The sequence below is a fragment of the Eptesicus fuscus genome, chromosome 15, assembly GCF_027574615.1.
Source record: "Eptesicus fuscus isolate TK198812 chromosome 15, DD_ASM_mEF_20220401, whole genome shotgun sequence".
NCBI classification, from domain to species: domain Eukaryota; kingdom Metazoa; phylum Chordata; class Mammalia; order Chiroptera; family Vespertilionidae; genus Eptesicus; species Eptesicus fuscus.
The window spans coordinates 6,622,472-6,765,412 of record NC_072487.1 but is presented as its reverse complement, the minus strand read 5'-3'; the positions used below and the strand labels follow the sequence as shown (position 1 = coordinate 6,765,412).

General features: G+C 50.4%; 1 protein-coding gene and 1 long non-coding RNA gene across 2 annotated transcripts; one reads left to right on the top strand and one right to left on the bottom strand.

The window, feature by feature from the left end:
• Positions 1-62,279: 62,279 nt before the first annotated feature.
• On the bottom strand, positions 62,280-67,260 carry LOC114227426 (uncharacterized). The gene is made up of 3 exons (XR_008558328.1): positions 67,164-67,260; positions 63,143-63,446; positions 62,280-62,717 (listed from the first exon to the last, which is right to left on the bottom strand). It is a non-coding gene; the product is annotated as an uncharacterized LOC114227426 (long non-coding RNA).
• Positions 65,409-125,741, top strand: PTCH1 (patched 1). The gene is made up of 24 exons (XM_054727419.1): positions 65,409-65,975; positions 67,556-67,748; positions 88,437-88,626; positions 91,474-91,543; positions 91,640-91,731; positions 93,117-93,315; positions 93,612-93,733; positions 94,503-94,650; positions 95,466-95,597; positions 95,980-96,135; positions 96,771-96,869; positions 97,365-97,490; positions 102,974-103,092; positions 103,655-104,057; positions 104,454-104,763; positions 109,842-109,984; positions 111,931-112,114; positions 113,528-113,808; positions 115,413-115,550; positions 118,620-118,762; positions 121,978-122,077; positions 122,569-122,823; positions 124,388-124,931; positions 125,406-125,741. The coding sequence occupies exons 1-23, from the start codon at positions 65,772-65,774 to the stop codon at positions 124,928-124,930; spliced, it is 4,350 nt and encodes a 1,449-aa protein (XP_054583394.1). The 5' UTR covers positions 65,409-65,771; the 3' UTR covers position 124,931; positions 125,406-125,741.
• The last annotated feature ends 17,200 nt before the right edge of the window (positions 125,742-142,941 follow it).

Genomic DNA, 142,941 nt, shown 5'->3' with positions numbered 1-142,941 from the left:
TAATTTCAATTTGTAACACACTTACACGCACTACAGTCCTAACCTCATGCATCGGCCAGGGTTCTCCAGAGAAACAAAACCAACGGGATACATAATAAGAGAGTTGTTATCAGGAATTGGCTCATGCAATTATAGAGGCGGACAGGTCCAACATCTAAAGTCGGCAAGCTGAGCATGCCGACGGCGTAGTTCCAGGGTGAAGGCCAGCAGGCTCCAGACCCAGGAAGAGCCAATGTTTCAGTTCAAGTCCAACGGCAGGAAAAAGTCAATGTCCCAGTTTGATGGTGTCAGGGAGAGAGGTCAGGTTTTTTGTTATTGTTCTCTCCAGGCCTTCAACTGATTGGCCATAATCTGAGCACCTGTGACCCAATCAAGTTGACACATAAAATGAACCATCACACCTCACAAGTGTTATTTCAGAATTAAATTATACACTACATCTTCAACTGTTTGGTTTTGTTTGTTTGTTTGTTTGTTTGTTTTAAGTTCCTGACAAATGGTGATTAATAAATGATAGCTTTAAAAAAAGTGGGAGATGAAGAAAAGGTGACTCAGCTTCAGATGCCAATACGTCAGTCTGGGTTCAGGGTTCGGCATGGCTTTCAGTAGAAGCTCTCACTTGACTCTGTTGTTAAATGTGCAGCTTGGGGAGCTACCCTGGGCCCGGCCAGTCCATCAGGGGATCTAGACTTCCCGTGTCCAGTACCAGAAGGCCATGAGAGAGGGGCCATCCATTCACTCAAGCCCAGTTTTAACGGGCATTTAGTAAGCACTGCTTCCTGCCAGGTGGCGTGCTGGAATCTCACCTGTTCATCTCCTGTAATCCTCATAGTGCAAGGGTACAAGTCTCCATCTTCCCTGCGTGGTAGACAGAGAAACTGGGGCAAAGAGAGCTGGTTTGGCTAACCCTGCATCTCTCGGCTGATGCGTGACAGAGTCAACATCTAAAGTCTTGTGCACTTGCCCCCAAATAGGTGCCCTCACTTCTGTGCCGCTGGAGTCCACCTGGTTTCTAAGGACTTAGTGATAGAACCTCCACTCAAGGATCAGTTGTCTTGTCCTGGGACACCTTCCACAGACCCACTTAGATCAGGACAAAATAATTATGCTTGGCCTCAAGTTTTGGAAATTGGCACTTTGAAACCAGCTCACTCAAGCATAGAAGAAAAGCATCAGTTATTTCAAGAGGAACCACTTTTCTTATTCTAGTCCATCCGTTTATCCTCTAAAGTTATGGGGGAAGGAGACCTCTCAGGGAAGTTTGTGGGGGAGAAAAAAATTGCCCCTCTTTCCCCTTTTAGATTTTCTGGCTGACCTAAGAATTAAACTGACATAAGACAGATTAACAAGAGGAAGCTACTAGATTTATTATGTGTGTGCAAATCGGGGCTCCATCAGACTGTGAGACCCAAGGACAGACTAGGCAGTTGAGGTATATATACCATCTTGAGCTAAGGAGAAAGAAGCATAGTGGTTTGAACTTCAATAGGCAGGAAGGCAAGTTCACAGATAGATGAGAAAGAGCTAACATGTGATAAGCAAATTCTTGATGGGCCTCTGGGCCACCCAGAAACCAGGGGACACAGAGGGGAGTCCAATGGAACAGACTTGCTAGGTTCCTCCCTGCCCACCACACCTAGTTCACATTATGCTAAGGCGATAGCTCCATTTAAGCAGGTTTTCTATTTGAATTCCTCTAGGCAGCTAAGAGGGAAGTAAAAGATCCTTCTTGAGTTTCTTGATTCTTTTTTCTTTTTTTTCCCCATTGATTTTTAGAGAGTGTGGAAAAGAGAGGGAAAGACAGAGAGAAACATCAATGTCGATCGGTTGCCTCCTGCACGAGCCCCTACCAGGGCCCCGGGCCAGGGAGGAGCCTGAAACCAAGGTACTTGCCCTTGACCAGAATCGAACCCGGGACTCTTCGGTCCATAGGTCAACACTCTATCCACGGAGCCAAACTGGCTAGGTGAGTCTCTTAATTCTTAAAAATAACTAGCTTAAAATCATCACTATCCCAAAAAAGGCATATTTTGGGGTGGCAAACTCTGCTCCCCTTCAAGTTGCATCCCCTGCCCATGTACTTGCTCTAGTCCAAGGTCGGAGGGACCCGTTGGAGAGGCTGGCTTGTCACAACAGCTGTATTGATGTCGCTGCGCTGCCTTGCCCCCACGGAAGAGCTCCCTGAGGAAGAGGGAACACCTGGGCTCAGAGCCTCCCTGCCAGGCAGCCCCTCGGCGAGGCAGACTCCGGGATAGGGAGGTAAAGGTGGCCCATCCAGGACAGAGGCAGACACAGAGGCTCTTTGGTGGAGAGCCCTAAACCACAGGCCTTTTAAAGAGATGGGCCTTTCAGGGGAAGGTAATGCAGATGGCCTGACCAGGCAGCAGCCTTCCACTGACCCTGGGTGCGAAGTGGTCTCAGCGGGGGGTCTGGTAGCCCTCTGGCCCACATCAAACGTGCCTGGTTTAAACATTGGAAACGAACGGAGGCAAACAGCCCATGCTCTTCTCTTCTTCTGGGTTCAGTTCTATTTCAGAGGCCTCCTGGGCCCAGTGAATGAACTCTAACTGCCTCCAGAGAGGCCAGCCCCGGAGGGCAGGTGGTCTGGCACAGGCAGGAACTGCCTCCAGAGCTTGGGCTGTCCCTTGTCGCTTTCCTCCGGCGCACGGGGTTAATGTTCCTGCGTAGCTGGGGAGGGTTCTCCAAGGATAATGAGCACAAGATGAGCAGGGCTCCCTCCAACTGCGCTTCGAGGGGGCAGAACAACAACCAGGACTCGTGGTCCAGGAGCTCGGAGGAGGGCAGGAGGCCCAGAAGTTTCGGTTCTTTTGCTCAGTTTGGAGACATTTTCCCCAAAGTCATTTTGCTCAGCCCATCTTCAGCTGTGAACTGGCAGGACTTACAACGCTGATTCTCATGAGCTTTAGGAATCCAGCTTCCTAATATTTTCCAATTCCAAATATAAAGCAAACCAAAGAAGCATTAAAATAATTTGAACTTCAAAGACTTTCTAATTCCTAGTGGCCACAATGAAATTAAATAAGAATCCGTCAGCCCCCACTTCTCTCTCTCTCTCTCTCTCTCTCTCTCTCTCTCTCTCTCTCTCTCCTCTCTTATTTAAGGAAGAGAAAATAAGAGCAAAAAAGACACAAAGCCCATGCAACTCTAGGAAATATTTGCATGAAGGTTCTTTAGCTTCTAACTAACATTTATAACCAAGGATTAGTGAAGCAGCCTCTTGTAATTACCGTTGTTGCCCCATTTGCGGCTATCTCTGTGAGGCCAGTAAATCTTGAAATTACAGGCTGACCACCCTGGAGAACTGAGACACAGTCAGCCACATCTCTCAAAGGCACTGCCCTGGGCCATTCCCGCCCCCTGAGATGACTTGCTCGCCAGGGAGAGGCCCCGCCTGGGAGTGACTCCCAGACCTCACTGTGGCTTGGAAGTAAATAAAACCAGGGTGGGTGGCCTGGGACGCCCTGCACCCCCTGTGAGCAGAAGGAGAAGCAGAGCTAGCTCGGACAGTCCTTGTCACACCCCCCACCACCCCTCCCAGCTTGGACTACTGACGAGGGCCCCAGAGATAGACAAGAAGAGGACAGAGACAAGCAACTGAAAGAGGGAACACAGAAATGCCTTAAAAAGGAGATATTTTGCCTCTTGAAATACTGTTTCTCTCTGTTGAGGAACACAACAGACACCGACAGGGGATGTCCAGATCAACTAGCCATGCCATTTATGTAAATGGAGATCAAGATTGACTTGAGCTTTTACCCATGACCGTGATCATGGCTTTAAAGTGAGCATTTGCATGGAACTTTATAGCACATGCCTATTCTAGACCTCCAAAAAATGCCCAAGTATTTAGCATCAAATAACGAAGACCTCGTGAGTTCTGCGCAGGATGCCATCCTGGGCTATTTTTGAAATGAGACTCTGGGCTCATCTCTCTCACACACACCTTTACAAGGACAAAGACACCACGAAGGACATTTTCCTTTTTCTCTCTGTGGGTCCCTTAAGCAGAGGCTCTTTTTTTAATTTCCTCCAGTGGCCCGAGGCAGGGTCTTTGCCTTCTTCTGAAGAGAATGTTCCCGAGCATTCAGTGATTTGCCCAAGACAACAGCAGAAAAATAAAGTCAAAACAAAACAAAACAGAAAACACCCCAAATTATTTCTTCCCACTGTTTCTGAATGGTGAGGAACACCATTCAGATACTGTTGCATTTCCAATTGAGAGGAAGAGAGATCCCTCAACCAAATCTGTTGCCACACTATGTAAAAATTTTCTATGCACAAACAAGAGGAAGTTCTGAGTTATGATTCCTACACAAAGAGGGGGCGGGTGGAGGGGAGAGACAGACAAAAAGGGAAGGAGGAAAGAAGGGAGGAAGAGAGGTAGGGAGAGATGGAGAGGAGGAAGACAGATAGCAGGGAGGTCCTAGGAAGTTGGCTTTGCTGCAGGAGCTGTTGGAAAGGAAAGGGTGCGGGCCTGCAGGCCGGGGAAGCGCTCTCACCACGGTGGTCAGTTTGGAACTGTTTACCGTGGGAGCGCCCCCAGGGAGCTTTGCTCTCTGCTGGGCAGACTTCAAAGTGCCTGTTAGACATTAACATACTGATCCTCCACCATTCCCACCCCAACCTCAGGGAGCCTACGGTTAGGATGGCAGTCTCCCACGGGGAAACTGAGGAAGGAAAAGTGAGCCAGTGAAAGCCCTGGAGTGCCCCCAAGACTGCCAGGAAAACCCATTGCTAACATCAGCCCCAGGCGCTGCCCCTGGGCGTCAGCCAGTGTCTGCGTGCCCCCGTGTTTAAGAGACAGTTCTCTTTGGGATCAGACGCACAGGAGGTCCCAGGTGGACAATAAAACCAGCATTTCCAGGTCTCTTCCATTCAAGGCAGGCAGCCTGTCTCAGTTGGCCCTTACTAAATGCCTAAGGCCCGGCTGCATCCTGGCACGCCCTCCCTGAAGGACCCCAAATATTTGCGTCCAGTCCATGTTTGCCTTCGCTCCGTCTCCTATGGAGAAAAGACTGCTGGAAACCCAGACACCCTGTGGAGAGGCCTGGTGCCAAGTCGTCTGGGGCCCCCTCCCCCGGGAAGCAGGAAGCACAGCCAGCCTTGTCACCATGCCCTAAAGTAGGATGGATGGTCCCGGTAAACCGATCCGCGCTAATGTAACCATAGGTGCTATTTAATATAAATACATCCACCCAGACATTTCCCATCAGAGCAGAGCCTTTCCCCGAGCGAGCCCGGCTCGCCGCTGCCCCTCCACAGCCTGGAGCCACCCGGGGAATGACTCGCTCGGAGTGGGGACCAGAGTGTGTTAAGTGTCTTTGTAATGGCAAATAGGGGGCCCCCAAAGCCGTCCCTTTCTCCATTTATCATTTTCTATAATGTACCTATCACATCCCTTGCTCCCCTTGTCTTTGCCAAACTAAACAGCCTTAGTCTTGCTAATCTCTCCTCAGATGGAGACCGGGCCATAAATCTAATCACCGAGGAGAGAAGGCCTTCATGGCCCTGCCTGGGGCCCAGCGCACAGCACACACGGGAGCGCCCGCAGATGATGGTGGAACCGCTGTCGCAGGGCGCGTTATAAAATGCAGATGTTGCTACAATAATGTGCCTGTTGTGAAGCTGCAACTGTAAATTCGCCGGCTTGCTCAAGGGATAAAGGCCATTTAATTTGCTCATCAACCCCACCCTCTGTCCTCTTTGTCCTTTGTCTTCATGGGCACATTATGTTTGAAAATTCTGGTGGAAATTGGAAAAAGAGGACTGGGCATTGGCTTTGCCAGGATAACGTGAAATTAAATCCCATTAGCTCCTTGAATCAATTTTAAAAGGTAAAAGGATGTCATGCCTGGAGTTAAACATGTTGTCTGTGTGCATTTTTTAAATAATAGGGCACCTTCTCGGGCCCCAGACTCGACTTAGCATTCCCAGCTGACACTGAGGCCAGCTGCCCACCCACCTCCTCCTCCCAGTTACCCGGCCATTGACAAGGGATGTCATGAACTTAGTATTAATGTGTTGTGTGTGTGTGTGTGTGTTGTGTGTGTGTGTGTGTGTGTGTGTGTGTGTTTTCAACAAATCCTAAGTTTTTCAGGTGTTCTGGTTTCAAAAGTGAAAGGAATGGAACCTTTACTTCTTTAAGAAGAGTAGCAGAGGGCAGAACCTCTGCTAGCGCGAGTCCGGGGTGCGAGGCAGGTCTCTGAGGAGGGCACAGGCACAAAAGCACCGCGGGCCACCCAGGACACCGCATCTTCCCTTTGACCCCGCTGTCCTCCCCATCACCTCCAAAAGAGGAGGGGAGCTCCAAGAGACGGGCCATACTGGGAGGAGAAAATATCAATAGCTTTGTTCCACCTCACGTGTTCAATAGCCATTTCAACTGGAGCAAAGAGCTGAGTTACAGCAGTCCATTTGGCCCCACACCCAAGCAGGAAATCACTTGCCTCAGCTCTCCCGGCCAGGGCCAGCGGAGAACGGAGAAACCCCACTGTCTCTGAGGCTGGGTAGCCTAGGAAAGACGGAGGCCCCAAGTCACCTGGCGGCCCAGGCTTCTCCAACAGGCCCAGGCAGAAACCTGGGGCATCGCTAGAAAAACCTCAATTCCAAGCATAAGCATGGGCTATCTCAGTGAGCCATCAACTTTATCTGAGGGTAAGAAATGGAAAATATTAATGTGTACATGAAGGCAAACATTCCTTTTTAAAATAAGAGCACATTTGTTTTGTGTTAAATGCAAAATTCACATACACCTTTAGGGGAGGAGGGACAATGCAGTGAATTCTGAGCTTGTGAGTAGCCTCTTGGCTACCGCCTTCCTGGGGTATAGAATCCCACCACCTTCCTGGGGAATAGTCCCTCCTCTGCAAGTCAAGTTTGACAAGCATCTTAGTGGGCCATCGCCCAACTCTGAGGAACACAGAGCTGGGAAGGACAAGGGCCTAAAGACCAGAATGACTGCCAGTATTGCAGAGGTCTGGGTGGAGGGTAGCTGACAGTTTCCGTGGTTAGCTCAATATTAATAAGAACGCAAAAGGAATCAAACATGGTTGAGCCTATTGGCTGGGACAAAGCCTATTTGCTTCACCAGGAAGCTAAGGGTAACAACCCTCCCTTCCCTTGTAAGGAGCAGCTTGCCCTCCAGGACTGGGTTGTCGGGTGAGGTGGGAAGGAGAGCAGGAGAGGTGAACTCAGGCACTAGAAGTGAAAATGGCAGGGGAGGAGCTTGACCAGGGAGGCCTGTCAGTCTAACCTGGGAAAGGGATCACTGGAAGCATCTCCCAGGAGCACGTGACCTGTGGGTCTAGCAACAACTGAAGCACAAAGACCAAAGGACTAAGCTTTAATATGAGGCAGAAATTCTGGACACTGGCCTTTGTGTTGGCCTTGATGCAGACGGTTGGACTTTTTCCATGGCAGGAGGGATGAAGATGGGACATTGGGAACCCAGAAGGGGAACTCCTTTGACTTTTGCATCCCAAATAAATCTTGCCACACCACCATGACCCATGCTATCCGCCGCCACCAACAGCAGCACAGGGAGCCGCTCAGAGGACCACAGGGGCCAGGATTGGAGTCCAGCCCCATGAGGTTCAGGAGCCAAGACAAGATAAATATCAGGAGTCAGGACCCTCCTTGTCATAGACCAGGGAGCCTTCCTCCCTCTCTCTGTTTGAGTTTCCCCAGAAGCAGACCCTGCTACAAAAATCCAAGTGCAAGTAATTTATTTAGTAGCAGATCCTAGGAGACACCAGGAGTGGGGAGTGAGCTGGGGTAAGATAGGCCACTCAGGAGGCATGCCGTATTGAGCAAGCTACCATGGTGGGCCATTGCAGATTAATCCCTCCAAGGGATTCTGGAATACACCATAGGACGCGCGCCTCGGAAGCAACCACCCAGTGGGCATGGGCCCTAGGGTACTTACACACCAACTCCCTATAGTTAGGAGCTGTGAGGATGGGGAGTGGTCACGAATTCCCCATACTTCCCCATGGCTTCAGTGGAGCTCACTCCAATAGACAAAGAAAGCTCTCAGGTGAAGAGGTGCAGGGGCTGAGCCGGAAGTCAGTCTTCACTGAAAAGACAAGGGGGAGGGGTGTTGGTGAGGTGCTCACAGCTACTGCTATACCCTCTGCACAGGCCCTGGTCCTCTTCATCGAAGGCTAAGCATCAGGCATGGTGGCTGACCTCCCTCTTATCAAAAATCCAAGTACCAGCCTGGGCAGTGTTGCTCAATGGTTAAGCATCAACATATGAACCAAGAGGTCACAGTTCGATTCCCTGCCAGGGCACATGCCCCGGTTGCAGGCTCACTTCCCAGTAGGGGACGTGCAGGAGGCAGCCAATCAATGATTCTCTCTCATCGTTGATGTTTCTCCCTCTCCCTTCCCCTTCCTCTCTGAAATCAATAAAAAGTATATATTTAAAAGATAATAAATAAAAATGAAGTGTCTCTATCACGAAATACTTGTATATCAGGCAGTGTGCTAGGTGCTTCACATTTGGTCCTCCTAACAGGCCTGCGGGTGGGTACTGGAATTGCAGAAAAGGAAATGACCATGACAGTTTGTGTCGTTTCTGCAGAGTCCTGCCACTGGTAAGGCTGAGTCCATGGTCATAACCTCCATCTTTATGGCCAGTAAGGTATGTCTGCCCAGTCTCCCCTCCAGCAGGTTAATGCCCCACCCAGGCCCTGCTGGGAGGCACACTGTGGGTTTCATAACATGTGCTTGAGCTCTCCCACCTCATCCCAGCTTTTAAAATTATGGTTCTTATCCTGGGGTTTGGAACTGATAACTGGAGACCCAGAAGTTAGCAAAGTGACCTGGTTGGGGTGGGGTGGAGTTACACACAATGTGGACATTCCTTATGTCTTTCCTTCCCAGTAGTCTTCCCCCTTTCTTCTGGTCTCCTCGCTTCTTTCCTTCCTTTATTTTAAGACCTACCTTCTCCATTATGCAATCTTGGTGTCACTCTCAGTCAAGATGTCAAGGTAGCGTGTCATCTCTGGCCCACGATGCCATTGACCCACACTAGGAGTCCAGCTATCCTGACTCTTGAATGGAGTGGCTCTAGGACAGAACGCAGAGCAGTGCTTTGAAGTGACAGTCACTTTCTTGCCACCTATATCTTTGGTGTCTTTTCTGAGGCCTGGACATCAGCTTTCTCTTTGATTCCATGTGCTGCCCCGCACCAAGGCTGTTGGTGTCCTGCTGACCCCCTGGGCACCCCACACTCCCTCCCTCCCTGTCCCAGTTATCTGGTGTTGCGCAGCAACCCACCAAAAACTTGCAGAGCAAAACTACAACTTATTACCTGTCCTGGTTTGGGTTTGAAAGGATTGACTGGGAGGTTCCCCTTTGGGGCTCCACATACAGTTGCAGCCAGCCCATGGCAGAAGCTAAGTTCCTACGAAGACTCTACACTCTCCTGTCCCATGCCTGGTCTATCGTTTTCTAACTGAGAGAACCTGGCCAGCCTCTCTTGCTCTCCCTGTGGCCTCTTCACATCCGGAGCTTGGGCTTCCTCGCAGCATGGCGGTCTTGGAGTAGCTGGGCTCCTTCCTTGGCTGTGGTTTTCTCCCAGAACGAGTGTTCCAAGGGACTCGGGCATAAGCTGCCAGGCATCGCTTTCCTGTATTCCATTTCTCAAGTCCCAGCGCGCCCAGACTCCAGGGGCCGAGGAACAGACCTTCTCTCTCTGTGGAGGGATAGCGTTTGCCAGCAGGGAAAGGAGACAAACCAGCACATAGCCTCTGGCTTTTTACTCCAGGTGCGTGTCATCCTGCCTGAGGCCATTCTCCACTGCCGTGTACTCAGCCTGCAGGGGACAGAATTCTTGGATGGGAGATAGTGAGAGATTTAGTGACCGCTGATACAAGAGGCTATAGGAACTAGGAAGACAATGTGGGGAGCATTGTCTACCTGGGGACAAGAGGAGACAGTATGTATGAGTAGGAGAGGGGCAGAGGCAGGGAAGTACAAAGGTGCCCAAGACCAGCCTCCCTACCTGGGAAGTTGGTGGAGCCTTTCACCACCCTGCCCTGGCATCGCTGACCAAACCATACTAAACTTTGCAGTAAGATGTCTGGTGAGAACTGGGTGATAAATAATCGTGTGGGTATCAAACCAATGCTTTGATTCTACATTAGATATTTATATCTGGAGACTGTAAAACCACAGGCGTTCTTCCTTTAGAGAGGAAAACATTGATTTGAAAAACATAGGAAGCATCTGATATGAAAAGTTGCAATGACTTATCCAAATAAAACCAACCAAACCTGACCCTTCTAAGTTGGATTCATAGTAGAGTAGTCAGACAATTTATCATCTAAGCTGGGACACTTTGGTGAAATGGGACACCACCTTTAATGTAGCCAAGATAACGGGCATAAAACAGGAAGCCCCAGGCAGACGGTGGGTAGAGATGGGGAACCCCAGGACACGGTCTGCTTCCCCTACTGGAAGGCATGTGGCTGGCGAGAAACAGTGTGTGACCTGCACAACAACAAAACCTGTAATTCACACCTTCCTCCTTGGTAGATACAGAATAATGGGAAATGCCTGGTTTTAGGACTTAAAGGCCTGGGTTCACGTCCAGCTTTATCGTTTTCTAACTGAGAGAACCTGAGCAGATCTCTTCACCTCAATCAGCCTAATTTTCTCTTCTGTAACATGGGGATGACTCCACCCATTCACAACGTTGCTGTGAAGATGAAAGGCTGGTGTACGAAAAAAACGCTTTGCAGACTCATTCAAACAAATGCATGGTGATGTCATTTGTCCATTCAGCAGTGAATCTGGACAACGTCAATCCATAAAAAAGCCTGATACATGGTTTCTTGAAAAGCTGTGAAAAGAATTTCCCCACGTTTCCATTCTGGCTTCAGTGTGAATAAATTCTGTTTATTTCATGTGGAGGCATGTCCTATTTCAGCCACCAGGTCCCTCATTTCATTCAATTTGAAGGCAGCTTTTGACCCTTGAACTTTTAGCACCTCTCCTGGGGGAGAAAGAGCAGCTCCACATTGAAGTGGAAACCCATGGATGTTCCTTGACTTTCTGCCTGGCACCACTGATTTCACCAAGAGCAGGTGGCACTTGGACACCTCCGTGGCCAGCTTGAGGGGTAACATGGAAAAACTTAAAGGGGCATAAGAAGAATAATCTGGGGGTTTTCGACTGTAAAAGAGGACCACACACATGGGCCCATGAGGACTGTGCCCTGGACCATCTTCAAAAACATGGAAGCAGCGTTCCCTGCAGCCCTGCGTGGGCCCCGTTTAATGGGCCGTAGGCCGCAAATGGGCTGCAAGCACGACACCGCCGCGCCGTCCGTTTCTGGGGCAGAAGTTTCCCGTTGCCCCGTGCTCCCTGTAAGACAGCAATGGGAGAGTCAGCCTGAATGCTGGGCAGATGGCTCCATCTGTTTCTCTATCATTTTGAATTTAGCAGAAAAACCCCAAGACGTGTTTTGACACAAGCATGATTTTTCCCTTCCCCGCATTTTGAAATGGCTGTGTTTGGAAGCTAATTAAGTCCATATGCTTCTGATTCATTTACACTTAACTCATCAAAATGTTGTTTTGTAATAGGCATTTGAAGTCCAAGGCGCCTCTCTTGAGCCTTTTTTCTCAAAACCAGGAAGTTAGGATTTGCCAGCCAACAGCAGGGTTCTTGTACCAAAAGGTTCAAATTTGGTTCAAGACAAGATCCTACACCCAGGAGATTCTAGTGGTTAGAAACTGTCCTAAAGTATCACTGTCAAGTGTGGGTGTGACTTTGAATCTTCTGTTACTATCCAAAGATACTCACTGTTCCAAATTGTAGACAACAATTTATGAGAGAGAAAAAACTTATGCTGGAATCACTGGGTCGATAGGGAAATTTAGTTTAAATGGAAGTAGGATGGCTTTCCTTTTTTATTTTTTTAATCTTTATTGTTGAAAGTATTACATATGTCCCCCTTCTCCCCCATTGAGCCCTTCTAGCTGGCTTTCCGTTTTTAAAGAACAGTTTTCATTGGGCATAACTAGGATTTATAACCCAATGCTCATGCCAACCCCAACCCAGGACACAGTAGCCATTGTGCATCTATTTTTGCTATCAGATCTCATTACATTTTTCAAAAGCTTATCCACACCTTGGACTTTAAGCAAAAGTAAGACTCCTGTGCTCTCAGTGTCAGACCAGAGCATTGTCAAATACGTGTCCCCAAGAGTCACCTGATTTCTAGAGTTTATCATCTTTGCTTGATCTCTATTTACTCATGTTTACGGCCTAGCAAGATATTAAATCGTAAAGTTGAACATTTTTGTCCACTAAAAAAGCCAAGTATTTCTATCCAGAAGAAAAGATGACTCCAAATGTTTTAGCTTTGCTGTCTAACTTGGGAAAACTAATTCAGCATTTTCACCTTGGTTGACTATATACACCAGTTTTCCTTATTCTCCCGAAAACCTGCCTTCCCAGCCACTGGGCTCTCTCATTAGCACATTAAGCAAACCTTTGATGCGCAATCACTAAATATGTGTTTGAAGAGTCCTTTAACTTTTTGAAAATTATACTTTAAAATTGCACTAGCCTCAAGCCTGGCTTTTCTGATCTATCTTCCTATTGCTGCTCATTTAAGTTTTATAACTATGGAAGCAAATGGGAGTTCAAAGAGTTAAAAACTGAGCAGATGCAACACTAAGGGGGGAAAAAAATGAAAATTCAGCCAAGAACGAAGAGAAGGGAAGGATTTTGAACACAAGGTATTAGCGTACATGACCTCCTTTCTGTATGTGACGCGTCTGGCAGGGCGGCGTCACTCCGCTTCCCAGGTGAGAAAAGCGAGGCGCGAGGTGGTTAAGTAACTTGACCAAGTCACTCAGTTCCCAGATTTGGACGGGGAGCTGGCGATTTCAAACCACATGTTCTCTTCACTACACCTCCCCTGCACAGGACCGGTACCGTTAAAGGCTTCATGGAGCAAAACTGTGGAAAATCATAGAAGTGGCAAGAAGGAGCAGGCGTAGCAGGGCCGGGATGGAGAGCAGGCAAGCAGAGCTTGTTCACAGAGAGGTGAGTCCACTCGTTTCACACTGGCGTGCAGGATGCAAACGTGTCCCCAGTGTTTGCCCCTAAGACACAATATCAGCCCCTTTGAGAATGAATGCTCTATGTCAGTGGTGACCGACAGAAATATGATGCAAGCCACATATATAAGTTCAAATTTTCCAGTAGCCACATTTAAAAAGTAAAGAGACAGAAAAAATTAATTTTTCTAATATATTTTATTTAATTAAAAATATCCAAAATGTTTCAGCAGATGATGAGTACAAAAACTTACTGAGACATGTATTTTTTTTACTAAGACTTCAGAATCCACTGTGTGTTTTATGCTTAAAGCACAACCCAATCTCAACTTGCCACATTTCAAGTTATCTATGGCCGCATGTGGAGCTCTCCGTGATCCCAAATGTGACTGCATTCCTGGTTTTAGCTGACCTAACAGCCAGGCCTATTCTCAGAAAGCTTGCAGACTGCGGAGAATCCGTCTGTGGCCTGCAGAGATCTATAGATTCCGCTAGAAAAGCTCTGACTTGGGTATTCCCACTTAGTCAGGTCACAGTCTGACGGGAGCTTACTGTAGGGACACACAGGGGAGTGAGCAGGAAGACCCACTCCATCAAACCTCATTAAGAAATGGAACCCTAGCTGGTTTTCTCAGTGGTTAGAGCGTCAGCCCGCAGACCTGAGGTTCGCAGGTTCGATTCCTGGTCAAGGGCATGTACCTCGGTTGCAGGCTCGATCCCCGCTTGGGTCAGGGCACATGCGGGAGGCAACCAATTGATGTGTCTCTCTTACATCAATGTTTCTTTCTCTCTCTCTCTCTCCCCTTCTCCCTGCCTTCTATTCTCTCCTAAAAATCAATGGAGCCCTAGCTGGTTTGGCTCAGTGGATAGAGAGTTGGCCTGCGGACTGAAGGGTCCCAGGTTCGATTCTGGTCAAGGGCACATGCCCAGGTTGCGGGCTCAATTCCCCAGTAGGGGGCGTGCAGGAGGCAGCCAATCAACGATTCTCTCTCATCATTGATGTTTCTAACTCTCTCTCCCTCTCCCTTCCTCTCTGAAATCAATAAAAATATATATTTTTAAAAAATCAATGGGAAAATATCCTTGGGTGAGGATTTAAAAAAAAAAGAAATAGAATCCTAGTCCTCGCCAGTCAGCACTCACAGCCGTTGTAATGGTCAGAGAGCCTCGCCACACTACTATCGCCTTAGCTCCAGCATCCCTGCTTCTACTTTCCACCCTCTAGTCTCCATATCTGCACCTCATGGCTTCCGGTGCCCCAGAGCTTGCCGTTCTTGTCTTCTCTGCAGGTGTGTGCCTGCTTCCGCAGCTCTCCCCAGCTGCCTTCCTTCCCTGTGCCCCCCATCGCAGCCTGGAGCTGAGGGGGTCTGAGCAGGTGGCGGTCTTCTCCGAGGTGGAGCTCACTCTTTACCTCTTTGCGGTGGAGCAGTGGGGGCAGGCCTCATCAGAACCAGCTCTGGGTGGGAGCGAGAAATGAGGGAAGAGCTTGCCCACTCTATACCCTCTTTCCTCCAGCCCCACCCAACCCCCTGGCTTTCCAGACCTGAAGATTTCCCCATAGTCTTACCTCACCAGCCACACTGAGAGGAAAGAGAGAAAGAAGAAGAAAGAGAGAGAGAGAAAAATAGTCACCTTAGTCTTTCTAAAGTCGTAACTCAAAACTCTACCCCCTCCACAATGGTCCCATTTTGTATGGTCTTGGGGTCTCCACTTTGTCCTTGACTTGCCTGCACAATGCCTCTTCATTGAATGTGGAGTTGGATAGAAGGGGGGAAGAGAAGGGAGCCTTGAGCTTGCCCAAGAAATAAGAGAACTTCTAATCATCTGGCTTAGAGCTCTTCCGGTGGCCCCTCTCTTCACACACACAGGTAGACACCCACATGTGTAGGAGAACATGAAAGCCACCTTGTTCTCCTAGCTACTGTACTCCTTGAGGACAGTAGTTCCCAACCAGGAGTGGTTATGCTCCCCGTTATCTGCAATATCCGGAGACATTTTTGGTTGTCAGAGCCGGGGCTAAGCATGCTGTTGGCGTCCAGGGGGTAGAGGCCAGGCTGCTAAATATCTTACCAGGCACAGAACAGGCACCACGACAGAGAGTTACCCGACCCAAAACGTCAATCGTGCCAAGGCTGAGGAACCCTAAGCTTTAGGGAAGCATTTCCTTTCACTGATGGCCTGAAGACAGGAGAGAGAGACATGTAAGGGTGAGGCAACCTAGAAGCGTGCTGAACAATTGGGAGAAAGCAGCCTGATTGAAAGTATAATCTCCACCATTTCCTCAACCAATGTCACACCAATAAATTCAACAAAAATTTTTAAAAATAAAGATAACGATTTATGCATTTAAAAAATATATATATATATATATATATATATATATATATATATCCCAGCCAGTGTGGCTTAGTTGGTTGAGCATCGTCCCATGCACCAGGAGGTCCCCAGTTCGATTCCTGGTCAGGGCACATATCCAGGTTGCATGCTCGAGGCAGTTGATCAATGTTTCTATCTCTTACCCTCTCCCGTCCTCTCGCTGAAATCAATAAAAACATATTTTTAAAAAAGAATATAATCTCCACTTGAACGTTGGAAAGATCTTTTTATTGTGTTATTGCGACAGAGTGACGATATAGATGGCCAGGGTGACTTGGGAAAGGGAATCAACTGTAAGCTCTGAATAGTCTAGGTGCCAGCATCCACAACTTGTTGAAAGACAAGAGCTTGCCTCGTCTGAGGTGCCATAGAAGAAATGAAAATATTGGGGTGAAGGGGTGGTCGCAGCACAAAAGTATACAGTCACTTTTCTTAAACTTCTGAGCCAATCACGCGTGGAAACAATGGGCTTTCCTTGTCAGCCCAGGGCGGTTTTGCACCAAGTGTGAGCGCAGAGCCTGTGCAGCCAGAACTCACTGGGTCCTGCTAGTTTCCCCATTTGTTCTTCTCTGAGCCAGGTCTTCTAAGATTTTTCAGCACATGATGGGGAAGGCCTGCTGTCATCTGCGTTTTCCAGGTGGGAAGTCTAAGGCCAGGAGAGGCTGAGTGAGTAGCCACAGCCTCACAGCTAGTAAGGAGTAGAGGCAGGATTCAAACCAGGTCCGACTTGACCTGAGCTGACTTCACACTTGACCACCAGGCCAGGATGCTGCTCAGCAGGGAGACCTCAGCTGATGGAGGCCGACACCTTCAGATTATTAAGGGGAAGACATGCGGCTATTTCAGTTCGCTAGCGTCTCCCCTAAAGCGTAGCGCGGAGCCTGCGCTTGGCCCAGAGAGAGCACATGAAGAGACCGAGCTCTGCCGGGCGCTGTTTTTCATTCCTTCCTTTTCCTTCTCTGCACCCTGCCTCTCGCTTGGAAAGCCCCGGCACCACACTTGATCTGTATGATAGGAAACAAACGCAAAGGCACACGGAGGCAAGCCTGCTCTCCAAGGCTCGCTTGGTAGTTCCAAGGAGTAACTGAAACTCGCAGTTGACCCCAACCCCGCAGAGCTGGCACCAGGAGCAACACAAGCGTTTTATAAACGCTCTTCCAAGAGGGAGGTGAGCTCACTTCCTGAGGGAGTTGCTGCAGGGGGTGTCTGCCGGGCCAGCCAGGCCTGCTTTCAAACCTCTCACACAGCCCGGTGTAATCAGGCATGAATATTGATTCAAATAAATTATGCATGTTTATACACCCGTTTATTATTTTATTCACACGGTCGCTCTAATGTAGTTAGCCTGGGCAACTGCCACGGGGCTAGTCAGCTCTTGGATGCTGCAAAAATCAGTTGCTTTGCAATATTTGGTGGCCAGAGGGAAATCCAAGTCGTTAGTGAAAATTATAACCAAAATGACAGCAAATTTCTGTCATCTGGAAGGGGCTTGGCAAGTCCAAGTCGCCAGGGTCAGACATTGCCCCACGCCTGGGGCTTTCATGAGACCGTAGAAGAGCAAATATGGAAGGCTCCAGAGCATTCTAGCAATTATCATTTTAACAAATAGGGCTCTTTTCTAATATTCACATTCCTTTCCCATGGCCTCATGAAAACACAAACATTCACTCCATCCTCAAAAAATGCAGGCACTCTGGGAGGAAAGAGCGACCGCTCAGTCCCCTGGCCAGGCCGAGGGGGCCGCACTGACATCAGGTCCTGGGTTGACTGGCCTTTAAGGCAGCTGATAAGCTAGACCACACCTCGGGGCTTTGTCCTGCCTGCTCCTGGGCTCATTCTGGGGAAGGGACTCCTCTTCCAGCGAGACCCTTGAAGAGGCCCTTCCAGGAGACCTGGCTCGCATGATCTGTGACAGTAACAGTAGCTGAGATTGCAGACCCCCCGCGGAGGGGGTATAGGGGGAGGGGGACTCCCTGGGAAGAACCAAGGCCCCGACAGCTCTCTCTGTATATAGATGTGACAGACTGGGAGCTGGTGGGGACCCTCCATGCCGGAGGCTACGCTACAGGGGTCAGATTATCTTATAGATGGAGCTCCCCTCCCCCCAAGCGCTGTGTTTTGGAGGAAAGAGAGGTATTCCTGAAGTCCCATGTTCTGAGGATTAATACTGTCCTCTCATTTGCTTTCTCATGCCTATGTCATTCGTTACCAGCCGAGCAGGAAGATGGAGTACAGGATTCGGATTCCCTCAGTGGGCGACAGAAGGGACCTGCATGCTTCTTGGGAGCTACGCGTGCCCCGCACTCGGGTTATGAATGTTCAAATGAATCCATGAAGTTACCTCTGTATTTTTATGGGTTGTTTTCAAATGTCATTGAGAGAAATAAAAGTAGGTAGAGACTGAGCACAACAGTCTCAAGGCTAAAAGTGATATAGGGATCATGACCTGCTTCTACAGTTTTTTGGAAAACTATGAGGTGAATTATGTATGTAATATGAAAAACATGATTTTAAAGGAATGAAAACGCAGTAATATATAGATTTTTAAATACTCAAACTCTTGTGGGAAAGAAACAGATTCCAAAGTTAGGAGGGAAGAAAGGAGAGAAAGTTTTAAAATCGTGTGACCATCACCTCAAAGCACAATTCTCCGTGGTCATCACCGCACACTGAGCGCGCTGGCATCGCACGCGGCCAGTGAGAGCGCGTGTCCTCGGAGCCGGCGTCCCGCCCCCGCCCGGCGGCAGCCCCGGACTCACCCCGGCCCCGCACGCTCCCGCAGCAGCAACGGGCAGCCCTGGACACCAGTGGAGCACACTCTCTAATGGAAAACTCAAGGTGCTAATGGAGGAGAAAAACGTAACTCTGAGCCAGTTTGTTTTAATACCAACATCGGGCTGGTGACATCAATAGAGTCGATCCCTCTGATCGCCGAAAGCAGTGCGGCCAACGGGCCTTTGAAGCCAAATGTCTAAGCAATGGATTCGCATAAAATTAATCACCAGAACTCACTCACCAACGGCATGTTGAGTAGTGTTTCCTCTAAGGATGCCTCCCAGCGAGAATTTCCGGCCGCCCCTCAGGGAGAGGCTGTGTTTGCAGCTCCATCGGGTGGTATTCGATGGCCTCCGTGGGCTCCACGCAGAGGGGAAGCTCTTCTCTGCACGTCCTGTGTGCCCCCGGGCAGGGGAACAGTGTCCAGAGGAAATGGACGGTCAGGGAGCAGTGCCCTGGCCTGTGCACTCCTGTGTGGCACCCGCTCCCTGGAGCTCCTGCTACCACGTGAGTGAGGATGAGCCAGTGCAGAGGAGCAGGCTGGCATCCCCACCCCCACACACCACACCACACACACAGCACACACACACACACACACCATACCACACACACACCACACACCATACCACACACACACCACACACCATACCACACACACACACCACACACCATAACACACACACACAACACACACCATACCACACACCACACCATACACACACACACACACACACACACACCATACACACCACACACCATACACACACACACACCATACACACACCATACACACACACAACACACACACACACACACCACACACCATACACACACCACACACCATACACACACCACACACACACCACACACACCACACACCGTACCACACACACACCACACACCATACCACACACACACCATACCACACACACACACACACACCATAACACACACACACACACCATAACACACACACACACACCATACACACACCATACCACACGCACACACCATACACACACCATAACACACACACACACACACACCATACACACACCATACCACACGCACACACCATACACCATAGCACACACACCACACACACACACCATACACACACCACACACACACATACACACACCATACACACACCATACACCACACACACACACCATAAACACACCACACACCATACCACACACACACACACACATACACACACCATACACACACCATACACCACACACACACACTATACACACCACACACACACCACAAACCATACCACACACGCACACAGCACACACACCATACACACAACACACACACACAGCACACACACAATACACACACCACACACTCACATAGCACACATACACATAGCACACATACCATACATACATACCACACACACAGCATGCACACATAGCACACATGCACATAGCATAGACATACCACACACACATAGCACACGTAGCATACTTAGCACACACTCACATAGCACCCACACATACCACACATACACACAGCACACATACACACACCACACATACCACACACAAATACACACATACCACACATGCCACAGCATCATATACACACAAACCACACAAACATACCACACATACACCACACATACACATAGCACACATGCCACACACCCCACAACACCATATATATACACAAGACCTGTACCACAGGCACATACCACACAGCACACATATAACACATATCACAACACCCTATATACATACCACACACGTGCCACACACACATACACCACACATAAATACACAGACACACACACACACACACACGTGTGCACACCACCTGTGAGCCGCCGGCACAGGTAGGCCCATTGTGCCCTCCAGGGCCAGCATCAGAGGAGCGAGCAGGCGTAGCAGTGCTGGGCCAGCCTCCAGAGACCTTTGTGCGACCGGGAAGCCAAGTGTAACGGCGTCCTGAGCTGCTTCCCGGGCACAAAGGACAGGCTCTGGCGGCTGGGAGGGGGAGGGGAAGACATTGTGCGGCGCTAATTTCCCCAAAACAAAGTGGCCTGCATTCCACGTTCTAGGAAGTGTGAGTGGCACCGATTGTGAGGGTGTATGAAAGGGGCAGTAGGCCTCAGCACGAATGAGCACCCTTCTTGAGAATTTTTAAAAGCAAAATAAACACTTTTTGAAAAGAAGAAGCAAGCTGGGATTTGCAATTTTTCTGGCAACTCCCGCATTTCCATTGCCCAGGGGGCTGGTGAAGGACAGTAGATACTAGGATGCTCTTAACCAGGCTCAGATTGATCTCCAACATGAAGTGTCTAACAGGAAAAAATCAAGAGACAAAACCATGCCCAGAGTATGAAGCCACTTATGCGGTTATTCCATGACCACAGCTGTGTGCGTGATGCATCGAAAAAGGACCCGAAGGAGCCGCTCACACGGTGCACGTGTTACCCCGGAAGGAAATGGAACTGTGGGTGAAGAGGCCTGTCTGTGTTCCTGCTTCATGGGATCTCCGAGAAAGAAACACCCACGTCGGTATGACTCGCAGAACAAAAAAGGCAACAACAACGGAACAGAGGGGAACAGACACTGAATTTACACATATAAATAAGAATTACACATTTTTTGAATGCCATGCCTGAGTTGGCAGGGCACCCTGGTTTTTTGTATTTGGGCTTTTGTTTTTTCAGCTGAAGACACTTTCAAGATCACTAGTGCAAAGCAAAGGGACTGGTCAGACACGAAGAGCATGTGAGTCTCCGTGGGTCTCTGCCCGCGCCCAGCGCAGGAGCCCAGCGGCGGGATGGCGGCAGGTCACCGGAGGCAGACACATTTGGGCCCGCGCCGTCGGGTTCCCTCGGCCACGTACCAGCTGGGCGGTCCCGGCCACTGGCGCTCCCTAAGCCTCGGCGTCTGGTCCGTGGAACAGCATCTACCTCCCGGGTTGGAAAGAGTACCAGAGGCAAACCCTGCGATACACTCCATGGGGCACTCGGGCAAATGGTTGGTCAGGAAATACTTATCGTTGTTCATGGAATGCCATGAGGGATTCCCACCAGAATCCACACCATCACCCCAAATCCAGAGTGTGGGGAGACTCCACCAGCCAGAGTCGTTTCACGCTCCCACATTCAACAGGTAGTTGCTGAGCACTTCCCCTTGAGGAAATTCGCAGAAATGACAACAAAGAGGAAAGGAACTGGGTGCCCTGGGAGCACGTGGCGTGGGTGGCAGAGCGCGGCCTGTCCTGGAGCCCGGAGGCAGGGCAGGCTTCTGAGAGGAAGAATGGAGAACGAGAACGGAGAGAGGCAGGCAGAGTAAGAGTCATCGCCGTCAGCCCTCAGCACGCTCAGCAGCGAGCAGAGCCAGGGCAGGGCCAGCAGCGAGCGTTCTGGTGGAGCTGGAGACGGGAGTGAGTGAGGTGAGCCGAAATAAAGCCACTCCTGCTGATCCATTTTCCTCCCTGTCCTGTCACACAGCTCGACTGAGCGCAGAGGCCTGGCCCACTGTCCCCTCAATGGAAAACTGGGTGGCAGGTGTTGTGGGTGGGGAAGGCAGTGGGAAAGTGGAGGGTAGGGAGGAGGAGGGTAGAGAGAGTCTTTACAGCAACAAAGGGGGAGGCCAGGCCTGGGAGAAACTGGGGAAACAGTAACACCCACAGGTAAGTGAAAATACCCCCCAGTGTTCCCGACCCTCCTTGCCCAAGCCCCGGACGAGTGAAGGTAAGTGAAACCTAAATGCTGTGAAACGACCCCCACGCTCTCCCTCGCAGACACGTGCAGGTCAAGGCCCCCCAAGCCTGGATCCCAGTGTCCTCCGCGGAGGAGGAGCATCAAGGGGACACGCAGCAGGCCGAGGTCTCCAGCTCCTGTCTACTGTGGACTTGGCCAGCTCCTGGGCGTGGAGAAAACAGACTTGGAGCTTGGTCCCATGAACACGGGGGGGGCGGAGGGGAGTGCGGGAAGGGGACTCCTGGTGCTATAAGGAAGCCTAGTCGGGTGAAGAGGCGGGTTAACAGACCAGTCTTATCCCCGAGGCTCTAGGAGCAGAGAAGAAGGCATCCATGTTCAGACCTTACCATTTGTTTCCTTTTCGATTAGGTCAGAAAAGTATTGCTCACTGCCTGGATTTCATTTCTGTCACAGAATGATTGTTATGGATTCACACAAAAGGACCAACAGACGGAGGGGTGCTGGTCCCAGCCCTCCCTCAGGCCCTGCTGCCTCGGGGGCCCAGGCGGCTGCATGTCCTATCACAGGGCCCCCACCCCCATGCGAGTGACTAGGCTCAGGGTAGCCACTGCATGGACTAGCCACGTGGAATGAGATGGCCAGTGGGGCTGTCACTCCTAGGAACTCGACCTGAGAAAGGAGGGGATCAGGCCGTGGAGCCCACGCTGCAGGGTCACGGGAAGAGGAGACACGAGGTTAGGAGCCACGGGAAGCCCTGAGCAAGCTGACATTTCAGGAAGCCACGTCTTAAGGAAGAAGATGACATCAGCAGGATAGAGGAGCCGGACAATAAAGAAAAGAGAAGCAAGAAGACACAGACAAAAGGAGAGGCTGAAAGGAAGGCCAAGCCCAGGGGAAGGGGCCCCTGGAGAGAAGACGGGTGTTCTGGGGGCGGTGCTGTCTCAGGCAGGAGGCACCCACCCACCGGGAGACAGGCCCCTTCCCGACCTGGTGGGCTGAGCACACCTCTCCCACCTGAGCCGGCCCAGCAGCGCCTCTGCCCGTGCCATCAGGGAGCCCGGGAAACACAGACAAAAGACAAGACGCCTGCCCGGAAGGGACACGTATCCCTGAGGGTGTGGAAGAACTGGGGTCTCTTCACCACAGCCAAGCTCTGCAGGCCTCTGGTTCACAGGAGTGTGCGGGAAAATCTTGTCCGAGTTTTATAAAAGTAGGCAGGTCCTGGCTTCCCTCGCCTGTGCTGTGACGGCTGTGCCCACGTCTAGGACAGAGCATCAGACCAAAGGAGATGTCCTAGGACAGAGCATCAGACCAAAGGAGATGTCCTAGGACAGAGCATCAGACCAAAGGAGATGTCCTGAGAGTCAGAAATGGCTTCTGAAGAATCAGGTGGGGCAGACGGAGCCCATTTCCTAAAAGTGGCGTGGAGATTCAGTTTCTGGGACGATATGTTTTTAAGAGTTGACTTTCTTCACCTTTGCCCCAGAGTAAAAGTCATTCTTCAAAATACAAACTTCAAAATCAAGCACATCCTAAAAGACGTGAAAGGGGCAAGTCTCCCTCGGTCCCTAAGCACCGCCTCCTTCGAGTTTGGCTTTCTCCAAGGAGAATATGTCATTTGTCTGCCTTCCTAAATTCTTTCTGCCAAATTACCACGACCTTTTGTTAGTAAGAGAATAAAGCAAATATTTATCCCAAGTAGCCACAATTGTATTATCAAGAACCAGTGCTAAGGTTATTTTCTTCTTTCTCTGCTTCTTCCTTCTCCTCCTCTTTCTTCTTTTTAAATAGAAGGCAGCTTCATCAATAGTTTCTTTACAGAAGCCAAAAGGCTATATATCGACTTTCAACTACCTCCTATCCCCAGAATTCCTCACTCCCACCATCAGGGAGAGGCTACGAGTTATCTTGTTTTCAGGAAGTCCAGCCCTGTCCCCTCCTCCACCAACATCCCACCATGACACCCAGCAGCAATCCTGGCTTTTGCATCAATGCCTGCGGCAGCTCTTCAGTGAAACTAGTTTGGAGTGGGACCAGGGGTGTCAGAGCTCAGGCCTGATTCAACACTGAATGGTGAGGAAGACACAGGAAGACAGGGACCTGGGCTACAAAAGGTCTCTCTACTTCATCTCAGTAGCTTGGATCCTACCTGCTTTCATTTGCTATCGTCCCATCTGTCTCAGGGAACGCAGTTTCTGGTGTAGTAGCGAGATAAAAGGTGAGATTGTCAAACCAGATGCCAGATTCACACTGAGGCCATGGAAGCACTATTTTCAGCCATCAAAATGTTCCCTGGTTGGACTCCAGTTGATACCAGTCACTGTCCATGTCATGTTGTGTCCTTCATGTCAGGTGAGAGAATGCTGGGTCTCCTTGAACCCCTCCACCCATAGCCACAGCCACAGCTCTGGTGTCTCTGGAACAATGGACTGTACTCACAGCCATTATCTTGGATCCAATACTTTTTTTTTTTTTTTTACCTGTTACAGTACTTTTGATCTCTAGCATCTCTTGTTGGTGATTAAGATCCCATCTCTCTCCTTACATTGCTCATCTGCTCTTGCCTGCTGTCAACTTTATCCATTGGAGCCCTTATTGGATTCATCACAGGTATTTTAAAGTTCAGGTCTGATAATTCCATCGTCTCTGTCATCTGGTTCTGATTCTTTCTTGGTCTCTCCAAATTGTGGTTTTTGCCTTTTGGTATGCCTTGTACTTTGTTTTTCCGGATAGATGGACATAATGTACTGGGTGCAAGGAACTGCCTTTAGCACTGTGGTGGTGAGCCTCCAGCAATTCATCAATTACAGCTTGGGTTTTCCTACCCAACACTGGTACCCACAGCGATTTCTGCTCTGCTCTGCTCTGCTCTGCTCTGCTCTGCTCTGCTAAACCAGGCCTCCCTGGGACCCCCGTCTCTTCAGTCTAGGGGGCCAGCTTGCCCTATGACCTGACTTCTCTCACAGATCCAAGAAGAGTTGAGTTGTTTCAGTCTGTTCAGCTTTTTACTTGCTCTTAGGACAGAGTGGCAATTTCCCAGCTCCTTCCATGGAACCAGAAACAGAAAGTCCTAAGAATTTCCTTTAAAACCACCTTTGCCCCTACAACCATCCCACGAAAGGAGACGACGAATGGTATCACCATTATTGACATTTTATGTTATCTTATAGTAGACTCTAAAAATAAGGAAAGCCCTCTGATCCATGATCTGGCCTAAATCAAAGAGGCCTCAAAAAATCAGGGACATCAAGGCCACTGACCTTAAAGTGACTGCCTCACTGCTTGTTGTCCAGGGACCTTCCATGGGAACGTGAGGGCCCTCAAAGACAGTTACTGGCTTTGGATGGATGCTCACATATGTCCTCTCTGTGCATGATGATAGGGAACTGGTTCTGAAAGAGGAGGCACCTGAAAGGAGCATGTTTGGGAAATGTGGGCAAGCCGAAGGTGAATGTTTCTTCTGAGTGGAATTGGTGTTGGGAGGAGACCATGATTTGGGAAGATCTTTTGGTGATTTTGTGACAGGTACTGCAGATTATTTTAAAAATCATCCCCAACGTTGTCTAGAATATGTTCCTTATCTCTAGAGGCTAAAAGGGGAAAACCACCTTCCCAGACTCCCTAAGAAGCACTTGTTGGATTCCAGTTGGAACCAATCATTGTCTGCATTCTTATGGGACTAGGCAAGTGTTCTAGATTATACCAAACAGATGCATCCATGAGAAACTTGGAAGACAGCAGGGAGCCCTGGAAAGTGACACTAGTGAGGGGAAATGGGATCTCCCGGCAAATATGGGGATGGAGGCATTTGCTCTGTGACCTGCGTCCTTGGCAGTGGGGACAGTGAGGTTTTTGCTAGAAAAGTCTCACTGTGTGGCTGGTGTTTCTTCCGGTTGCTATTCCCCCCTGGGTAGTGTCCAAGCTCGGCTCCCTGATCCTCCTGGAAATTCTGCACTAACTCTGCCTAAGCTAGCTGGGTGGAGCCCGCTGGTTGCAGAGGCGAAAGCCGGCCTCTTCATGGTTTCCAGGTGATGCTGTGGCAAATGGACTACCATCCAGTCAGCTCATAGCTTCCTTCCATCCCTGGTGCTCCCAGATGACCAGAGGAGAACCCGGGGCACCAAGAGGTGATTTTGATGAACCAGCCAAGAGACCTGAACCTTGTCTTTTAAATGCACTAGTTGGACCCATCTGAAAAGTTAGGAGTTTCAAACTCTATCTTGAAAACACTTCTGATATCTTTATGTTTCAAGGAGCATATGTTGAAGAAACTGATTATATCCTCTATTTTATACAGAAAGAGGAGGCCCACTTCAAAGGGCCTCAAAATAGTTATAATTTGAAACAAAAATGTTGTGTAATTCAATGTATTAGTGAAAAGAAGAATTTGAAGTAGTGGGTTATTTCTGTCACTTCTTTCACCTTTCTGATTTCAGAACTTTTAATTAGGTTGTAACACAATGCTTCAAATTGTTCTCCTCAAAAGACCACTTTAGGCAATTGCATTTGCTCTGAGAACCATGTCTAGATGTGCCCTCTTCCAGATCGGGGCAGCCTACCCTTGTGTAAAATGTGGAGGTTGACCTGGCTCTGCACGTTAGTGTAGGAAGAACTCATTCATTAACCCACTCGTGGAAACCACGCCCGGAAGTTCTGGACACAGGAACATAGGAACAGCCACCCGACCAATCAGTGGTAACGGTGGAAGAGGGTAAAGAGAGTTTAACACAGACCAGCTTTGTTTTGAGACTGAATGTAGAAAGGCATCGGGACTACGGGAGGGTGGGGGTGGAGTGGGTTTCAATGCTACAAAAGGACTCTAATGAGTAGAGAAAGATTCCCCATCTTAGTAAATGACAATTCCCCGCACGCAGTTACGCAAGCCAGAGCCCTAGAGTCATTCCTCACACCTGTCCCTCCCTCACTCTCACAGCTGACCCAGCCCCGGCATTCGGGGGTCCCCGCTCCCACATGTTTCTTAAACTCATCCACATCGTCCCAAGTCTTCCGCCAGCTTCCTGGTCCAGCAGAACAGCATCTCTGGCCTGGACAACTGCAGTAGCCTCCTCGCCTGCCTCCCACAACCCATGTCCTCACAAGAGCCAGAGCCATGCTTGGTCACGGGGCAGCCGACCACAGCCACGCCTGGGTCCTGCCGCCTCACCCCATCTCACACTACCCGCTCTCCCCATGCTCCCTCAAGTCCCCCTTCCAGTCCGTCAGAGCACCCAGCTCGGTCTCCTATAGAGCCCACAGGAGAAAAGCTTATCTGCCTGGAACTCTCCAGGCTGACTCTCCTGGGGGCTCCCTTAGGTCTGAGCGGGCACTTTTCAGGCCAGGCTCTCTCCCACCCCCTCGCCTTAACTTCATATCTGGACGGGGCCACCCCCCTCCCAGCGCCCTGTTCCTTACAGACCGTCTCCCAACCTGTAATTATGTATTTACTTGTGTCTCCTAGGTGTATGTCTGTCCCCTACGAAATTTTAAGCTTCTCGAAGGCCAAATCTTCCCCGTGTTGTTCACACTGTGTTCCTGGGCCCGAGCATTGTGCCTGGCACGTAGCAGGTCCTTCGGTACATTTGTTTTAATTTGAGGACAGATTACGAAGTTGCTTAGGATATTAAGTCAGGAGACTTAGCAGTAACCAACAAAGGGGGAATTAAACTTAAAATTTCAGTTGAAAACAAATCTAGCCAGTACATCCAGAAACTGGGAGGAGGGAATGTCGACTGATCACATACAAAGCTCACTCAGTGGTTCTTCCACCAACCTGTTTGCAAAAGTATAGATAAAGGGTCTCAAAGCTGGACTTGCAGTAACCCGTTTGTAAAAGAGCTTACACTACGTACTCAGGTTCGAGGTCAGAACGCCAGCAACCTCACTCTCACTGTGTAACCGACGGAATGTGTGCACGCGTGTGCAGGGCTCACCACTGTTGTTCACAACAGTCCCGGGCTGGAAACAGCCCAGTGTCCCCAGCAGTAGACCAGATAAGTGAGTTGTTATACAATATGACATAACTACCACCGCACACAGCAACACAGATGAATTTCACAAGCATAATGCTGAGGAGGCAAAGAAACAAAGCAGATGCCACAGCTACAAGCTGTATGATTCCACACAGAGAGACGTCAAAAAGCAGACAAAACTAACGCGTTCCTAAGGCACGTCACCCGCCCCAGGGAAGAACAAGGAAGTGATTGCCACAGCGTCCGGACCACAGCCGCCTTTGCGGAGAGGAAGGGTCGGCAGGGGGCCGCTGCACTGAGGGTCAAGTCCTGCCTCTCGGCCAGGTGACAGCTACAGGAGCATGCACTCACGCACATACTGAGTTGTTTTTCAAAAAACTCAACATGCTTAAGAATTGAGAATACCGATTCCTGGGCCCGTGTCCCAGGTGGTCTGATCAATGGGGGTGGCTCAGGCCCTGGAAGCTACACTCTTAACAAAGAATCAGAGCGAATCTAATGGAGGTGGTCCTCAGACCAGGCATGGGGAGACACAGGCTGACACCCTCCCTCAGAGGCGGAAGAGTTCCAAGGCACAGTCAGAAACTTACCCTGGTTCCCAGCCTAACGCCCAGGCACAGTCAGCGCGGGGGGGGGGGGGGGGGGGGGGGGGGGGGGGGGGGGGCTTCAGGTTGATTCTGATAAGCTCCCCTTTGATCCAGGCACAGGGCCCATTAGCAGGGCACAGAGATACAGCAAAAGTGCCAGACTCAGAAACAGTTTAAGTAACCTTCTCAACAAAATGAGGGTAAAGCTCAGCATTGCATCCCAGTGTCTTTATGATCACCGAGGTGTGTCTGTCTCATGAGAAAACTGCCCATGGCAAAGTTTGTTAAGTACATCTGATCGCTTTTCTTAGCCTTTAAAGAGATGCTGTGGCGTCATCACTGGGGTTATAGCGGGGTGGCTGCTGTGTGCCCATCATTCTGCATATGCAGCGCCGAACACCAGGCCAGTCCTGACAGGGCTCCTGCCCAGGACTCCTGCACCTGCCGAAAAGGTCCCAATTTTCTCGGAAGACACGCCTGCAAAAGGCAAGGGGGTGGGTGAGCGATATTGTCTTGCCTTTCCCACTGTAACATTTGCAGAGCTTTCTGGGCAGCAGCTTCTGGGCCCCAAACTTCTCCCAGGTGCTCCTTCACCCTGCTCTCCGGGGGCACTGTGCTTGACTGGCTGGTACAAAAGCAGCTGTGACACCAGGAGGCTGCACCTGGCTCTGCATCATTCTAGGCTGAAGTCACCATTGAGAGCCACTCAGCCAGGACCAGCCCAATATACCCATTCATCAGGGTGACTTTCCCCTTCAGGTTGGGTCCTAATCCCTAATGCTGCTTTCACCCGCGCAGCCTGGGCCGTGCTGTGTGTTCAAACCCTGGAGACGGAGATGCTCACATGCAGTGGCGTCTTCCCCTTCTCTCGTTGCATCCTGCTTTCCCCTCCCTGAGTCTATGAATTTTTGAGACGCTGCATTAAGGATTCCTCCGATGTGGCCTGGAATCAGACATGTTCAGGGCACATCTGGAATCCCAATCTCTCTGTTTTCCTGGACCCAGCAGGCAGCTTTCCTTGGAAACCTCTTACTCTGAGGATCCCACCTGCCACCTGGAATTCCCCCAGGGCCAGGCCCGGACCCAAGCTGCCCGAGCCCCATTGTTTTCTGTTTCTGCTGTCGCTTCTACAAGCGCCTTCTGTGTGCTAACCTTCAGCCTCCCATCCACAACCCCCTCAGCAAACGGAGGCTCTGGCACATGCATGCTGCTAAGCCTGAGCAGCAGAAGCCGGGTGGGCTTCGGGGAAAATGATCAGGGGGCACTTTCCTTGCCTCGCTTTATTGAATTTGAGAAGTCTATGGAGGAAAGGGAATTATCCACATGCAGGCATAACCTCTTAACACATTTTCCAAGGATTGCAAATGAAAAAATGTTCATGCACAAAGTGGGGAGAACTGTAGCTTTGTGGGTGGCAGCATGGAAAAAGCTTCGGGCCAAGAGGAGAGAGGACAGGATTCTCATCTTGTCTCTGCCAATAAACAGTTCGGGGCCTTAAGCAAACTGCTTGGCCTTCAGTGTCCTCATTTCTACAAGGAAGTATTTGGGTTTACCAACAATTTCTTCCAGCTCCAAAATGCTATACACTATGGATGCCTTCTATTCATTCTATAGTGTACGTAAGGATTGTGTGAGCAAACACTTGACCTCAGGTCTTGACTGTGCTACTTGTCTCCACCCATCCTTCCCCCTCTTTCCCAGGCAAGATTAAATGTTAAACATGTTAAAGTCCCACCCACTCATCCCCGTGGCGCAGTGGCCCGGGAGTCTCGCCTCCCCCACGGGCAGGTATTCCCTGGAGCCCTCGGTAATTAGCTTACTTCTCTCCCGCCTCATCCTGGAGGACAAAAAGAACAACCCAACAATACCACCTACCAAGAGCAAGCGACCAGGCTCGGGGAAATGCTTCTCCGCCTGGAAAACCCCGACCAGAGAGAAACACATTCACGGCCCCCTCAGTCGTCCTGGTTCCCTCTTACACTTCCCGGAAGCCTACGAGGAAAAGCAAGCCCCTCAGACACACAATTAGCACCTTGGAACTGAAAGTTCACGAAGGTTCACACCAGTGCTCTAAGGATGCGCAGCCTCCCTCTGCCCAGTTCCCAAAAGGCCCTCTTCACACGGGAACAAAACCCATGGCCTACCTTTGGCCGTTTCTCTCAAAAGCCTGCACTCGTCTGCCGGTCTGCGGCTGCTCACGCAGGTGACAATCAGGGCCCTGGAGGCAAAGGAGGCAGGGTTAGGGCACAGCCAGTGGTGGGTTGGCAGGTGGCGTTTGTGTCAGTCCCCTCTGCTCAGGTGCCATCGGAGCTGGGTCTGGAGGAGGGAAGGCGGGGCATGCCGGATCCCTGGGGGAAGAGCATCGCAGGCAGATGGAACAGCAGGTACAACGGCCCCGAGATAGGCGAGGCTTGGTATGGTTTTCATTGTTGTTGTTTTGGTTAATCCTCACCTGAGAATATTTTTCCCATTGATTTTTGTAGAGACAGTGGAAGGGAGGAGGGAGAGAGGGAGAGAGAAGCACTGATGTGAGAGAGACATCAATTAGTTGCCTCCCGCACACACCCCAACCAGGGCTGGGGATCGAGCCTGCAATCAAGGTTCGTGCCCTTGACCGGAATTGAACCCGGGACCCTTCAGTCCACAGGCCAAGGCTCTATCCACTGAGCCAAACTGGCCAGGACAAGGCTTGGTACGTTTGGAGAAGGAAGGGGGCCAGGGTGACTGGAGTTGAGTAAGTGCAGGGAGTTACGACAGGGAAGTGGTTTCGCACAGGAGTGACTGTCTCAGGGGCGGGTGGAGGGCTGAGGGCAGGTGGCGCCAGGACTCTGGCTTTCAGTGCAGGGACAATGGGGACACACTGCAGGCTCCAGTGCAGAGCGTGACTGATAGATGCAGCCGACAATAACCCCTGCAGCTTCTGCCTCCTTCTGAAACACCCGGAAACCACACACAGGGGGGGCGACCCTCCTCGGCCATTAGTGGGGTCTTCACCACCAACCTGAGACTTCTTAATGCGTACACACACCTGAAAGCCAGCGCTGCTTCCCAGGTTGCCACATTTGCCTCATCCAAGGCAACCCCCCCACCCCACCCCCACCCCTGTCTCCCTGCCCCTGGGGCTAAGAGAGCTTATTCCAAAGTGTCTGTTCCTCATGCCCCTCGGTTCCTCAGAGAGATCCTGGAGGCGGGGGGGGGGGGGGGGGGGAACGGGTGCGGGGGCTCCCCACCCCCACGCCTGCTTGCTTCTGGTGTAGTTCTGCTTCCCCCTGGGCCGTAGCTTCTATTTCCAGAGCCTGTCCTGTGAGGCCAGGAGGACGGCAGGGCCCATACCAGACTGTTCTTGCTTATCAGGCAAGCGTAGGTGGACACCGGCGTGGGATGGAGGCAGCCGGCACTCGGAGGCGGAACTTACTCTTCCAAAGTGTTTCAATTGCCTACAATAACCAGGCACACGTTTTGTTTGTTTTAAAAGAAATGTGCTATCAAAACATTAAATCCTGTGCAATTATTGGGAGATGCTGGGATGTGACCATTCTGAGGTGGTGGTTGGTGGGTGTTGTTTTGTCTGGATAGAGAGCAGAAGGCCAGAAGGCAGCAAAGATGAGAGGTGCTTTGCCCTAGTGGACACCCCAAAACTTTCTAGATGCAGTAATGAGAAAAGGCAAACCTCGGTGAGTATATTCAGTGAATCCAGGGGAAGTGTGTTGAACTGAACGGCTGTCTGCCACAGACAAAACCAAACCAAACAGGGTCTGGAGACGGCTTCTCTCTGGCTTCCTCGGCCACCATAACAGATTGCCAGGAGCTCGAAAGCAGCAGAGCTGTAATCTCTGGAGGCCCCAGGCATCTGAGGGGCCACGCCCCCTCCCAAGGCTGGAGGGAAACATCGTCCTTGCCTCTCCCAGCTTTTGTAGCTCCGCACATGCCTTGGTTTGTGGTTCCAGGGTCTGCCTGCATCTTCACAGGCCTTCTCCCCCTTCTTCCCGTGTCTCTCCTGTGTCTCTTCTAGGGATCACTGTCCTTGGGTGTAGAACTCACCCTAAATCCAGGAGGACCTCCTCTGGAGAACCTCCACGTCATTAGATCCACGAAGACTCTCAGAGGGTCACATTCCCGGACATAATAGTTTTTGGGGGAAGCCATCATTCAACTCACCCAAAGGACACTTCTGGAGACAATAACTGGGCCTCCACCCCGGAGAGAAGCAGGGATGCAGCCATTCAGAGCCAGAAAGGGCACCAGGCCAGAAACCGAGCAGCCAGACTGGGGCTCACGAAGCCATGGGAGCAGGGATGACATGACCGGCAGGTCAAGGACGTAGTGGCAGGGGGGCGGCCACGACTCGGTGCAGCACAGCAGTTTGCAACCTTGGCTGCACGTTAGAGTCACTCGGGAGCTTTAAACAAATATTAACACCCAGGCTCCTCCCTCAGAGGTTCTGATTTAACGGGGTTGGGTTGATGCCAGGGCACTAGTATTTTTTAAAGGTCCCCAGGGGATTCCAAGGTGGAGAAACACCGGTAGCTGGAAGAGCACTGAGAGGAGGAGTCAGAGACCCGAGTTCTCCTCCAGGCTCCGATGACGCTCACGTTGGACAAGTCAGTTCCCATCTCCCGCGGGGACGTGCGTGTGGGCTCAGAGAGGACAGCCAAGGCTTCCTTTCATTGCGCTAGTTAAGCACCCCCTTCGCATGCTGCTCAGAGCTTGGTGGCGGCTGCCAGGCCAGTTGTAAGACCTTCCATGAATACACACTGTTCTGATTTCGCTTTCCATCTGCTTCTCACAAGGATCATGTGAGCCTCGGCACTCGGGCACCACGGGTTGTTCAAATTATTACAAGGATGACAATGTAAGCCACATGTGTGGGGTCCTCAGCGGGGCCACCGAGCCATTGGATGCGATTAGGCGACCTGTGTTGTCTCAGAGCTTTCGCCAGAGGTCAGCTCCAGGCTTTTGAAGGACCACATGCCCGGTGCCGTGGTTTCCGACTTTATCCCTCTTCTCCGAGCACTCTCTCCTCGGGCCCGAACCCCGCTGCGAGAGAGAAGCTCTTTCCTGCTCCTCCAGGTTTCTGAAAGGAAGAAGACACAAGCTCAGGAACACTGTTCGCGTGGCAGTAGTTACTCCTCCCTAGGCCTCAGAGCCCCCTTACCTGCCTAACAGTGTTCTGAGTGGCTGCATACAACATCTTGAGATACTCAGTTAAGTGCATGTTTTTATCCTCTTCCCCCTCTCAAGATCACCATCACAGTCTTGCCCTGGATCCTCCGAGGGCAGCTCAAACAGGGGGCCGTCTAGAGCGTGCACCTTGAGAGGCACAAGGAGAGACCCCGGTGTCCTCAGCTCTGAGGTGACCCGCTGAGGGCACCAAGGAGGTCTTCTGCTGGAAGTGCCCCTGCCTTCGGTTTTAGATACTCAAGACACCAGACTCGGACTGAAGCCCTGAGCTGCTTGGGGATGGGGTAAATGATTTGTCGGCGGTGGAGAACCGACAGAAGCCTGGAAACAAAGGACATATGGACTGTTCTTGGGATGGAGACGTGACAGGGGGAGGGGTTTCCTGGGGTTGGTATTGGCAAAATATTTGGGTGACATTTTTTTAAATGTTCTGAGACTCCACAGTGAAATCTCTAGGTTTAAAGAGAATGCCAAACCCTCCTGGGCATGCAGTAACAGAGACAGAAAACAAACAAATCCTAAGTCACTGTGATGTGGTAGAGAGCCCTGAACCAGGGACTGAGCTAGCTGGCTTTCGGTGCGTCCTTAACTTCTTATGTGACCTTGAGTGAGATACATATAATTTCCTGGGTCCAAGCTTTCTCACCTACAAATGAGGAGGTTGAATTATGGGGCTATTAAATGGCTTTCTTCATAAATCACAATCCAGATCCATGGATGTGAGCTGAATATGAGAAGGGAACTAATATTTATTTTCACATACTAAAGGCCAGACATTGAGCTGGGTATTCAATGAGACACATTATCGCAATACAATTTTAACCCCTTTTTCAGCTAAGAAAACTGCCATTCCTTGTCAAGTAATTTTGCCCAAAGTCACACAACCAGCAGGGAGTGAAGGTGCGATTGCCCATGTGGGTTTATTCGACTCCACAATTCTTCTATACTTGCAATTTTATTTTTGAGTTTTCATCATTAGTTGAAAACTAGCACAATCAATGAAACACAGTGGGTGCCCGAGGCACCGTTTTTGGATGAGTGAATGTTTAAACTTCATTATCAAACTGGCTCATCATAATCCTCAGCACCCAGAATAGCACCTGGCACATAATAGCTACTCGATAAGCATTTGTTACAGTAGACTACTCCCTGAACACACTAGCCCAGTATGCTGTTAGAGTGAAGAGGACCAACAGCTCGCATGTTTGATCAAGAAGGACACTGGGAACCAAAGCAAAAATAGCATATCCCTAACCTGCCAACAGGCTACACGCTATGAAGCCGTCCCTGCAAGACTTTATCTCCCTCTGCTTCACAACCTACAAAGAGAAGTGAAGGAGCTGGAGAAAATCCCAAGTTGTAAGTGCTTTTGTGAGTGAACAACCTTAAAACTAAGGACTCTTCAACCTCCAATGCTCTCTTCTCAGTCCTCATCTTCTCAGCTACTCAATAGTGTTGCCTCAATCCGTGGTCTGCCAGTCAGAAACCTACCAGATGATCTCCAAGGCAACATCTGTGTTCAAACATTACAAAAATCTAAGGTGAAGAAAGCAATTGTACTTGACATGACACTTAAACTGCTTCAATGATACATGATCTAATTTTAGAACATTTTCAATGTTCCCCAAAGAAACCCAACACATCAGAGTCTTCCTGGTTCCTGCTTATCATCCCCTGCTCCAGACATGTAGGATGGGTGGGTGGATGGATGGATGGATGGATGGATGGATGGATGGATGGATAAATGGATGGATGGATGGGTAGATGGATGGATGGATGGGTGGGTTGGTGGGTGGGATGGATGGATGTATGGATGGATGAAAGGATGGTGGGTGGGTGGGTGGGTGGAAGGATGGATTGGTGGAGATTAGATATATATACATCCTATTGGTTCTGTTTCTCTATAGAACTTGAATACACCAGTCTTTCCTCTGACCTGATTCCTTGTCAAATTCCTTATGTCTTAGCTTGGATTTCCTGGGAAGGATTTCTTGGACTCTGATATATGTGAGCAAGAGGTGTATGCAAGGGGGGGGGGGGGGCACGCGCTCATAAGAGTAACAACCAAGTGAGTGAGGCAGAAAGAGAAATTGCTCTGTGAGAAGTTCCGAAGCTGAAATGACCCTTCATGGTTGTCCCAAATTCAAGCAACAGGCCAGGTTTTTATAAACCCTGCTCCACCCACAACAACAACGCAAGGTAGTGGCATGCTTTAATTGGGCAGCTTTCTTGGACTGAGATCAATTCCCAAGAGGGACTTAGCTGTGAGTTATCAGCCTACATTCCTGTCAGCTTGGAGATGAGTCCCCCTGTCTTGAAGAGGAATCTGGGCTGCATACTACAGCATCCATTACACCTTGAATGTTCCATTTGCACCAAATCACTTTGAAACTGGGGATTTGGGGGTTGCTGTGTTTTTTACTGAATCCGATCAGGAGACAAAAATCACCCTTTTTAGTTTGTGGGAAGGACTTCTTTAGCCATTTAAGAGCTTTAGCAAGCAAACCTGAGTAAGAGACAAAGAAGAAAATGTGCCCTTGGGAAGTGATGAAAGAATTCTACAGCAACTGGCAGGAACACTGAGGCGCTAGTATTTGGTTATTAGAACAAAATCTCTAAGGTACTTAGCACAAAACACTGGCACTCATAATGGAGAGTCTTGTACACACAGACAGGCAGGCTGACAGACTGACAGAAAGGCCATAGTTCTCAAGGCAAACATCTTAAATTACAGCAGCTCTTGGCTTATTTATTTTCCCCATTAGGTACTGCATTCAAAGGACCTTCATGTGGTACATTGAAGATCAAAGTACATTTTTTCAAAGGAGAAAAAAAACAGAAAGGATGAACTATTCCAAATATACATATGTTCTCAGTTGTGAATATTTTCCATCCTTTGTTGTAGGAAAATAAGTTGAAGACAGGAAAGAACTAGGTGATAGAATCAATTGTGTACATATCATTGTCAAGAGAGGACGCCAAGTCCAACACAATGGAAGCCTGTCTGTGAGCTGAAGCTTTTAGAATTTAAACCAATCAATACTCTTCCTACATTTGAAGTACTTTAAAAGAAAACCTTCTTTTAACAACAGTAGACTGAGTCTTATAGACACAAAGCATCAATATGTCATTTTTTTTCTGCAGACAAGACTTTCCTGCAGAAAGTCTTATTTCCCATTCTATTGCAAATACAGTTTAGATTTAAAAACTCCTACTGCGTTATGCTAGTGCTTCCAAGAAAAGAAAAATCACACACTGTGTTCTTGAAGTCTCACCAGTAGAAAAGTATTCTAACCAGTACATATTTAGCAACACAGTTCAACACATGTTGATGTTTGGCCTTGTGTGTGTCAGACATTGCAGCAGGCACTGAGGCTACACACATACCTAAGACACAGTTCCTACTTCCCAGGTGGGAGGAAGACCGGCAGTTTCAACTTTAGGCAGGAAATTTCAAGATAGCATGTACCTTGGAAACCACCGGTGGGGAGGGATTTAGAAGATGAGGAAAGATTTCATGGAAGAAATGGCTCATGAGCCTAGTCTTATAGGATGAGTGCAGTTAGATGGCTGAGGAGTCCTGGGAAGACCGTATGGGCTTGGGGAATGGTAACAACAGGCCACTCATGACAGAAAGGCAGGGCAGGAGGAGATGAGCTGGAGAGGTGGACAGGTGACAGTCAAGGAGGGTTAGCATTCAGGAGCCCGGAGTCATTCAAGAGGAACATGGCCAGATTGGTTCTCAGACCCATTGTTCTGGCAGCAGCATGAAAAGGGGATTTAAAGGAAACAGGATGGTCTAGATGAGGGGCAGGTGTGAGAACTTTTTTAGAAACTATTAATACAACTGGGTTACCGATAGGATTTAGGAGAGAGGGAGAGCGAGAAATTAAGTATGATTCCCAGGTCTCTGGGTTGAGCAATTGGCTAGATGGATGGATGTACAGACACAGAATTCAGGAAAAGCAAGTCTAGAACAAAAGGATGGGAGTTTGATTTTAGAAACCTTGAGCTAAGGAAATCCAAGGGAGAGTTCAATGTAGTTGTGTGAGTCTAAATCTCTGAAGAGAGGTCTGAGTTAAACATGGACTTGGGAGTCATTATCATATTCAAGCATTATAAGGGTATGGACTTTTGTTTGTTTTCATGTGTTTCATTCACTACTGTATTTGGAGCCTAGGACAGTACACACCATAAATATCTGTGAAATGAAGAGTAAACTCACGGGAGTGAGGGAATTGTCCAGGTGGAAATGTTGAATAAGAAGTAATCAGAGGACACACAATAGCATAGAAATAGATAACCTGTTGGCCATCTCCACTGCTCTCCCTGCCAACACCAAGCACCAAATCTCTATATTTCAAGTTTAACAGAAATTACAAAATAATTCAGTACTTACCTTCATGCAATTATCTCCAAAGTAATAGAAAATAAGAAGACATTTTGTTAATCTCCTATAGTGGGGAAAAAAGTCCATTTTATGTATTTTCAACTGATTTTTATGAGGTAATGTGAATATTTTAAATGGATGAGAAATACACTCATGGATTTACAAACACAAACCCTGCATATTTCATCTAATTTTTAAAAACCTGGAAAGAACAAACTATCCTAGTATATAAAAACCCTGGGTCATAATGACCAGTAACAACTGGAGGCTGACCAACCAGAAGTCAGTGCTGGCCCCACCCCCAAGCAAGCGGTTAAAGGCAATCAGGCAGGCAGGCAGAGTGATTAGGGGTGATCAGGTAGGCAGGCCCGCAGTTAGGGGTGATCAGGTAGGCAGACGGCCCCTCACAGGTCTGGCCCCATGCCCCAGCAAAGGAAGAGGGAGGCCCAGGCCAGCCAAGCCATTGCACCCCAGCCTGTCGCCTGCAAAGGGAGGCCACTGGTGGCAGGGGAGGGGGGGCAGCACTGCACAGATGGCAAGCAGTAGCAGTGGTGGGGTTGGGGCCAGCTGCCTGCAGCCAGGGGAAGGAAAGCCCCGATAGGCCCTGATCTCAGACCAGGCCTAGGGACCCTACCAGAGGGGTCCCAGATTGTGAGAGGGTGCAGGCCAGGCTGAGGGGGCCCCCCACCCCCTGAGTGCATGAATTTTTGTGCACCGGGCTTAGTATAATAATAAAAGAGAATATCTTGGCCTCCAGATGTATATACTGACTTAACATCTCCCTTTAGAGGACTCAAAGGCACTTCAAAATTATTATGTTGACGAGCATAGTTATGATCTCCTCCCAATTCTTGCTGAAGCAGAGAAAAGAGGAGTCAGCTCCAACACCTCCCTCTCCCTTGTCCCATAGCTACACTGTTCTCAAATCCTGTCAATCTCACATGCTACAGACCTCTAGAGTCTAGTCACTTTCTCTCCCCATCACCCCACCGGACTCCAAGGAATTGTCACCTATCCCCTGGATGTCTGCTACAGCCCCCTAATTACCCACCCTCCTCCTATCCTCTCTGGGCTCCCCCCATGTATTTATTACTGTTAACCTGAGTGTTTTTGTTTTTTTTAAACACAAGCCTGATCACGTTTCCCTCCTTTATCCTGTGGCTCACAGGATAAAGACACATCTCCTTAGGACGCTTCAACCTCTCTCTAGTCTCATCGCGCCCACTGTCCCTGCTCTCTGCTGCTCTCTGACTGTCCTTCAGATCCTCATACAAGCGTCTCCCTCCCACCCCAGCACTTGCTATTCCCTCCACCAGGAACATACTGATCATCTGTATGACCCACTTTCCAACTCGACCCATTTGGCCTAGGTGACCCCACTCATTCTTCCAGCTTAGATCAGGCTCTGCTATCAGCTGACTCCGTGGAACTCCACTTCTATCCTTCGGAGCACACATTTCACTTTATAATTATGCACATTCTTCACTGTATCATAATACATTCATCTGTGTAATTAAATAAATAATATCTGTTGGCTGGGCCTTATGCTCCATATCTATTTTTGATCACTATCATATCCTCAGCTCCAAAATGTCTCAAAGCCTGGCACATAGTGGGTGCTCAGTAAATACCTGCTGAAAGAATAATGCATTAATGAGTATGTGTGTGTGTGTTTCCTTATTTAGGATATTTGGAAGGCTTTGGAGTTATTAACAAAACAAATCTACCAAAACTTAAGTACTATATGTTGCTTCTACCTCTCCGTTATTATACAAGATTAAATGACATATACCAATACATACTCCTTGACAAGATGTTTATTTATTGCTGATTCATCTGACTTACCTTTTCAAGTTGAACTGAAAAACTAGAACAATAGTCATGTAAAAATTTCAGTCCCTTCCCTTAGACATAATTCCACTAGGAGAAAGGAATCAACTGGAAATGGTGACTCAAAAGCTATTTCCATGTATCTCTTCCCACCACATGTACCACGAACACTTTTTGAAATTGAAATAAAACAACAATACTTCTTAGACGTTACTTTGGACGATCCTATAGTTTTAGGGAAAGTTCATCAGGATATTGCTGATTAACTATTAGAGAATTTCAAAAAGTGTTAGATACGCTTTTGTAAATGCATTTTCAATAACTCATCCCTGCATTTTAGCTAGCGTTTTACATGACTGTTTCCCCGACCACAGTAGAAGCAGGACCTGCCTGCGTTTTCATTGCCAGGCCAAGCCCCATGGGCTAACCACCACTAGCAACAAATGCTCCCGAAATAAATAATTTCCAGCTTCAACATTTTCATTAAACGTTTCCTCTTGTTTTCAAAAACAACGAAAAGGCATCCAGTTCAATACTGTCCAGAGATTGAATCTCCACTGTTTCTTTTGCCTCAAAAAAGGGTACTTCTGTTTAGTCAAAGGCAAGTTTTGGTATTTTCCCCGCCCTTCTAAGACTGAATCTGCATGACTACCGATGCCTCTGTTGAAAGGTGAGGAGAATGGCAAACCCAACCTCGGGCGTCACTGCTGCCAAGGAAACAGGTCTGAGTGGAAGATGGTCTTTTCAGGGCAGCAGCTCCTGGGGAGCGGCCCTGGGGACCCCTCGTGCTGAGTAAGAGAAATAAAGTTTATGACTCATTTGGTTAAAAGGCTCACATCTTGCTTCCAGAAAGGTTCCTTGTAGAGATTTCTAGGCTGGACCCATACAAACAGACACGACCGAGTCCAACATTCCTAATGAGGACTTTCCCTCTCGCTCCAGGTGACTGTGTTACGATATGTTTCCCAGGAGCAACCCCGAGGAAGGATTTGCCGCAAGGAGTTTATTTGGGAGTGGCGCCGTCGGGAGTGCGGCAGGGAGGAAGGGGAGGCAGCCAATAAAAGGTCCATTAACACGAAAGTCACCCCTGTGAATAACTGGAGCTCCATCCCACTGGGGAACTCTGGAGCCGAGCGGGTGGAAGGCGGGTGGAAGGCGCGGGATCAGAGTTATTCCAGGCACGAGGGAGGAGAGCTGGGCGTTTCACAGCAGGCAGTCCTGGCAGGAAGGCTGCATCGAGGGCTGTTCTGTCCTCGGCTCCTCGGCCTGCTGTGTGAGGGCAGCCCCGCAGGTTTGTGGCCGAGGCCCTCCTGCAAAGACGTGCAGCCTGGAGCAGTTGAAAGTTGGGCTGGCGTGTGTTAGGGACACTAGCCGGGCACCGACAGCATCTGGTGGCGACGAACTGCACAGAAAGCATTCCCATTTATTGAGTGCCTGCTCTGAGCAGAGCCCTCTGTGCTGATGATTTCATCTTCCTACTCCTAACAGCCCTGGGAGGTAGGCATTCTTATTATGATTTTACAACTAAAGAGGGAGGGCAGCTAAGTTCTCCAAGGCCATGCTCTAATGCACCGCACAACACACCTAGCTCCAACGTGGACGTGCTGAGCCACTACCGCACACGCGAGGACTGGCCCTGCACCTCCATGAGTACATGCACATCACACCCCACGCACAGCGGAATCCGCGCGAGGCCAGCCCTCCTGCCTGTGGGCATTGCGCTCTTTGCCTTTCCTGGTTCGTTCACATTGGCACCAAGAGCTGTGCCAATTATTCAACAGTCAGTTGCCCAAATACAGGACAACTTTGTGCAGGAGAGCGGAGCTCTGAGGCCCTTTGACTGAAACGTCCAAATGAACATTCCGTGTGGCCAAGTTGTCAGTGAGAAAGGAGGTCTAATGAATCTCCATGGTGTAAGCCTAAAAGCAGAGCTGAGCCACCCGAGCTTGAATACGATTCTAAGGGGCTGTCCCAGAGCTCTGGGGTACAAAGTGGCCGTTATCTGAAGTTGCAAAGGAATTTCCTGAAAGAGCTGGTAACTGTACAATGAAGCACATCATAAAAGCTGGCTATCCCTGGTGCCTGATCACGAGGGCAGACTCGGACCAGTCAGGGCATTGACCTAGACCATGAAATCATTTTCAGAGACTTTCCCTCCAACAGGGAAAAACCCACTTCCCTAAAATAACCTCCCTTTAATAGACTGTTGCAGTAATAAAGGGGTTTATTTAATGGAACTTGCTGTGTACACTCAAAGTGAATTTGAACCAACCAAATGCCCATCCTCCTCTCCAGTATAGTAATGACCTCCTATATATTCATGCATTAAAAATCGCAGCAATTTGTCTTGAAAACAACTAAATTCTTTAAAGGTTACATTTCTCAATTTTCAGGGCCTTCATTTTTTCTTGTATAATTGCTCAAAGAATCCCCCTAAGTTCTTTTTTTTTTTTTAAAGGGCCTGCGGCCTCCTAGTCTACCATTAAAAATATGGTTTTCCGAACGCTCCTCTGAGGTGCTTCTTCTAACTCTCACGGAAACCCTGGTGTGCTGGCTCCTCCTGCTCCCCCGCAGAGACCTCTCCTGGCCCGCAGGCCCAAGCCCAGCCCAAAGGCCCATTGCAGAGGACGCCCATTCGTGGGGTTCGGTCCCACCCTGAAGGTTGGTGAAACCCAGGCATTAGGCCAGACCCGCACTCTCAGGCCGACGCCCCAAATGCCGTGGTTGTTACTAATAGGGCGAGAAGGAGCGGTTGACAGGAAGGCAAGCCCTCCCCTAAGTTCTCTGATTCTGTGGAAAGCCTACTGCTAGGGGGAAAAATATTTATCCTATAACCCTCTTAAAAGCTATTAAAATATATTAAAAGAATTGCTGAATGGTGTTTTCTGAAAACATAACCAGCCATCGGCTCTTGTAATTTTTTTTTTAATTTTACAAAAAAGAAAGATAAGTATAGAAACTATAGACCCAACTGTCATCTGATTATAAATGACAATGAAATATTTCTATCCTTTAAAAAAATATTCAGGAGACAATTGTACCAAATACAAGATCAAACATTTAGGAGGAGAAGCAGAAGCTAGGAGTTTAGTTGACACAAACCTTCCCAAGTTCTGCTGGTTAATTACCTCTACCATGCCAAGTTACCTGCCATGATTTGCATTCTCTGGAGGCAAAAATAATAATAATAATAATAATAATAACAACAATAATAATGATGATGTGTGAGCAGCCTCCATGGTTGGCGACGGTTCATTTCAAGGAGAGCTGCTGCAGAAAGGCATCTGGGATGACTTGACAAGCAAATTAGAGCGTGCAGTATTCGGGGCTTCTGTCTTCCAGCTGATAGGAGTCTCCTGGCATCCTAGAAAGAATCTGGCTGCCTGTTCCCTTAACATAGACATTATAAAAAGCGGAGTTTATACAGAAGGATAAAAGAAGCGTTAAGGTACCGCCCAGGGGAAGCCACCAAAAGGTGGCCCTGGGAATGACGATTTTGTACAGCCAGCCACAGGAGCGGCTGAGGTCTCCACAGTGTCCTCCTCACTTACACAACCGCCATCTTCCCTCTCCGGTCACAGCGGACATCCCTTAGAGATGTGCTCTTCCGAAGATAGGCCCAGAGATGGGCCCAGAGATGCTGACTGGCATAGAAACCGATCCATCAGAACCAAATTGGTCGACAGAGGAGGGCAGTTGGGGTCAGGGAGGAGATCAGGCCTGCAGGGGAGGGCAGTTGGGGGTCAGATCAGGCCGGCAGGGGAGGGCAGTTGGGGGTGATCGGGCGGGCAGGGGAGCAGTTAGGTGTTAATCAGGCCAGCAGGGGAGTGGTTAGGGGGTGATCAGGCTGGGAGGCAGAAGCGATTAGGGGAAATCAGGCAGGCAAGCAGGAGAGTGATTAGGAGTCAGCAGTCCTGGATTGTGAGAGGGATGTCCCAGATTGGAGAGGGTGCAGGCTGGGCTGAGGGACACCTGGTGAATTTCATGCACCAGGCCTCTAGTGTAAAATAAAACCAGTGCCTGAAACTGCAATCAGGATGAGGTCCTCTCCTCTGTCTGCCACCACATTGGCTATACCTCATTCTTAGGCTGCACTTGGCATTTCAAGCAACACGAGAGTTAGTCATTTTCACTCAATGTTAGGGCATCTCAGTGGAGTTGTCCCAGAGGATGGATGTCTCACTGAGTTTCACTGCCTCTGTTTCACCTGCCCTTCACGGAACCAATCGCTGTGGCCAGGGGAGCGAGATGCCCGGTGTGCTGGACCAGTCTCAGGATTGTGCCTGAGTGTGGGATAAAGTCAGCTCATCCTGAGCACTTCGTGGGGGACAGGGATCCAGCAGGCAGAAACTGAGGTGATGCAAGCAGAGAAAGAGCAAAGGGAGACTGAGGATCAAAAATAACAGCTGTCCACTATGGCCTGTTTAGAAGAGAAGAATTAGATCAAGTGAGTATTGTGGGAGGCAAGAGACAAAACAGCTTATTTCAAATGGGGAACCAGGGACGTCTTCTTGGGGCAACGGACACCTGAACTGAGTGGCCGGGTCGGAGGTGAGGCAATCGGGAATGGCATGAGCAAAGGTGAGAGAGCAGGTGAGAGGCACTGAGTGCACGTGGCCTGCTCCTTCACGGTGAACAAAGAGGAGCCGAGGCAGAGAAGGCTGAGGACGCTAATAGAGGGTGCTGCCTGCCAGGCTGGGCATCACGCTTCACTTGGTAAGTGATGGGCAGTGTCGAAGGTTTCTGGTCCAGGAGCTGGTTGAAAAGCGCTGTGCCTTAGGAATGGAACTTTGTCATGATATATGGGGTGGATTGGGATGGATGAGGTGGGAAATAGGGAACTAGTTTGAAGGCTATTAGAATGGTCTCAGTGTTTGGGGCCAGGGCACCTGTGAGAATGAGGGAAGAGAATGAATATGAAAGAAATTACCGTAGGAGAAGAGGTGGGATAGAGACAGGTTGGTGACTTCTTGAATGGGAGTAGAGAGAGCTCAGCAGGAGAAAAGAATAAAACATATACATAAAGTGAAGATGAGGTCATACAGGAATGGGGTGGGCCCCTTATCCCATACGCTGTCCTTATAAGAAGAGGAGAGACAGAGGCGGACACCCCGGGAGAGCACCTTGCGAAGAGGGAGTCAGAGCTGGGCGTGGTGTGGCCACAAGCCCTCCCCGGAAGCCGGGAGAGCCCTAAGGCTGTCCGCCTCCGGCTCTCAGAGGAAACCTACCCTGCCCACACCTGGATTTTGGACTTCTCGCCTCTGGACTGTGAGAGGCTACATTTCCGTTTCTTTAAGCCACCTTCTGTGTGGGGCTTTGTGATGACCGCGAGGAAGCCCATGCACGCGGGACACTGGAAATGCATTTGTGTTATCACGAGACATTGCAGTATCTGTCAAAGCCAGAAAGCGACATTAGTTGAACAAAGAATATGTTAGAGTCTTTGAATATAATTTCAGCGGGTATAAATTTTGGTGTTTTCAACTTTATTGAGGTATTATTGACGAAACTGTAAGATATTTAAAGTGTACAACATGATGGTTTGGTGTACAAATACATTGTGGAAAGATTCACTACCCCATGCAGTTAATTATCGCCTTCCTTGGCCTCACATGTTTATTTTTTTTTATTGTTCTTTTTTTTGGGTGAGAATTTTAAAATTCTACTCTCTTAGCAAATGCAGTTATACAATCCAGGGTTATCAACTATATTCGCTACTTTAAACGTTACTAGTAGATCTCAGACATCATTCATCTTATAACTGAACCTTTGTATTCTTTTACCCACCTCTCTCTATTTTCCCAACACCCTCATCCCCTGACAACTGCTTTCCAACTCTCTGTTTCTATGAGTTTGACATTTCCCCCCACATGTAAGAGATACTATGCAGTATCTGTGTGTTTTTTTCTGTCTCGCTTATTTCACTTAGCATAATACACTCAAGTTCCAACCATGTTGTCACAAATAATGGGATTTCCTTTTTAAAATTGATTAATATTCCATTTTGTGTGTGTGTGTGTGTGTGTGTGTGTGTGTGTATACATACATATATATATCACATTTTCTTCATCCATTCATCCATTGGCAGACACTTAAATCATTTCCATATCTTGGCTATTGTGAATAATGTTGCAATGAACATGGGGGCACAAACACATCTTTGAGGTAATGGCTTTATTTCCTTTGGATTTATACCCAGGAATGGAATTGCTGGGTCAGAAGGTAGTTCTGTTTTAATGTTAAAACTGGGCAAAACGGCCTTTGGACTGGGCTTGAAGTGGCATTCTATGCCAGACAACCTCCATGGTGTTTCCATAGTGACTACACAAGTTTACCTTCCCACCAACAGTGTGAAAAGGGTTCCCGTTTATCTCTCACCTTTTTGGAAACAGCCACCCTAACAGGTGTGAAGTGATCTCTCATTATGTTTTTGATTTGCATTTCAACAGGTGTAAATTGTGAATGGTTGGGAAATGGCTTTAAATTATTTTTTCCCTTATTGATTAAGGTATTACAAATGTGTCCTTATCCCCCATTATACCCTCACTCCCACCCCTACCCCCACCTTTTTTTTTTTTTTTTTGGCTTTAAATTTTTATCACCAGCTCATAAAAAGTTTTAAATCATGGTAACTAGAAAGAAATTTGAGCGCATCATTTAGACATCTTGAAGAGATCATTATTAAAGTCCTACTCAGAGACTTTTTACTCAGTCATTTTAGGCATAAAAGCTGACATGAAAAAAAAAAGATATTCATGGAAAGAAGTTCAGGTTTCTCAATAAAAAACTTGAAAAGGTTTTATTTGGAAGTTTCATACAAATTTCATACTTAATATTTTTCTAACTTTTAAAAGTTTATATATTCTTCTTATAATTTTATACTATAAAGATGTAAAATTTCCACAAATTCCCCCCACGGAGAGATGCCTTTGAGTTTCCTCCAGTTTATTCCATTGTGTTGTATCAATATTATCATTCTTTCTAGGTGTACCATGACATAAAAGGTTGGAAAACTCTAGAAATACTGGGAGAGGGGGTATCAAAAAGACGTTATTAGTGGAGCCAAATAGAGTTACATTTATGTCTGCAGAAGGAGAAGGCATGGAAATGAGTGGGCCATTCAGTCGAGGGTGGGCTGATACTGTTTCAAATCATGATGGTTGAACCGAAGAGTCCATCTGTGTAAGCAAACAATGAGCTGCAATTTGTAAGCTGCCTTCTCCTTCACTTCCTTCAGGCCAATGCTTCTTTGTAACTGAGTATTTCCTAGGCAGTCTGTCTGTCCCTCTACCCATTGCTGAGTGACTTCATAATAAAACATCCTAGCAACATGAAATAGACAAGAAAAGAGAGCTAAGGTCACTGTTTTGGGGTTTTTACTACTACTCACATTTACGACTCCTAATAGTGTTTGTAGTAAATAAATAACATCATTTTCACACTGAGAACCACCGAAATCTATCTACACTAATAAAAGAGAAACATGCAAATTGACCATCACTCCACTACACCCACCAGCCAATCAGGAGCAAGTATGCAAATTAACCCAACAAAGATGGTGGTGGCCACATAGCTGGAGCGAGCAGGAGGCTTGGGTTGCCCTGGGTGATGGAGGAAACCAAGCTTCCTGCCAGCCCTGGTCGGCCCTGGCCTCTGCTCAAGGCTACAAAGTTTCAATTATAAAAGATAAATAAATCCCAGATACCTGCTTCCAGCCGGCCCTGGCCTCCGCTCAAGGAGGCGCTGGAAAAAAAAAAAAAAAAAAAGAAAGAAAAAGAACAAAAGGAGGGGCTGGGAGCTTGGGTCACCAGGAGGTGTGGCCAGCCTGCAAACAGCCATCAGCCCCTCACCCAGGCTGGCCAGGAACCCAGTGGGACCCCCAACCCTGAAGGGGCTGTGGCCAGCCTGCAAACAGCTATCAGCCCCTCACACAGGCTGGCCACACCCCCATGGGGTGAGGGTCCCCACTGGGGGGGCTTGGCCAGCCTGCAAACAGCCATCAGCCCCTCACCCAGGCTGGCCAGGCACCCAGCGGGGACCCCACTCTGAATGGGATGTGGCCAGCCTGAAAACAGCCCTCAGCCCCTCACCCAGGCTGGCCACACCCCCATGGCCCGATCTCTATAAACAGGCAGTCGAACATTCCTCGAGGGGTCCCAGATTGGAGAAGGTGCAGGCTGGGCTGAGGGACACACACCCCCCATGCATGAATTTTGTGCACCAGGTCTCTAGTATATATATAAAACCCTAATATGCAAATAGACCAAACATCAGAACAACCAAACAACTGAACAACTATGACATGCGCAGACCACCAGGAGGTGCTTGCAGAACATGGCGGTGTTGACAGCAGGTGGCAGAGCATGGAACATGGTGGGCATCGCCGTGGCAGGATGGTGGAGCAGGTGAGCTGGAGCGCCAGACCAAGGTGGGGAGCCAGTTGCTGTCATCGGGGCGAGCCTCTGGTGGTTACTAAAAATTCTTTGCTCCTGCACGCCATGGTCCCACCGGGCGCTTGCACCCGCTGTCAGCGCCCAGGGCCGGCCCCAATCACTCTGTGCTGCCAGTGGGTGTGAGTGGGGCCGGCACCATCACCATGTGGCAGCAGTGGCAGAAGCAGGGCTGCCTACTGATAGGGAACTGGGGGCCACGGTGGGAGGGGCCACAGTGGGAGGGGCCAGGCGGGAGCGTGGAAGATGGGCCAAGACCTGCCCCTGTGCCCACTGTAGCTTCCCAGTCCACAGTTCCTTTCAAGGTGCACGAATTCGTGCACTGGGCCCCTAGTGTCATGATAAGATGACAAGGATGGAGATTTGTTAAACCCAGGTTTGGTCCGGTAAAGTAATATTGCATTTGCACATTTCCAGACTTTAAGTCTGTATGCATAGCCTCATTCCCCTGGAACAGATCACGTGGGTTTCTAGTCTGTCCTGGGTCATTGTGTTAATACAGAGAAACTATGAAGGCAGTAGCTCAGAGCTGGGACAGGCTGGGGTCCAGAAGTAGAAGCCCGGATTCTAAGAACAGGACTTCCTCTTGGGTGCTGCTGGCTCTCTCCCTCCCCCTTCCCCAGGAATGCCCCTTCTCGCCCTCTAACCTGGTGGCAGCCCCCCTCCCTTTCCCCAGCACCCCCACCCCTACCCTCTCAGGAGTCAGGCTCAGGTACCCGCTCCTGTGCTCCCTGGCTCCTGCACTGTCACAAACCTGCAGCTATTTGCTGTTCTCCACAGCCACAAGCCACGAGTTTGTCTAGGACCAGAATGATGGCTTAAAAAATGTTTTTATTATGAAATAGATAATACCTCGAGTGCATTTATCGCTCATGTGAACAATAATATAAACAGAGCCACTTTAAAATGGGGTTCAGGCGGCCACTTCAGAGGAATGCCTTGCACTTCTTACTCCTCAAACCTTTGGAATATTAAAACGGGGCAGCACGGCCCTTGGACTGGGCCTGAAGTGGCATTGTATGCCAGACACGTGTTTGCTATGACGACTGGGCTGAAAATTAAAGGAGCATCACTGTGTTAGCTGATCTGCACCTTTTGCAATGCCTTCTTCCTTCCCTTGATGTACTTGTGCCCCTTCCCTTTCTCATGAATTCCCCTCGCCCTGCGCCTCCTAATCGGAACACTATGTGGGTTTCTGCCTCAGTGCTTCACAAACAGCTATACTTTTGATTTCAAATAAATGCTTGTTGCCTCTCACTTTGGCCTTTTATTTTTAGGTTAGCACCTCAATGGACATTTTTAACTATAGTAAAATGAGTGATCTCTAAAGGTCCCCAGTCCTTTTGCCTCCTGCGCCCCTAGAGGTAACTGCTTCCCCGAATGGGTTATTCATGCTCTTGATTTTCTTTGTAAGTACTACCTGGTTTTGACCTTTATATAAATGGAATTTACATATGCATTCTTATGAGACTTCCTTCTGATGTGGGTATTGCACCCAAGATAATGTTTGTAAGGTTCATCCGCATTGCTATCAGGTAGCTCTGGCTCATTTATTTTCGCCTCTTGGCAGAATTTTTGTCGCGTATATTCTGCACTCTCGGTTGACCTTTTCTGCTTTGATGGATATTTTGGTCGTGCCCCGTTTTATGCTTGTGGTGAACATTCTTGAATGCACCATGGGGCCTCAGCTTTCCCGTAGAGGGATGTCTAGGAGTGGGGTTCAACCTTTCTAATAATGCCAACTTATTTTCCAAAAGCAAGGGACCCAGCCTACACTCCAACCAGCAGTGCCCCGAAGTTCCCATTGCCTCACAGTCTTACTCACACTTGCCATGGTCAGACTTAAATCTTGCCAATCTGGTGGGTATGAAATGGCACTCATGGTGTTGTTAATGAAGATGGCTTTTTCATTCCCCGATTCCCAGCACTTACCAGAGGACTATGCCTGTAGGAAAGATCACAAGTTTTTTACTTGATGAATGAAGAGCAACAATGCAACGTGACAAGTACATGACAGAGGAGAACACATCTGTAAATTGACTTCCTGTCCTTAGGTCTTCAAATCTAGTTGCACATCAGAATCACTGGATATCCTTTTTTGTCATTTTATTACAAAAAAAAAAAATGTCAAACATGCAGAAACGTTGGAAGAAATGTTACCGTGAGTCCCCTCGCCGAGAGCCTGCCACCAGCATTTTACTCTCCTTGCTTTAGGGCGATTCTTGTGAACAACGCCAGATCCCCAGGGCTGAGTGCTGGTGCTGTAGCTCTAGGATGGGAGCAAAGAATCTATTTTTGTTTCCTCAGGTTTTTGTTTTTAAACTCCCCAGGTGATCCTGATGAGCAGCCAGCCTTGGAAACCAATGCCTGAAGGAACTCGCTGCCATAAATAAAGAAGACAGATTTATAATTAGCCTAGCACTGCTCATTCTTTGTAGGGGGTGGGAGGTTCTACCAGGTGCCTACAGCCATTTTCTTAGAGCCCAGCGTTCGGGGAATGTGCCACCCAGGGTCAGTCCTGGGGCCCTGTGCGGGCAGGTCCTTGGCCTGCGGAGCCAAGGAGGACCCAGCTCACAGGCACAGAGAGGAGCGCGCCCTTCAAACCCAAGCGGGCTCCTCTCAACATTTGGGTGTTGTTATGGGATGAACTGTATCCCCCCGAATTCATCTCTTGAAGCCCTAACCCTCAGGGCCCCAGAATGTGACCATATTTGAAGATAAGGTCCTGAAAGAGGAAATTTGGTTAAAATGAGGTCACGTGGTGGGCCCTCATCTAGCATGACTGCTGTCCTCACAAGAAGAGGAACTTGGACACAGACACACACAGAGTCTGGAGGACCAAGGAGGGTCGACACAGTAGACAGCCATCCACAAGCCAAGGAGAGCGGCCCCAAGAGAAAACACCTTAATCTGGGACTTCTAGCCCGCAGGACCGGGAGAAAATACATGTCTGCTGTCTGAGCTCCCCCGCCTGTGGTCCTTTACCGCGGCAGCCCTGGCAAACTAATGCAGGCGTGAGGGAAAGACAGCAAGCCTAGAGTCGGGTGGCAGGCCAGGCACGCCCGGCTCCCACCTCCCCGACTTCCTCCCAAACACGCCTCCATCCACAACTGGAGAAGGTGCACTGTGCCAGGACCCTGCCCACGGGGGCTGCTGCTAGGGAACAGCACATCCTTTCCTGGCCCTGGAGACACCAGGAGTGGCACCGTCTGCATAGACTGGGGTTTTCAGAGCCACCAACAGGCTGCCGAGCGGCCCCTGAACACAGCACAGGAACAGGGCTCAGGCGGTTTCAGCCCCTCACACCTCAACCCTCCCCCCGAAAATCTCCCTCTCTCAGAACCTTTGGCTCACGGCCTCTTTCACTCAGAGTGGAAATGAAATTTGGCTAATCCTCCAAATTTGTAACCACACAGCTCAAGTAAATGAAGGCCAGTTCTGCACCTTCCCACGGACCTGCACCAAGACGAATGATGCATTCTGGGTAGCAACCATGCCCATTGTGTAAAGCAGCACTTCTCTCAGACAGGCTGTGGTTCATGTTCACTACACTCATAGCCTTTCCAGTCCTCTTAGGTACAGTGAGAACTTCGTGGTCATTTTTCTGACCTGCTTGATGGCTATAAGCTCTTTCCCCTGGCTGTGACCCACCACATCACTGTCACCCCCAGCCAGCCAGGCCACACTGTCCCCACAGCTTAACTCTCCTTGAGCATTTTGTTCCTTACCACGAGCTTCAGTGGCGAAGCTGCCCTGCAGGTCTCCTACATGGGAGTTGCGTCTCCTTAGAAGGGGTCCCACATGGACATCAGTTGCAAGAGGACATAAGTTTCAAGTTTTGAGGCAAAGAGTTCCACAGGTCTCTCCCTCTCTCCCTATTTCTTTTTGTCCTGAGATTGTAGCCCCCTCTTTGAAGATTACACTGCCTCCGTGGGCCTCCTGGGTCCCCTGGAGCCTTTGGTTTATGATCTTCCAGGTTGTACTTCACTCTTCTGGTTTTCAAGCTTTTTGTTCACGTTCTTCTGTTCTTCAATCCTGTTTTACTCCTCCCTGATTAAACAATTCTCCTCTTACTGTTTCAGTGCATTTCACCATTGTAATTCAGTTGTTCACTCTCTTAATTCCAACCTACCACCTTTAAATATTTCTTACCCCTTGGTCCTCCAAGCCCTATCTTCCTGATGAAGGAGGCAGGGGAGAGGCTAGGTAGTCATTTTAGAATTGGAGTCCCTACGTTGAATGACATCGCTCCTTATGAAAGTTTGATCTGTCTGATCCAGTATCAAAGAACTGCGTGCAAGAGTGGCATTCATCCAGAGGTGGAAAGCTTCTCAAATGTGGACAAATGTGTCTTTTAACCCTCAGTTATTCATCTGAAGCATTCCAGTTGCTGGAGGTTGCTGTGGGGGAGGGGACAGATGAAAGTGCTTACGCACACACTTTGAGTGGGAGCCAGGGAAGAGAGAACCCTGGAATGAAGAATGTGTGCGTAACAGGGGTTAACAATTGTATTTGAAGTAACAGCAGATATTTAGAAAGACAAACAGAGCCAGGGATGACCTTGCTCATCAATAGGTTTGAAGATGTGCATATGGTCTATTTTTAGACCTGTTTCAAAAGGTCTCTCTATTGTCCCCTCCACCAATACCCCAAATGTCTCCATCTGGTCCTCCACGGTGCCCGAAATCTCCAACTTTTGAATTATTCCTCTGAGGAGGCTCTAAAAGTCCAAGTTAACTTGCAAATGTATCATCTAGTAGCCTCCTCAGCCATTGACACACATTGATGCCAATTGGCTTATCAGGCTGGACAGGCTAGAGCTGAGCTCTTTTGCCAGCCTTGTCAGTCACTGACACCTTCATGCCAAGTGGGTTATCAGACTGGGCAGCACTGCGGCTGGTTTGCAGGAAGGGATGAGGCATAAGCAACTTTAGAAGGGTGGAGGGAGCTGTTTGATGAGAAAGAGCCCACCCTGGTGGGGAGTCTCTGAGAAATACCAGTAGGTGACAACATAGGGGGCTCTGTGCGCTGGAGAACATCTACCTCCCACTTGACCGTTGAACATTTCTAGCATCTCAGAGTGGAGGGAAGAGAGGCACAGCACTATCACTTTCAAAGACTGATTTCAGAGGAAGGTAAAGAAGGACAGGGTGCTCTTGGGAGAGAATATTTCCAGGGAGTTCTCATTCCAGACATTTTAGGTTACAACACCAAATGTTTCTCTCTCACTGATTCGCTACACTACTGCAGCCCAACTCAGACTATTTAACATTCAAATCAAGCTTGTCTTTGCTCCCAGTTGTAAAGCATTGGACTGAAATATGATGTAATGTGAACACACTCAGTCTTTTTTTTTTTAATATATATATATATATTTTTATTTTTATATTTTTTTTTTTATTGATTTTTTACAGAGAGGAAGAGAGAGAGATAGAGAGTTAGAAACATCGATCAGCTGCCTCTTGCACACCCCGTACTGGGGATGTGCCCGAAACCAAGGTACATATCCTTGACCGGAATCAAACCTGGGACTCTTGAGTCCGCAGGCTGATGCTCTATCCACTGAGCCAAACCGGTTTCGGCAACACACTCAAGTCTTAACCAATGGATGCAAGGCCTCACATCTAAATAGCTCTGTAATCTCCTTGCTATGCACTACAAACGAAGGTGATTTGACAGGAGACTCATACAGGAACCCATACTGCACGACCCCCTTCTGAGGAGATAGAATAGGGCTAGGCAGTCAGGGACAGGACCTTGGGGGGTGGGGGTAGGGGTGGAGGGTGCGGAGTGAAGCATTGTAGACGTGGGCAGAATGCAGCCTCTGACCATGCCCTGTTCCAAGAAAAAACACAGAGACAGACAAAATGACCTAGAACTGAACCCAGCTGGGCAGGGAAGACTAGACCCAGCTAGGCGGGAGTTACTAAGGCAACCCAACTGGGCGGGAAAAGAAGAGTGCATGAGCACACATGCTGGAGAAATAAGCTTTAAAATGTATGCATGTTGCTGAGGCAGAATTCTTTGAGAGAGAAAAAAATCAGAAGCCAGCAAAGCATATACAGTTATCTACCCCTAGACAAAGAAGCACACTTCCTTCTCTCTCTGGTGCACTGGGCTCCTGGCTCTCCTGTGGCAGGGGATGTGCTCTCCACGCCCACCTGCCTATGGCCACGTGGGGCTCCACATGTGGGCTAATGGACTGTCATTAGCTTGGATGCTGAACTACACCCGACTGCAACATGGAAGGGAAGCTCTGGACACTGGCCTGCTTTGGTTCTCCTGGAACCCAGCTGCACCTTTCCCAGGACGGCCTAAGGGACAGAGACTTTGGAACCTGAGAGAAAGAAGCTTCATGGGCAACCCTCCCTGCTGCAGGAAGTCTGCCTATCTCTCAATAAACTTGGCTGCGCTTACCATCTTTGTCCGTGGACTCATTCTTCGATTTTGCGAGAGAACAAACTCAAACCCGAACAGAAATTTGGCATCACTTCCAAGGCCCTGTACTTGATTTTGTGTGTGTAATTCTGAGTTCCTAAAAAAAAGGCCTTCCCCTCCCAAACGGCACTAAGCCTCTGGGCCCACCAAACCTGGGTAACCCTGATGGGCAGCCTTGGCCACACTCAAGGAGCATGGAGCCAAGTGTGCTGGCATGACAGTTTCATTTTGATTAGGACAAGCGAACTCCATGAGTTCTCCTGGAATTTCCCCATAAAACTAGTGAAAGAGCGTTTGCTACCACAAAAGATGTCTCTTTAGGGTAAGGATCATGTTAGGCTGGTTACCTCCAAGAAACAGCACACCTGGGAGAAGCTCTAAAGGCCAAGGAGTTGCCCTGACCGGTTTGGCTCAGTGGATAGAGCATCGGCCTGCGGACTGAAGGGTTCTGGGTTCGATTCCGGTCAAGGGCATGTACCTTGGTTGCGGGCACATCCCCATTGGGGGGTGTGCAGGAGGCAGCTGATTGATGTTTCTCTCTCATCGATGTTTCTAACTCTCTATCCCTCCCCCTTCCTCTCTGTAAAAAAAAAATAAAATAAAATCAATAAAATATATTTTAAAAAAATAAATAAAAGCCAAGGAGTTCCCTTTGTAAAGGACCTGTACTCTCCGAGGGGAAATCCCCATCTGCAAGGTGTTCCCCTCACCCTACCTGGCCTGCTCTCACCACCAATGGAGAAGGCATGCGTTAATCTGCACAGCACGCATAACTCAGCGTTGTCTGCTGGGCTTTTCCTGGTCACCCCTCCTAACGGACTCTCCAGCCCCAACATCTTTTGTCCGTGGTTGAAGGAGGTATTTAAAAGTGATGGCTTCCGCCATTTTGACAGGTTACTCGGTCTCTCCCATGCATACATGGTAAACAAGTATTAACTTTTAATTTGTTTTTCTCCTGCGTAGCTGTCTCTTGTTAACTTGCTTATTAATCCGGCCAGAAGAACCTTGGAGAGTGGAAGATAATTTTCCCTGCCAGACACTAGCAACTTTATGTTGTGGGCCATTTAAATGTCTTTTGCTAAGTTCTCTGTTTTCTTATCTCCTCTTCTCTTTTACATTCTAGACTATTCTATTTGGAAATGTATTGATACCTTCTTCCTCACCCCATCCAAGCTCATCGCAGGGTATGAATTGAATCCTTTGATATGACACTAAATGTAGTATTTCTGAGAGAAATATTGCTGGGTTTGTTTTTCCAACTAGTATGACTCTTAGGATCCATGCTCAGGTTATATCTATTTGTAACTATTTTTTAAAGTAAATTGGTATGAAATGACTCTTTTGGACCAGCCTAATTCAGAGGGCTCCCAGCATTCCAATTGTTTACTTACTTTGTCTCAAACGCAAACACTATGGAAACTCCAATGGCCCTATGAAAGGACGGTATGCCATCTTTGGGGGAGGGAGGTAAGTTGTGACACTTAGGGTTGTTGTTGTTTTTAAATAACAACACACACACAAAATCACACACAATCACACGGTCAGCCCCGAACAGATGAGAAAAGGCTGTCTTCACTGGTAGTTGGGTAGTTTCAATAAGTTACCTTACCTCTCCCCCATAGCAGTCATTCATTTTTATTCATAATGTGGTCCATTTAAAACAGCACCTATCCGTGTGAAACGGTTTGCCCTGCAGGTTTGGGCAGATACAATGTTAAACAGGGTCCTTTCCATTTAGGGCCAGAGGCTGAGCGGACCCACAGCACTTCCGGCTAACCCGATCACCCAAGCTTGCTTCATTTGGGAAGGCAACGTGGGTGGGAGCATTTGGGTGGCATACCCCAAAACCACAGTAATTGGGAGGGGTGGGGGGGAGCAAATCTCAATTAATGACTCCTCGGCCAGCTACCAATCTTGGTTTCTAAGGGGCTCCACCTTGGTCTCCTCGGCGGTAGCGGCTGCCTAGGCACCTCGGACCGAAAGGACACGAATCCACATACATCTTGGTGCCTTGACCATTTCCCAGGGGAGGCTCTTGTTATCGGCCGGCTTCCCTGGCTCTCTGCCTCCCTGTCAGCCTGCGGGTCTGTCGGCCGGAATGCTCCCAGCTTCTCAGGGCTTCCGTGGGAACTCGGGCAGGAAAGGGCTCGAGACGTGACATGACCGGTGGTGTGGCTCTGCCCGGCCTCCGGCACCCCGCATTTCCCGGAGCGCAGGGGGTGCTGAAAGGAGCTTCCCTGCTCCCCCAGCCCCCCTCCCCCCCGGGGGTCGGGAAAGTGGCTAAACGTTAGCAAAGAACGTGTGTGGGGTGGAGGTGCACAAGGTGGAGACGGCGAGGTGGCGGGCCCAGACCCCGGCGCGGCGGCCCCCCGCAGACGCGGCCGCGGGGGGTGGGGAGGGGGCGGCCGGGGCTCGCGGGAGCTCGCCGGGCCGGGCGCCTCCCAGGAAGGCGGGGAGGGGAGCGCCTGTTTACCCAGGAGGGCTGTGCTGATAGCACGTTCCTCGAGTTTACTTTGCTTTCCTTGAGTTTATTGTGAAGGGGTAAAGTTTTCGGATCCGTCACGTGACCCTGACAGGTCCTGCCTATGGCGCGGCAGACCACCCACGCCGAGGGCCATGGAACTGCTTAATAGAAACAGGCTTGTAATTGTGAGTCCGCGCCGCACTCCGCCGAGAGCCTCCGGCGGCCCCGCGCGCCGGGGTTTTTACACTTTCCGCTCCCTTTGTAACCACGGAGGAGGAGGAGAGGACGAAGACCGGGGCGAAGGAAGAGACGACCGGGGAGACAAAGAGACCCGCAGCGGCCAGGCTCGGGGGAGACGAGGGAAGACGGGGAGCAGAAGGAGGCGCGGAGGACCGGAGAAGGGGGGCACCGGGCAAAAAGGAATTGATGTGAAATCCAAGCCCCGCGTCCGCGCCATCGGCACCCGCGCTCCGGGCAGGGCTTGACGGCCGGCTATGGTGAGTGCAGCCGCCGCCGCCTCGCCCTCGCGCGGCGCGCGCCCCGGGGACGCGGCGCTGCGGGACCCGGCGCCCCGCGCAGCGGAACGAGGGCCGGGCGAGCGGCGCGCCGGGGCCGCCGGGCTGGGTGGGCTGCGCCGCCGGGAGCGGTGGCCGCCCCGCGTCTCCGCGCTGGCTCGCTGGCTCGCACGCTCCGGGGCCCCGCCGCCCCTGGCGGCCCCGCGGGGCGGGGAGGGGGGCTGGCGGCGACGGCCGGGGAACGGCTTCAGGGGGAATTCTCACGGAGGGGGTCGCCAGGGATCCCATTTGCACGCTTGAAAGGGTCGCCACCTTGGCTTCCGCTCCTCAGCCTGGCGGTGGCTGCTGCGTGGCGAGTGTAGACGGAGCGGGGTGGCAGGGCCGGCGCGGAGAGTGACAGCGCCGGGGGGAGGTGCGGGCTGAGTGCGCGCACCCCCGCGAGCGCCCCGGGCCCCGGCGAGCCGGTGGAGTCCTGCTGGAGGGGACGGCGCGGCTCGCGGCACCCGGGCCGGGAGCTCGGGGCTGGGAGGGAGAGGCGCTTTCCAAACCCTGGGGCTCAGACGTCGCCCTCCCCGCCGCTGCTGGTGGGAGAAGGGCCAAAGGGGCTTTTATGAGTTCACGAAGGGGCCACGCGTAGGAGATGGTATGTGTTGACTTTATCACCTACAGAACCGGGGGGTTCTGGTGCCTGCCGCCCGTTACAGAGGAGGGCCGCTAGCCCAGTGCTGAGAGCCCGAGGGAGCCCCGAGGTGGCCAGACCCATTCAAACTCCTTTAGACCTCGCGCCAACGCTGGGTCCACGGGACCTCCAGGGACTACACCTCTGGGGTGACACGTGCTGTGTCTCCAGGTATTTAAGTTTATGTTTTAAAATGACAGTGTGTGGATGATCAATAAGTCCAGAGTTCTTAGATCTCAATTTCTGTCATCTAAGAACCATATGGAATGTTGCCTGTGGAAGACACCCAGAGACCTACCTCTGTTTTCCTAGACTTGGGAGAGAAGAGCATTATTTTCCCGTTTATCCTTCCTTCCTCCCTGGGGAGGGGAAATATATAAAGACCCACATGGGTGGCTCTAAATACTTAATAATTGGATAACTGGGGTCTTGAACTACTACAATAGTATCTTTTCAGCATTCTGTGTGTGTTCAATTTCTTCTCTTTTTGGCTTCCCTAGTTCAACATGCAATTAATTGCCTCCACAAAGAAAGACAATGCTTTTTGGTGTCATCCTTTGTTACTGTAACCTCATTTCTGGGTGGCACCTCAGGATAAATGGTTGCCTCAGGTGCATTGTGTACCCATGCTGTAAGACATGGGGCTTTCAATTGTGAGTGTGTGTGTTCCAGTTGTCACCCAGCGTCCTTCCGCAAGGCTGTAGGACACCTCTGAGTCCCAAGATCTTTTTATATTAAAATGTTGAATCCAGGTGGACACCAATAGGCCCATTCTCAACTTAGTGAGTCTGAAATGAAGGTTAATACCTAAGAAGTGTATATAATTTCTGTTTACAATCTAGTCATAATCTGACAAGCTATTTGAATAGTAGTTAGCACCATTTGAAGCTATTCTGTGAAAGAAAATAAAAGCCTTTTTTACCAATTGTCTTCAACTTTTCAACTTTCTACAGATAGAAAAAATGACAAACCAAATCAATGTGGATTAAAATATGTCTCCCTGGTTTATCCTTCTCTCTCTCTCTCTCTCTCTCTCTCTCACACACACACACACACACACACACCTTTTATTTTCTCCCGCCTCTGCCACAGTGTATAAAGCCCTATTGAGACATGTAGGCGTGATGTGTAAACCGGATTAGCAGTATGAAAGAAAGACACACAATAAGCTGGAATTGTTTTACTTCCCTTTCATTTCTCATGCCTATATCTCTAATAAATTTGTTGCTCCAGCAGTGGGTCAAAGGGATCATGTTGCTCAGCTTCTTTTTCATGCAAGACCCAATGGCAGAGATCACTGAGATGAATAGTGTGCCTTCTGCCAAAGGCAGATCTTGATATAGATATATTAGATGGGGGGATAGAGATGAGGCAAGAAAGAGATGGAGGAAGAATTGTTCAAAGTGGGGCTGTTTCCAGAATACATCTCTATCCATTAGAGTAAAGTAATGTGGCTCAGAAGGTATTTAGACAAGGGAAGACATCAATATAAGGCTCCATGCTATGTTTTCTTTCAAGTTCACTGTAGGCTCTGAACATTTTCTTTGCACTTGGTGACTTACATTGCCAGCAAGAGAATACCAGTAGCTTTGGCACTGTATGAAGTCTAATTCCACTGCTCAAGCTAGTGTTTGAACCTGGAGTAATACATGTGGAGATTTCTGGGGCCTTCTCAGGACATCACCCCTCTGCCACCACCCCCAACCCTCAGCTCAAAAAATGCCAGTGCCCCTGGGTTTGTGCTGTAGACCCCTCATTTACTCCTTTGTGGAACTGGGAGCAGCTTCCCATTAAAGGAGATCAGGGGTAATTAGCAGCATTATTTTGACAAGTTGGCTAGAGCTAGTCCCTTTCCTCCAGTTCTGAGGGGGTTGGGGGGGGGGGTATGTGCAGGAGAGGAAACAGAAGATGGGAGGGAGCAGGGGAGGGGAGTCATACTTAGGGGTTTTATATTTTGTGGCTGCTGAATCTACCCCATCTGCCCCAAACCTTTTAGACTCATTTCCTACCATCACCTTTTTAGCAAATACAAAAGCTGCCAATAAGAAAATAATAAGGCATTCTTAGGGAGCCAAGAAAATGTGGTGGTTGGTGGCATACTGACTTGAATTGAGTCAAGACTCAACTCTTAATCAAGGTACCTGCTTTGAACTGCTCAGGCTCTGATCCATCCTGCAGTCTCCATCCATAAATAGAACATTACATCAAACCCCAAATTCCTCTCCCCATCTCACCCTCTCAACAAGAATACTATGGGACTTGGTGTAATGTTAGCAATCATTTGCATTTGTGCAAAGGAGTGTTAAAATTGGTAGACAAAATTATAACATTGCCCAAGGATCAAATTACTAGAACACATTTATCTCTATTCATTTGTACTCTGCAAAAATGAGTTAAGTTACATTAGATTTTAAAGACCCATTTGGTTGGATGTGAGCAACCAGTGAAAAGTTAAATCTCACTCCGGTTCCTCATTACTCCACTAAGTCCAGCCCCCACAATTGCTTACCATTGGAATGTCCACATACAAAGGGCAGATGCTTTAGCTCAATGTCACCTTTCAGATAATCAGATGTCATTTTTGAGATGTGTGTGTGGCGTGGCCATGGATGTTTGGAGTATGGGAGCAGAGAAAGAAGATAGGAGTGAATATGTTAAGAGTTTAAGGAATCTGTTTTGAAAACTACAGACTCCAATGAAGACTTGAATGGAGATGGAGAGACCAAAATAGCAATTCATGCACTGAGATGAACTTTACTTGGAAAGGGGAGACAGAACACTAAACTGTCGCTCCAGAGAGAGCCAGCAGGTCCGACTGGTTGAAAGGCCCAGAGCCGTCACTCATTTGGGACTCAGGAGGGGAAACGCCATCACAGGGACTGTCTCCCAGCAGACACTTGTAGGCCTGGCTCCTCCAGCTCCCTCATTTCAGGTCCCGGGAATCCTTGTGGTTAGTTGAAGTTAACACACCCGGAGTGGCGCAGCGGTCCCCTGCACAGGGCATGCATATTAAAGGCGACAATGCTTACAAATGTAAATAAGGGCAGATTGGTTAGGAACAACATTATCGCTGGGAATGTCGCACTCGCATGCATCAGCAATGAGGCAAATTGGGGGCAGCCACAGCCCTGACCACCCAAGTCGAGCAGGCTTTTACACTAGCTCCTCTTCCCTTTCTTAAAACGTTACAGAAACAAGGCCAATTAGATCCTCAAAGTAATTCATCTCTGTGTATGAAAAAAGCAGACCACAGGGGAAGAGGCGGTGGGGGTGGGGAGATTAAGATAGCGCTTGTGAGAGCCCAGGCTGGGGATTGCGCCCTGGAACCAATGGGTAGAATTTACAGGCTGGGACCATTGTCTGAGATGCTGAAAAGTTAACCTATCAAACAGCGGGTGAGCGGGCGCAGGGCGCTGAAAACCCCGGAGATCAACGTTCAAAACGTTTAGGAATTAAGTCAAACCGAGGGAAATGAGCCCAAGTTGAATTTGCCATTGAAATGGTGCCCGGGTAGCCGCAGCCAGGATGGAGGATGTGATGTGCAGCTGCCTGCGGAGAGTAATGGGGAACCATGACGGGTACATAGCCTATAATTTCATTTTAGAACCCACCATCCAAGCAGCCATACTGAAATTGCTGTAAATAAAAGATTGGTAGGAAAACTAATATTTTGGTCTAAAACGTTAAGAAATTTGAAAAGACAAACATAGCAACCTGTCTGGCTACATGCAGCATACCTTTAAATATAAAAACTGACATGGAAAACTAGGGGAACCTAGTTTCTAAAAAAAATGATTTTCAGCTACAAGCACGAAACGTCTGCAGAACCGTTCAGTAAAAAAAAGCTAGAGTAAATCACCTTTCCTGCTGTTTGCTATTTATCAAGCATAATAAAGATAAGAATTTTGCTCAAAGATTGAACTTGCTATGGTCGAGCCCAGTTCTCCCGCGATATTATTTATTAACTACGAAGTATCATTTTCATTGGACAGTGCTCGTCTTCCCTTCTGGATTTCAGCAGCCCTTCCCAGAACAGCACACAAAATCACGTGCTCCCTTGGAGTTCAGACTTTTGAATTTCCGCGCTGTCCGGGTCCTCCGGTCCTCCTCCTGATCTCGTGAATACCCCCAGACTTTCTTCTCTTTGTCTTTATTCTACAGGTCACTCTACCCCGCCCGGCGTACCGCAAACGTTTTGCTGGTTCGAGATCCAGGGGGCAGGATCTCCCAGTGAAAGCAGGAAGCAGAAACAGCTAGAGGGAATGTAGTGAGGCTGGGGAGGGAGGAGAGAGAACAGGGGAGGAGGAGAAGGGGATGAAAAAAGTAGGGAGAGGGAAAGGAGGGAGGGGAACCTCTTAAGAGGAAGGAAGAGGGCGGAGAGGGCTAGCCGACAGGCCCCCCACGGGAGCCGCGTGGGCCCACCCGGTGGCCGGTTGGCAGCGCTGCAGTCCCTCTCCGGCCGCGGCCGCGGGGCGGGTGAATGGAAAGGGACCCCGTGCGCTTAACCATTGGCTGGCCGCGGGGAAGCCAAGCGGGCATTGGGCGACGTAAGGGGGCCGGACCGCCTTCAGGAATGTACTACGGCGCGTCCGGCACGTCTGTCCGCGCCGGCGGGGTGCGCGCCTCGCCTGGGCTCCTGGGAGGCGGCTTGGGAAGTGGAGCCCGCCGGGTGAGCGCCGAGCGCACCGGCGTCCCTACCTGCTCTTTCCGCGCCGCGCGGGGAGTCCGGGAGCTCGGGCGCGTGCACTCGGAGACGCGCGCGCGCAATAGACCTCCGGGCGGCCGAGCGCGCGCCGGCCGGCCTAGGTCACGTGGCCGCGCGAGCTCCGCCCTCTCCCCCGCTCCTCCCCCTTTCTCCATCTGGGTTTCTTTCTTTCCTTTCTTTCTTCTTTTTTTTTTTTTTCAATGAACACACACCGTGTGCATCTTAAAGCCACACGGCCCCATTTCACGGCTTCAGTCGCCTTGTTGCCGCGGGTCCCTCTGCGGTTCAACGCCGTTTCTAAAAAGGAAGAAACAAATATTAACATGAGGCAGAATCGAGGGTTTGGGGGGTCTGGACCCTATCTCAGGGAGGAACTTAACTTGCAAACGTAAGAAAAACAAATCCTACTGTCCAAAAATTATTTTTAAATTAAAAAGGGAGCTATGTGAACAGTTCAATTTGACTCGGGCCCCAGGATCCACCTCAGAGTCGCGTGTTTCCTTCCCCAACGGGAAGCAAAGCCCCCGGAGCCTCGGTGACACCGGCCGCAGTATCCGACGAGCCTCGCAATCAGCCCACAATTTGTTTCAAATGAATCCAACATCAAAGCCTTTATTGTCCCCTACGTCACGCTATTATTAAATATAACAGGATGCGTACCAGTTTTTGAAAAAAAAAGTTTAAAACAGACTTTAAATAAATAAGGACATGAAATTAATTTAAAAAAAGGGGGGGGGGTAGGGTGTTTAAATCCAAAATAGGAAAACTTCTTCCTCAAGGAAACAATTCCGTTTCTCTGGATTGTTAAAAGGATTCTGCTGTTTCTTTTTTTTTTCTGTTTCTTTTTTTTTAAATATATGTCACATTAAATATTCAAATAAAAACGCCTCTGCCTCCATGAGAATGCTTCGGTGTCTGATACACGGCCTCCTTCAAACCCGGACTGTGCTGCCGTGTTTTTGTGTGTGTTTTTTTGGTTTTGATTTTAGAAGGGGAGGGGGCGAGGGAATGGATTTTAAGAGAGGGTTTCTTTTTCCAAAGTCTTTACTTTCCTCTTTAACTTTCCATTTTGTTTATCTTAATGTTAGGCGTTGTTCCCTGCGAGAGTCTAAGTCTTCTCTTTAGTTATAAAAGAAAAGAGAGGAGGGGAAAAAAAAAATCTGGCACATACTGGTGTACTATCCACCACCCTGTCATTATTGGTGCAGGCCTGGGAATTCAAGCCGGACCTCCCAGTATTTGCTGCAGCTTGAGGCCAAGGTGCCTCTGAAAGGGTTTTCTTTGAGGAATTTCAGAAATTGTTTAAGCGCTTAAAAAAATATTACATTTCCCCCCGCGTCTATCGCGAGGCAAATGTTCGTGGGTGTTTGTGTGTGTGAGAGTGTGTGCGCGCGCTCAAAAGGCCTCTACAAAAAGAAGATACTGTTGAAAAGAAAAGGAATAAAAAAGAAAGGGGGGGGGGGCATTCCTTAATGGAAGTATTGCATGCGAGAACGTTGGCGCTCTCCGAGGCTCCCCCCGAAGCCGGGATGCACACACTGGGGTTGCCTACCTGGGTGGTCTCTCTACTTTGGTGAGCTGTTGCTAAGCAGCTAATAATAGTCATGTTTGCTGAGTAATTTCTGCCCTCCGTGAGCCAATCGCGTCGCAGAAACCCAAGCCATCTGACAGCCCCAGGGGCGGGAGCTCCAGCCTTTTTCTCTTTCGCTCGCTCTCTCCCCCTCCACCCCCTCCCCTCCTCCTCTTTCTCCAAATGGAGAGAGTTCTTTTTTTTCTTCTTCCATCTCATCTATTGAATCAAGGAGCTGCTGCGGCCGCTGCCCGCTGCACACACACAGAGCGGAGTCCCCAGGTCCCGGGAGCGAGAGAGGCGCGCTGCACGGGGGCAGAATGGTCCAGTGGGTCGGCGAGGAGCACAAGAAAGCAGAGTCCGGGATCGAGCAGCCAACGCGAACCCAGCAGCCAGAGCCCGAGCAGCCCGAGCAGCAGCATCAGGAGCCGCCACCACCAGCAGCAGCAGCCGTGGGAGCAGCGGCGGCGGCGGCTGCCCCTGCCCGGCAGCGCTGAGACCCTCCGGGCACCCACAGACCCTGCGTCGGCGGCTCTGCGCTTGCCCTCCGCGGCCGCTTGGGCGACTCGGGAGGCGCCGAGGGAGCCGGCGAGGCCGGCGGGAGCGGCGGGGATTTGCTGGCGCTTTCTGCAGTGAAGGGGTCGCGGCGCGGGGCGGGGGGCGGGTAGGGGGAGTTGGGGACCGCGAGGAGCGCCACGCGAGCGCCCGAAAGACCGGCTGGCTCGGCGCGCCGGCTCTCGCCTTCCCGAGAACTGGATGTGGGCAGCGGCGGCCGCAGAGACCTCGGGACTCCCGCGCAATGTGGCAATGGAAGGCGCAGGGTCTGACTCCCCGGCAGCGGCCGCGGCCGCAGCGGCAGCAGCGCCCGCCGTGTGAGCAGTACCAGCGGCAGCAGCAGTCTCAGGTCTGTCAACCGGAGCCCCAACCCGAACAGCCGGCGGCCAGAGGCGTCCTCGCGAGCCCAGCGCCGGGGCGCGCCGGGAGTCCGCAGCGGCGGCAGCAGCGCGCCGGACGGCCCGGGAAGCCTCGGTTCCCGCGGCGGCGGCGGCAACATGGCCTCAGCTGGTAACGCCGCGGAGCCCCAGGATCACGGCGGCGGCGGCGGCGGCAGCTGCAGCGGGGCCCCGGGCCGGCCGGCCGGAGGCGGGAGGCGCAGACGAACCGGGGGTCTGCGCCGCCACGCCGCGCCGGACCGGGACTATCTGCACCGGCCCAGCTACTGCGACGCCGCCTTCGCTCTGGAGCAGATTTCCAAGGTGCATTTCAGACTCTCCTCTCCTCCCACTCTCTCATCCCTCCTCTTCCTCTTTGGGTTCGCCTGGCCACACACACTTCTCCAGGAAAAGCAGCAGACAAGCGGGGATTGAAAAATTCAAACCCTCCCTCCGGTGCAGGGAGGAAAGGCTGTCTGAGGTCCGCAGGGGGTGGAGGGTGTGTGTGTCTGTGCGCGCGCGCGCGCGCGTGTGTGTGTACACGCGCCCTCCCGGCGAGCCTTTTCCGGGCCCTGGAAAGCGGTCCACGGCGGACCACCTTGAGGGCGGCCGGAGCGCGGCTCTGCCCGGCGCCCCCGGCCTCGGAGCTCCCTCTTCCCGCGCTCCTGCCCCTATTTACAGCCCAAACCCCTGTAATGCTGCCACATTTCTTAACCTCTCGGAGGGGGAGGCGGAGTACAGAGAGGCGGAGAGAAGGGGGGGAGGGAGCCGAAATAAAGGTGGTTTCCTTTTCTGGCAGCCGGTTTTGCTTTTGTTGAGCATGAAATCTCAGTTCCTTTAAAAATTATCTTTGGGAGAGGGCATCTCCCCTCTTTTTTTCCCAGTTTTTCCCCCAGTTCTCCGAGCCTTGGGGGAAAGGGAAAGTTGTAAACAAATTGCCACCTTAAATCCGCGGTCCGGGTCTGCGGAGCGGCCGGGTTCATTGTGTTTACAAGGCTCGTTGAAATGTGTGGAATCCGGGGAAGGCGAGCACCCAGACGGGGGCCTGCCGGGGAAAACGCCGCCGCCGGGAGCCGCCAGCGCCCAGTCGGGACCCCGGGCCTGGGCCCTTCCCTTGTGCACTCCGCAGCTTTTTATGTTTACCGAGAAGGAAAGGGAGAGGAGGGAAAGATCCTTGTGGCTGCCCTCTTCCGATCACACGTATTGTAAGTTGCAGATGGCTGCCCCACTTCCTAATCAGCTCACACGGCGTCCCCCGACGCGATGGAAATGCGTCCGGGGAGAGCTCCCCCGGCCGCGCTCACCACGTGCATCCCCTTACCTCCACGCCGGCGAGGGTCGGAATGGGGAATTCCGCACCACATTGCTCCCCAAGCCCCCTAACCCCCGTCCCTACAGGGGCACCCCAAAGAAAGGTGAAGGGTGGGGCAGGATTTGCGCGGAAGGGAGCCGAGCTTTGCTGGTTCTTAAATGTTGGGCTCCTTTGCAGGGATTACGCAGCCTCTCCCTTACCGGGTCCGGCGTGGCTGCTGCGTGTGTTGAGTGATTTCTCTCCTCTCTGCCTCAGCTTCCCCTTCCCCTCGTTCCTACACTCCCCCAACCCCCGCCAGCGCCGCATGTCGCACGCGGGGATGCTGCGCAGGCCACGCGTGGTGGCGCCCCTGCTGTCGCCGAGGTTAAGCTCCCACGCTGCAGCCCGACTTTGATTTATGCCTAAGTCCCCCGTCGCCCCCCCCCCCCCGCCCACGCCGCTCGCGTTCTCTCGTGCGGGCGGGGGCTCCAGCCTCGAGGGCATCCCCCCACGGCTTTCGCGGGATCCGCTGGCGGGTGCGCGCGAGCGGGCGTGGGCGCGCGGGCCGCGGCTCCCCGGCGCTCACCACTCCTCCTTTCTGCTTCATCCTCAGGGGAAAGCTACTGGCCGGAAAGCGCCGCTGTGGCTGAGAGCGAAGTTTCAGAGACTCTTATTTAAACTGGGTTGTTACATTCAGAAAAACTGCGGCAAGTTCTTGGTTGTGGGCCTCCTCATATTTGGGGCCTTCGCTGTGGGATTAAAGGCAGCTAATCTGGAGACCAACGTGGAGGAGCTCTGGGTGGAAGGTAAGAGCCCGACGCGGCGCCCTCCCGCCCCCCCCTCCCCCCCGGACCCCTGCCCTTCCTCCCACTTGATGAAGATATTTGCCAGCACACACCTAGAGCACTGGTGGCGAGAGAAAACCCCCGGCCCGCACCGGGGGGAATTGATTGTTTGGGCGCCTGGCCCCGAGCCAGGCCCGCCCGACAAAGGCCGCGCTGTAATCTACTCGGGGCGCCGCGCGGGGCTAGGTGTTGTGGGAGAGAGCGGCGGAGGCGGGCCGGCGGGGGCGCGGGGCCTCCGCGGGACGGACCACTGCGCGGCCGGGGGCCGCGGGGCCTGCCGCCGCCGCCGCCGCCCGCCTCCGCCGCGCCCCGAGAGGCGGCCTCAGGCAGGCCTCTCCGCTCTTGGCTCTGGTCCTTGGCTTCCGTCCTCCCCCACCCCACCCACCGCGTCCAAAGAGAAAGGAGGGGGCGCGCGGAGAAAGGCCACCCCTCGGGCTGGCGGGAGTGTGCGCGCCCCCGGCGGCTGCGGCCGCCGCGCAGGGGAGGGTGGGGGGCGGGAGCAGCGCGGGCCTGCGGAGGCGGCGGCGTGTGTGGTCCTGTTTTTGGACGGCTTTCAACTCTGGGGGAAAAAAACATTTGTCTCAAGGTATAAAAAAAAAAAGCGGGGAGGTGGGGGGAAGGAGTTGGGAAAAAAACTGTAAAGCACAGACTGGAACGCATGTTTGCAAAGTAGATTAATGTTTCCTTGCGGGAGGGGGCTTTTCAAATGGAATTATTCTCGGGGGCGGGGGAAGGCCGGGTTTTACAGGCTGAGAGAAGAAATGTGTTTTAAGAACCCGGGTTTGGAGGGAGGGGCCGCAGGCGCTCTCCAAGGGGTTCTGCCAGTCTTGTAACTGCATTCCTCAATTGGGGCGCGCGGGGGGGTGGGGAGGGGGTGTCTCGGAGGCTTTTTAAGCAGTCGTAAATTTAAAATAGATCCCTCTCTCCCTCACGGAAACATTTTACATTCTTTTGGTGATACAGGTTTTTTTGTTGGGGCGGGAGGGGGGGCGGTTTCTGTTGGTTGTCTTTTAATTCTTTTTGGAAAGGGACAGTCTTGCTCTTTGGAAACACTTGAACCCCTAAACACTGCCTTGGCTCTCTTACAATGGGATGGGAGGGCGGGATGGAGGTAATTACGTAGATATTTCAAACCAGAATATGTGGAGCATTCCTCGCGAAAGCTACCAAGGACAACATTTGGAAGCCTGAGCTACATGCGTACTCCCTTTCAGAATGCTGTTGAAGAACTAGCCTTGGAGAATATGTTGTTAATTTTGCCTTGTTTGTGAAGATTCAGCCTTCGGTGTTTAGCAAACATATGGTGAAGCCTTTAGCTGAGAAGTGACAATTAAAATAATAGTTCAAATAATTAAGACCAGGAAACATTCTTGCCTTAAGTAGCTTGGTAATTAATACAGAAGTGTTATTTGGATTGAATCCATGGGGTAATTTACCTCAGTGCAACCTTTCGCTGTCGTTGGTAGATGAAAGAAGCGTTTTATTGACCACCTATGATGTTCTGAGTGTCTGTAACATCCCTGGCACCGTGCTAGGCACCGGCAGGGACACTGAAGCCTGGGAGACCCTCCCTGAGCGCAAATTCATCACTTAAAACTACTAGGGCTACATGGACTTGCACTAAATTTGAGCTCACAGTTGAAGTGGGCGTGGAAGTTCAGTGAAAAAAAGGAAAAGCTTTGATGGAGGTGGTGAGGCAAATTAAGGCGGCTTGGAGGGAGAGAGAGGATGAAGGAGGGAGCTCTAGGCCATAACTCAGAAAAGGGGTCAGGCAAAGGCCCAAACTGAGTGGACAGATGACAGGAGAAGCTCGTGCGCCGCTCCCTCCCCCCCCCTCCCCCCCCTCCCCTATTGGGTGCAATAGCTCAGGTGGGTCCTGGACCGCAGGGCTGTGGTTTGGACTGTGATTGGCTGTGGGGAGCTACCATAGGTTCTAGGACAAAGCAAGGGATGAGGTGGACAGAGGGGGCCCCCAGCTCTGTCCACATGTTCACATTCCACCATGTGTGCCAAAAAATGTGTTGGTTTTTGGTGACAAAAGATCACTTTTTTGTCGTTTTGAGGATGACTTTTCAATAGACCTTTAATAGATTTAAAGAGGAGTAATGTGGTTTTCTTTTTGTAACATTGTGTATTTCTAGAAGCAACTATGTTTCTGCATTACACGTTTCATCCAGTTCCTGGAAGGAGCAGAGCAGGCTTTGGCTCTGGCTGCGGAAGAGAGGGTTAGGGACTGCACACCTGGGAGGAACCCCGTTGCCTCCTTTGGCCTCGGAGCTGTTTTCCTTCCCATTCCTGCTTTGGCAGTTTCAGTGTGGCTCAGTGGTTCTTCAACCAAATACTACCTACTCAGTACTGTCACTGGTTGAGCTACTACCATTACCATTTATTTTTACCACATGCCTTACAACTCAGTAACGTAATTATTATATTTATTTTTGTGACATGATACTTTATGTAATGCTTTTATATATAATAGCTGAATTATTGTCCTTTTTATCTGAGAAACTTTGGATTCTCCATGTCACCATGACCACTTTGCCTACTAATGACTTGAGTCAGCGATTTTCAACCTTTTTCATCTCATAAACTAATTAAAATTATGCAGCACACCAGAAAATATATTTTTTTGCCGATCTGACTATATATATGTGTGTGTGTGTTTATGTATAACTTTGATTATATATATATGATAGTAATTACCTACCCTTTTTAGGCTCCAAAGTGACTTTTGAAAAAAATCAGGTGCCTATACTTATATATAAGGATTTCTAGTACCAAGAATTAACCAGTCAGACACGACCTTATTATGTGACGTGACCAATAAGATGCAACTCTATTATATGACCTATATGTTTATGGTTCAAGACAGGGCATTTACACCGGACAGCTGTTGTCATTTATTTTTATTTGACAATCTAAGGGAAAAGAGGTCAGGGCCCCTGACTAAATAGTCAGGTATTACACGTTTTAAAAATTCTTGTGGCGTACCTGTTGGAAATCACTGCCTTAAGTCAACTTAGTCTCCTGTTGCCTTGACCTCGATTTGTCATTCATTCAACTCATTCACTGTGTGCTAGATTTTTCCCCTGTAGAGGAAGGAACCGCTTGATAAATGCAAGTAAACCCAACCAGGGAGGCCACCATACCATTTTATAATCTTAATGTAAATTCAGAGTAGAGGTCTTGTTTGTGATGTGGTGAGCTTGCTGTTCATGCCTTTGCTTTCAGGGGGGAGAGTGCCTTGCTGTCTTACACTGCAGTAAATTAAAATGAGTAGCAAACTCAGAATTTAAGTTAATTTTGCACTTTAATCTCTTTAATTCTTCGTCACTGTCAGCAAAGAAGTCTGTTAGATGGTGTTTTCTTAATAGGAACTGTAAATGTTCTGGGTACACACAGGGTGCTGGCTACTACACGAAATAAACCAAGTGATGGAGGTTGTGTGTTTCCATGGTTAAAAAGCAACAGAAGAAAAGAAAGCGTAAGAGATTTTAGGGGGAGAGGGATGCTGAGGGACAGTTTGGAAAATGCCATTTTTTTCTGTGATTTAAAAGAAAGCCATATATATATATATACACACACACACACAGATGTATACCCACCGACAGGCAGCTGGAGGCATATGTATGTCTGCATACATGTAAAACGTGGGCAAAAGTGGGTTTACAGTTGTTCATATGGAAAAAGATGTGCAGGTTATGAGTATTATAATAGCTTTATTAACTCAAAATAATGTCATAATGGCGCAGTGCCCTTAGATACAATCTCGTAAGTGCTCAAATTGCTTCATTATTTACACATTCTTGTAGTCTTTGGAAATCAGTAAGCTAAGCTAAATTTCAGTGACCTGCTTGGGTCGGCCCCACTGTCTCCCAGGTGGTTGAATTCAAACCTACTCTGCCCTCCCCTGTATATCGATAACAGATAGATAGATGATAGATAGATAGAGATAGATAGATAGATAGATAGTAGGTAGAGCTCCCCTTGCCTCTGTGTTTGTGTGTGCACATAGACTTACTACGTGCATTCATATAGCTGCCAAAATAATGTTATCTTTCCAATGTAGCCAGCAAATTAAAGGTCTCCTTTGATTCACTGTCATGCCTTGTTTAGCATGCTGGGAAGATGTGGCTTTATAGAGACAGTGTCCGACATTGGCTGCTCTGTGCAGACCAGTGTCAGCTAGATGAGGAAGGTGCCTCAATTTCTTTCCTGGCATTGGTGATGAGAATTTGATTCTGTTGTTCAAATGTTCATATAACGATTGCCTTTTAAGAAAGTGTCAGTATACATTAGATGTTAGTTTGAATCTCAGGTCGAGTAAAAAATGTCAAATCTAGCTCACTTGTGAATGGAGTCCTGAAGTTTAGACTATGTGGAGCCCTGGCTGGTTTGCTCAGTGGTTAGAGCGTCGGCCGGCCCGCAGACTGAAGGGTTGTGGGTTCGATTCTGGTGAAGGGCATGTACCTTAGTTGCAGGCTCAGTCCCCAGCAACCAATCGATGTGTCTCTCTCACACCAATGTTTATCTCCCTCTGTCTCTCCCCCTTCCTTCCACTCTCTAAAAATCAATGAGGAAAAATATCCTCGGGTGAGGATTAACACCATCAACAAAGAAGAATACGTGGAATGACATAGTGGACATCTGCTGTTATGCAAACACATACCAGCAGGGCCACGGAGAGGCTAATTGCTATTCAAAAATAAAAACATCCACTGAGCATGTATTCTCAGTGCTTGCTCTGTTCTGGGCACTGCATGAAGCTCTAAAGAACACAGTCCCTGCCCTCAAGGTACCACCCCTGCGGGCATACAGACCAGCGGCAAGATGGCAGGACAGCCCCGAGGGGAGGGCCTGAGACAAGCATAGGGGTTGGAGAGTTGGGGGTCATGGGGCATGCCAGGCTGAAGGAACAGCATGGGCAAAGGCTCAGGGGTCAGGGTGTGGCCTCCAAGAGAACTGCCCATGCTTGCTTTGGTGGGAACATCGGGTGTGAGGTAGGGAGCCTAAAGGACGAAGGCCCAGCCTCCTGGCAGGAAGGTCTTTGATGTGTGTAGGGCTTTTGGTTGGGAAGCTGCCAGCTCCTCCCCGCCGCACCCCCCCCCCCCCCCAATCTTTGCCTGTCTTATGATTTGCACTAGCATTTTGGCCCTCTAGGGCCCTCCCTGGTACCAAGGCACTTCACCTGGATCTCACCCTTGTAGGCACGGAAGGAAAATGCTTTGTTTTTAGTCTTGCCCATTTCTCTGTTGGCTTTCGTTTTCGCTTAGCATTTTTATCCTCCTGTCTCCCTTAATATCCACCCCCTCCACACCAGCCTTCTCTCAGACTCAAGTTTGTTGTCTCGATATCCCAGTGACAGAATGTCCATTTATCTGTTTGAACTTCTTGGTTTTTTCCTCAAAGCTTGCCCAGCCCCTAGCTTTCTTTACTGCAAAAGGGAACAAACTTGAAATGAATCCATATTGCTTTGTGTTTGTTTATTAAGGGAGGAATAGCTTTGATTTTTTTTTTTTTTTAAGAGAGAGAATTTTTTTAAAGGCTGCTTGAGGTTTATGACGACTCTCAAGTTCATACGTCCGTGCTAGCATTCTGCCTTCTGTGTTCTTGGCAGTTGTAGGAGGTCACTGAGCCTCACCATCCTTTCCGCTTAGAACAAGGTTTCTCACTGCTGACCTTTTGGGCTGCTTAATTCTCTCATGTGGGCCCTTCCTGTGCCTTGTAGCAGCATCCCTAGCCTCTACCCCACCAGATGCAGCTGCACCCTCCTAGTGTGATAACCAAAATTATTTCTGGTCATTGGAGTGTGTGTGTGTGTGTGTGTGTGTGTGTGTGTGTGTGTGTGTGTGGTAGGGGGGGCGGGGGGCGGAGAGGAGAAGGGGTGATGATGCACAATATCACCCTGATTTAGAACCACTGGTTTAGATAACAGATTCCAGTTGGAAGAGCCATTTGCAGATGGAAGGCTTTTATTATGGTGGAGCTGCAACTGCAAATGCAAGGACTTGACACACGCAAGAATTTTATTTTGTAAGGTGCTCTCTCTCCCCACATTTACTGCCCCAGGTAACTAATGTTTCTCATGCTAATTTAAAATTCCTGTGTTTTCTTAGATTGCATTAAAAGTCAAATAAACACCATGACAAGTTGGGGGTAGGGCAGGCCATGGAAGAAAGAAAGAAATGTATATGCAAGTACTTTTTCCTCAGGTGACTTAATTTTGCCAGCTAGACCTTGTTGCATTTCAGCTCCAGCAGGCTGAAGGGTTTTGGTATGGAGGTGACTTTGTAAAAAGCAATGAAAGACACCTCTGGATTTTGTTCATATTGAAATAGCAGCTTTTTCCCCCCGGAAGTCCACACGCACACGATGAGCGCGTTGGTGGTCTAGTTCTCCGGATGTTCCTAATCACAAACCACGCATGCCCAGGGGCTTTCCGCAGCACAGCCAGGGGGACTGAGTCCGCCAGGAAGAGGTGGGCTGGGTTCTGCGTTCACTGCCGTCTCCCAGGCGATCACCCAGTTTCTGGCCAGGGGGCTGTCCGTGTAGGTGAATCTCACCGTGGACAGAAAGACCCAAGGCATCGCACCTCCTTTCTACTCCTTGCTTCCCTGAGCACGTTTACAAACTAAGAACGAGTTTACTGATTAAATTCCAATAGTGGGCGCGCACATACAGGTAGAAGCAGTTGTGGTGTTGCTTTCCTAGCTGGAGAAAAGTGTTTAAAACAATAATGGGTTTAAAAGTAACGAAGAGCCTCAGGTGCCTTCTCCCAGGGCAGCTGGCCCTGTGAGTCCTCCCTCTCCCCGCCTCTCTGCTGCCTGCCACTCCTCACCTCCAACAAGGTTAGAAGCCAAACTGGGCGAAGGGGTGTTTCAGATGCATGTAGCGCCACTTGGAGGCCCCCGAGGATGACAGCTTCCAGATGTACGAACTGCCGGATCCGTTTGTTTGGATTATGCGCCACAGCTGATGGCTAGATTAACGCTGGCTGGACAAGCTATGGGAGATTTGTCTGGTTTCCACAATGCCATGTTTATATTTCATTGGGCTTTCTCCTTCAAAGCTGACCTCCCTGTGACCCCAGAGCTCTGTCCACCCAGGCTGAGCTGTAACTTGTCAGCCCTTCTTGTGTTGGGGGGCTCACAGTTCAGGAGAGGGGCTGCTTTTGTGGCTGCCCCATTTTGTCCGGGACAGCGGTCTGCCCAGATTGAGCCACTGGACAGTGTAGTCTGTTCTGGGGCAGGTAGGTGTGTGGGTGAGTGTGTGTGTGATTTTAAACGTGGTTTGTTTTGGCTTTTAAAGCTAGTATGGAAATACCTTTAAATTACTTTAAAGGGGAGCAGATTTTTAAAAATTTTTTTTATTTTTTAAATTTTATTTTATTGTTTAAAGTGTTACATATAGTAGTACATATATCTCCTTTTTTCCCCCCATTGACCTTCCCCCAGCCGAGGAGCAGATTTTAATAGAGGCCATTTTGCAGAAATAGAGTATTTTAATGTACCACTATATTGACAATATTTTGGGGGGGAAAGTTGAGAGAGGTCCAGCTATGTGTAACATCCCCAAATAGTGGTCATACCCATATGATTCTATTACTGTGACACTGTCTCCTTGGCCCCTCCCTGACTCCCAGAACCCCCTTCTGCTTGCTCCCTCCTCCCTAAGCCCTCACCGTCTATCCCTTTGCTCGTCTTCACCTCTGTCCTCCCTTCTCTCCCTCCCATCCCTTCTTCTACCCACCTTCTCCTAAGCTGCCCAACTCATTTCCTCCCAGTCGATCTCAGGAGTGACTAGTGTCAAGTCTGCAATGGTGGTAGATCCGGTTAGTCACACTCTGGCAGGGAATTCTGTATGTTTCAGCCCTCCAATGCAGAGCTAGCTACCATGTGCATCGTTGGGGCTCTGGCCTTGGTGAGGGCTGTTTCCAAGACCGTCCTCTTCGATGGGGTCTTGTGAGCAGAAGATGTGGCTCCCCCATTGAAGAGTCCCCCATTGAAGAGTCGTGGCGTTTTTATGAACTTGGAGGGAAATGTAGCCTCCACTGACCAGTGGAGTGTGACGGCAATGTCGGTCCCCTGCGCTTCCTGTCTCGTTTGGAATATGGAAGCCCCGGGCCGCCCAGCGGTTCTGAGATGGTTAGTGAAACGTCCACACGCGTACTCCGAGCCGAGCTTTCCTGAGTGGAACTCCCGCCACAGCCTTAGGGAGCACGGAGCTTGCTCAGAGATGAAGAGGGAGGCTTCCGCCCCCACATTGTGGCCAACTGCGCAGCGTTCGGTGGGCCGTCCCCACGGAGTCCTGGGAGGAGGGCTTTGCTCCGGAAGGAGGGCGCTCCTGGGGGTTCCCGCCGGCAGCCTCCCTGGACTGTACACAGGTGTCAGGGTTATCAGAACGTAAATAACTGGATTGCTTGTTCTTTGCTTTCACACTCTGAGTCTGGGTGCTTTAGGATAATAACTGGATTTTTCCTCTTAAATTGGATTTAGCGTTGTTTTTTCCTTGACACTGCCATGTCTGTTTTTCTGCATGTGCTAGTATCTTAAGTTTCACAGAAATAATTAGCCTTCCAGAACAGTAGAATGCTGCCACTAAGAAACTGCTCGACCGCCGTGGAGATTTTTAGGAGTTGCATCCTGGCCTCAATCACTTCAAGACCATGACTATTTTGTTAATATTTGGGTTTCGAGTTTGGTTGGAAAAACAGCTGTCATGTGTTAGGGAAACTGTATCGTTGGTGGGCAGTCAGGTACCTGCTAATGAATGACAAGTTTGTTGTTGGGGAGATTTACAGTGTGGAGTCAGGACCTACTCCTAGCCCAGTAACCCAGGTGTGAGTTGCCCACAGAGTCCACATTGCATGTGGGTCCCCAAACATCAACTGGTTACGATGGGGAAGCCAGTGTGAGCAAGTCTCCGTGCCAGAGACTTTTCACTGTTAGTCAGGATAATTAACAGAAACAGATTTCCCCAATTTATCAAGCAAGATAGCTTTCAGTCACTGGTGAAACGTGTTACAAAAGTAAGCAGAAGGAACTGGAAGTGGGCTTTGTTAAGTCCGTGTGCATGATCCCCCCCCCCCACCCCCACCCCAATCATTGCTTAAGGGTTTCTGGCCCCTAGCTCAGGAATCCTGCCCAAAAATGCCAGATGTATTACACAGTCAAGTACTGCAATGTAAACACTGCTCTGTGCCATGCGGCAGGGTGGTCTGTCTCCTATTTAAGAAGACAGAGAGGTTGGGGAGGGGGTGGGGGCGGCGAGGGGTAAGCCCTCTGCTCTGCAGTGAGCCGACATGGCCCTGTCGTCGGTGTCTTGGCTGCACAGTCGAGGTTTGGAACCATCCATGAACTAATGCTTTGGACTGGCAAAGAGAAGCAGCTTGAATAGGGATGCCAGAGAGAGCAAGATGCGGCTTGGATAACGGTGCTTCTTTGGGTCAGATAAGTCTATCAAATGTGGGGGCGCTGATAGTAAGGAAGCTGTTGACTTCCTAGCAGCATCCTGGAGCATCGCCCTTTTCACCGGCTGGGAGTTAAGCTGAAAGTGGAGGAGAGGCCAGCTTCCTCCCCCACCTCCCCCTGCCCCGTCCTGTGTCTGGGAAAGCCCGTTGGGTTGGGTTGTGAGTAGTCTGTGTGTAAGCCCAAGACATATCACAGAGTTGCTCTGGTGTTTTGTAGCACCGGGGGGTGGGGGTGGGGAGTAGCTCAGGATATGGTGCAACAGAAATGGCCGTCCAGTTTCTAAACTGAAGTGAAGAATCTGATAACGATGACCTTTGGAGGTGAGGAAGTAACTGGGCACGCAGGGCCGCCCTCCAGGAGATCACAGGGCAGGGCTGCCAGCAGCCCAAGGAGACTGGATGCCAGACATTACCTGTACATCCAGGTCATCTAACACTGGGCATGTACATTATCTGTACATCCAGGCCATCTAACACTAGGCATGTACATTACCTGTACATCCAGGTCCTCTAACACTAGGCATGTACATTACCTGTACATCCAGGTCACCTAACACTGGGCATGTACATTATCTGTACATCCAGGTCATCAACACTAGGAATGTGCATTACCTGTACATCCAGGTCCTCTAACACTAGGCATGTACATTACCTGTACATCCAGGTCACCTAACACTGGGCATGTCCATTATCTGTACATCCAGGTCATCAACACTAGGCATGTACATTACCTGTACATCCAGGTCATCTAACACTAGCCATGTACATTATCTGTACATCCAGGTCATCTAACACTAGGCATGTACATTACCTGTACATCCAGGTCATCTAACACTAGGTATGTACATTACCTGTACATCCAGGTCACCTAACACTGGGCATGTCCATTATCTGTACATCCAGGTCATCAACACTAGGCATGTACATTACCTGTACATCCAGGTCATCTAACACTGGGCATGTACATTATCTGTACATCCAGGTCATCTAACACTGGGCATGTACATTATCTGTACATCCAGGTCATCTAACACTAGGCATGTACATTATCTGTACATCCAGGTCATCTAACACTAGGCATGTACATTACCTGTACATCCAGGTCATCTAACACTAGGCATGTACATTATCTGTACATCCAGGCCATCTAACACTAGGCATGTACATTATCTGTACATCCAGGCCATCTAACACTCGGCATGTACATTATCTGTACATCCAGGTCATCTAACACTAGGCATGTACATTATCTGTACATCCAGGCCATCTAAAACTCGGCAGTTCTTAGATGGACTCAATTCAGGGCTTTTAAAAATTAATCTGAAGGTATTTTGTGAGTTAGGAGGAAATGGGTTTCAGTTTGAATTTGGGGAATTGTTACAACCATCTGAAATAATGTTATCCTAATTTAAGAAACCAGTTCTATACAGAGATTCCAGAAAATTGCTTTGAGAAACAGTGATCATAAAAATAGGAACTTTGAGATTAAGGAAAGTGTAAGCTTCTTGACACTCTCCCCACACCACCACTTTTTTTTTTTTTTAATTCTCCCATCTTCCCACCCCATTCCTTGACTTCCTTTGCTCTTTTACTGGGGAAATCAGAAAACTTCACAAAATAGATATAGATATCAAAATGTGTATTTTTAAATAGAGGCTTTTTAAGAGAAAAAAATAACAAAAGAATTCCCCCAGCTGCCTAAGAAATGCTTTCCTCTTACCTGACTACTTCCCCATGAAGATTATGCCTTGTTGTGGTACTTTTTAAAAATGATAAATATATCATCATCTCGGTCCACACATGATCCAGAAAAATCATTGCATACGTTTAATACCTCGCTTGCTTGCAAACAAAGCTTACAATTTGTGAGACTTTGGATCAGGACGAAATATCTACTAACTGTTTTTTCTAGAGATTTGGGGAATAGGATGACCCCTTTTTCCTCCCCCCTTTTTTTAAAAAAATAGGCTACAGTTTCACATGGCTCCCAAAAGAAATCTCTCTCCCTTTTTGTTTCCCACACCAATTGATTTATCATTTTGCTTGCAAGCAGATCCAGAATGTTAGGGCAAGAACACACTCACTTTTTTCTCGTAACTTTTTTGTTGCGGACCGAAACCAGTTGACTTGAATAAATTTTTCTGAGGCCTGAATGTAGCCAGCAACGTGGAAAAATCTTACCATTCAGGGCCGGCTGAATGTACATTTCAGCCACACAGTAAGCTGCATTGGTAGGCACTGGACTGCTAAATACAACCATTTTTCGCAGCAGCGAGTTAGACAGGTGATTAGCATAATTAGCACTGAGCAGCTATACATATGGTAATGCTGAGTGTGTAAATGCCAGCTGCGGTGTAAAATTTATGTCAGGGGTCGGCAGGGCTGTGCGAAAGCATTGTGTTCCAGCTGCAGGTCAGGGCCCCCAGAGCTTACCTCCTTTTCTCTCGTTGGTGAATACGCCAAACAGAAGAGAAAGACAGAAGTATAACAGATACGGCTTTGATGGAACAGCCCAGTTCTGTGCAAGAGAGACCGTCCTAGAAAACACACCCTGGCGCACACTCGCAGGAACCCCATTACTTTCCCTACAAATTGTTTTGCTTCATGCAGGGTCCGCATGAGCAGCGACCGGGGTGGGGGCTCTGGGTAGGTGCACAGGCCCGATGGTTTCTGGGAGGACCACTTGAAGAGTTGCACTTCTGTTTTTCTCTCCATCCTCCTGCCCCCTGCCCCCATTCCCCTCACTACTCCTGCCCGCATTGTTTTCCTTCAGAGGAGAGGGGAGGGGGTCCCCCACTTGATGGGGTAGTGCTTGTCCTTTAGAAGAATGGGAACAGCCATCAGAGGAGGAGTGAGTTCACCTTGGAACCTGTTAGGGTTCCAACAGGGCGACTCTTCCCAAGCTGCTTGACCTGTGTAGGCAGAGGTGGCGGCTCTGCTCACCAGTCCATCCACCACCCCTAGACCCATTAGATAGGAAAGGAGCCACAGGTTTCTTGTTTGAAAGGACAGTCTTGAAGGGCTCATGCCCTTGGAAATGCACAGTGGGGGGGATTTATTGCTATGATGAGTTCAAGCATTTTTGCACTTGAAGCAAAATTTATTGCTATGATGAGTTCAAGCATTTTTGCACTTGAAGCATTTCTTTTCCTGCCATGCCCCCATCAGCCCCCCGCCTCCCATTTGGTTGGTGGCTATAAGGTGTGGCGGTGACAGCATAGAGTTCACACCACCACTGACCTGGTGATGAAACTTCCGCACTGCACCAAGGCGTCCTTATGCATCAGCCCCTAATCCAGCTAATCCCAATGGCAACGAAATCGTGAAAGTGGCCCCCAGTGACGGGCGTCTCCCTCACAGATGCAGAGGGAAGCATCCCTCGAGGGAGATAAATCAGGCGGCCCTGGTGTTTCCCAGGGCGGGAGCCTGCGCTGGAAGGTGGGGACTCGCATTGTCTCCTCCCCCTTCACACACAAGGAGGCCCGTGCAAAGAGCCCGGGCAGGACAATGGCAAGAAGACTGTTGAGAGCAGAGAGGAGAGGTGATGTCAGTCCCACAGACTCGGAGAAGGGAGCTGGGGTTAATGTTATGCACCAGCCTGAATGCTGTGAGGGAGCCCACTGCCACACAAGCCCTGGGTTTTGTTGTTGTTCTTGGCTTGTTGTCTGTGTTTTTTTTTTTGGTGGAGACTTTCGCAGGCCTTAACTGAAAACTGAGGACTTGATGATTGCATGCTGTCTTTGGTCCCTGGGTGCTGCTTCCTGGGTCAGCACTCCCTCCGAGCACGCTGGCTGCGTGCGGGACCCTCCTCAGAAAGACAGGGCTTGGGTTTGCATCTGCAGGCTTTTCAGCCCTTGAGCAGTGAGGTGAAATCGTGGCAGGACCTGGGACCGTCCACAGCGGGGCAGGCAGGCATGGAGGCTAGAGCAGAGCTCTCCTCCGCTGGGGCCTGCCCGCTGTGGCCTCACTCGGCCTGTCTTAGGCGGGGTGGACCGCAGCCCTCATTCGCACAGCCAGCCGCTAATGAAGCGTGGGCCTCCTGACAGACAGACACAGTGTCGCTTTGGGAGCTGGTGGCCCTGTCAGAAATACTGGGAGGTGAGGGGGACGGTGGCAGGCAGCGGGTCCAGTGTGGGCAGAGTGCTGGGGTGACCTGATCGTGTCCGACAGGGCGAGCGGTTGGCTCCAGGGAAGGCCATTCAGAGGAAGCAGGCTGAGCTGCAACAGATGGCACCACAAACAGCTGTTGTGGGGTCTTGCGGCAGACACATGCTCCAAAGGAGCCTCCAGCGACTTCTGCACTCCCCCTCCCCACCCCCACCCCTTGTCCCTGGGGAGGGGCAGGGACGGTGTCCTGCTTTTTGTCTTGTTTTTGTGGTGTTCGTCTCACTGGCCTCCCTTCATGAAGGCACATTCTCTCTGGGCTATCTGATTCTAGCGTTTTCCCATGGCAACACCCAGGGGCACAATCCCACACGGAGAAAAACAGCCCAGAGCTTCAGCAGCAGTTGGCTAGTCATGAATAAAAGAGATGGGTGGAAAAGTGACTAAAACTCACAGCCTAGGAGTTTTCAGCCAATTGCCCAAATTACTGAATCTTATTTCTTTCCAAGTTAGAAAATGCGCTGGTGTTCATAATTTTGCAGTTACATCCTTTTAGAGATGGGTACTTTTTCCCCACCCTCATAATAACGAATCGCAACGTTGAAAGAGGGACCAGAAGTAACTCAAGGGGCGGGGAGGGGTGGGGGGGGATCTCTAGCGTTTGTTCGATAATTCATGGGATTAATCAAATGCAAATGCTACGCTTGCATATACACAGACCCGTTTTCCTAATTGGACTCTGAGTGGGTACTTTTCAGGCTGAAAGGGTCATTTGTTTTGACTGATTGACTTTTTGAGGCTTTGAGGGGCATTAATATCTTATACAGATGGCTGCCTGTTCCCAAGGCGCTCTCTGTGTTGAGGCCGTTCATTCATTTATTCATCCGACACCCTGAGTGTGCCCCGGCGAGCCTGGTGAGCGAGGTGAGTGGGCAGCGGGAAAACACTTTGGTTGGTCGCCCAGATTATCTTTCTGTGGGTCACAATAAGCTTTTGCGAAAAGCTTTTTTTGCATGAATGCCACAGGCGTGTATTAAGCCTGTGCAGAGGGCTGAGGCAGGCGGACTCCACGAAGGGGGTGTCTTTGGCTCACTCACCACGGATCGGAACAGCGTGGGCCCAGCTGTGGCTCCCCAGCGTGGAGTGGTTTCTCACCCGTGCCGGCCCTTCTTCGCCTTGGAAAACTGTGCTTGGTTTGCTTCGGGGAGGGAAGGATCCACAGAGCTTGATCGAGAACTTCGCAGAAGCGATGCTCTTTTACCCAGCTCTCTGGAAGAACTGGTTTGAGCCTCAGGTTTCTGAAGAGCCGGCCAGTGGGATTTGCAGACCAAGAGGCAGAGGGCTGCCTGTTCCCTGGGCCCTCGTCTCTCTGCCCCTCTGGGACCAGGAAGAAAATGGGGCCTGACCACGGCCGCCCATGGGGCCCTGCTGACAAAACTGGATCTCCTCAGGGGTGCTGGGAGATCTCGAGGCAGTGTTGTTGCCTTTTAAAGAAAGATAGCAGTCATGCGCCCTGGGTAGCACGGGCCGCATCCTGAGAGCTCCAGCCGGGAGCTGGCTCTGCCTGGTGCCTGGGCGCTGGTGCTCCCAGGCGTGTATCCTCAGCTGGTGCTCAGAGGCCGCGAGGCTCGAAAGGCAGTTGGGTGAAAGGGTTGGTTCTGCCTCCTGTTGTCTGGGCAGCCAACTCGGTATCACCCAAACTCTGCTCCTACGCGTTCTCCTCTGTCACTGGGTGCTGATACACACCCAGCGATGAATGAATGAATGAACGGATGCCTGCTCAGCTACTGGTTAAGGGCTTGGGAACTTACATTACTGTCGATCCTATGAGGTTAGTAGTAGCATTTTTATTCCATTTTAACAGAGAAGGTTACTGTGGATTAACGGTATTGTGGGCTCGTCCCAAATATCAGTGCCGCTGGTGGCAGGGCTGGGACTCGGAATCCCGGACTTCTGGTCCCCCTTCTCATCACCTGCCCAGTCCAGGGTGTCCCAATTTCATGGGGGAGTGACACTGAGCAACATGTTTATCAGTAAGGAAATAATGAGTGTGAAAATGCTTCGCACGTGGGAACCACCACACAAGTATAAAGGTTATTTTGTGTCCCAGGATCCTGAGGCGACATGTTTTTCTGAGCCTTGTTCAAAGAGGTTGGTTGTTACCAAGTAGCTTCATATTTATTTTTCTCTTGTCACATGGAAGTCTTTAATTATACATGTTCAGAAAATTTAAGAAACAGAGATAAACCCCCAAAAGGGAAGTGGCTGAACATTCCCCACAGACCACTACCGCAGCAATAATGGCTGTTCCCATGGCTGTCAGTATTCCTCCATCTACATCGCAGATACTAGGTCTCTCGTGGTTCGTTCTGCTCAGTAGTAAAAAATAACTTCGTAATATTTCATGAACATTCAATTATTTTACAAATCAGAGCTGGGGGCGTTGACCTGGAAAATGGAAAGAGAAGAAAACCATTTCCCCCAGATCACAGCTGTAATACCAGTCACTGGAAACGGGGTGTGTGGGGCTTGCTGAGAGCCAAGCTTCACACGGGTGCATGACGGAAAAGCCCGCAGCGGGAGGAGCGCCCTGGCTGCCACTCCGCGGCGATTTAGGAGAGGAGCGTGTGCTGGGGTAGCACGTCAGAGGAGTCCGGAACATTGCTCTGCCCGAGGGGCTGCGTGTCTGGCAGCTCGTTCTAGAGCGCCTCGGGGCGGATACCCGTGAAGGGCATGTGATGCTGTGCAGCCGGTGACACGGGCACACCGGGAAGCAGCCGTTGCAGCCAAGTGAGTGACGTTATCCTGGTCTTGCCAGGGGCCAGCCACACGCACCTCCCTTCTCTGCCTGCAGAAGCCAGACCTACGCAGCCTTGCCGTCGCCAGTTCTTCTGCCCAGAACACTGGGCCCCTCGCTCTTCAAAGTTACTTCCTTTTAGGTCTTCCCCAGCCACTCCTTGGGACGTGGCCTGCCCCACCCCACCACCTGGTAACTCAGAAGGCATCCCCACCTCTCCTTCGTTTCCTCCTCGGCCCGTGTTGTGCCAGGAGATTATGTTACTGCGTTGCTTGTCTGATGCCTGTCTGCCTCTCGGGCCAGCCAGCCTCTTGGAGCAGAGAACACACTGGTTCCACCCACCATGGCACCCTACGGCTTCGCTTATAGCACACCCCCCACCATGGCACCCTACGGGTTAGCTTATAGCACACACCCCACCATGGCACCCTACGGCTTAGCTTATAGCACACCCCCCACCATGGCACCCTACGGCTTAGCTTATAGCACACCCCCCACCATGGCACCCTACGGCTTAGCTTATAGCACACACACCCCCAATGGTTGGCAGATGAATGAATGGTTATGGCCATTTGTCAAGTAAAGAGGGTGTCAACTAGACTTTTTAAAAATTACTGAATAATTTTGCAAAAAAATTCTTATTTAGTCAAATATAAGATGAAATGATAAGTAAAATGTGGCCACGCAATGTGCAAAAATAAATGGAATTTAACAATGCTCAAAAGTAGGAAACGGCATAGGTGGTTGAGGAAACTTTAGAATTCAGGGTCTTTCAGCTCTAGTTGCTCATTCCACCCGTGATGATAGTCTTATCTTGGTTGAAACTGGTTGTCACATTACCCAAATATTCGTATTTGTCACTTGAGCATCGAGATGGAAGAGCAAAAGGTTTTCAATCCCAGGCACCTGAAAATATACACCTTTATTAACACATCTATCTTAAAACATCTAAAAAAGGTGACGTTATGGAGCCCCTGGTAGGAAATAGCATCATTTCTGAAGACCCCGGCGATGAAGTAATTGCTCTAGTCTGAGCCTCGCCTGGAAGAGTGTAGTCGGAGTCCCCAGCGGCTGGGACTTTGCATCCCGTCATCCTCGTGGGCGCCCCTCCCTCGGGTCCCTACCTTACTGACTGGGACCCCAGGCCACTGCTCTGCTAAGGGGCACAGGCCTGGGCTCCTGCTCTGGTGTAGGTTGTTGTTACCTCACTGTCTTCATTCACCTGACGTTTTAAGCTTCACTGAAGGTAAAGGGAGTGCGACCTAGAAATGGTGTGCGAGGCGGTGCCGAGGAGGCAGGAGGAGGCCTCCGCGGTGCAGGGTGCGGGGCCCTGGGGTCAGAGCCAGGCTAGGGAAGCGGCCCAGCTCCTTCTAAAAGGCTGACTGGAGCTCCTGGGTGTGCTGTCGCCTTTCAGAGGGGACCTCTGGGCTAATAATTGACTTTTTAGCCTCAAACTACTTTTCTGTCTCTAGGGAAGGTGGGATGGAGTGTGATTCAGCCCACTAGCTAATTGGTTAAAGACAAGCATTGCAATCTCTGCCCGAGGAGCCAATCAGAGTCTGGCCGCAGGCAGCCCTCACCTTGACCGAGGGCAGCCCTCACCTTGACCGAGGGCAGCCCTCACCATGACCAAGGGCAGCCCTCACCATGGCCGCGGACAGCCCTCACCATGGCCGCGGGCAGCCCTCACCTTGACTGAGGGCAGCCCTCACCATGACCAAGGGCAGCCCTCACCATGGCCGCGGGCAGCCCTCACCTTGACTGAGGGCAGCCCTCACCATGACCAAGGGCAGCCCTCACCATGGCCGCGGGCAGCCCTCACCTTGACTGAGGGCAGCCCTCACCATGACCAAGGGCAGCCCTCACCATGACCAAGGGCAGCCCTCACCATGGCCGCGGACAGCCCTCACCATGGCCGCGGGCAGCCCTCACCTTGACTGAGGGCAGCCCTCACCATGACCAAGGGCAGCCCTCACCATGGCCGCGGGCAGCCCTCACCTTGACTGAGGGCAGCCCTCACCATGACCAAGGGCAGCCCTCACCATGACTGAGGGCAGCCTTCACCATGGCCGCGGACAGCCCTCACCATGGCCGCGGGCAGCCCTCACCATGACCGAGGGCAGCCCTCACCATGGCCGCGGGCAGCCCTCACCTTGACCGAGGGCAGCCCTCACCATGACCAAGGGCAGCCCTCACCATGACCAAGGGCAGCCCTCACCATGACCGAGGGCAGCCTTCACCATGACCGAGGGCAGCCCTCACCATGGCCGCGGGCAGCCCTCACCATGGCCGCGGGCAGCCTTCTGGAGCCTCCTGGAAAGGGCCGGTGGCGTTCTGTACCTTTATCCTGCATCGAATGCTGCTTCCTGTTTTCCTGTGGTCTTTCTGGAATGTCAAATTGATTGCAAGCTCCTTAATTCCCCAGGGCATTTGTCAAAGTTCTGCCTGAGGAGTCTTAACTCTTTTTGTAGCCAGTTGATCATTTCCCTCTGTCTTTCCCCCCTTCTCTCCTCTTCCCCTCTTCCTCTCTGATACACACTCTGTTCATGTCCAGCCTCACCTCACACGTTCCAGGGTGGCCTGGCCATATGCACGAGCCCCCCCAGTCTGTGGATCTGGACTAGTTTTCCTAATGAGGGCATTATTTGCTTTTTAGCCTGCCCCCTTGTTTATAAAATATGCCAAGAGAATGAAACAACCCGCAGTTCCCAGTACTTATTTACTTGCCCCAACCAAATGTTTATGTCCTTGAATACTAAACTTCAAGAAAAAGGATTCCTCCTCGTGGGAAAGCTGCAGTGATGGCCGAGGCTCCTTCACCAGAGTAGCCGCAGGCCTGCCCCTGGGCGCGCGCTCACCGGTGCCTTCAGGAGCTTGCAGGCTCACTGTGGGCCTGGAGTGTGTGGGGTCAGGGGGCTCTAGGATTCTGTTTGCTGCTCCCAGCCCCTTCCCCTTGACTGCATGGGCTCACAGCTCCCTCCAGAGCTTCACCTCAGCCCTCCCTCCCGCCATACCGCCCGGCCAGGTGCAGCATTCTCAGCTGGGCTTGTTCTAAAACCACAGCGTGGGGCTGAGGAAGAGACAAAAGGAGTTTGCGGCAACAGCACCACTTGATCCCAGCTGTGCTGGCGTCTCGCATGCCCAGCTTCGGCTAGCCTGCTGGAGTGCAGGCTTGGTGCTGGGGCCGGGGTTCTGGCTTCCTCGGCACGTTCAGAATTACCTGGGAGCTCCCAGAACACAGGCTGCCCGCCCAAGGCAGCTCAACCTGGCACCTGTGTTTTCTGGATGCTGACCAGGTGAGTCTGAGGGAGCCGGGTTCCAGGGCCTGCCCCTGACAGCTCCGGCTGACACATTTGGTTCCTCTCCAGTGGGGCTTCCCTTGTGCATCTGACGTGAATCCCATTATTCATCTTCTCCTGGCAAGTTTCATGCTGATTACAGTTTGTCACCTTTCTTTGTTTCCTTTTCCACAAGGAGAAACACTGCCTTGTTACCTTTGCCAGATTATTTAGGAGAAGAGTGTAAATTAAAGCCATTTATCTTGAAATGTGCTGTGGGGGCACCTTGTTTATACAAGTGAAAGAAATTGTAACAACTGTATCTGGTCTGGTCTGCAAGGAAAAGGTGTCTGAGTTTTCCGGCCCCTCCCCCCTTTGCACAACAGTGCAGTAGTTAGAAGGTCCACAAAGCACCTGTGCATTAGGTTCGTGCATGTGACAGGACAGTCCTTCATGGGTTTAGCGAATATTTTTTATGTTTATTAGAGGCCCGGTGCACAGATTCGTGCACTGGTGGGGTCCCTCAGCCTGGCCTGCGCCCTCTTGCAATCTGGGACCCCTCAGGGGATGTTGGACTGCTGGTTTCAGCCTGATCCCCGCAGGCCAGGCTGAGGGACCCCACTGGTGCACGAATCCATGCACCAGGCCTCTAGTATGCAAATAAGATCTTCGGGTAATCTCTTCCTGACCTCTCCCCTCCACCCTTCCCTCTGAGATTCATCGGTCTGTTCCATGTTTCCATGCCTGTGCGTTGGGCGTCTGCCCCCTGGTGGTCAGTGCGTGTCATAGCTACCGGTTGAACAGTCACTTAGGCTTTTATATATATAGATGGGTAAGTTAGACATTCCTGATAACAGCCTGTGACTGTTACTCCTCAAACATCAGCCCCACACTTTCATAACCAGACTTTGTTTATCATGTATCCTCTGCTTCTCAAAGAGGTAGCACGTGAAAAGGTGGGGATTTTGCTGTTCTAATTGAAACCCATACATGTTTATCAGTTGGTGGACGAGTAAGTCGTGAATTAAATTATACTCGCCAGAAGATTGGAGAAGAGGCTATGTTTAATCCTCAACTCATGATCCAGACCCCGAAAGAAGAAGGTGCTAACGTCCTGACCACAGAAGCGCTCCGCCAGCACCTGGACTCCGCACTCCAGGCCAGCCGGGTCCACGTGTACATGTACAACAGGTGAGGTGAGGCGGTGGGAAGGGGCTGCTCGCTGAGGCCCCTTTATTTTAGTAAATAAGGTTGCCCTAGAAATACAAGTGGGGTGTTAATTCAAACAGTTTTTTAATGAAATCATTTTTTAAGTGCAATTATTACTATTTTTTTTTTAAATCTTGGTCCATTTCCAGAGTTTGGTAACCAGTCAAAGACTTGACTTTATAATGTATTTTCAGTAAGTGTTTTGTCACTATCCCCAAATGTGTATGATCCTTCAAGCAGCCACTGAGGTGCGATACAGTACACCTATTCTGAAGATGTTTTATTAACTTGAGCTGTTTCTAGAGCAGTCAGATTTTGAATTGCCTTTGGTCAGCTTGCAAGGAATAAGGAAAAAATAGAATAGAAAAGAAAAACAAAGAAGTTACTGCTCATTACTTTGTATTCACTGTAGATATTGACAGTTGTTGGTTTGTGTCACAAAACCAATAGAGGATGGAGCCACAATGGCACATTTCTGCTGATAGGTAGGCGGCGTAGGATAGACCTATGCACAGCTTCACAAAACATTACCCTTTCATCTCGTAGCTAATTTAACAGTGCTGTGGGTACAGTAAAAGCAGAGGAGGGGTTCTGGCACCTCTTCTTACCTATCTAAGCTGTGAGATTTCAGGGTGGGGATTTCACATCTTGTCCGTTCTTGTACAGCACTTAGGTCAGGGCAGGCACTGGGGGTTTGTTGACTGACTGACTGCCTGAATTGATTAATTTAATTGGGTCTTCTCCCTGAGCGGTTGAGATGACTATCCCTAAACCCCATTTCCAGGGGACCACTGAGTCAGCATTTATATAACTCCGTCCTGCCCCCATAGGCTTTCAACACCGTGAGGAAGCGGCAATGTAGACATATTCAGTGGCCGGGGAGAATGAGGGAGAATAAAATGAAAGTCTGTCCTTGTCTCTGCTGTAACCTCAACTCTGCATGCACTTCGCTGGAGTGGCTATAATGGAAGACCCATCCAGCTGGAGGCAGCCTCTGGGGGGCTCAGCATGACCTTGGGCCAAGTCACCTAGTTAGCACACTCTGGTTTCCTCATCCGTAAACTAAGTTAGGGAGTGTTTGCTCTGTTGTCCTCAGGAGGGTCCCAGAACCAGATCAGGCCCACGTGTATGTGAAAGGCTCTTAGAAAATGTAAGGGGATGTGTCTTAGCGCCGTGGTCAGGCACACTTGGGTGGAGAGCGCATCCCAGCTCTCACCAGCACAGCCTCCAGTCTGTCAGGAGCTTTGTGGGGAAAGCACCTACCTGGTGCAACTTTGTAAAACGTGCACGTGGAAATGGGTGTTCCAGGGCCACTGTGAGCTTGCCAGACGCGTTCTTACGTGACGAGCTTACCTTGAGGGGCTCGTCCCTTACCTAGGAGACAGTGAAAGCAGCTGCACAATGAAGTAACACTGTCACTGAGATGGAACCAGAGGACTCTTATGGCATGAACTTGAAAGAACACCTAGTTCAACCCATCTCATTTTTTTAGGTGAGAAAAATGGAAATTAGATCGATTAGAGCATCTGTCCAAGTTCATGCAGTTATTAAATAGTACACAGCCGGGTTTCATACCTTTCTTACGGCTCCAAGCCTAGTGGTGTTTCTCTCCACAGCCATGCCCTTCTCAAGCAAGTTCAAATGAGGTAATTGATCGAGTGATGTGAAGTGAGAACCTGCTCATGCTGGATAGTCTGTGTTGATGCTAGATGGAGTTAGAATGTGAACATTTACATGGTGGGTGGGTGGGCAGATGGATGAATGGGTTGATAACTTGGGTCCTGCGGAAGGAGCGGAGAGTCTAGTTAGGGAGAAGAAAGATTTCAATATAGATGAGCGGGTACAAAGCCAACGCGGGCAGTCTCCGCTGCAGGTGCTCCTGGTGTCACCCAGGAGGTCTGACCAGCCAGTGCTCAGGAGAACGGGGTCGTTCTTAACGCTTCGCAGGAGGCAGCCTGTCAGTGGGTCGCCGAGGGGTGTATGGGCAGGTGCCACAGGGAAGAAGGCAAAGTCCAGAACTCTCCTTTGGGTGATCAGTACCATAGAGCAGCGTGGAGGGAGCTTTTTGTATCTATTTTTTCTTCTCTTGGATTTCTCTCCCCTACTTTATCCAAATTTCCTTTTTTTTTTTTTTTTTTTGAGTTAGACATTAATCCTAAAGGCATGAGCTTCTATAGCACTCTTTTAGGGATAACAGTACTCTATGATAATATGTAGGTGCTAGATGAACCGAAAGTGCAGGTCAGTATACTTAATACCATGTCTACAGGACAAGAAGAGAAGACTATAAAGTGGGAATGGATGTGCCTGGCATTGTGTGCAGCATTCATTCATGGTTAAGAGTAGGAAAGTTCATTGTGAACAACTGTCTATTAATAAGGACATTCTCTGCTAGTAAAAAAAAAAAAAGGCAGTAATATTTTCCCAACTGAATATATTAATACATTATAAGCCTTATCGATTTAGTCTCCAGTTATTTTGAATTTATAACTCAATCTGAATTATTTGCCCTGAAGTTGTTTAATGTATGTGGAAAGCAGATTAATGGTGTAAACAAGATTATTGGGAGAACACTTAAGGAAACAAGACTTCTCAAGTACTTTGGTAGTGTTCATTTACATAAACACCCACACGTTAATTACAATTGAGTATTAACTATTCATTAAAGCAAGCTTGTTGGGTCTCTACTTGGCAAAAGCTCTGCTCGTTTTGACAGATGCTTAAAAGTGATCAAAATCTCGATTCGTTCTATATAGTCTATAGTTCCGGTTTTTCACTGAGTTCCTTACTTTATTGCGACGAGGAATTTTTGTCTCTGCTCTTTACTAGGCAGTGGAAATTGGAACATTTGTGTTACAAATCCGGAGAACTTATCACAGAAACAGGTTACATGGATCAGGTATGTTTTCCTTTTTGTTTACAAAGAACATTCTCAAAACCACCCCAGCCGTGTGCGTCAGCCTAACGCGCGGCCTCTTCTGTTTAACTCTGACAGATAATAGAATATCTTTACCCTTGTTTAATTATCACACCGTTGGACTGCTTCTGGGAAGGGGCCAAGCTGCAGTCTGGGACAGCCTACCTACTGTAAGTGTGTAGTCTTGTTTTCTGGCGTCTGATTTCTAAGTTCTAGAATGTTTTTGATATGACTTTGTCATTGTTTATTCTGTTTCAGTTTTGAACAAGAAACAAAAACATTGAAATTCCACATGCATTTCTTGAGAGAATAGTTTGGGGGGAGAGAGGTCTGCAGCAGAATATTTTTCCTCTTTAAAAAAAAAACACAGTTCTGTAGGCATCATTAAATTTCATTCACTTTTACCAACCTATTTATATGCAAATAAAATGCAAATGGTTTCAGAGTATGTGTGATTTTTAACTCTTTAAAATGGCAGTTTTTGCGGACTGCACTCAAGCTTAGCTTATCTTTTAAGGAGAGAATTTATTAGTGGGCACAGGTCAGAACTAAATATTTTGAGTGAAAGTTCAGGATCTTCCTGAGGAGGAAAATGTTAACCTTGCTTGGGATCACATTAATGACATTTAAAGGGGAAATCTGCTGTCTTTGAAGGCCCTGCAAGTGGATGCTTGGGAGTTCAGCAGTTGGATATGATATACTCCTCATCATTTAAAGAATGATTGCTAATCAGTGTCGACATTTTCAGTTAATTATGCAAGAGTTGGTGCTTGGGTTATTGTTTCTGTCCTAGCTTGCACATCTCTGCAGAGGCAATTTGCAGTGGCCATCCCCTGACCCTCCGTGTACAGTTTTAGATGGGAAATAAGGGGTTTTGTGTTTTCTGGTTGGGAGATTCTGAATAATGGCTTCAGCCTGGTTAAGCAGCTACAGTGTGGTTTGAACCACATAACAGGCAGCCAAAAGCCTTTCTGATCTGTCAACAGCACAAATTCAAAAGTGAGTGTGGGGGGAAGTGGCCTTGATGGCGGTGATGGTGGAGGCGGCAGGGGGCTTCGGGGGTTGGCTGCCAGGCTGTCAGAGGGAGCTCATAAGTATGGGATTATTACAGGTAATGGAGATCAAATATTTTGATGGATGACATTGACAAAGTAGTTATTAGGCTTGCAAGTGCTAATTTGATATTGTGACTCCCTCTTTTTTTTTTCTTTCTTTCTTTTTTTTTTTTTTTAATCTCAGTCTTCTGTTTAGAAGTACCACTGGCTAATTTTGTTTTAAGGTATTAAAATACAGTAGGCGGGCAAGTTCAGATTCTTAGAGCCTTCGTTCATTCATCAGCCCTCTGCTTGCCGCCTCCGTTCGAGTTACTTTCCCGACTTAGGTTTGCATGGGTGGACCGGGAAAGGAGCGTTTGTGTTTTCCCTGCCGGGGTCCCAGGATGGCAGCATTACCCAATCCTCCTGTGATTGGAGCTAGCGCTGCACTCTGCGGCCTGGTCATTCTCCTGAGGGTTCAGAAGCCCCTTCATTGTCTTGCCTCCTCGTTTCTCTCACAGAGGTAAGCCCCCTCTGCAGTGGACAAACTTTGACCCTTTGGAATTCCTAGAAGAGTTAAAGAAAATAAACTACCAGGTGGACAGCTGGGAGGAGATGCTGAACAAGGCGGAAGTTGGCCATGGCTACATGGACCGGCCCTGCCTCAACCCAGCGGATCCAGACTGCCCCGCCACCGCCCCCAACAAAAATGCCACCAAAGTGAGTACATCCGGGATTCTCCTCGGAACAGGCAGGGAGAACACGGGGATGGTTTCCCCCATCCTTCGCTTTATTCTTTTCATTTTTAAGATTTCATTCTCAATGACCTCTTTTGTCTGTGGCACTGAGTTTGTTTATAGAGCGAAATTCTGCTGTAAGATTTGCCATACGCCTCTCATTAGCCTTGTTTTTAATGTTCTTGCTGAAACAACCAAGCCCTGAATGCACTGGGTTTTAACAAGGCATGTGACCTGCCTGCTAATTCCCACGATTATGTGGCTGTCTTTCTATTCTAGCCTCTTGATATGGCCCTTGTTCTGAGTGGCGGATGCCATGGGTTATCCAGGAAGTACATGCACTGGCAGGAGGAGCTGATTGTGGGTGGCACGATCAAGAACAGCACTGGGAAGCTCGTCAGGTAACCGACACAGGGAAATCCAACCATCGCCTTCCGCCCTGTCCCGAGAAACCCCTTCCCTCTAACATCTGCAAGTGCATTGGTATTAATGCTTCACTGCTCTCCTGGCTAGCTGTCTGGTGTAACAGCAGACCAGACCAGCTCGAAAAGGCACCACGGGGGCCATTTTTCGAGAACATTTTTGCCGTTTTCATCAAGACTGTTGTTAGTGAATATAGGGTTTTAGATATGCCCATTGTATAGAAAATTGGGGCACGTGTAAAGCAGACATGGTCACAGCACGTGGAGTTAAGTCGTACGAGCTGAATGCCCTTGTAACCTGTTAAGCTAAAGAGAAAGACCAGCCGATGATGGCTAACAAAGAATTGTCCCGTGGGCACTGCACTCCCTGCCATCCGCCACAGGCATTTGTCTGAGCCCGCTCCCTCGGGAAAGCCATCTGGGATTTCTGCACAGGCGAGCAGTCAGGGGTGAGCCCAGCATATCTGGCCAAGCTATCAACTCCTCTGCCCTCCCTGCTTCATTGAGTAGAAACTGAGAAAGGAAATTGCCTATTAATTTAATTTTGGGGTCTATCTGTAAAAGGTTTGTAAGGTGACACCTTTAATATGGTACATCAATCTGTTAAATAAAGTAACATCCAGGTCCGGTTGTCATGGAAACCTGTGCTCATGTAGAAGGATGGGATGGCTGTGGGAGAGTGGGGCACGCGGAGAGCTGCTTCCGGGGGTGCTGACCTATGCCTTCTCACCACCACCCCCTCGTCCAGTGCCCACGCCCTGCAGACCATGTTTCAGTTAATGACTCCCAAGCAGATGTACGAACACTTCAAGGGGTACGAGTATGTCTCACACATCAACTGGAATGAGGACAAGGCCGCGGCCATCCTGGAGGCGTGGCAGAGGACCTACGTGGAGGTGAGCCGCCAGCGTCCTGACACCCACCTTTGAATCTGGGTACAAGCCCCTTAGTTCCTAAATACTTCATTTGAATGATGTCTTAAAACTTTTTTTTATTAGGATTTATTTTCAAAACAGACCGAGCCTGGGAGCTTGTGGGATGAAAACATTTTTCCCTTTTCTTGATATTGGAAATCTTAATGTCTGTGCGACGCACATGCTCATTGGGGCGCCCTGAAACGTTTTGAGTAACCAGTTGTGAACTCTGGAGTCAGGCATCACTGTTTAAAAAAACAGAACGAAACACTTGCTGCGCAAGAAAAGGTGTCTGGAAAACATTAGCAAGGCACAGCCTCCGTCACAGCTGCCGTTCCCTTGGTTAGGTCACGTGACGGGAGCTGGCCTTTGTTTCCCGAGCAGTGACCTCTCCTGAGCTGCGTGCGATCTCTGAAAGGTGGCCCGAGGATGAACGGGGAGGGGTGCCCCTGAGAGCGAATTGCTTTGGATTAGTGGGAGCTGCCGGAGAGCGTCGGGGAGGGAGTGGCAGCCCCCCCACCCCCCCATAGAGCACAGAAAGCTCTGGGCGTGAACTCGGATGACACCGCCTCACCACAGCCCCACACGCTCACTTGATTCGTGGCCACTGTTGCTGTCCCAGGTCCAGGGTCCTCAGGTCCAAGTTCAAACCTGAATTGTGCAGAACTCTTCCTAAGGCAGCAGAAGACAAGTGGGGGGTAGGGCGCAGAGACGCGTCCCCTGGCCCCTGGGCTACTCCCTGGAGCTCCTTGAAGCGATGGTTTCATCGGGGACGTCCCCTTCTGTTGTGACCGCAGGTGGTTCATCAAAGCGTCGCCCAGAACTCCTCTCAGAAGGTGCTGTCCTTTACCACGACGACCCTGGACGACATCCTCAAGTCCTTCTCGGACGTCAGTGTCATCCGAGTGGCCAGCGGCTACTTGCTGATGGTAACAGTCCGTTCAGTCCCCCCGGGTGTTTGGGTTTCTTTAGGTTTTTGGTTTTTACCTTTCCTGTGACGGCTCCTGCTTTTTAACTGCTCTTAACACGTGTGCATCTCGGAAAGAGAGAGCTCGGGCTTCATAACAGTTTGAGGAGTGGTCGTGTGAAGTTTGCCCACCTTTGATTTGTACCATTTCATGTGATGTCTGTAATGTAAATTGTTGTTGTTGTTGGATTTCATTAATTTTTTTTTTACCTTTTGATTTGGGGTGATGGGTGGGAGAAAACATTAGAATCCTTACACATTCTAATGTTTGGCTTTTGTGTCTCCCCCACCTGCCCTCCGCCCCTCCCCTCCCCCACCCTTCCCCTCCACGGTTCTGCTTGCAGCTTGCCTATGCCTGTTTAACCATGCTGCGCTGGGACTGCTCCAAGTCCCAGGGTGCCGTGGGGCTGGCTGGCGTCCTGTTGGTTGCACTGTCAGTGGCTGCAGGATTGGGCCTGTGCTCATTGATCGGGATTTCCTTTAATGCTGCAACAACTCAGGTACTAAAGGAGCCACCCATCGCTTTGTTGACCAACACCCCTCCCCAGGCCCCGGCCTCCTGTGTGTCCCTGTCACCTAGAGGGTCTTTTCCGCTGGGATGCCACGTGTCTCAGGGGAGCATGCCCGTGCCTCTGTGGGCGGGACAGCCGAAGGGCTTGGTGATGAGTAGAGATGTTTCCCTCATCAGTGGAATGCAGTTCATTAATAGAGCAGTGGTTCTCAAACTTCAGTGGGCTCGTGAACACTCGATGGCTGGGTCCACCCTCGCATTTCTAAGCCTGTGGTTTGGGATGGGGGTGGAGACTCTGCATTCCAACCAGTTCCCAGTGATGCTGGTACAGGGATCCCATCCAGAGAACCACTGCTGTAGATGAGTTACAGTCCTTCTCATTGATTAACTTTAAAAAAGAAAACCATTGTGCGTGGCGCTTAGAATCAGAAACATGTAAGATCTGTGAGCTGAAATGGCTAGACTTGGGGATGTAATGGAACGTCTCCCCTAGAGTAACGGACGCTGCCCTTTGGCAGCCCTTGGGGGCGCTGGGGGGCAGTGTGTGAAGCCGCCTTGGCGCGGCCGGGCTCGAGCCTCCCCGCCCGACGCGCCGCCTGACGCGCTGTCCTCGTTCCCGCGCAGGTCTTGCCATTTCTCGCTCTGGGCGTCGGTGTGGATGATGTGTTCCTGCTGGCCCACGCATTCAGTGAAACGGGACAGAACAAAAGAATCCCTTTTGAGGTAAGAGAAAAACAAAGGAATAGGGCTGCGGGGCTGCCACGCCCCTCTGTTCCCGAGTACTTGTCCTTGGTTTTCCTCCGTCTGCCCCGGTAAAGAATGAAGTCCCGAGTCGGGAGTGTTTCTGGCTCCACATAGGAAGGTCAGCTAGAAGCCCCTGGGAAATGTATTCCAAAGTGTGCATTTGTTTCCCGGAGCGTGTGTTGGGGGAGGCCGGGCACGTTGTCCCCACCGCCTTTATAACTGTGTGAATTAAGTCATTACCTTGTAGCTTTGTGTTTTGGGTGGTAATAGCAGGGACAGCACAGGAGTGTGTGGATGGCACTGAAAAGGCTCCGGTGCCGTGTTGGGGGAGGGCGGGGTCTCCCTGTGGGACTGCCGGAGGCAGCATTCTCCATCACCGTGGCTCCGATTTTGTATTTGAATTGTTTGTGCAAGTGCTGCTCTCAGGAAACCCTGCTCTGTGCAGCGCTCAGCACGGTGCTTTCTTGTCCTCAGGACAGGACCGGGGAGTGCCTCAAGCGCACGGGAGCCAGCGTGGCCCTCACGTCCATCAGCAACGTCACGGCCTTCTTCATGGCTGCGTTGATCCCCATCCCCGCCCTGCGGGCCTTCTCCCTGCAGGTGAGTTTCCAGGGCTGAGCCTGTGAGCGTCGCCCCGCGCTGCGGTCCCGTTGCCAGGCAGGGAGGCAGCATGTCCGCTCCTGGGACTCTTCCTTCTGGGCAGATGCTTAGCCCTGACGTTCCTCTAAGGGGAGCCCTGGCGTTCTTTCCGTCTCTGGAAGCCCCAGAGCCCAGAGGCCTGTAGCCTGGGCGTCCTCAAGGCCTGGTGCCTTCAGGAGTCACCCTTTTCATTGGTAGCTAAACGGACATGGTACCAGGGCCGCTCCCTGTGGGACGCCAGTGAGCCCCTGCTGCAAACAGGCAGGAGTCCCCGCGTTCGTCCTGGTCCGGCTGCGCCATGGCCTCCCTGCTGGAACTCCCCTCTGGGTTTCCACGCTTCCTCCCAAGCATGCACCTTCCCTCCTGCTTCCCGCGGCGCGGCCCGGTCCGGGCCGCCGATGGAGCAGACCTCACCGGCGGTAAAGAGGAGGTGGCAGGTAGCCAGCTAGGCGATCATTCAGAACATTTTGGATGCCACTGTGTGAGAATGTGTCGCCATTCTCTGCCTGCAGGAGGGTCCGTTGGTGGCCCTTGCCACCTCCTCTCCTTAGATAGCGCCCACAGACTCTCCTGTCCCCTTTCTCTCTCCTCTTGGCCCCCGGGTCCCCTCTTAGGCTGCCCGAGAAAACTCAGATTCCCCTCCGTCCGTGCGGAGCAGCCGGGCCGCCGCGTCGTGCCGCGCTCTCCTTCCAGAGCAGCCCTTGCGCCCCTGAAGGCCGTCGGGAACTTGTCCAAACCGAGAGCCGCTTCTGTGAACTGAGGGAGAGGTCTCCAGGCGGGGCGGGGTCGCTGCCTCGCTGCAGTGCGGGAAACCCCCGGGACCCTGCCGTTTCCGGGGCAGAGGGAGAGGCTGTGGGCCACTCGGGCCTTCTAACCCGAAGTGCCTTAGTGTTGATAGCTCAAGGATGTTCTTCAGGTTTTGGGAACGACGCTGACATTTTTCCCCATCACCATTTATCCCCTCCAGAAGCCTTCACTCTTTTCCAGAACAGACGGGAGGAGCGACGGCTTTCCCTTCGTTTCTTTTTCCTTTTTCCTTTACAGTATGATGTGTGGTTCATGAGATGGCCAGGCTTTTAAAGGAAGTGGCTTCTGGTGTCACTTTTAAACTGTTTTTATGCGCCTCCCTCCCCCCCCTCCCCCCCCATTTATACTGCTTTACTGTCTTTAGTCACCAAAAGGTTCTAAGGATGGGTTTCAGTTTACATTTTTATTAACATGATTAGCTCTTTCTTAGTCTTAATATTTGAATTTCATTTCACTAATTACTGACACAGCAGCTAAGGACTCTCCCGTGTTTGAGACACGGGGCTTATTTGATATTTAGTGTTAGATACAACATGAAGAGAGATGTTGTGCCAATCACTCTGACCACCAGCTCCCGAAAACAAAAAAGATTTAAAACAACAAATAAAGGTTTACTTTGTTATCACTATGTAGAGAAACAGTAAGCGAATCCGTGGGTGAAGTTAAATCTGAGCCTGGGATGGAAGCTCAGGAAGAAGAAAACGCCTCTCGGTGACGGTGACGGAGGGAAGGAGCTGCTGCTGGGCGCGGGGCCGGGCTGTGGGCCGCCCCCTGCGCTGGCCTGCCTCCGCGCAGCTCCCTCTGCCGCACTCTGGCTTCCTGTGCAGCAGGTTCTAGAACCGAGAAGGTGTTCTAGAGTCTTCTAGTAGCGGGACCCTCTCTCCCACCTCTCCTTCCTGCTCCCTTTCCCTCGCTGCTCTTTGTCTGCTCTGCCTCACGCTCCTTCTTGCCTCCTTGTCCTCTCTCTCATTTTCTCTTCTCCTCTCTCAGTACACGGGTGATTCATCAAGGCACACTCTCCTTTAATGGTACCCTATGGTGTGTGGTCTGAAACGCTACCTGAGTTTCCCTAACGTCTTTTAGAAAATCCGGCACGCTAAGTGCTTCCAAGGTAAGCCCCTGCCTGAGGCGGAATGAATACTGTCGGTTTTGCGTTTCTGTTCCCCGGCACTTGGGGTGTCACCTTAGAAAACTGCATCTGCAGCGTCCAGGAGTCCTCCTCTATTAGAGAATGGCTTCCCAGGACACTGGCTCATTCTCTGTCAAACAAAATTTAAAAAACAAACAAGAAGAAAATGTGAGAAAAGACAGAGACTGCGCCATGAGTTTTGCAGTAATCGTCAGAAACTTAGACTTTAACACTGGCTCCCTTTTAAATGTATTGACATTCTAGATTGATCATTCGGCGTGCTTCTCGTGCCCTCAGTGAACTGTGTGCAGCTGTGACTCTGGGTATCCATGTGTGTTTATGTTTTCAGGATGCTACTGACTAAGCATCTAAAGGGAGAGACCCAGAGAGGTTTTATCCAATAAAGCGCCCATGGTAACCTAGGAATCTTCCCTGGAATTTACCAGACTATATGGAATTTTTTCCCCCAAAGACCCTGCCTCACACCTCCTGGCCAGTCTCCACCCATCTGTCCAAATGCCACCTCTAGACCAGAAAGCAGGGCACCCGCTGAAAGCCTTTGGTACCTGGAAGGTGTTTGTTCCTCATGAAACTGCCAGGAAAGAAAGCCTTATTGCTCCAAGTGGTCGAGGGTGGAGACGAGCGACCCTCTAGGCCGAGCCTGTTGGTCTCTGTGCTCTGCAGGGGCCTCAGCGGGGCCGCCACGGGCGCTTTGCAGGGACGTGTACAGCGCACGGTGCTCCCAGCATCTTTTCAGAGTGACTTCGTTTCTTAACCTCACCGTGGCGCCAGCCGTGACACTTCTCCTTTATGAGGAGTCCTTGCTGTTTGCTTACTGTCCTGTGCCCTTGAGGGGATGTGGGTGTTCTGTTAGTTCTCACCAGACCATGTAGTAAGCCATGTGGGTTTCTCCTCTCATTGAGCTATTTCCACCAAGAGAAGGAGGATGCTGGTCAGGTTTCTTCATTGGATGAAGTGGGAGTCGTACACATTCCCCGGCCCTGCGGCCAGTACCTGTGTCGTCTGGCGGCACGCCTGGGCCACGTGTGTGCCTGCGTGGCTGATCCTTTCACAGTCTCGGCCCTGGTCCTTAGGAACTTTGGTTCAAACCGAGTCACCCAGTTTCTTGTCTACGTTGTACTCCTGAATTCTAAAAATAACTCATCAAAAGAAAAGCTGAAAGAATTCCACCCCCACGATTGAGTTTCCTAGGAAATCCTAGAGACTCAGACCCGTTCTTCCCAACATCCCTCTTCTCTGATGGGCCGGAGTTCTCCCCACCCCGCCTCCCTCCCCTCAGGAGGGGACCAGGTCGATAAGAACTCCAGGTCTCAGTTGGGCTGAGGGTGGAGGCGCCGCGCCTGCGTTTGAACCCGATTTGCTGCGTAACCTCCGGCAGGTGCGCTTCCTCTGCATCCCCAAGTCTTCACTAGGGGTGGGGGCTCTGCTGCTGTCTGCCCCTGGCTGCGGCAGGGATCCGTGAATCCTGTGTAACGACCTGACTCCCGGGGTCCTGCTCTCCCCTCCTCTTCCCTAGTAGAGTCTCCACCTCCAGTGCTGAATGGCCGCACAGCATGTCCCCCTCAGATTCCGCCCTTCGGACTTCCTCCACGCGGCACTTCCTTCCTCTGGGTTTTGCCAGAGGCCTTTTTGTCCCCTGTGTCTCCCTGGAGATTGTTCCATGACCACCTTCCCGCCCACCTGCGTGCTCTCTCCCTGTCCTGAGCCACAGGGGAGCCCGCGCCGGCTTCATCACCGCCGTCAGCCTGGAGGGTCTTTGTGGATGGGGTGGTGTCGGTCCCGAGGGCAGCGTTCTGTCTGCACAGTGCCCTGCCTTTTCTCTCCAAAGTACTGACCTCTTAGGCCAGGCGTCCTCAAACTACGGCCCGTGGGCCACATGCGGGTGTTTTTGCCGTTTTTGTTTTGTTTTTTTTTTACTTCAAAATAAGATATGTGCAGTGTGCATAGGAATTTGTTCATCGTTTTTTTTTTTAAACTATAGTCCGGCCCTCCAACGGTCTGAGGGACAGTGAACTGGCCCCTGTTTAAAAAGTTGGAGGGCCCCTGTCTTAGGTGATTCCTCCAGCCCGAACAGTGACTTGCTTACCCAATAAGCCTCGCCTGCAGCTCTTACAGTTCCTCGCACGGGTGAGCGTGGGCACTGAGCGCTTCTTCTGAGCTGGAGAGGAAGCTTCACGGCCGACGACGAAGAGGGGGGCCCGGTCACGTTCAGGAGGGGCCTGTCGGTGACTTTTTGGTTGTGCAGGCCTGACAGGGAATTCGGTACTGAAAGGCGCCCCTCTGGACTCGGGTTCGCAATTCCTCCTTGAGCACACATTCCGACGGCTGTCCCCAGCCCTTGTGCAGTTCTTGTCATGTTGCTGGGTGTCAGCTTTCCTCCCTCACCCTCAGATGTGTGCCCAGTGGGAGAAGGTTTTAGAACTAAGCAGTTCTTTGGAAAAAAACCTCACAAGAGGGTATAATTGTCCAAAAAATCGCTGATGATGTCTTGGTTGCTTAGCATGCGAGTTGCATTTTCTCACTGTGCTGCTGCTCGCCGGGCCTTTCTGAGCGGGGAGCGCGCTCAGCCGTCCTCGCTGTCTCTAGTAACGCCCCGTGGTGTGATTTCGACGAGGTCAGCAGGGGATTTGCCAAAGCGCTGCAGCCTCTACCCTGTGTTTATTCTGGGTGGTGGAGTGACTTCGAATCTGCACTCCGTGCTCTGCATACTGTGATCGCTCACGGGAATTCTCTCTCCTCGACCCCTTCTGTGCCTGCTCTCACCCCACAGGCTGCGGCAGGGCTGTTTGGAATGTGCCTATTAAAAACCTCAGGGGACGCGTTTGAAATTTTATTTCATGTTTTAAAGGTGACATTTTGATACACTCGATCCATCTTGTATATACACTTTCTAAGCATAAAATGGGCTGCATGAACTCAGAAACGTTGTGAAATGCTCACAGAATGCTCCCTTTTGTTTTAATGCTCAGAAATGCTCCCTTTTGTTTTAAATTACAACGTCTCAGGCATCCTCTCTGTCTGCCTTCTGGTCCAGGTAGGTCGCTAGCAAGATGCCAGTTTATTCCTGTGTTTGTGCCGTACGGGTTCACGGAATTATTAGCAATGGGAAGGGCCAGGATGGCCGGGCCTCGTCCCGTCACATGGTCTCTTAGTGATGAGACAGCAGCAGAGTGCTGAGAAACTTGAACATCTGATTGTGGTTTAAACACTTCAGTAGCAAAGTGGAAAGAACGTTGTTTAAAACGTCTTTATTTCCATCCCTGGTTAGAGTGTTGTCCCAATAGGCCCAGGTTGCAGGTTTGACCCCCCGTCAGGGCACACACAAGAATTAACCAATGCATGCATGTGTAAGTGGCACAACAAATCCATGTGTTCTCTCTCTCTCTAAAAATCAATCCGTCAATAAATTAATTAAATGTATAAAACGGCAGTCCTCTGCCTGGGCGGAGGCTGCGGGTAACGTCACATCACGTTGTTCCCCGCCCAGGCGGCCGTGGTGGTAGTCTTCAACTTCGCCATGGTCCTGCTCATCTTCCCCGCGATCCTCAGCATGGACCTGTACCGGCGCGAGGACCGCAGGCTGGACATTTTCTGCTGTTTCACCAGGTACCGGCCCGGCTGCGGGGCCCTCACTGCGGGGTACCGAGTGGCAGTGTTTAGACACGCTTTCGCCTGTGGACTCGGGGGGGTGGGGGCGGGGGAGTGACACTAGTAGTGGGGGTGCTGCCTTGGGGAGGCAGCAGAACCCCTGGGGCTCTCCGCCTCTCTGACCACATTCTCACAGCCCTGAGGTTGTGCTACTCAGGATGAGCTATTTCTCCCACGAACCGATATTGCTCATTGTTGGGAGTGGGTCACATCTCGATGGATTAGGGCAGAACAAAGGTTGAAAACCACACACCTGGAAAAATGAAAGCCTTTGGCGTGTTTTTCTTTGGACGGAATTATGCCTTGAAGGGGTTCAGCAGCCTGCGACTTGATTTTGTGGGCCAGAGTCAGGGTCAGCCATCCCCTTGGCCTCCTTGGACCTGTGTGTGTGCCCAGACCGAGCAGCCGGGCAGTGTGGTGGCGCTCTCCGGAGTCGGCGCGGTGTAGAGCGGGGTTAGCAGGCGTTGGCAGGGACGAGAGCCGTTTCGGTGGCCGCTGCAGCACGGCTCCCCTCTTTCAGCCCCTGTGTCAGCAGAGTGATTCAGGTCGAGCCTCAGGCCTACACGGAGACGCACGACAGCACCCGCTGCAGCCCCCCGCCCCCCTACAGCAGCCACAGCTTCGCCCACGAGACGCAGATCACCATGCAGTCCACGGTGCAGCTCCGCACCGAGTACGACCCCCACACGCACGTGTACTACACGACGGCCGAGCCGCTCTCCGAGATCTCCGTGCAGCCCGTCACCCTGACGCAGGACACGCTCGGCGGCCAGAGCCCCGAGAGCACCAGCTCCACGCGGGACCTGCTCTCCCAGTTCTCCGACTCCGGCCTTCACTGCCTCGAGCCCCCTTGTACCAAGTGGACGCTCTCGTCGTTTGCCGAGAAGCACTACGCCCCTTTCCTCCTGAAGCCCAGAGCCAAGGTAACCTACCCCACAGGAGGCTCTTCCTGGCTTCAGGAAGCAGCAGAACAGGCTCCTGGGGAGCTCCCTGGTGTGATGGCTCCCAGGCCTGGTGGGGAGCCAGTCCACTGACCCCTGGGCCATTCCAGCGAGCTCACTTCTACAGGGTCTGTAGCAATGGTGTCTGAATGTAGGTCAGCTCCTCACGTATTACACAGTTACTCTTCATGAAAAATGGGATGGCTCTGGTTTTATGTTTTTATGTTTTCCCTCTGGGAGAATGACACCCCCCACCCCCCCGGGGCTGCACCAGGGCCCGTGTGATGGTATAAGTGAGGCATAGCCCAAACAGGGTGGTGGTGGGCGAGTCCGCTCCGTGCCTGGGGTCTGACCCCGCGCCTCCTCCCTCTGCTGCAGGTGGTGGTGATCTTCCTTTTCCTGGGCTTGCTGGGGCTCAGCCTGTACGGGACGACCCGCGTGCGCGACGGGCTGGACCTGACGGACATTGTGCCTCGGGAAACCAGAGAGTACGACTTCATTGCTGCGCAGTTCAAGTACTTCTCCTTCTACAACATGTACATCGTCACCCAGAAGGCCGACTACCCGAACATCCAGCACTTACTGTACGACCTCCACAGGAGCTTCAGCACGGTGAAGTACGTCATGTTGGAAGAAAACAGACAGCTTCCCAAGATGTGGCTGCACTACTTCCGGGACTGGCTGCAAGGTGAGGGCTGCCGGGCGCTCGTCCTTCCCCCGCGGCGGGGCCCGCGCTCGGCGCGCACAAGTCCCTTTCGTTCCCTTCATCACAGTGTTGGGTTGTAGCGCAACACTGACACGTTTCACTGACTTCTGGGTGTTGCTTGAAGCTCTTATATAGACTGTTTCTGGGGAGGCCTCCCAAAGCGGGCCTCGACCTATAAAACAACGCAAACGGTTCGTGGGGTGACCCCGGCACTTCTGTGCGAATTGATGAGTGCACATTAGGAGATGGGGAAGTACGTTATAAACGGTGGAGCTGGCTGCTTCTGGGGTTCTTTTAGGGGGGATGGTGGGTGGTTTGGGTGACCAAGTCTAAAGGAAGTGTTGGTGGAATTTCTAAGCTGACTCACTGCCAAAGTATAGCTTCATATACCCACAGATAGTGCATCCTTGGTGAATGTAATTTAAAACTGCCTATTTTGACCATCTTTTGATTTGGCATAAAATGCCATGAAGCAGCCTTATAAATGCTTAATCACATCTCACAGTATTTCGTAAATAATCAAATTCTGCTTGAAAATGTCTTTTAACCCTAGCCAGTGTGGCTCAGTGGATAGAGTGTCGTCCTGCAGACAGAAGGTTCCTGGGTTCCTTTCCGGTCAAGGGCACGCACCTTGGTTGCAGGTTCCTCCCCAGCCCAGGCCCTGGTCAAGGCATGTGCAGGAAGCAACCAGTCAATGAGTTTCTCTCACATTCGTGTTTCTCTCTCTGTCTTTCCCTCTCTCTTCCACTCTCTCTAAAAATCAATGGGAAAATATCCTCAAGTGGGAATTAAAATATTAAAAAAGAAATAAAATGCCTTTACAGTTTCTTACCTTGCTCTTAGAAACATCTCTAGGAAATAGTTGTCAGCTGGAGGGAAAAAGATCTAGATTTACTCCTAACTGCTGACTGAATGTGAATGAATGTATTCAGTGATTCCAAGAACATCTGTTCATTTATTCTGTGTTGACGCATGGAAAGTGGAGAATCAAGATAATTATCCACACGATTCCAGCAAAAATGCTGTTACTGAAACACCCAAATAATTATGGCCCCCAACACTTTTGGCTTAAATTATCCAAGTGATTGTCTTAATTTCCCCCTTAATTAGACTTGTTTAAACACAGATTTAAGTGCCTTTTTGGGTCTTAAGTCAATATACTTGTATGTAGAGCGTAAGCAGCCAGTTTCCCTGTGTGTTTGCATGAAATGGTAAACAATTCTAGTTTAATTGAAAATTGTTCAGTACGGTTTCTGGCTTTGACTTGTGTTCCTGGGATTTTGTTCATTACATGTACCCCAGATTTGACCTCTTTGTTGAGGAAGGCAAAGAAAATGACATGATAGCAATAGAATTCATGCTCGTGAGATTAATTTTAACTTGTTTCTAGTCTTCGTTTGGGAAGCACTGGATTTTGGATAATGAGTCAAAAGAGGACCAGGCAGTGGAGAGATTCCCTGCTTTTCATTCCACGTCCACTCCCCCCCCACACACACACACACACAATGGCCAAAGACATGTAAATAGCTTGCCACAAATAACAAAGATCTGAGCCAAGGAGGGTTGTTGTAGAACTCATTTCAGTGTCTCCAGCCATTCCTCTGGGTGCTCCATGCTGCTTGTGAGGCAGAGTTTGGGAAGGGGCGGGAGGTATTGTCTCCAGGCATCGCCGAGGGCTAACCTTTGCTTAGCATATTGTAAAGTATTTCTCTGCTTCCGTACCTTTAAAGACCTAACGCAGCTGGACTGGAGAATCTTTTTTAAAAGTGCATTTGAATCATGTTTTGATTGCTACGTGAGCTGCACCCACCTAGACCCCGTGAGATCCATTTAATGCTCCCACCTCGGGGTCCCAGGAGCCTGAGCACTAACTCTGCAGCCGGCTGTCAGGAGTCCGGCAGAGCCCTGGACACAGACGGCCGGACACTGGCCCGTGGGCCGCCTGGAGGAGCTCTGGCCTCGCCGGGGGTTGGTTGGTCTTTGAACATGTCCTGCAGGAAGCGGTTATCCTTGAGTCAGCTCTCCTTCAAAACATGCTGTGTGGTGGTGCAGTGACGGAACCCTCATTGGTTGTCAATGGAGTTGTCATTGAAAACCATGTCATCCCACTGGTCTTTATCAATATTTCAATAGTTGCGGGGGCGGGGGGGGGGGCCTAACCGGTTTGGCTCAGTGGATAAAGTGTCGGCCTGTGGACTCAAGGGTCCCAGGTTCTATTCCAATCAAGGGCATGTACCTTGGTTGCAGGCACATCCCCAGTAGGGGTTGTGCAGGAGGCAGCTGATCGATGTTTCTCTCTCATCGATGTTTCTAACTCTCTATCCCTTTCCCTTCCTCTCTGTAAGAAATCAATAAAAAATATTTTAAAAAATAGTTGGGGGGGGGGTAGAATTCATAAAAATACAAAATAGCAATATAGAAATTGTCCCACATGTCATCCCTGAACCCACATGCAAATAAGGTAAAGTTGGAGATAAAATCACAGTGTATCATATACAAATGGTTTTGTTTATATTTCACGGTGAATTATGCAAGTAAAATGTAACTGAATACCTTCTTTTTAGAGCCCCGTATCAAAGAAAAGTTCTGAGCAATTGGGATCATTAGCTCAGAACTTTTCACCGGGAAATAATGAGTATGAGAAGTATATAAAAGGAGGAACGTTCTAGCTAAAACTTTTCGTGTTTTGCAGTAAAATGCCACAATTTTTCCTGCTGCGTGCCTTGTTGGAATATGAAATGTTGTCCAAGGGGCAGTGGAAGCAAGTTTTTGTCCCTTGTTTTGTGTCGAGAATTATGAATTGTGAGTGCACTTAGGCCAACCATTGTTACTTGAGCTTTTGATAATTAGTCAGAAACTACTATACTGATTCCAAGGACGTAGCTTTCCTGTAAAGGCAGTGACTGTTTCTCGTTCATCTCTGCATTCAGGTAGAGTGGGTGCCAGGTGGCGGCCAGCAGCATGGCTGCGGAATTGAACTTGAGTGGCCAGCAGGGTCATCCTCCCCAAGTCGGGTCTTTCTTCCTTTGTTTCACTCTGGGGTGTGCCAGGAATCTTAGAGTTTCAGTACCCCATTTGCCACCAGATGTTGCCGGTGCCCACGTTAACTCTACTCACCTTACTCGTGTTTTCAGCAAATCCTTCCTGGGCACCATCGTGTGTTCTGGGCAGTTTAGAGCATCAGTGGTTCAAGCCAACTCTGGAGTCAGGCTGCCAGGTCCAGCGCTTAGCTCCAGCACTTGCTGGAGGCTTCCTCAAGTAGTTCTACCTTTCCAGGCCTCCGTTTGCTCATCTGTAAAGGGGTACTAAATAGGGACATCTCAGAGGTTGTTGCAGCAATTCAACTAGGATTTATTAGCAGGTCAAGAGAGGGAGGGTTAAAGTACCATACAGGCATGAAGGGTGAGAATTCTGTTATGGTGAGGAAAACAGATCCGGCCTCTTTGGGGGTGGGGGGTGGGCTGTTTTTCCCTTCCTGTTTGTTTTTTTTCAAAACCAGAAAAAAAGGCTTTAGGTAATAAAGTGACATCTGTGCAGTGCAGGTTGTGGTGTGCGTGCCCTGCCGTGAAAACGGTCCGTGTGAGCGCTGGGGGCCCGCCGCCCGGTGGTCTCGCTGCCGGCTGCTCCTCCGCCCCGGCCCCGACAGGGTTCTCCCACCGCTGCGCCCACAGGCCCATCCCCAGACTGTTTGTATAAAAACAGTGCCCGCAGCCACATCGGAAGGAAGGTGTAGTTAAGAGAGACACAGACCAGGCAGGGTCCTGTCTCCCCCCCCCCCCCCCCCCCAAGTCAGCACACTTCAAACTCCAGGAGCTTAACCATTTGAGCACTAATGGAACCCACTTTTTGGGGTGTCTTTGAAGTCATTCAGAGCATGTCGTGAAGTGAAATGAAATAAGCCCTTGTCCTTCTTATCCTTCTTACTGGCCACGTCTAACGCATGCATGTACAACTTGTTCAAAAGATGTGGTTTCCTGAGCTGCTGGCGCTCAGAGCTCTACTTGGGAGGTGATTTGGGGGGAGCAGGGCGATGGCAAGGGGGTGGGGGTGTCGGAGGAGAATGTGTGCACACTGGGATGGCCCAGACCCCGGGCCGGGTCACCAGGGCCCTGTTTTCTCTTCCAACATGCTTATCTCTTTACAGCTGTGGCCAAGCCGTCAGGTCTGTAGAGATGGTTTTGATTACAGAGGCCAGCGCAGCTGTGTGTGGTGGGCTTGCCCATCCCCCAGGCCCAGACCGCTCCTTCCTCCCCCTCCCTGGGCTTGCGGTTTGTCATCTGTTCTCACAGAGCCCCTTGTATTGGCCTGTGGCTTCCTGTTCTCAATCTGATCCAAATTTCCCCTGTGAGGTATTTCCCCGCGCACACACGCGCGCACCGCTCCCCGCCTGCTCTCCTCCACACCCTCTCCTGAGGAAGGTGGCAAAGAGGAAGAGAACAGAGGAGAGTGAATAGGTGTTGGCTGTGATCTTTACACAACCTGGCAGCCGATCCCACAGCTTGTGTTAGCTCCACAAGTCGAACAGATGGAACAAATTGACAGAACCGTGTTCACTCACCCTGAGCTTGGAGCAGCTGAGTTGCTGTTTGAAGTTGGGAGTTTGAATGTGTCTCTCCCCCTCCCAGTGGAATTTCTGGTTGCATTGAAGAACCCATGGCTCAGCCAGACAGTGGCATGAAACGGTTAATGAGCCCACTGTCTTCCTCCTCCTCACGCTCAGACCTCCCTCCCTTCCTCCCTCCCTCCCTCCCTCTCTTCCTCTTTCTTTTGGAATAAGTCACGGAGGAAAAGGAGTTCTTTTTTTAAAGGTAAAACATGTATATTTATTTCTTAGAAGTGAACATTTTCCCCTTTCACCTTAAAAGCAGTAGTTATTAGCAGCCTGAAGTTCACTCGTGAAAAACCTGGTATGATTTGAAAGTGAAGTTGAGTACAAGCAGAGCGCAGAGCGTTCTGGGTCGATGTCCCACACCACCCCGCTCTCCATCCTCAGCCCCCCGCTAGGAACATGGCCGGTCGCTGAGGAGTTCTAACGAGTTACACACACTTGCCTTTTCCAGGACTTCAGGACGCATTTGACAGTGATTGGGAAACTGGGAAAATCATGCCAAACAATTACAAAAATGGATCCGATGATGGGGTCCTGGCCTACAAACTCCTGGTGCAGACTGGCAGCCGTGATAAGCCCATCGACATCAGTCAGGTACTCTCACAGCTGACCCTGGGCTTCGGGGCAGCGGGTTCGCGGCCTGCCCTCCCGGCCTGGCTTTCCGGAGACATGAGGCCCCAGGGCCTGGAAGAACATTATGTCGGCTCTGATGCCCTTCATCCCACCAGCTAGTTGTGTGGCCACAGGGCCAGGGAGCCTCACTTGACTCACCTGTCAAGTGGGGACAAGGGTGTTACCTTCCTACAGAGCCGTTGTCCGCGCAAAGCACAGTCGAGGCGTGCAGGCCTTTTCCATGTTAGAAATGCTGGGTTGCATTATTTGCTTTGAATGTTAATGTTTATTGCCTCATTGGTCCTGATTGTATCCAAATTTGAAAAGGTGGCGTGGTTGGGTAGCAGTCACTTGAGCAGGCAGATTTGGGCGCGGGGGGGGGGGGGGGGATGATGGACAGTTTGGAGATGGGAGAGGTTCCTGGGAGGATGGGAGGGTCCCCGGCCCTAGGCGGAGAGAAGGACAGACAGATTGCCCTGTCCTGAGCGAGACATGCGGAAACAGTCCTTGGAAAGGAGTTGTACTCACGCCTCTCAGTCCCCCTGCTTGTGCCTTCGCTGGGGCTTGGGTTCCAGCGAGTCCCTGCTGCTCGCTCCGGCGGGTTGGGGTTCCCATGACCCCAGCTCTGCGGCTGGCTCCCCAGGTCTGTCCGCTGCTCCTTGTGGCGCGCGGCCTTCACCTTCAGCAGAGAACCGTCAGGCTAATGATCTTCCCGGCGGCTCTGCTTATCGTCTCCCCTCTTTTGCTGGCATTAAAGGTGACAGATTTACAAAGTACATTGTTCAGAGTTATTACGGAGTGTGAACTCGGTTCTTTATGGCCGCATGTGGCACGCTGTCAGGTTTGACAAGGATGTGGGCACAGGAGCCTGTCTGAGAAATAGCGGCAATGCCCCGTGGCTGGGGTGGGCTCCAGGGACAGGGACACCATGGGACACACGTGATTGGGCCCGCCACCCCCCCTCCCCGCCCCGCACACATCATTTCCTCTGCCTGGGAGGGAAAAAGGGTGCTGCGTGCACGGAGGCCCTGAGCTGTGCTATGTAATTCCAGAGACGGCTTGAAGACATACAGTTGTTACATATCCTGTGGATTAATTGAATCCAGATCTCCGAAATTTAGTTCTCTCGCTCTCCTCCCTGCTCTTCCTTCACTCTTTTTCTGTTAACTGCTGTCACTGGTGTTTTTCATTTTGTTAAAAAAGACCAAAAGCATTGGAACCAGGCCTGAGTCTAAAGTAAACAGGAAAAAAATATCTGCGTACATGTGTATATGTGTGTGCATTTCTCTCACAGTGTTCTTCACCTGAGCGAAGCCCACCAGACCTGCTTTCGAGGGAGCGCAGTGTTTGGCCAGCACGGGCTGTGGGTCCTGCTGGTGGCCACCGCTCTCAGAAATAAGATTACCCAGAAAGCCCGTGCTGTGGGCCAGTCCCCCCCCCACTTTCTGGTGATGGGCATTTTTTGAATGCACAGGTCATAGGAGGCTAGTGTTAGCAAAATTTATACAGATGTTGTTTTATTTTTATAGCTCTCCTCCATTTACTGGGTGGCATTTCCTTCAGTGTTAACAGCAGAGGTTAACTGCACACAGACGTGTAGAGGGACTCTTGCCAGGTTTCCCCCTTCCCCTCCTATAAATACGCTGCTCCAGATTGTTCATTCTCCGCCCTGGCTGCAGACAGTCTTTTAGCATTCAGACGTGATTGGTCCGGTTGATTCCCGGGCCATCTGCAGGGCTGTGTGTGTTATAAACACTCCGGCTTTTGCATCCTCTGTTCAGCGCATTTTGAAAGAAACCCAAGGTGTTCGGATGGGGTTTGTTCTCACACTCGCCAACGTGGGCGTTCTAGGCTTTGCGACAAACGGGGGTGCAGAGCCCTCGTCTCCCCAAACCCCCTTCTGAAAGGCCTCTGTTCCCCTTTTGCAGTTGACCAAACGGCGCCTGGTGGATGCGGACGGCATCATTAATCCCAGCGCTTTCTACATCTACCTGACCGCCTGGGTCAGCAACGACCCCGTGGCTTACGCCGCCTCCCAGGCCAACATCCGGCCTCACCGTCCCGAGTGGGTCCACGACAAGGCCGACTACATGCCGGAAACCAGGCTGAGAAGTAAGTGCCTCCGTCCGGGGCCCGCGAGCGCGCGGAGCCGTCTCACCTTGCCGCTCCACGCTCGCTCAGAGCCCTTGTCCTCCGCGGCTGCCCAGGGTTCAAAAGTGCAAACGGAACAATCTACGTCTTTTACTTTAAAACTCCCGGAGACAGACGAGGACGTGTAATAGAATACAGCCCGTGCTCGATCACGTTGAGAAATAAGCCTCTAATCTCCGTTTGTAGCTTGAACTCCAAGACGCCCACCAGGCCCGGCTCCTCGGTGCCAGCTGTTCCCTGTGAGAGCGGGGGACGCCTCCAGGTTGAGTGTTGGTTTACTATTGCAGAGCTTTATCACTGGGGATTATATGTTTATCTTAACTTTGTCAGCTCTGGTGTTGAAGGGATTTTTGGCAAGTCGGGTCATTGCTGTCAGCCACCGAGCACCTGTGCTCCGTCAGAGCCGCTGAGAGCGAGCGGAGCCTGCGCAGCCGCCTCGTCCTCGCGCTGCGCCCCGGAGGAGGGCGGCTTGTCTGCAGGAGGGCGGCTTGTCTGCGTTCGGGTTAGAGATAGTGGCTTCCACCTTGGGTAGGAAGTGGCTCCGGGATGGGAGAAAGGAGACAGGTTCCTCTGCGCATGCGACTGGAGAGCAGGCGGGGTGTGCGTCCCGGTATCTCAACCTCGGAGCCCGTGGCAAGCGGCCAAGGCTTGTCTTAATGAAAATTTATAGTTGAGATTATAATAGGGCAAATCATGTTTAGCAAGCCAGCTGAATGACCCCAAAGGGTCTGGAACACACAGCGGCAGTCGCTGAATGCTTGTTGTGTGGGGATTTCTCCCCCGGCTGCTGAAGACTTGGCGTTGCGTGAAAGGCAGCCGGAGGCTCCGTGCTCGGGTCGCTAAGAGGATAAGGAAGGGAAGCGCGCCCTCGGCAAAGCATGACTTCCAGGTTATTTTGTCCTCATCGGTGGCTGCGCGGGGCAGTTTGAACGTGGTGTTTCCTCTTGTGTCAGCTGAACAGAAAATGCGGCTGCGATTGAATTCTTAAGTTGTTTAGGCCCATGACAAAAGTGGCTGCTTCTAGAACGCTGAGATCAAAGGTCAAATAATACACAGACCACAGGCTCCCCCCAAACAATCAAAGGTTAGTTATTGTTGCTTTAAAAAAAATGTAAACCAAACTCTGCAGCTCTGAGAGCTGAGGACTCTCTCGTGTCTGTCCTTGATGCTGAAAGAGGAGCCGTACGGGGGCTTCCCTGCAGGGTTCTCTCTCCGGCTGTTGTAATGGCGGAGAATCTGGGGACACCCATCTGGTATGGCCAACCAGGGGAATTTGTCACTTCTCTCCCGTGCCTGGATCCCAGCCATTTGCCTTTGCAGTGTTGCAAGGAGCCCCTAACCCCACGCCTCTCTCCCTCCCGCCTTCCTGTCCAGTCCCCGCCGCAGAGCCCATCGAATACGCCCAGTTTCCTTTCTACCTCAACGGCTTGCATGACACCTCGGACTTCGTGGAAGCGATTGAAAAAGTCAGGACCATCTGCAACAACTACACGAGCCTGGGGCTCTCCAGCTACCCCAACGGCTACCCGTTCCTCTTCTGGGAGCAGTACCTCGGCCTGCGCCACTGGCTCCTGCTGTCCATCAGCGTGGTGCTGGCCTGCACGTTCTTCGTGTGCGCCGTCTTCCTCCTGAACCCCTGGACCGCCGGGATCATTGTGAGTTTACTCTGAGGGTCTTTGTGGAAGCCGCATTCCTTTCGGCCTAGCTCTTTCTGCAGCCGGCAGTTTTGTTTATGTCTGGGCCTCTGGGGCAGGGGATAGATTGCATCACCCACACTATATTTATTCTGCGGGAGGTGGCGAGGTCCGGGGTTAGGGAGAGCCTTTAATGGCCTCCCTCCTGTGTCCCCTTTCTGCAGCCTTCAACGTTGTGTTTGCGCACTCTTTCCGTAACAGCGCCAAGCATTTATGAAATGCAAACACTCAAAACATAACTAATGTTTTTCAATTCAAGTGTCATTTGGGGATCACTTTAGACCTAATATATAGAAGGTTCTGCTAAATAGAGGGACGATTAGAGAAGGGGGGACAGTGAATAGGAATAGAGTGGTTGTATGTGTTGTGTGTGTTTTAACTCCTGGGGGAAAGGGTCAGCTAGTATTGCTCACCTACCTTTTGGCATCCTTCCTCCCCGTATAATACTCTCAGATTTGGAGGAAGTTTTATGTAGAGTCTAATAAAACCATGGCAGTGTTTAGATTCCACGAACTGTGGTATAGACTTAAATGCCAAAATTATAAAAACAAGAGACCAGGTCTCGTTCCTGCGCCATAAGCTTTCGCAGCAGGTATGTTAAAAGGTCAGTGTTTAGTCTGCAGGACTTGCCCTGGTTCTTGAGCAGTTGATGGTGTCCGTCTTTCGTTAGCTTATTGAAAGAGAGCCAAGGAGACTTCCATGGTGCTGCTTCCCCTATCGCCACTGCCCGCGGCCCCAGCCCCACGCCTCCTCCCTCCTGTGTCAGGTTTATTGTTTTATTTGTATTTTCTCCCCTTTGGCCCAAGAAACTCCAAATGCCGCCTGGCAGATTTTCTTTCCATCTCCTCGCAAATGGTTACAAGGCAAAGAAAAGCTTTTCCTCGGGTTTGACTGTGTGCCTTGTCCACCCCTGTTGCTCTCCGTTTCTTCAGAGGGAGGGGGTTGTAACCTGACCCGCATCGGCGGTCGGCAAGTCTCCTTTCTCCTGCTGTACTTGCTGCCAAGTCATCCTCACTGAGTCCGTGGGCTCGGGACAAAAGCACAGGTCCTTTCGCTGAAAGAACTTTTATTCACCCCATCCTATCTGCATTCTTTAGGATGGAGGGCCAGTCAACCCAAAGCTGAAGTACCAACTCGTTTACAAAATTGAGGGGTGGGTAAGATCCAAACGGAAGGAAATACCTTGTTTCAAATTAAATTTGAACCTAGTGGTGAGTTCTTATTTATGTAAATCCCCGTAGATCGCTCTGGTGGAGTGTTGAAAATGTTAATGCTTTCTAGAGCAGGGATGTCGGAAACAACTTTCCAGGGGCACACTGCACTTGGCCTTGGTGTCCTGCTGTCCCAGCGCGGTCTCCGCTCCCGTCCCAGCGGGGAGAGGCTGCGTCAGAGGTCAGGGCAGCTGTTGGCGCTGCAGCAGGGCGGCGCCTGCGTGGCGTTTGGGTGCCAGGGCTTTCTCGGCGGTTGATCTGCAGTGAGGCCACGTCAGGACTTCCACCCTCCCCTCGTTTTCCGTTCCTGGAGCGAGTCTGTGCCCAGCCACTCATCCCTGTGCCCTCTGACAGGTGACGGTCCTGGCGCTGATGACGGTCGAGCTCTTTGGCATGATGGGCCTCATCGGAATCAAGCTGAGTGCCGTGCCTGTGGTTATCCTGATCGCATCTGTCGGCATCGGCGTGGAATTCACCGTTCACGTCGCTCTGGTACGGGAGACTTGCCAGCTACCGCTGTATGAAAAAACAACGTATCCTCTAACTCCCGTAGTCTCCAAGTTAGGAACCTTTTCCTTTTCTCCCCCATCAAGGAACACACGCAGTACACACATGTGCACTGGCACTGGCACTCGCATTCCCGAGGAGTGACTGGAATTTGCCTGGGCTCCTTTCCCTCTTAAGGAATCTAAGGAGAAGGTCCGCGAAGGATGCCATTTATTTGGTGGTGTCATTAGTGGCATCACAGGTCCTGAAGTTGTCGACTGTGTTTCCAAGACATGTAGAGAGTGTGTGTGTGTGTGTGTGTGTGTGTGCGCGCGCGCATGCACACAGGACCACACACAGTGTTAAAAACCACATTAATCAAGCAGGGATAACATGAGACCACACTCAGAGGCTCGCTGGGGATGGCATAATTGAGGGCGCGGCCAGTTGGCAGCCGTGGAGACACGCTGGGGCTGGTGAACGCAGGCCAGGTGCTCGGCGTGGAGGCCGCGCTCCCACCCGAGCCCACCCAGCTCCTCCACCTCCAGCCTCCGGGGTTCAGAGCCAGTGTTGCTCCACAGGAAGTTTCCCCCCTCGTCCTGGGAGTGCCTTCTTGGAGGGGGGAGTAAACTTCAGCAGGAGCCGTAAGCCCAGGAGACGAGCCCCTGGTCCGTGTGCATCAGAGAATTACTCAGGAGCCTCACAGCGGTGTGAGCTCTGTGCCCGTGCATCGTGCTTTTGGCTGAGTCCTGGGCTGTGGGTCGGCATTCCAGGACTGTTTACTGACTGAGTAAAGACTGGTGTTTGGATTGCCCTCCGCTAGGACCCAAGCATTGGGATTGGTCTGGTTACGTTTAGCTTTGCTTTTGGCATCTCCAGCATTGACTTTCCTTGGGCTCAGCGCTCAGCACATGCGTGTCTGGGCATCTGCTCCCGCCCCTGCCTTCCGTGGTCCTCCACAGGACTCGCTCGGGGCCACGTCCACGCAGCCTGGAGAGTGTACACTTTGTGGTTCAGAAGGGGTGTCTTGTTGAAATGGACCCATTTTTATCCCAGTGTGCAGCGTGAAAAGCTGGTAATGCAGAAACAGAATTTGCTAAATTTTGAACCTGCCCAAGTGACTTTCTCTATTGAACTGGGAGGAGGGAGAGAGACAGGCTCCCAACAGCCTAGAGCCGTGGTCGGCAAACTCATTAGTCAACAGAGCCAAATATCAACAGCACAACGATTGAAATTTATTTTGAGAGCCAAATTTTTTGAACTTAAACTTCTTCTAACGCCACTTCTTCAAAATAGACTCGCCCAGGCCGTAGTATTTTGTGGAAGAGCCACACTCACGGGGCCAAAGAGCCGCATGTGGCTCGCGAGCCGCAGTTTGCCGACCACTGGCCTAGAGCTTAGAAACACATGATTCTATTATCATTTATTCAGGAAGGAGAAAACAGTCATTTAGGATTCCACAGTCATTTTATTCTGACGCGGATGCAGTTGTAGCCGGCACTGCACACGGGCAGATGTGTCTTCGCTCAGGTTCTTGCGATGGAAGTGCCCGCGCCAGGCTTCACACTGCGTGGTGCCCGGGTCCCTGCCCACGAGGCGGTGCCGTGGGAACACCCACACCGGGGTTGAGTAAACAGTGAAGGGTGTCTCTTAGTTCTGAGATTTAAGGGGGATCAGGAGCCAGCTGGGCTTCAGGAGCAGCAGCCCCTGCTCAAGGCTTTGGGCCCAAGTCTCCATCGAGAGACTGTCTACACACAGGACACGCATGGTGTTCCTCCCCACCCTGGGTGTGAGTGTGTGTTTAAAGTGGGCAGCGGCTGCTGGTGGTGACACGCATTCTTCTCCCGTGAAGGTCTCCTGTCAGTGTGCTGTGTCGGTGACATACATTGACTGAGAGGATAAGCCAGCCCGATCCTTACGGCCTCACGGTCCAAATACAACACAAAGTAACGGGTTCCCAGCAACACGGTCTTTCCTCCCAAGAGAAAAGGCCGCTAGATGGGCCCTGAAGGCTCCTGACTAGGTCTATGTAGAACCCAAGCCACTTAAGAGGAAAGAAGGAAGACTCACAGCACACTGTGGTGTGCTTTTGCTCCTTGATCCGTTAAGGAAAGCAACCTTCCTGTCCCTGTGCAGGGCGCGTGGCGATGCAGGGCGCCTGCAGGGTGGTGTAGGCCGGGGGGTTACGGAGCCGGGCCCTCAGAACCTCCCAGCCCTCTTTTCTCCGCACAGCCCGGCACAGCCCGGCTTGCAGGGGCGAGAACTTGTGCCTGCCCCCCCCCCCCCCACCACACACACACACTTTTTGGGTTCAGCTGTGGGGCACGCTCTCATCTCAGGCCAGCAGTCTGGAGCTAGCAGGCTGGTACACTGGGCCTCTGTCAAGTTGCCATTGAGAAAAACAGCATTCTTGACCAGGCAGAGCTTAGAGAAGGCAGAGGAGACAGGGTATGTCCACCTGTGGTCAGACCAGAATTGACTGGAATTTACAATCCTATCTTTTTCTTGTGATACGTCTGTGGTGCTGAGATGTGCTACAAGCACCTTAGTTTGAACCCAGCGATAGAAGTTCTAACCTCAGCATCATCACGAGGAAGCAAATACTTAGCACCTAGTTGCACGTGACACGGAGTTAAGTCCACTCAGAACTGAGATATTGACCATCCAGACGTCAGGCTGAATGCTGTCACGTTCACAACTTGAGGTCTCCATGCTGATGGTGGGAGAGAATTTGATTGGGGGAGAAAGCTCAAGGGCGAGTAGCGGGGAAAAGAAGAGCGCATTTGGGTCATTCTTGTATCGTTTTGGTTTGGTTTTTAATTTCAGGCAAGTATGCTTTCCCTCTTTGTTGTTGTTGTTGTTGTTACTCAGGATGTATGTCAACACCGAATATGACCTGGTGTCATGAACAGGTCATTTTAGTGTAAGCCCAGATTTTGCTAGTTGAGTTACCCCACTTGAACGTTCCCAGGAGGATCTGAGAGGTCCTGTGGGGCCGATGAAAGAGCTCTCGGAATTGAGACAGAGCTGCCCAGCCAGCCCAGGACTGACCGCCTGCCCTTCTCTGTTGCACAGGCCTTCCTCACGGCCATTGGCGACAAGAACCGCAGGGCCGTGCTCGCCCTGGAGCACATGTTCGCGCCCGTCCTCGACGGGGCCGTTTCCACGCTGCTGGGGGTGCTGATGCTGGCGGGATCGGAGTTTGATTTCATCGTCAGGTAAGCAGGAGTAGGAGAGAAGACCTGTTTGGAAAATCGTTACTCCTTGCTCATGTGATTTCTGTCGCTTATTTCCTTCTGTCTGTGGTAGATTACAGCGTTTCTTCTTCATTATGACTCAACTTGCCCCCACCTTTGAGGTATAATTTGTAATTGGCAAATGACAATCATATATATGTAAGGTATACAACACGTTTTGATTACCACAACCTGTGATGCCACTTTATGCTTAGTTTATTAACTCAGAGATAGGCTGAGAGGTATGAAGACAAGCCCTCCAACAGGGCCATCATGGGGAGAAAAGATGGAGGGTTTGGGGATAGCAGCAAGGGCGGCTCACGGCTCCAGGCCAAAAGATCATCCAATACCCCAAGCCCAGGGAAAGTATTCCGGGTTAGAAACATCCACAGAAAGAGACAGCTGTGGTTCCCAGTAATTGACTGCATTTGACCTTCACTTCTCCTTCAAAACTGGATCCAGGAAAACATAGCTGCCTAAAGCTGTCACCTAGATCTTACTCATTTAAGAAGCGAAGGTAAGGTGCCCAGTTTTGAGTCTTGCGTTCCACGAAGATTCAGGATACATTTAAGATGTGACGTGGGTGTCACGTTTCGGAAATCCAAGCCTAGTTTGGACATTTCTCTTTGGAACTGAAGGCAAGGAGTTTCTGGGGAGTTTAATGAAGAATGTGACTTTGTGACGTATAGAAGGAGAGCAGGTGTTCCTCTTGAAGAGACGTTGAGGACAGCAAGGCAAGAGCATGTCCTGGCCGGAGCAGGTCTGCCGCTCTGCGCAGCAGCCGCTCTCGAGGCTGACGCTGCCCGGCTCAGGGAAGGAAGGCCGCAGCCTCACGGGGACGAGGACCCAGGGTTAGAACCAAACGTGAGAAATGGCTGGACGGTTTGCGGTGCTTCAGGAATCTGGAGAGAGGAGCCAACCAGGCCTTCCTGGGGTGTGCGCGCGCACGTGTGTCCTGGGGAGACCTTTCGTTTTTAAATACAACGAAGAAGGTTTTCCGTTTCAGCCCGTTTGTTACAGGAAAAACGTCAGTGCACGGGTGTGGGGCACAACCCATCGGGCGGGGCGGTTCAGCATCTCGGAGCCTTCCCAGAACGAGAGGCAGACCTTGGCTCACTGTCACTGAGGTGCGGGCCGCCCGTCTCACACCCACGTGCTGTGGGTTGGCCGGGCCCTCTGTAAAGGCAGCGTGGATTCCGTTGGGGTGGGAAGGTGACTCCCGGGTGATGTCCACACTGCCGGTGTCCTCAGCACGGGCTGTTGATCACTTACCAAGCCAGTTAGTACATTCTTGTCTGCCGATACCAGATCGATAGATGCCTTCACCAGAGTAAGGTTTTGTTCTGAGCTTTGTTTTAAGCTCCTAATTTGACTTTTCCTGCATTTCCTTTCCATGCATTTACTTATTCAGACATTAGTGGTTTCTTTGTGTCATTAAAAAGAACCTATATCAAAAGAGTTTCTCTTCTGTAAGTTCTCACGGGACACACTGTGGCAAGTACTTCACACGAGCCATTTCACACAACAGCAAGTCATAGGGGCCCTGCCCCCCTCCGTGGAACTTACGGGAGAGAGTTCACACGCAACTCAAAGCCATGGGCATCGCAGGGCATGACGGGATCTCGTGGTGGGTGCCAAGTGGGCCGCACAGAGGCAACTTAGCCTGAGTCTGAGCAGCTGGGGGCCTGGATGGAGGGCCGAGAAGCCCAGCTCTCTCGTCTCACCCTGGCTGCTGATTCCCTCCGAGACACCAGCGTTCCTCCTGTGTCAAGCACTTAAAAGGGCTTCCCATTTTCTGGAACTGGATGGATTAACCTGATAAAGCCCTCGCTGGGGTCGACTAGATGAGCAGACGTTGTATACACTAAGCGTCAGAAACCTAATTGGTCTGTTTATTCTACAGTTAGATGGATGGGATGCAAATGTCTTAATGCCTGCTGCTGATGTATGCCTCTGCCTAAAGTTCCCGCAGTTTACATTAGAGCAGATGCCGGCTGCTCGGCTTTTACTAATGCAGCTCAGGAGTTCCCGGTGTTTACAATAGCTGCGAGGTATTTGTATTTTTATAGGGATTCTCTCTCCTTTCATCTGATGTCGAAACATATATAGAAATGGCGACGTTTGGTGCCTGTTCTATTTTATGATCAAGAGGACCATTAACAGAGATATTTGCCCTCCCTCTTCCCAGAACATCCTGAGCACACACCCCCCCTCACCCCACTCCACAGCCCCTCCCAGCAAAACGGCCTAGAAATCATTTGTTACGGAAACACATGCTCGTGTGGCGCCTGCGCCTCCCCAGGCGGCGTGCCCGCCAGTGGCTGTCCCTGGCGGACAGGCTCACCTCGGTGTTCACAACCCACCCCTGACTTGAGCCCTCAGCGGTGGGAGAGCAGGGCCACTGGTGCACGCTCCTCCTCTTCCTGCTGCTGCCGCCTTTAGGTTTGCGTTGGCTGATGCAAAACAAGAGGATTCAGAGGCGCTAAATTGTCCAACAAAAGGTTGGCCGCAGAGCAGCCCCCTCCCTGTGGCCCGCCCTCCCCCCTCCGCCAGCGCCCCAGCAAACACAGAGTGGGCAGCGTCTTCTTTACAGAAGGCTGGCTCTGGTCTCAGGAAGGTGGCAGCTGTTTGGTTGAACTGGAACTCACCGAGTTCTAGACAGAGTTGCGATGAATGAAAGCCCAGGGAGAGCCTGACCCGATACGCCGGGGACTTGGAGGGGCCGCGGTCGGGGCAGTCCGTGTCACAGGGGGTTACTGCTGGACAGCGGCTGCTTCCCTCCTGGGCCCAACTGGGTCAGTTCTACACCCTTCGCTTCATTTGTTTGCTTCCGCCGGGTTCTCATTGTATTTGTGCTTTCAGTCTGCTCAGCCATTCAGTTCGCATTCCATATTTTTGAGTTTGTGTAGCACGTTCATAAATAACATGACATGCCATGAGAGTTCGGCAAATTAAACTAATTCTTTTCTTCCTTCATGAACTTCGGGTTGTGCCGTGCAGCCCTCAAAATCATAAAGTGAGGAAAAGCATACACTCTGGTGCTGAGTTTGAACCGCAGTTTTGTAGCAGCCTTTTCGCTGTGCGGGTCTTGCTCATTTTGGCTTAGGACACGCTGCGGCACTCGGGCCTGTGAACCGTCGCTTCATTTACCTTTGCCACGGTTCTCAGTGAGAGTGTCTGTTTCCCTTTACCCTCAGGTATTTCTTTGCCGTCCTGGCCATCCTGACGATCCTGGGTGTCCTCAACGGGCTGGTTTTGCTTCCGGTCCTGTTGTCCTTCTTCGGACCGTATCCTGAGGTCAGTAACCGGGCCCGGCGGAGTGTGAACGCTGTTTTTCCTGGTGTCCCTCTTAATTTAGATATTTTAGGAATATTCACATTACTGATGAGTTACTTTTTCAGCAAACATCTCGGGAACTATCGCTTTTTTTCTCTTGAATGTCATAGTTTTGGGGTTGTAGTGCTGGTCCTTTAACTTGTGTTTTTTAAACCACGTGATTGTCACCTTAGTCCTCTCGACCTCTGTCATATATCAGTAAAGCATTTCCCACTCAAGATAGATGTGGGGCGGGCAGGAGGAAAAGGCCCGCCTGCCTTCGCAGTGTGAGCGAGGGCGGTGCTTCTGCTCCAGTCGCAGACCTGGGGTCCTCCCTCCCTGCCCCCCCCCCCCCCCCCCCGTCCCAGTGGCAGGGGCTGGGGGGAGTACAGCTTCGTGGTGAGGGAGGACAGAGGCCCTGAACAGCAGGCACGTGGATGATAGCACTCTTCCTACCGAATCCTCTCCAACAGGTGTCTCCAGCCAACGGGCTGAGCCGGCTGCCCACGCCGTCCCCGGAGCCGCCCCCCAGTGTGGTCCGCTTTGCCGTGCCCCCCCGCCATGCGAACACCGGGTCCGATTCCTCGGACTCGGAGTACAGTTCTCAGACGACGGTGTCGGGCATCAGCGAGGAGCTCCGGCAGTACGAGGCCCAGCAGGGCAGCAGGGGCCCTGCCCACCAGGTGATCGTGGAGGCCACGGAGAACCCCGTCTTCGCCCGCTCCTCCGTAAGTCCGCCTCGGCAGCCCCGCCCGCTCTGAGCGCAGACTGCCAGACCCCAGGCGAAAGCAAAGGGGGGGTTAGGGGAGCCGTCGGCAATTGCCAATATTTGACTCTTCTGAAACTGTAAGTGTCAGTTTCTCAGAGTTGGCTCTCCCGGGGGTCACCAAGGCAGAGGCCGTAAGGGAAGGACACAAGGCAGCCGCTGTCGCTTCGGCCTCGGTGCAGTGTGAGCTGAGCGGCGAGTGGTAGAGGAGGCCTGGCCTCTTTTTTTTTTTTTTTTTTTTTTTAAGCTGCATATCGTTTTAAAATGATACTCTTTAAAAATGGAGTGGGATTTTCATTGCTAGCTGAAGTGATCTATTTTTGTTTTCTCTCATTTCTATTACCTTTAATTGCCCTTGGTTACAAAATTGTTTCTATTCTTGTTGTCTAAGACTTTACCAGAAGCTTGTGTGGCTCCAGGTACATAGTCTTGGTGGCTGAGAAGCTTAGCATTAGGTCATTCAGGAAAGCTGGGAGCCCTCCCCAGGGCCCAGACTCTGCCTCTGCTCCCCGGCTGTCCTCGGCCCAGTCCTAGAGCCTAGCACACAGGCCTTCTCCCAGGCCAGTTCTGTGGCTCAGATTCCCCCCACCGAGGGCCTCCTGCTGTCCCTCCAGGAAATGGGTATTCCAGTCCCGGCCAGAGCACGCCTTCCGCGAAAGAGAGAAGGGCAAACCAAATAACCTAAATTTTCCTCCGCTTACCCCCCGGGGTGATGCCTGCTGAGCTGCAGTGTGAATCTGGTTTAGTTCAGCGGGAGCCTAAAAATAGGTACAAGCTGAACGACTTTGAAGTTGGTCACGGTCCTTTTGATTGATGTGGCCACTGTGTTGCTCTCCGCTTTGTATAGAGGCCCAGAAGCCAGATTCCTCACAAGCAGGCCGAGCAGCGCTGCCCGCAGAACTTTCTGCGACGGTGCAGATGCGGTCTGTAGCCACGTGTGGCTGTTGAGCGCTTGGAATGTGGCGAGTGAGACCAAGAGGCTGAATTTTGAATTTTAGTTCATTTCAATGCAAATAGCTACACGTCCCTAATGGCTGGTGTGCTCACCAGAGTGCGTATAGATGGTCCTGCTGAGGCCTGGCCTCTGGGCGAGCCGGGCCAGATGCCTAGCAGCTCTAGGCGTTCGGAGCTGGCCCTCCTGAGCAGGGGGTGGAGACTGGGGGAAGGCAGCTCGGATCCTCTCCGACCACAGCCCTGCGTTTGCGGGCAGCTGTTCTGTGCCCAGCCAGCTGTGCTGGTGAAAGCCTAGACGTAGGGTCCGAGTAAGGCGCTCCTCTGCCGTGGAGGAGCGCGTGGCGGTTGTAAGGGAGCGGGTTTTTCTTTGGGGAGCGGAAGGTCCTTGTCGGCTCCCGGGGCCTCTCCAGCCGTTTGCGGGGTCGACGGGCCGCTGGGTTAAGAATAAGAAGAGCTGTGTGGGGGTGGCCAGGCGGGAACCAGGGCCAACAGGGGAGTGCTGGGAGCGACGGGGTGATGCCCGTCCTGGGGTTAGCACCCAGCCTGCTGTAACCTGCCCTCGCCCTCTGCAGGTGGTCCATCCGGAAGCCAGGCATCACCCGCCCTCCAGTTCTCGGCCGCAGCCCCACCTGGACTCAGGGTCCCTGCCACCCGGACGGCCAGGCCCGCAGCCCCAGAGGGAACCTCCCAGAGAAGGCTTGCGGCCGCCCCCCTACAGACCGCGCAGAGACGCTTTCGAAATTTCTACTGAAGGGCATTCTGGCCCTAGCAGCAGGGACCGCGTGGGCCCCCGGGGAGCCCGCTCGCACAACCCTCGGCACCCCGTGTTCACTGCCACGGGCAGCTCCGTGCCCAGCTACTGCCAGCCCATCACCACCGTGACAGCCTCGGCGTCTGTGACTGTCGCTGTGCACCCCCCGCCCGCCCCCGGGCGGCACCCCCGAGGGGGGCTGTGCCCCGGCTACGAGGACTACCCCCAGACGGACCCCGGGCTGTTCGAGGACCCCCATGTGCCTTTCAACGTCCGGTGCGAGAGGCGGGGTTCCAAGGTGGAGGTCATAGAGCTGCAGGACGTGGAGTGCGAGGAGCGGCCCCGGGGCAGCGGCTCCAGCTGAGGTGCGTGCAGTGGGGGACACAGGGCCAGGCTCCTGGGGGTTCTGGGGCTCGGAGCCCCTGCATGTCCCGACCCGAACGCCTATGACCTGATCCCCAAGGCAGGGCTGCCGGGTCCAGGCTCTCATCACTGGGCAACCAGTCTCGTCCCAGATTGGGTCTCACCCCCACCATTAACCTGTTGAGGGTGGTACAACTAGCAAAGGTGCTAGCCGCTGCCACAGGTGATGTGCTAGGCGCACAGCTCGGTGAATGGGTGCGCAGTGAGCACACCGGCACCTGCCCCTGAATCAAGGAAAGGGTCCCCCCAGCCCCGGGAAAGCCCGCCGGCCCCCGCCGGCCCCACCAGCCTGACTTCCCGTACAGAGATTCTCTCTGCCTGTTCGTGTGCTTCGTAGATATGGACTCCTGGGCCTGTTACTTCGTTTGACTCTAGGCCTGTTCCTTGGTTTGACTTCCTTTTTTGTTCTTTCAAAGGGTGAGTCAAACCTGAAGCAAAGAGGCCAAAGATCGGAGTCCCAGCCCCGCCCCTGCGAGGAGCGCGCTGCTCGGAGCCGGGAAGACGCCCTTCACCGGGGTTGCAGTTCGCCGTCACTGTAACCGGCTGTATTATTTTGTGAAATATTTCTTTAAATATTTAAGAGGTGTACACATCTGTAAATACGAAGGAATGATGTAAAGTCGTGCGGTCTGGCGCTTCCCACTCGGGGCCCAGGGTGGGCGGCGGGGCGGCTGCAGCGAGGCCCGCCCTGTGTGTGCATTGGTCTCGGTGCCCCAGCCACGCTTAACTTAGTCTTAAATTTCAGCATATCTCGCTGCTGCTTAAATATTGTACAATTTACCTGTATAATTCTATGCAAATATTGCTTATATAATAGGATTATTTTGTAAAGGTTTCTGTTTAAAATATTTTAAATTTGCATATCACAACCCTGTGGTAGTATGAAATGTTACTGTTAACTTGCAAACACGCTATGCGTGATAATTTTGTTATTGTTTAATGAGCAGATATGAAGAAAGCACGTTAACCCCGGTGGCTTCTAGGTGTCGTTGGCCGCGGCCCTCCTGTTGGCTGCGTGTGGACGTGTGTGTGGTTTCCCGATGTACTGTACTGTGACTGTCGTTTCTTGTTTTCCTTTCACTGTGTGTAACCTTTCGTGGGCTCCGCCCTGGTCAGGCTGGAGGAGCATTGCCTGGTGCTTGGGGGCTAGCCCGGCCCAAAACATCGCCTTATGCTTCTGTCAGACTCACTTCAAGTCCGAGGCACCTCTTAAGACCATTGCTGCCATCCAGGCACCCCAGCTCGTGCCTCAGAGGAGAGAAGTTCCTTCACACGGATCTTTGTGGTGGGCGTTGGGACCTCAGGGTCTAGAGCTGACATCTGGCATCTTCGTTGTTGTTCAAGAACTAGAGAGCATGCCTCGTGCTGAGCCTCCGCTGGGCATGAGCACGTTGCGCAGCCTTCCTTGTATCTCTCATGACCAATACACACATTAAAAAACAAAACTAAGAGTGGATTAAAAATGTTTTGGAGATAACGACCCTGCTACCAGGTAGAAAAACCTGTGCCTTCTGGGCCCACAGTAAACCTAGAGGGGATGTTTTGAGTCCCTACCATTCAAATTCTCTTTCTCCCTAAATTGCACAGTGGGTTGGGGCTTTCTGGGTCTGTTTGCGTCTTTAAAACCAAATAGTGAGCATTCAGTAAGGCGACCCGGGGTCAGAAGTTTGGTAGGATTTAGAGGGATCCTTCTCAATGTGTTTATGTTCACGTGATGGTGCACACTTCCTGACTAAGTTATTTTCTTCTTCTCACCATTATTAGTGTTCTTTCAATGTGACATTTATTGACAAGCAGGAAGATGCTCGGTGCACACTCCACTGAGGAATGGGTATGGAGGCAGGTTTCTCCACCAGGCATTATCTGTACAGATTTGCTTCTGTATCGGTTCTCTTGCGCGGAGGCTTGGTCTTCCTCAGCTCTTAGCCAGAGACCTGCACGCCGGGGAAGCACTTGGCACCAGACTAAGCTACTCGAGGAGTGCACACGGGCAGCTGCCTCCTGCTATGCCCTCCTGCTTTACATGGAAAATCTTCCTCGAAAGGCAGCGGCCCCCGGCGGGACCCAGCAGTGCAGTGACCTCAGACCCTACATGCGTAACTGTAAGATGCTGATTGGAAGCCACCTGTGGGCCCCAGGTGTGTGTTAATATGCCGGGGCCCGCCGGCCCCCCTGCTACTGTTCGGTGCCTCCCTTAGCCACACTGTCTACCTAACACCCCGCTCTGCTCGGAAAATGTACGCGTCCTGCGTTCAGGAGAGAGAGGATGCAGGTTCTGAGGTCTGCCTCCCTCCGGCCGTGGCGTGCCCTCGCTCCCTTCCCAACTTGTGTGGTGCCTGACAGCTTGTCCAGCCCCTGCTTTCTGCTCAGCGTGGAACTTTCCCCGATAGTCACATTGGCAAAGGGAGAACACGGGGCTGGCAGGCAACTAGAATTTCTCTCTCTCCCTTTTTAAAATAGTTTTATTTTGTCTGTCTTGTTTGTTCATTTGGATGTTTTAATTTTTTAAAAGAAATCTTTGCTGATATTTATAATTTTGTATCATAAGAATGTTTTCCTACAGTATTTGTCATGCCAGTTTATAACAAAATGCAGGGATTTTTATTTCTATTGGAAACACTATTACAGCTATGTTTTACTTTGGAACAGAATTTTTATTTGTATAGAGTGCTTACTAATGTTAAATAGTTCAGAGTATATAACATTTTCATTAAGGTCTCATAGTCGGTTTTAGTGTAAGGAGTTTAAAGGAAATAAATATTCAAACTGGGTCTCATTGCCTGCCAATTTTGGTGGAAATGGGTTTGTGTCATTTCAATTACAAAGATAAAAGAATGCCATATAATTTATTTATATGAAAATTTATTTTTGTAGTGTACATAGTAGTCATCAAGTCTTTGACAGAAGTATATTTTTAAAGAATTTATATGTGATGAATCCATAATGTCTGAAACTTTGCTGAGACATGAGTGGGGCACACTTCATTGTAAAGTACAGCAAGAAAGAAAATGTTTAACAGTGTTAAGAGAGGGAGATCGAGTGAGTATTCATGCAATTGTGAAATGTGTATTAGTTACCATTTGTGACCTAGTGTGGTTCTCATTTTAAACCTTGGAAGGCAAAAATGTACAAACTCTCTAAATGTTAATGTTCAAACACTGATAGAAATTCTAACATGAATAAAAAATAATATAACTTGTTGGTATGTCTTCGTGTATCGAATGTTCTTTAAGTAAAATATCCTATGAAGGCAGTGAGTGCCAGGCCATCAGGAACGTGGTTTCGTCTATCGAGCCTCCGTTTGTGCTCTGCTTCATGGAGGTATTCTTGCTATGAAGGAGTTCTTCATGTCTGTTTCCTGAGACCAAGAAAGTTCCTAAATTACCATTCAAAGTCGTCCCTTCTGGCATCTCTTTAACATCCTTACTTTTTTTGTAATACCTAATAACTAGAGGGAATCTTTATAAAGACAGATTGAATGCTTATTAAAATAAGTGGAGGTGTCATACTTAGTGTTTATGGTGTGATTGGGCCTTATCTGCAGTCCTGGAGAAAAGTCAGGCCAGAGCACCCCGTGAGAGGGCTGGGAGCGTGTGCTGAGAGGTCAGCCCCCTGAGCCCACAGCCCGCCTCCTGCTTTTGTCAAGACTTCTCAGAAGACAGATACTCATCCACGTGCACATTGTCTGTGGCTACGGTGACAGCTGAGTAGTTGAGACTAACGATACGGCCTACGAAGCCTAGGATATTTACTAACTGGCCCTTAAACAGTTTGCCGATCCATTTTATGACAAGATTATCATAAGCAGATGATGCTCAAGCATTATGGGATCCGTGGTGAGGCAGCATTGGCCCACCTTGGAGGCTGGCGAGAAAAGCAGGACCTTCAGGGCTGCCCAGACCAACTGAATCCAAATTCCAGGAATGTGCTTTCATGAGCTGTCTGGTGGTTCCGATGCACCAGCAGAGGTGATCCCTAAATTCCTTCCAGTTCATTGTGGCCATGATTCTATCATCTGACTCAGGCTACACAGCCAATGTAGGCTAGACCTGGAATGAAGGCAGGCTAGACCTGGAGCCAGTGCAGGCGAGACCTGGAGCCAGTGCGGGCTAGACCTGGCGCCAGTGCGGGCTAGACCTGGAGCCAGTGCGGGCTAGGCCTGGAGCCAGTGCGGGCTAGACCTGGAGCCAGTGCGGGCTAGGCCTGGAGCCAGTGCGGGCTAGACCTGGAATGAAGGCAGGCTAGACCTGGAGCCAGTGCGGGCTAGACCTGGAGCCAGTGCGGGCTAGACCTGGAGCCAGTGCGGGCTAGACCTGGCGCCAGTGCGGGCTAGACCTGGAGCCAGTGCGGGCTAGGCCTGGAGCCAGTGCGGGCTAGGCCTGGAGCCAGTGCGGGCTAGACCTGGAGCCAGTGCGGGCTAGACCTGGAAACACGGGGGTTCTGACTCCTCTCTGGTCTTTCCACAGAAACACATGCTCATTGGAGTCCAGAGAGATGAATTCCCTTTTTGATGCTCTGCCGCCACTGTGGGCAGGACCTCAGTGGAGGGGGGCGTGCTGCTGGCCTAACAGGCAGGGGACGGAGGTCCGCGGCAGGCCAGACCCTCTTCAGTTGACCCAGTCTGACTTGAAACCTTGGAACCTCTGTGTCCTCACCTTTATGTGTCCCTCACCGACTTCTGGAGGTTGACAACAATGGTGGTTGTGATGAGTCCGGACCAGAGGGAGCATTAGAGTCCAATGAGAACAAACTTTGTGGCTCAGTCACCAACTCTGAGTCTCTTAAGAGCCCCCACCTCTAAGGTGACAGGAGCCTGAGAGGTACTACGGGAAGGTTTTGTCCTTAATGAGCACCTTGAGGCATTTGAGGTTTACGGTAAACTGACCAAGGAGTGAGATGTTCGGGTAATACAATGTCCACATCAATGGACGCTTTATGTGAAAAAGAAAATTATTAAGCAGGTTTTCTGCCTTATAACCTCATCTTCCTGCCTCCTCCTGATAGAGCCAGCAATCTGTATCTAAGCCCTTCAGTAGTGAAGCTCGTACTCGGTGCTCACCCGGTTCATGCAAGTCAAGGAGGAAACTGCACTCCCTGAAACTGAACATAGGAAATATTGATTGTATTCACTGGAATTCGAATTCAGAGACACTTTCCTTTAAATGTGTTTATTCCACCAAAATGACCATTCATTGCCATCTAATCGTCCTATATAATAAAGAGCTAATATGCAAATGGTCCTCGCACCCTCACGCCGGGGCTGCGGGACCTGAGGCCGGGCCAGGGGACCTGAGGTCGCACCCCTGTCCCGGTGCCAGGCTGGGAGACCTGAGGCTGCACTGAGGGACCTGAGGCCACGCCCCCAACCTGGCGCCAGGGACGGGGGAACTTGCCTGAGGCCACACCCCCCGCCCAGTGGGGCTTGATGGGGGACCTGAGGCCGCATCCCCCACCCCGGCGCCGGGGCCAGGGAACCTGAGGCTGTGCCCACCGCCTGGTGGGGCTTGATGGGGGACCTGAAGCTGCACCCCCTGCCCTGTGGGGCTTGACGGGGGAGGAGCCGGCCGGGTCTGGGTCTTGCACGATTTCAAGGCGTACGCGGGTGGGCAGGGACATGACTCTGGGTCCCGTGGCACGCCCAGACTCTGACAGGAGGGAGATTTTCATATACATTTTACTAATTTTCTTTCATCTCTGACACTTCTATTACAGAGAAAGGGCAAAGAGCAATATTAAAATATTTCCTCTAATTAATTCCATTTTAATGTGCACGAATTTCATGCACCAGGTCACTAGTATTCTTCATAAATTACATGTACCTAAGTTACATGTAAGTTAGCTTAGTTCTCATGTTGGCTTAGGGAGACATTTTTAATCAGATCTGTGTCCCCAAATCCACCATATTTATTCAGGACTTGGGTAAACATAAGGCCCCATTTTTTTTGGCACAGTGGACATATTTAACAGCTCCAGGAATGCTGCGTGCTGCTCAGTCTCGGGCAGCAGCCACGTTGATGTAAAGGCAGGTGTTTCATTTTTGGTAACTGGCAACTGACCTCCCAAAAGGAAACGTGGAGATGACCTATTAATCATCTAGAAAGAATATTTGCCAACTTTTAATTACTTTTCGTGAAGGCTGCACCTAATGAGAACACGCCTCAAACATGAATCTATTTCATTGTTCACTTCGTTGTGATGGAGGCATGCTGGACGCCATCTCCCGTACAGGCCCTGCCGGGAAGTTCCAGCCTCGGCCCGGATGCTGAGGGCACGGTCTGCTGCCTCCTCCGTAGGGATTCCCTTTTGTGAGACAGAGGGGACGGGGCCTTTCAGCTGAGATGCTGTGAAAGGAACCCACCTTGCAGAGAGCATTTGCCCTTCCAGCAGTGCCACCCAAAAGCGGCAACCACACGGTCAGCTGACCCCTTTCCATGCCTTTTTCCTGGCGTGTTCTCCTCATCCCTCTGCTTCCCATCCGCAGGCCTGGAGGCTGAGAGTACAGGAGTGTGAGCTGTAAGCCACCAGCAAGGCAGAAACTAGTCAGATCACAGCTCACACTAACGCAAGCCCAGGAAACACACGTCAACAGCACCATTTGTACCCAATGGACAACAGCTTGACTTCTCCCGGAGAGGGATGGCAGGAGGTGGATAAGAACCTGTTTTACTTTTATAAAGAAAATAATCACGTAGATGGAGGGGAAATTGATGAGCAAGTTCTGGCTGGTAAGTTATTATATAATAATGAGGATTGCAGCATTAAGCCCAAGTCAAGATGCCAAAGAAAAACCTTGGTAATTACCAAGTTCAATCAGCAGCAGCGGTAGGTAGACTCCTGTTGAGAGCCCGTTTTGCAGCAAGAGAAGCAAGATGAGGCAGGACCAGAAGAGCAGGATGCTCTCTGCTGTGGACGGAGAGAGAGAACAGCTACCCAGCAGGGGGGCCACGGTCAGGTGTCCAGAATGTGAGGCCGACACGGGAGAAGACCAAGTACCACCCAAACCAGGAAAAGCCCATTCAAATGATGAAGATGGGCAAAGGAAAGGAGGGGGATGAAGTGCCAAGAGACAGTCAGAGATCTGCTCTCCTTCAAAACATCCTCGGGCTGCCGAAGCAGTTGCCAACCCGTAATACTTGAGTATCGTGTCTGCTGAAGTGTCCGTCAGCACGCCTGGGCCTTCTATCAATGCCCAGCTCGCACCTCACATGGCATTATGGAAGGTTATCACAAAACACTGGAGTTTGTCATGAAAGGAACCCACCTTGCAGAGAGCTGAATGAGACCTTTGCCATCTTGCATCCAAGAAATCTGGAGAAGTGATGCGGCACGCCTAACATTAGCCAACATCTCAGTAGGCCGGTTTAAACCTGGATCCGTCCGGTCTGGTGTTCCTGTTCTCTCTTATTGCCTACATTCCCCCCACCCCGTTTGTCTCATATGTTAACTTCCAGGGTCTGGGTGATGGCTGTCTACACAGCTCCTGTGGCTAAAGAGTTTCTGGGTCTCTCAGCCACCACCTATACATACATGACCGCGTGCATACAGACCAAAGGCTAAGGGCTGCAATGGGGGGAAGCAATTAGCAAATCTCTGAATTATGCTTCTGATTACACTTAAATTCCAAAAGCTAATTGGTTAAAATGTTCCTCCTTAATTAGAAGCAATTAATATGTGAAACTAGGCTTGCATTTCACAAGAGAATTTGCATTTCATGATGGAAATCTCATAGTTCATTCAGTAATGGTCTCTAATGGCCTGTAATCATGAAGCCCACATAATCAAGGTGGGATTTTCAAAGAGTGAGGAAGGGAGGGTGCCTGAATTTATGAACTATTCTTCCCCTGCCGAGGGCATGGCCTGCATCCGCCTCGGACTGCGAAACACACATGCACGCACGTGCTTGCCCAAACATACCCACGGCGCAAGAGGTCCTGACCTGTCAACTTTGACCCCTTCTGAACTTACTCCTCTCTTCTCTCATCCTCTCGAGGCTTGTCCTCTCAGAGAGCACTCTCTCAGCACCGAGGCCAATCGAGGTCCACCCAAAATGCAGGTTCTCATGCTGGAGCCCCACCCCGGGAAGCCACGGTATCGGTTAAAACGCAAACCTTACTGTTTTTTGTTCAATACGTGTCAGGCCATGCATAGGCCATCTCACCAATCAAATCCAATACACATGATCTCCACAGAGATGCGAAATGTGGAGGAAAGAGTGCTAGAAGGCAGGAGGCAGCAGAAAAGACAAGGAAGGGGCGGGGCAGGGCAGGAAGGAGAGAATGAAGCAGCCGAGGAATCCAGAATGACACAGGCGAATGAAGAGAGAGGAAAAGGAAAATCTGAGCGAGAAGAAGGCGCCTGCAGAGTTGAGGCCGTGACGGGAATCCTCACCGCACACCAGTCATTGCCCGGGAATGGCGGTTTGCTAAGACAAAGCGGGAGGCGGATGGCAAAGAAGGGCGCCCTGCTTCCTCGCTGCCTGGCCATCGTGGTGGCTGCTCTCGGTCGGGGGCCGTCTCGCACCTGAGGCAGGAAGATGGTGGCCACAAAGGAGACAAGAAGTCCCAGGAGTTGTTCACTCTAGACTCAACTTGCTGTGAAAAGTGGGAGGTACGTGCTGGGGTACGGCAGGCAGTGACAATGATGCGGCAAAGCCAACCTGGTCACCTGGCCAGCAACCGCCCGCCCTCAGGAAATCTGAAACAGTCCTACGCCGTGTTGGCCAAGCCTGGTGCCCATCACTACGCTGGCAAGGATATTGAGCTGGGCACAGCGTATGGAAAAGACTACCGAGCATGCACCCTGGCTGCCGCTGAGGCAGGTGGTTCTGGTATCACTAGAAGCACGTCAGGACAGACCGGCGAAGAGCAAATCGTGCAAGACTCCCTTTAATAAAACTGGCCGAGCTTGCCCTGGCCCTGCAGTCCAAGTGCTGTCCTGCGCACCAAAGGGTTGCAAGTTTGATTCCCAATCAAGGGCACATACCTAGGTTGCAGGTTCGATCCCTGGTCAGTGTGTGCGGGAGGCAACCATTCAAAGTTTCTTTCACACATTGATGTTTCTCTCTCTCCTTTTCTCTTTCTCTAAAAATCAATAAATATATTCTCGAGTGAGGAATTAAAAAAAAAAAAGTCCAGAGCTTGATTTAAATACACACACACACACACACACACACACACACACACACACACACACACAAACAGTGCCTTTGTTTTATGTTACTTTTTCCCACTGTCATCCTTTCATTTTCCAAAATCTTAGAGTGATGATGTATTTAGAGCAGGGGTTAGCCAGCTATAGCCCACAGGCCAAACCCAAGCACCACTTGTTTTTGTAAATAAAGTTTTATTAGAATATTGCTATGCCCGTTCATTTCTGTGTTACCCACGCTTTTCATGCTACAACAGCACAGTTGAATCGTTGTGATAGAGACCATATAGCCTACAAAGCCTCAAATATCTACTAGCCAGCCCTTAAAGAAAACGTTTTCCATGCCTGATTCAGAGTAGAAACCCTCCAGACCGGACCAGATCTCCACTTAGAGCCACTGCACAGACAAGTGATGCTGTTTCTTGTTATTTCTCAACACACTGACTCTTCCCTCCACGTGGACTGGACGTTCATCCCCGAGACAGACACCTGGCTCACTCTGTCATTGAATTCAGGTCTTTGTTAAAATGTCACTGTCTTGGGGGCGGGGCGGAGGGGGGATCCTGCTCACCCAGCTTAAAATAGAAAATACAAGCCCCACCACCTCTCTCCCTTTTCTGCCTCCTCTTAGTATGATCTAACAGCCTCTATATTTTGCCAACGCATTTGTTGTTTATGGTCTATCTCACCCTCCTAGAATGTCAGCTCTTTGAAGACAGGGATTTGGGGCTATGGTACTCATTACTGTACCCTGAAGTCTAGACTGGTCCCTGGGACATTTCCTATGGTATTGTGAAAACAATGAACCCTAAAAAGTAACGACAGTTACTCCTGTGTCACAGGTGAGAAAACTAAGAATCTATGAGGTTAAAAGACCTGTGAGAGATTACAGTGCAAGTACGGGAAAGAACTAGTCATGGATTCTGGAGCCTCTGGGCTTAAGCACTACTAATGGGAACCGTTTCCATGGCTACCGTGTGCCTTTACTGTTCATTCTTCCGCAGCTAGTTATTAAGCATAGCACCCTCGCGAGAGCCAGGCACCGTTCTAGATTCTGTGTAGGATAGAAAGAGAAATATGACCACAGTCCTTGACATGAAGAACCTTAAAATCTATTCATTTCTGTCTCTCTACAAATACATATAAACATAAAGACACGTGTGCATTTTTGGTTTGCTCTACTTTTTTTTATTAATATATTTTTATTGATTTAAGAGAGGGAGAGAGAGAAATATCAATGATGAGAGAGAATCATTGATCAGCTGCCTCCTGCACATCCCACAATGGGGATTGAGCCTGCAACCCTGTCATGTGCCCTGACCGGGAATCAAACCCTGACCTCCTGGTTCATAGGTCAACACTCAACCACTGAGCCATGCTGGCTGGGCGGTTTGCCCTACTTTTTATTATGGAAAATTCACAAATACACACAAACAGAGCATAGAATAATGAACCCCACTAATATTTTCCCAATTCTATTTTTTTTGTCAGTTCTCCTTCAATTTTTTATTGTTTGCTGGAGTATTCAAACACAAATTTCAGGCACCATGCCATTTCACCTGCAGATACTTTAGCATGAGAAAAGCTTTCTAAAAAACCTAACCACCCTGCTATTATTACACCAAACAGAATTAACAATAATTTCTTCATATCACATAATACCTAATTCATATTCAAATCTCCCTGATGGTTCCAAAGATGACTTTGTGTGTTTTATTTTCCCCTGTTTTTGATGCAAATATCTCTATAAGAAACCTGTTTTGTTTTATTTTGAAACAAAGAGAGCAAAAACCATATTTTTATATTTTAAAAAGAAATATGTTCAATAAATCAAGATACATGTGAAATATTATAACATGGAATACAATCCATCATTTTTAAAAAGGAATAAATTAAGGAAAACAGAGCTCAAATGAATGGATAGGTCAGGAAAGATGTCCTGGAGGAGATGGCATTTGACTTTGGCCTTGAAGGATAGGATTTCAGTAGGCAGAAATTGTGGGGTGGGCATTATCAGTAGAAAAAAGAGCCTAAGCTAAGTCCCCGAGGAGAAGAAAGTAAGATGTGTCTGAAAAATGAGGGGGCCATCTGATTGGAGTACACGCCACCCATGAGCTATGTTTCTCTGAGTAGAGGTCCTAGGGTTTGTAGTTCCAATATCACCTGGGAAACTGCTAGAAATGTAAACTCACAGGCCCCACCCCATCCTACTGAGTCAGGATTCTGTCTTAAGCTCTCCAGGTGATCCTTCAGTTCCCCAAAGTTTAAGAAGTGCTGCATGGACTGAGTAGGACACACGAGAAGAAGGTGACCTTGAAACCTAATCTAAAGACCAAAACAGGTGTGCCCTCATGAAGACTGTTGAACAGACACATGGCCTTGGCTGTGTTTTAGAGCTCTGGGGTGGGGGGTGGGGGCGCAGGGAGTGGAGGGGGCGCGCGGGGGGTGGGGAAGGGAGAGAGAAAGGATGGATAGAAAGAGAACCTGAAAGTAGGAAAAGCAGAGGAGGTTCTCACCGTGGCTGTGAAATGAAATTATAGAAGCATCTTACTGTTTGTCTCCCAACATCCACTCACTCTCTGGGTCCCCATTAACCCAATTTTCTTCTGAAGTAATCATCTTTTCCCCACTCTCAGTCTATTTGCTTCATGGAGACTTGCCTCATCCCAGGGTCCAGCATTGATCACGTGGCTCAGACCACCCCCAAAGAGAATCATCTCTGGCACAGTGATCGGCTTGAGGATGGGAGTATGAACCAATCAGAATCTGTCAGAGGGAAAGCTGTGTGAGGCTTCTAAGAGCAGATGCAACAGGTGCTTTCCCCAAGGAATGCGCGGCCTTTCTGGGAGGGGAGGAGGAGAGAGCTGTTCTGAGAAAGGAGCCAATGGAGCAGAAGGCAGAGCCGATGAAGGAGCAAGTCCAAACTGGTTACAACATTTGAACCCTGGATCCAGCTAGACCTAAAGCTAAATCTACGCCTGAAATGTTTAATTCTGAAAGGTCTTTGGAATCAAGTGTTTGTGAGTTTTCTGTCCTGAATGGCTTCACCTTGGCCTTGGACTTGACGAGGGAAACACAGGTCCACCGGACAGTGACAGGTTTGACTGCCGTGGAGGGAAGAGAATGGGGAAGCCAGAGGGAACTGAGCGCTGCAGCGGGTCTACAGGCAGCAGGCTCTGAGAAGATCCGTGTGCGGGAAGTTTGCTGGGAGCACTCCCGAGGCCAACCCCTAGGGAGCGTGAAAGCAGCAGCACTGGGGAGAAGGGCACGTGGAGCTGCCCGCAGCTGGTCCTATGGGCGCTGAGATGGCCGAGTCAGCTCGAATTCGGGCAAAGTGGCCAAAGCTGTCGTCCCCCTTATCTCGACTAGTCATTGATTTCAGGCTGCCACGAGGACAGGGGCATGATCTCGGGCGAGGTGTCCTTCTTCCATCAAGTGTAACTCCCGCAGAGGGACTGGGCCCAGCTGTCAGCCATCAACACTCCCACAGCTGCGGGAAGAGAGCTGAGCCTGGGCGCAGGTGGAGCCACACAGCGTTCACAGAGCTGGGTGCTGGGCCCTGGGAGTGGCTGGGAGCACGCAGGTGCCTGCAGCTGAAACGAGGCCATGAGGAGGAGCGATGGAGCTGGGAGGACAGACTCAGTTTTGAACTGGTGGTTTCTAAGCACTTGAGAAGATGTCCCCAGAGGTCCAGAAAGACACCAATCTGGAAACAATAGAGACAGAAACTGTAGCTCTGGAGCACCTGCCAAGAGAGAGTGTAGTTAGATGAAAACGAGGGAGGATGGAGCTTGAGCAGCTCCGGGGAGAGAGAAAGGAGGAAAGAGAAGGAAAGGAACCCATGATGGCAGAAACAAGGAGCAGTTAAATGAGGAGCAAAATCAGACAGTGTTGCTAATTTCAAGATAATAGTAATAATAGCAAATATGTATAGATTACAAGCCCAGTGCACAAAATTCATGCACGGGGTGGAGTGGGTGGCGGTGTCTACCCTCAGCCCAGCCTGCACCCTCTCCAATCTGGGACCCCTCGAGGGATATCAGACTGCCTGTTTAGGCCTGATCCTGGTGAGATCGGGCCTAAATGGACAGTCGGACATCCCTCTCACAATCCAGGACTGCTGGCTCCCAACTGCTTGCCTGCCTGCCTGCCTGCCCGATTGCCCCTAACCCCTTCTGCCTGCCAGCCTGATCACCCCCTAACCACTCCCTGCCAGCCTAATCGACGCCTAACTGCTCCCCAACTGCCCGATTGCCCCCAACTGCCCTCCCCTGCAGGACTGTTCGCTCCCAACTGCTCTCCCCTGCAGCCTGGTTGCTCCCAACTGCCCTCCCCTGTAGGCCTGGTCCCCCGCAACTTCCCTCCCCTGCAGGCCCGGTCTCCCCCAACTGCCCTCCCCTGCAGGCCTGGTGCCCCCCAACTACCCTCCCCTGCAGACCTGGTTGCCCCAACTGCCCTCCCTTGCAAGCTTGGTCCCTCCCAACTGCCCTCCCCTGCTGGCCATCTTGTGGCGGCCATCTTGTGTCCACATGGGGGCATCCATCTTTGACCACATGGGGGCAGCCATCTTGTGTTAGAGTGATGGTCAATTTGCATATTACCTCTTTATTATATAGGATTATTTACTCTGTACCAGGCTGTGGACATTCACTGTATTTTACGTTCCTAATTTATATCAACTCATTTCTGGAGAGGGAACTTAAAGAAGGTGATGGCCAATGAGCTGGGTCTGAATTCATCAGCCATGAGCAGTTAGATCTGAGGGAAAGTCTGGAATCTAGGTGTACTTGAAGCATGTGTACTTGCTGAATTTTAAAAAGTCATTAAAAAGAAGAGTGTGTGTTTGCTGTATAAATTTCATCCTTGCTCTCTGGATTCTTTTTCTTTTAATAGCTTTATTGGGATAGTAGAGGCCCAGTGCACAAAATTCGTGCCGGGGGGGTGGGGGGGAAGATATCCCTCAGCCCGGCCTGCACCCTCTGCAATCTGGGACCCCATCGGGGATGTCCGACTGCCAGGATGGGGTCTAAACCGGCAGTCGGCCATCCCTCTCGCAATCTGGGACCACTGGCTCCTAACCACTTAACCTGCCTACCAGCTTGATCGCCATCTAACTGCTCCCCTGCCAGACTGATGGCCCCCAACTGCCCTCCTTGGCCGGCCTCATGGCCCCCAACTGCCCTCCCCGGCTGTCCTTATGGCCCCCAACTGCCCTCCCCAGCCAGCCTCATGGCCCCCAACTGCCCTCCCCTGCTGGCCTGATTGCCCCTAACCACATCTGCCTCGGCCTCCACCACCGTGGCTTTGTCCGGAAGGAAGTCGGATGGTAGGAAGATGTCCAGTCTCCCAGTCTAATTAGCATATTACCCTTTTATTAGTATAGATAATTCACATACCATATAATTCACTCATTTACATTGTACAACTCAATGTTTTTTAGTATATTCAATGTTATGCAACCATCACCACAGTCAATTTTAGAACATTTTTGTCACTTTTTAGCTCTGTTACTCATTATACTTCCCACCCCTCCAGTCCTAAGAAACCAGTGACCTACTTTCTACTCTGTTTTGGACATTTCACATGGATGGAATTGTATAGTGCCTGATCTTTTGTTGTTGGCTTCCTTCATTTAGCATAATGTTTTCAGGGTTTATCCATGTTGCAGAAGGTACCAGTACTTCATTTCTTTTTATGGGCAAATAAAAGTTTACTGAGCCTTGGCCGGTGGTGCTCAGTAGTTAGAGTGTCAACCCAGACACCTTAGGGTCATGGTTTCAATTCCCAGTCAAGGGCACCTAGATTCCATCCTTGGCCCTGGTCAGGGCATGTGCAGGAGGCAACCAATCAATGTTTCTCTCTCTCTCCCCTATCTCTCTTCTCTCTCTTTCTCTCTCTTCCCCACCCTCCCTCCTTTCCACTCTCTCTAAAAATCAATGGAAAAAAAAAAATCCTAGGGTGAGGATTACCAAAAACAAAATTCACTGAATGGCTATATCACATTTTGTTTATCATTGGTCCATTGGTGAACATTTGGGCTGTGTTGGCCTTTTGGTGATTATGAATAGTGCTGCTATAAACATGCATGTCCTGGTCTTCTCATTCCTTTGTGTATATATCTAGGAGTAGAATTGCTGGGCATCCGGTAACTCTATGTTTAATTGTTTGAGTAGGAGATATACAGGCAGAGTGGGAGCATTTCCCATATGAAAATACATGCTATTAATAAAACCAAACAGCCATTCTAATGTCTGACCTAACCTATGAGATTTCAATTCTTTAGTACCAAAGAGATACCACATTTGGTTCTCAGAGTAACCATGGATTTAACCATATCTTAGCTGTCCCTATTACCACCTGTTCTTAGGGGTGGGATGAGGAAAGACAGAGTAGGATGATGAGCCCTCTGATCCCAATAACATGTGTATCTGCTTGCAGAGTGTATTATGCAGCTTATGATAAAGTCTGAGTTGAATTCAATTTAACCAGGATATGCCCCAGTCTCTTTGGGCACCACAGCAGCGGCGAGGGAGGGAACACATGATGTATAATGCAGCGTATCATGATTCAGGGATACTAAAGGGCAGATAGGGATTAGGCTTCAGGAAGAGGTAAGCAACATTTAGAAATTCAGAGCAGGAGACATCACTGTGAGCTGCCAGTATTTCTGTGGCAGGAGGAACTGGTTTTTGAGATTACCTGTCTACAGCCACCCTGTGAATAAATGTTCAGGATAGGATGGGAGCAGAGACAGTGACCAAAGTAGAGCTGACATTTCTGCCAGGTTCTGTGCTTTACATTCACTCTCTTTCATAACTCTTACCGCAAGCCTCGGCAAGAGATGTGAAGTCCCATTTTGCAACTGAACATACTGGGTAGGAGGGGGCAATGGGAGGAAGGGACATCTGTAATGATCTCAACAATAAAAAATTTTTAAATGTGGGTTTAGTTCTGAAGAGCAATGCCAATTCCACAGAAACAGACCATCTTCGTTTTTTAAAATCAAGAAGCTGGTTTGGCTCAGTGGATAGAGCGTCAGCCTGGGGACTAAAGGGTCCCAGGTTCGGTTCCGGTCAAGGGCACATGCCCCAGTTGCAGGCTTGATCCCCAGTAGGGGTTGTGCAGGAGGCAGCCGATCAATGATTCTCTCTCATCATTGATGTTCCCTCTCTCGTTCCCTCTCCCTTCCTCTCTGAAATCAATAAAAATATTTTTTTAAAGATATAAAAATATAAATAACTAAAATAAAATCAAGAAGCTACCAGTGAACCTGGAATGTTCTTGACAGCTCCTGAGCCAAGCACCACAGCCCTGCTGCCCAGGAGGTACATCAGAAGCAACACTTCTATGGCCCTGGACTCGCTTCTGCTTTCTCTTTGTCCGACTGCACCAAATCAGTGAGACTAAACCACAGCCCAGCCCCTCACTGCAAAGGAGTCTGGGAAATGTTTTTAGTTCTCACCTCTGAGATGGAAGACAGTTGGAATGGGTGTTAGTCACCAATCCACAACAGTAATATACTAGTACAAGGTCCTTCAGCCATTCGGGAGCAAAGCCAAGATTCAAAATGAGGTCATGCTCTTAACCCCCACAGAACACTTCCTCCCACGATCGGAATGGTCTTTCTTACCTTTCAGATTTGGGGCTCTTTCCTGTTTGGAACTTGTATAGAAATATTTCTGGTCTGTATCTAAATGTGCATTTACCTATTAAACCCACAGCTTCCATTGCTGTCACCAGCTGCAGACTTTTCTGATAGTCTATAGAGTAGGAAATAACGCTCAGCTGTGTTTCTAGTCATCCACACAGCCTCAGGCATGGGGAAGGCTGCCGGGCAGAGAGCCCTCTTCTTCCTGAGCCAGTCACTTCGAAATGCTTCTGCTGATGGATGCCGGGGAAGCAGGCACTGGGCAATTAAACCCCCTGGTCTTAGTGACACCTGAAATTATAAGAAGCATTTGGGGGGAGAGGAGAGGACCAAACTTCTGGCAGTAATTATAGAAAATATCTACAATGAGAATCAAGCCTTTCTTGGACCTTCTCTTTGTGTGCTGGTCACATCAGTCCCACACCCCAAAATTCCCAAGTAGTTCCCAGTGAACACATCTGGCCCGCTTCTGTGCAGGCACGCCTGGGCAGCAGCAAGGAGCGCTCCCAGGGCTGTGACCACCACTGAGGGCCATTCCTGGAGATTCACACATGCGTCAGCATGATTCCGTCAGAGCCATCAGGAACCCAGAAGTAGACATCTGAAGTCTCTGAAGGGAACCAAAGCAGCACTCCTAGCAAACATCCCCAATCTCAAAGTGATCCAGAACTCTGACATTTGTAAATCTAAATCAATGGATTTTTCTGGCACAACTGTACAGCTTCTTTCTAGGGAAAAACCCCCTTAGTAAGCCTTTGTTTAAGAGAAATAACCTTTTCCATGTGATTTGTTCAATACATATCTATGCTCATATGTATGTATTGGCTGGGTACATAGGAGAGGCCTGATAAGTGACAGCAAAACCTACCTGTGACAATTGGATTACCCGGAAGATGAGAAAAATCCTTGTGGATCTGCAGAGACCAGGTGGTGAACTGACATTGGAAAATGCTCATGATCTATTGAAAAGCAGATTGCAAAAGAAGCAGTCCATTGTAACCCTGTTTCTGAAAAAAAGTATCTTTATATAAGAGGAGAGGCAAAGTCAGAGAGGATGCACATTTTCATCATATTATTCAGACAAGCAGTGTTAAATATCATTTATTGATATTAATGGAACATTGTTTAATAACCATTACATATTATTATTTAATATG

What these genes read in the sequence shown, in the direction of transcription:
- PTCH1 (XM_054727419.1), top strand. Translation starts at nt 65,772, where the DNA reads ATGGCCTCAGCTGGTAACGCCGCGGAGCCCCAGGATCACGGCGGCGGC. An exon ending in GGAGGAGCTCTGGGTGGAAG is followed by an intron (nt 67,749 to 88,436) that starts GTAAGAGCCCGA and finishes CATGTTTATCAG; the next exon opens with TTGGTGGACGAGTAAGTCGT. An exon ending in ATTTTCTGCTGTTTCACCAG is followed by an intron (nt 103,093 to 103,654) that starts GTACCGGCCCGG and finishes CCCCTCTTTCAG; the next exon opens with CCCCTGTGTCAGCAGAGTGA.